General features: G+C 53.2%; 6 protein-coding genes and 2 non-coding genes across 16 annotated transcripts in view; 2 read left to right on the top strand and 6 right to left on the bottom strand.

Annotated features, from left to right (window-relative positions):
* Window positions 1-260: 260 nt before the first annotated feature.
* On the bottom strand, window positions 261-62913 carry PLXDC1 (plexin domain containing 1). Of its 2 annotated transcripts, XM_053211691.1 has the most exons (14): window positions 62701-62910; window positions 54282-54460; window positions 33811-33954; window positions 33448-33517; window positions 32704-32826; window positions 32205-32323; window positions 30712-30811; window positions 20565-20660; window positions 16301-16382; window positions 13113-13173; window positions 11292-11427; window positions 5292-5327; window positions 2884-3044; window positions 261-1633 (listed from the first exon to the last, which is right to left on the bottom strand). In XM_053211691.1, the coding sequence occupies exons 1-14, from the start codon at window positions 62774-62776 to the stop codon at window positions 1514-1516; spliced, it is 1503 nt and encodes a 500-aa protein (XP_053067666.1). In that variant the 5' UTR covers window positions 62777-62910; the 3' UTR covers window positions 261-1513. The 2 variants fall into 2 exon arrangements, with proteins under 2 accessions (XP_053067666.1, XP_053067667.1); XM_053211692.1 differs by lacking the exon at window positions 5292-5327 and having other exon boundaries at window positions 62701-62913.
* A 1900-nt stretch (window positions 62914-64813) lies between these two features.
* On the bottom strand, window positions 64814-64885 carry TRNAC-GCA (transfer RNA cysteine (anticodon GCA)). Its single transcript has one exon. It is a non-coding gene; the product is annotated as a tRNA-Cys (tRNA).
* A 676-nt stretch (window positions 64886-65561) lies between these two features.
* TRNAC-GCA (transfer RNA cysteine (anticodon GCA)) lies at window positions 65562-65633 on the bottom strand. Its single transcript has one exon. It is a non-coding gene; the product is annotated as a tRNA-Cys (tRNA).
* A 667-nt stretch (window positions 65634-66300) lies between these two features.
* On the bottom strand, window positions 66301-72994 carry ARL5C (ADP ribosylation factor like GTPase 5C). Its single transcript, XM_027033903.2, has 7 exons — window positions 72924-72994; window positions 71712-71877; window positions 71042-71102; window positions 69747-69894; window positions 69002-69085; window positions 68394-68545; window positions 66301-67149 (listed from the first exon to the last, which is right to left on the bottom strand). The coding sequence occupies exons 2-7, from the start codon at window positions 71755-71757 to the stop codon at window positions 67101-67103; spliced, it is 540 nt and encodes a 179-aa protein (XP_026889704.1). The 5' UTR covers window positions 71758-71877; window positions 72924-72994; the 3' UTR covers window positions 66301-67100.
* A 3490-nt stretch (window positions 72995-76484) lies between these two features.
* On the bottom strand, window positions 76485-95248 carry CACNB1 (calcium voltage-gated channel auxiliary subunit beta 1). 4 transcript variants are annotated; one of them, XM_027033900.2, is made up of 14 exons: window positions 94944-95248; window positions 92388-92474; window positions 88784-88903; window positions 87795-87917; window positions 87195-87331; window positions 86901-86977; window positions 85486-85505; window positions 85125-85205; window positions 84645-84703; window positions 84370-84479; window positions 84072-84223; window positions 80844-80939; window positions 80234-80419; window positions 76485-78346 (listed from the first exon to the last, which is right to left on the bottom strand). In XM_027033900.2, the coding sequence occupies exons 1-14, from the start codon at window positions 95025-95027 to the stop codon at window positions 77882-77884; spliced, it is 1797 nt and encodes a 598-aa protein (XP_026889701.1). In that variant the 5' UTR covers window positions 95028-95248; the 3' UTR covers window positions 76485-77881. The 4 variants fall into 4 exon arrangements, with proteins under 4 accessions (XP_026889701.1, XP_026889700.1, XP_026889702.1 ...); XM_027033899.2 differs by lacking the exon at window positions 85486-85505 and adding an exon at window positions 86334-86488 and having other exon boundaries at window positions 94944-95247; XM_027033901.2 differs by lacking the exons at window positions 85486-85505; window positions 92388-92474; window positions 94944-95248 and adding exons at window positions 86334-86488; window positions 91013-91153.
* Window positions 95249-97844: 2596 nt separating this feature from the next.
* RPL19 (ribosomal protein L19) lies at window positions 97845-102329 on the top strand. Its single transcript, XM_015078591.3, has 6 exons — window positions 97845-97893; window positions 98824-98930; window positions 100219-100341; window positions 100978-101098; window positions 101643-101753; window positions 102124-102329. Exons 1-6 carry the CDS (start codon window positions 97889-97891, stop codon window positions 102245-102247), a joined length of 591 nt encoding a protein of 196 aa, XP_014934077.1. The 5' UTR covers window positions 97845-97888; the 3' UTR covers window positions 102248-102329.
* Window positions 102330-106889: 4560 nt separating this feature from the next.
* Window positions 106890-119941, bottom strand: STAC2 (SH3 and cysteine rich domain 2). 2 transcript variants are annotated; one of them, XM_027033896.2, is made up of 11 exons: window positions 119396-119941; window positions 112375-112681; window positions 111940-112034; window positions 111665-111755; window positions 110931-111043; window positions 110769-110841; window positions 110615-110676; window positions 110030-110127; window positions 109593-109644; window positions 109106-109243; window positions 106890-108496 (listed from the first exon to the last, which is right to left on the bottom strand). In XM_027033896.2, exons 1-11 carry the CDS (start codon window positions 119483-119485, stop codon window positions 108392-108394), a joined length of 1224 nt encoding a protein of 407 aa, XP_026889697.1. In that variant the 5' UTR covers window positions 119486-119941; the 3' UTR covers window positions 106890-108391. The 2 variants fall into 2 exon arrangements, with proteins under 2 accessions (XP_026889697.1, XP_026889696.1); XM_027033895.2 differs by having other exon boundaries at window positions 111937-112034; window positions 119396-119939.
* Window positions 119942-129818: 9877 nt separating this feature from the next.
* LOC106980551 (transcription factor CP2-like protein 1) overlaps window positions 129819-137002 on the top strand; it is a 10570-nt gene continuing 3386 nt past the window's right edge. For 2 of the 4 annotated variants that reach the window (XM_015078588.3, XM_053212216.1), the window contains exons 1-10: window positions 130082-131055; window positions 131191-131264; window positions 132055-132160; window positions 132269-132375; window positions 134639-134791; window positions 135017-135127; window positions 135617-135714; window positions 135930-135984; window positions 136260-136353; window positions 136723-136813. In XM_015078588.3, the coding sequence (XP_014934074.2) occupies window positions 130770-131055; window positions 131191-131264; window positions 132055-132160; window positions 132269-132375; window positions 134639-134791; window positions 135017-135127; window positions 135617-135714; window positions 135930-135984; window positions 136260-136353; window positions 136723-136813 (1175 nt within the window). In that variant the 5' untranslated portion in view covers window positions 130082-130769. Of the gene's footprint in view, window positions 129988-130081; window positions 131056-131190; window positions 131265-132054; window positions 132161-132268; window positions 132376-134638; window positions 134792-135016; window positions 135128-135616; window positions 135715-135929; window positions 135985-136259; window positions 136354-136722; window positions 136910-137002 lie in introns of those variants that run through there. The other 2 variants (XM_053212217.1, XR_003412507.2) reach the window with 2 other exon arrangements.

The following is a 137002-nucleotide window of genomic DNA, read 5'->3' on the forward strand; positions in this document are numbered from 1 at the left end:
ATGTGTTATAAATATAATACATATATTATATATATATATATATATATATCCAGCATTTTCCCCACGTGGGTTGTCAATAGTGGCCTCACTGAGGATAAATCACGAAGCGTCTGGAAAACATTGGGTCAAGTGTTCCCATGTGTCTGGTTATTGGCAGACTCCCTACCCCCACCTCAGGAGGCCTTGTACTTTAACTTCTTTCTTCTGCAGTGTCCCGGGTGACACTGACACGGCGATACGCATAAAAGGGCGTGACTAAGTAGAGGTTGATTTAACATTTATTTGCTGCTGCTGTTCTTTACTTTGAATGAGGTTGAGCTATGGATTTTAAGTGTAAAGGCTCTTTAGGAAGCAGCCACAATTCATCCCTGGGACAGAATTCCCTTAAAACCAGGTGAAGTTTGCGAGCTTAGCTCTTTGCTCCAAAAGCTTCCACCGGAGCTGGAAAAAGATGGAAGCCACTTTCCAGGTCAAGGTCGCGTGGAAAGTCCTTCCTGCCCGTGCCGGCTTCCTCTGGCCCATCCATTCCGGCCGCTTTGCTCCTCAACAGAATCCAACTGAAGTTCCCTGCCGAGTAGGTCTCCAGAAGCCCTCCTGCCAGCCTGTTTCTTCTCTTTAATGGCTAGAAACATTCAGCTCAGAGGAAGAAAAGAATTAGTCTGGCAGGCCCTGCCTTTGAAGGTACCTGCTGACACTGACAAGCCAGGCCAGTGAATTCAGTGGCCGCCGAACGTGCCATTGGAATCAAGAGCCCCACACTGTGGATGCGGCCACACACAGCACGGCTCACCAGGCCAAGGCTGGGCCGCAGTTGCGGTAAAGCCCATGATGTGGGCTGCACGCACGTTCGTTGCGGAAGGACTGGTTGCCAGCAGAAAGGATAAGTCAGTCGAAAGAGGGTAAATGCAACTTTCCCCGCCAGGTGTTTTGTCTCCTCCCATTTGGCTTTCCTCTGATGACAACCTGCCATACAAAGCCATACCTGTGCTTAACAGATGGATAAAACTTCTTCAGACTTCCAGAACCACAGAGGCTGGGGAAAACACACTGAATCCATAGCCATGAGGACCAGCTCTGGAGTCTATGGACCCTGGAATGGGGCCGCCCCAATCTAGAGTTTTGGCCTCTGTGTCACACGGAGGGGCGTTAGGTGACCAGAGCAGGGTGTCTGACCATCTCCAGGTGGGAGGGGCCCCTGGGGCAGTACCACCGAGGAGACCACTGAGAGACCCAGAAGGGGACAGAGACCCCTTACATCAAAACAGGATGAAATCAGGTTGTCATCCCTTAAAAACCTCACGTGGTTGCTTTTCTGCCCCCTGCTTCAGGATATGGGGTGTGATGGCCAAACTGTGGCTCTGGCGACACAAGCCATGGACTCATCTTCATCTTCCCAGCCAGGACATGTTCAGAGGAAGCCAAGGAAAGTCACTTCTCCGCTTTGCTTTTGACTGGTCTTTTCTGGGGTCCCGGGGTCTTCTTTCCTGTCCTTCCAAGGGGAGACCGGGTGCTCTCAGCACTGTTCAGCCTCCACGAAGCCCTCCTTCTCGTGGCCCGAGGGCTCGACCTCCGTGTAGGTGGCGTGGTTGGGGTGGTTGCGGAATTTCACAGCTGGCCAGTGGTGAGGTCTCCGCTGTCGGGGGCACAGACGCAGAGTCAGCGGGCACGGCCTCACCCACCTGGGACTCCTCCACACCCCCGAGGACAGTGCTGAGCACCGAGACTCTCTTTACAAGGGTGCTGGGGGCCTAATGTGAGCCAGGTGGAGTTCAGGGCCCTCCTCCCCAGAAGCCTCCCCACTGTGATCCATCAACTGCTGGGAACCTTCCTGGGAGCCTGAGGAGTTTGAGAGGAGGTCATTTCACCGCTCGTGGCATTGACTGCAGGACCGTAAGAGCCTGAGCAACGTACTGCATGGAGCCCTGAGACTCCAGTGAGGCAGTAGATGAGAGATGGAATGATCTGGGAGGTTCTGAAGAAGCCACGGCAGGACAGGTCCTGCAGCAGAGTCAGCTGGGGAGTTTGTAAACATGCAGATTCCTGGACCTACTTCAGACCTACTCTGTCAACATCCCTGGGGCTGGGTGATACTTAGGACTGGTTAGGGCTTACAAGAAACAGGGGCTTCTAAACAAAGGGGAAAGCCCCTCGCAAGCACCACCTGCGCCTCTGATTGATGAGGTCAGTGGGCCTGTGACCTTTGTGGGGAAGACTGTGGGCACAGAGGCAGCACTAATGGACTACAGGCAGAGCTGGGAGGGACTGAGAGCGGAGGACAGGGGAGGGAGCTGCTGAGCCCCAGTGGCCCAGAGAGAAGAGGGCTGGCTTTTACTTCCCAAGCTGCACTTTGAGCTGCTTCTTCAGAATTCTGAGACATTCCAAATCATAGCATTCTCAACGAAAGCTCCCAGAGAGAGCAACTCTTAGGATTATCATGCCTTGTCAACTCTAACCTAAAAACCCCCAGAGCAGGCAAAGAGGCAGAGATCCCGGTTCCATTATGGCTTTGAATAAACACCAGGCCTGGAATATGGGGGTGAGAGACCACAAATCATTAAGGAGGGGCTGCACAATCCCTAGTGATTTCTCCTTCTTTCCTCTGGAGGCTGTTCTGATTTCACAAATGGGGGAGCAAAGGCAGACGGGCTGTTCAACAGGACAGGAGGGGTGCCGCACTCCCGGGGGAGCCCTCGGGGTTAGGGACTAAAGGGGCACCAGCCAGTGCACAGTGTGCAGGATGGAGTCAATGAAGTCTCCTCAGATAGGAAGAGGAGTTGGACATGTGGGTGTGAGGCGTGAGGTGGGGAGAGGCAGGTACCCAGTGGCTGGGGAAATGCTGATGCAGAGGCAGACAGCAGAGCTGTGGCCAAATTCAACACTGACCTCGATGAAGAAAAGCGCAGCGTTGGAGGTGGGGTGGCCGTTGATGTAAATCCCAGCCAGGATGATGGCTGCTACCAGGAGGACGGCCAGCACGATGCCCACGATGGTGCCCAGGTGCACGGGGGGGCCCTTTGTCTTGGGGGACAGGTTGTTCTGAAGGTCTGTGGAGAGACCATTTAGGGTAGGGAGTGGCCACAGGGGAGCAGGGAAGGTGGGGCCATGAAGCCCCAGGTTCTGACAAAATCTCAGAGATGAAATTAGAAGAACCTCAGGGTCTGCTTATGAAATATGTAAAAAGGTGGGGAAGGAGTGGGTGGAGTCATGAGCATAGCATTTATGTTGCCCTTGGCATGGTTCAAGTGGTTTTCCAAAATCACTTAAAAGTTGCCCAAATTCCCAAAACGGATCGCAAGAGAAGCTTTTTCCAATACTCGCGCCACAAGTGCCTTTAAGGAATCCTCAAAGGGTATGAGATGGTGAGGAGTTTCGGATCTGGAGTATGGCGGCATGTTCAAATCCAGGGTGTGCTGACTTACTAGCTGCATGACTTTGGGCAAATTATGTAACCTCTCTGTGTCTCACTTATCACTTCTGTAGGGAAGGATAATAATGACTACCTAATAGAGTTATTGTAAGGGTCAAAACTAGATAATTCACGTCAACTGCTGAGGACCAGGGCTGGTATCTTGGATGACCTCAGTGTTAGCCATTATGATAACAAAATGACCATATTTTCACTTATCACTGTCCACTACCAGACCGTGGCCTCCTGGAGGGCAAGGATGGTGTCTTATTCATCTCTGTGTCCTCAGCTCTTAGGAAAAATGGCGGGTCCCATGGTAGGAGCTCAGTAAAAGAATGAATCAGGTCCTCTGAAGGCTCATATACCAGTAGGCAATCTCTGAGAACACCCTGAGCATTTGAGATACATCCCAAGGAGGAGACTGAGTATTGCCGTAGACTATCAAGCTGGAATGTCATCTAGTCCAACCCCTTTCTTGTACGGCTGGGATAATGGAAATACAGAGAAGTAAAGTGATTTGCTCAAGGACACAGTCACGCCGACCAATAAGGAGCCCATGTTCCCTTATTGCCTGCGGTGGCTATTTGTTTCTGCTCCCTACCCTAAAGGGATGTAGAGAGAATGAAGTAGAAAAAGACAGATGAGCACATAAGCAAAAGAAATCATTTTTCTTTTTTAAAGTAGGCTCCATGCCCATTGTGGAGTCCAACACAGGGCTCGAATTCACGACCCTGAGATCAAGACCTGACCTGAGATCAAGGGTTAGATGCTTAACCGACTAAGCCACCCAGGCGCCCCTCAAATCCTTTTCACAGAGCTAGTGGGTGGAATGAGAATCAACAGGAGGTGGGGATTTTTAATGGGATGTTGCATATATTCCAATCCTCGTCCTCCCCAACCCCTCTTCTCTGTAAGCAGAGGAAGCCCAAGTAGGGAAATTGTCCCCGGGGCACTCTGATGCATGGTTAGTGCCACTATCTGCCAACAGGTGGGACAGTTGAGGTGACACACCCCAAGCTAGCTTCCCCTGACCTGGCAGTCAGCCCGCAGCCCAAAGTGACCCTGGTGATCTGATGGTCAGGGTTTGGGGCTGATGAGCGTGTGGTGCAGAGCAAGGGGAATGTGGCCCAGCCCCCGCCCCAGACACACAACACACACTCAAACCAGCTGCCCGCAGAGCAGTAATGGCTTCACCTCTGGTGGGAGACTGGATCAAACCATGCTGCATCAACAGCCTCTCGTCTCCTGCGGGAACCCAGGACAACAATCTCCCAGTCCCTAGAGCTGGAAGGTATTTTCATCTCCCCCGTGCAGTGGTTGCAGCAAGGGCCAGAGCTGGCTCTGGGCAAAGGGCAGGGGAGGTGGGCCGCATCACATCACCGAAGAGATTATCCTCCCAGGTAATCTTGGGAGCAAAGGACCCCAACTTCCGGCGCCTACAAAAATTGGGGTGGACAACTTTTGTGTACTCTCTGCCAACCCAGGCTGGGAATCAAAGGAAACCTGATGTGGGAAAAGCTACTCTCCACCCCACATGGACCATGAGGCCGGTGGGGACAAGAGGCCAATGGTGAGGGGCCCCGCGCTGCCGTGCCTGCTCTAGCTCAGCCTTTCTCTCCTCTCGCTGCTTTCAGGGCAGTGAGGATTCAAGACAGATCTACAGGTGGTTCCTGGCTGATGACAAGTGTCTAGACACATTCCTTCCATCTAGTGGGCCCCTGCCCAGGAGCCCAGCAGGAGGTCTGGGAAGCTCAGGCTGCCGTTGCTCCCCTCCTCCCCACCTTAGAACGGAAGCAAAGAGGCCAGGTGACTGATGCACCCTCTTCTGGGGGGTAGCGGGGGTAAGGGGTGGTCCAAGGGGCAGGGCAGGCAGCTCAGTACTCACCATCTCCTCCTGCATAGGGATTCAACTTGGTGTCGTCTTTAAAGAGGAGAGAAGACATAAGATTAGTGGAATCATTTAGGTCCAGATGGGACTTTAAGGAGGTTTAGTCCCACCCTCAATTTAATTTTTTTTTTAATTTTATTTTTAAGTCATCTCTGCACCCAAGGTGGGGCTCAAACCCACAACCCTGAGATGAAGAGTCGCATGCTCTACTGACTGAGCCAGCCAGGCGCCCCTCCGCCTTCATTTTAGAGGCAGAGAAACTGAAGCACAGAGCGGGGAGGTGACTTGCTTAAAGTCACACAGCAGTGTAATGACAGAAGTCCGCAAACAAACCAACTTTTCCTAGTCTTGTGTCCATTCATCCAAGCAGGATTTATTGGACGCCTACTACTGAGTTGAGCACTGGGAGAGGGTACTGGGAGTAGACACGGTCTCTGCCCTCAGGGAGTTAACAAGCAGGAGAGATGGAGTGACAATTAAAACCCAGCAAAATGGAGCTCTGACTGGGGGCCTCATCCAGACAAAGGGTGTCAAGATGGAGGGGTGAGATGTGGGGCTGGGGAAAAAGGGTTCCAGGCAGAGGAAAAAGCACGAGCAAAGGCCCAGAGTCAGAGAAATAAAAGGCAGTGCAGTGCCGCTGGAGGGTGGAGAGGGTAAGAGATAAGGCTGGGGGTGGGGGATGGCTGCCTGCAAAGCCTGGGTGAGGACTTTGCCTGTTCTCCTTCCCCTATGGGCCTCTGGGAAGCTGAGGAAAGGGTGTGTCACCAGTTCAGATCTGCTGGAAGACCACCCCCTCCCCACGCACAACTCGAAGGACAGATTTCATGCCAACACCCTTTCTACAGCGCCAGGTGTGTGTCCTGTGGTTTCCTACATAAGTTCCGATGGTTGGCCATTCTTCCCCAAAGATTCTCCGGGGAAAGGCAAGCAAGAGTTCCATGTCAGGAGAATGCTCTAGAGGACAGAGGGTTACTGCTTGAAGCACCGAAACGTGAAACAAATTGAACAACCCGGAGTGTGTCGCCTATAAGGTACATTTCATTCCTCTTTCCCTCCTGCACCTCCATTGCCCATGTCATTTTAAAGACTTTTACGGGTGGGGGGCTTCTGGGGGGCTCTGTGGGTGAAGCATCTGACTCTTAATTTTGGCTCAGGTCATGATCTTGAGGTTGGTGAGTTCGAGCCCTGCATCAGGCTCTGTGCTGACAGTGTGGAGCCTGCTTGGGATTCTCTCTCTCCCTCTCTCTCTGCCCCTCCCCTGCTCTCACTCTGTCTCTTTCTGAAAATAAATAAACTTAAAAACATAAAATAAAATAAAATAAAATAAAAGTTTTTACTGATTCCCCTTTGCTCACAGATGTTCAAGGCTCTTCACAATCTGTCCCCTCTCTTCTTTCCGCTTGTCCTTCACCACAACTCAACACCACGGCAGTGGCCATAACAAGCTGCCCAAGACTCCCAAGACCTTGGAGACCTCTCAGACCTCTGTGTCACTGCATAAACTGTTCCTCCTGCAGGGAATAGACTTCCTCCCCTTCACTATTCCTCTTTGAAAAGTCCCACCCCCGAAATGCCCTCTGTAGGCCTGGGATTAGCTCACACAGTGAAGCAGGGTCCCATTCTGTCTTTTTTTGAAGTTTTGATGTGTTGTTCATTGTGGAATTTTTGGCATCAATTTTGTTGTTGTTTTTTAACTTTTAAATTTTTATTAAAAATATTTATTTAATGTTTTTTTTATTTTTGAGAGAGAGAAAGAGAGACAGAGTGTGAATGGGGGAGGGGCAGAGAGAGAAGGAGACACAGAATCTGAAGCAGGCTCCAGGCTCTGAGCTATTAGCAAAGATCCTGACGCGGGGCTCGAACTCATGAACCGTGAGATCATGACCTGAGGCAAAGTTGGACGCTTAACCAACTGAGCCACCCAAACTCCCCTATTTTTGTTTTTATATATATAGCATTAAAATATTATTTATATTGATTATTGCTTTCTTTTTGGTGACTCCTTGAATTTTATACCTGAGTGGAGAGCCTCATTTGCCTCACCCCAATCCTGGCCCTGTCACTTCCAGAGGACAGGTGAGTGTGTCCTCCTCTGTGTCTTACTGCATTTTGGTATCTGTTTCTACATCTCAGGTCCCAGTTTTTCCCTGGACTGCAAATCCCTCCACATGCAGCATATTTACACTCCCAGTGCCTGGATGTGGCTTCCTGCTGTGCTATGCATTTCCAATAAATCTTGAAATCTCAAAAAAAATCACATTGATCTTAAAAATTCTTGTTGTGGAATCATTTTCTGGCGAAATCCCTTTGTCAAGCAAAATTTTTGGCCTCATGGGAGCTGAAGTCAGACAAGTTTTTGATGAAGTTAACAGGACTTTGGTGAGCTTGTAATTCTACTTTATATCCTGAAAGATAGTTAAAAAAAAAAACAAAAAAAAAACTCCCAAAGAAAATCACTCCGGTCTGAAAACTCATCTTTGGGGGGAAGAGTTAAGTGTCCAAGGTTATAACAGCTGATGAGGTCAGAGGGAACTGGCCTGGCAACTAGACCCTGCCCCTCCACAGCGGACGGCTTCCAGCAGAAGTGAGTCTAAATTCTCCAGTAGAAGATACTGATACCAGGGAGGACAAGGGAGTGGGTAGGGTTGGGGTATTAAGATACAGGCTACTGCATTTTATCCAATGGTGGTGGGAGAGGGGTACCTGGAGAAAACAAAGTCAATCTTTTCCTTTTTTTGAAACGAAGCTAAAACATGAAGAAATGTATTTTTTGTTCAATAAACACGGGATAGAATTCCAACATCCCTAGCCACAGGGCCAGTTCCACTGAGAAGTGAACAGTGGGGGCTCCAAATTTTGCAAGCATTTGGGGAGAGGGGAGAATTGGCTTTCTGTTAATTGGCAAATGTTCCAAAGAGTCTCTGTTTTCATTGGGAGGTGCTGTTATATATACATGTATGGACCAGAGTCTCTGATGAGTTTATAAGGTTCAGAAGAGATGGTTGATAAAATCTTGCGTTTTGCTAATTTATACCAGTACAAGCCCAGTAGAACTCCAAAAAAAAAAAAAAAAAAAAAAAAAGCACATTGGATAATGGGGGAATAAACTATAGATCATTAAAAAATAATTTTCCCCCTATAGGGAAAAGAGGATTGGGTTGAGGGGAGAAAACTAGAAAGTAAAATTATTTGAATATACCTGATTTTCTAGATTTGACTTTGGAACCATGTAAGTCATCATTTAATTATGAGATAATTACAAAAATTAAATTTACAAAGCACCCCTAAAAAGTGAAAGTAAAACAAAACAAATAGAAAATTGTAGACTTATAATAGATGTTTTCTTCAGAGATTTCAATAAACAAGGGATTTTAAAAAATATCTTTTATAGTTCATTTTTTTATTTTGAGAGAGAGTCAGCATGAGTGGGGGGAGGGGCAGAGAGAGAGGGAGAGAGAGAGAATCCCAAGCAGGGTCCACTTTGTCAGCATGGAGCCCGATATGGGGCTCGAACACAAAACCATAAGATCATGACCTGAGCCAAAGTCAGAGACCTAACTGACTGAGCCACCCAGGCACCCCAACAAGGGATTTGAAAACAACACTGAGTCTATTTTGTTACCGCAAGTGGAAAACAATGAATTGGCTAGTTGAACCAACCAACATCGCCCTAAACATCATTGGGGAAATTAACCTGATTCAAATCAGTTTGTTTCTAATCTAAACCACTGAAAATCCTCTATAGCCCCGTCCACATCTACCACTGGCAGACAAAAAAGACCCAGTGCTACCTACAGCCCGTCCCTCCCATAGTGACTGGAGGTGGCCACGCTGTGCCCACAACAGCTTTTCTCCCACTCACCAAGGGCTGGTTCCCGGCTGCCATCTTGTTGGGGGTCCACGGAAAGCAAACTGGCTCCCCAATTAGTGGATTGCGGCGGTAGAGTCCCGTGAAGACTCACAAAGTGAAGAAGTGTGTGTGATGTGTATTGAATGAGTGGTCATTTCTCTGAGTGAGTTGTCACTTCTTGCTGCTATATCGGGGTGTTCCGTTCAGCTGCTCATCAGATGAGCCTTTAGATTATACACAGTTATTCTGGGGGAGGGCCTGGCTCTGCTTGTAATAAAATGCATGGGCTTTGTGGCAGCTGCTTGCTACTCAGAGGTCATTCTGGTTCACTTCAGTGGGTGCCGTTCGATTGCAAACGAAAACTCTTAAAATCCAGCCCCATACCTCCTGCCCCCCCGCCCCCGCCGGCCCTCTCTACTCCTGTGCCTGGCTGGTGCCAGAGGGGTCCATGCACCCTCCAGCAGCCTGCTCCCACTAACTCCTCTGCTCTCTGGCTCTGTGCTGCCCAGGCGAGTCCCTTTGGCTGTATCCCCTTCGTTCACATCTCCTTGTACCCCAAGATGGACTCCACCTCCTGGACTGAATTACAAACTCCTGAGGGCAACCCATCTCTTCCTTTTCTTTTTTCATTGAATACACTTAACCCCTGTCTCCCCCTTAGCAGCCAGGAGTTGCTCTCAATACCCAGCCTTACCCAGCTCCCTCTGGGCAATTTTAGATTAATGGAAGCTACCCAATGTGCCTTGCTTGTTCACCCTTTGCTGTATTTCTCCAGTCCCCCGAATCCACAAAGACCTTTAAAAAATTCTTTTCCAGCACCAAGGAAAGCAGTCGAGGGACAAGATTGCTGCTTTTGAGCCGAATGAGACCTGACCACCTCTTCCTGGTCGTGTGACCCTGGGCAAGTCACTGACCTCCCTGAACCTTCGTGTTTCTTCTATAACATGGGGATCTGACATCATTAACGCACAGGATTGTTAGGAGGACCAAGTGAGTGTTAATGTCTGCACAGCGTTAGCACCCTACCTGGCACATGGTTAGGCCCCTCAAAATGTTAGATCACCTGTCATTTCTTCCCTTTCCTCTAGGATTCCCTCTGGCCCGATCCACGGGATCTGGCTCTCCAGTTCTCTAGGCTGCAGTTACAAAGGCAGGGGGCACCAGGGAAAGACCATTCTGCCACTTACCTTTCACGCAACCCCGAGTAACCGACTTTGCCCCCTACGGGCCCTTTTCCACACACACAAAATGGGATTGTGGCTGAATAATGCTTTCAAACATTTGGCTTTTTCTTTTCTCCTTTCCTCTTTTCCATTTGTCTCTTTATGTGGCTCCGTGGAGGTGGTAAGAGCCCACACCGTTCATTCTGAGCCTAAGGAAAAAGGGCTAAAACCTAGATGTGATGTACCGAAAGATGGGACAGGAATTTTTCAGTGGGAGCCAAAGGATCCCGGAGGGGCTTGCACAAGGCTTCTCCGGATGCTGTGTGGTACCTCTGGCAGGTGCAAGACCCTCAGGCCTTAGGATGGCGGAAGTCCCCGGGGACAGCCAGATCCTGAAGAGGCAGGCACGGATCACCAGCCATCCTCTGGCACACGGCTGCCCCCACTCTGACCCTCTGTCCACACAAGGTCACAGGAGCAGGAAGCCAAGCCCAGAACAGCGGAGATCCACCACTCCCCCCGAGCAAGGGTTCAGAGCCAGAAACACCACGGTAGAAAAATGAGGCCATCTTTCTCTCACGTCTGAGTGCGTGGACTGAGTTCACACCTGCTGCGGGGCTGATAAGACCTCACGCTTTCTGTGAGGAGTGCTACTGAGATGAACTGAGGTGGACTATATATAAAATACCCGGCCCTGAGCCGGGACGATAATTTTCCCCTCGCCGCAGTGACTTTCATCCCACAGTCCCGATGTGGGCCAGCACAGCAGTTGGAGTCCGGGCACGGAGTCCGCTTGTTTGAAACCTGGCTCTGCCTCTGCCCAGCACGCGAGCCCAGCTCTCTGAGACTTAGGTCCCTCATCTGTGAAAGTCAAGGCGATTCCTATTCCCTGAGCTAATCCCTGACAGGAATAATTGTGATGTCCCATCCCAGGGTGGTAGTCCTTTCCCATGGCTTCTTTCGCCGCTGGGGCTCAGGCCTTACCTTCGGTGGTGAGGCTGTCGATGAAGAGGGAGGAGGAGGTGGTGGTGAGGTCCCCGTCCAAGGGGCTGAAGGAGCCGTTGGGGGAGGACGAGTAGTGGCCCTCGTCCTGGAAGTCCTCACACGTCCTGCCCTCCGCCTGCAAGAAAGACCCAGCGCCACCCTGGACCTCACCGGCCAGCGTGCTACGCAGAAAAGAGCCCTCGAGCGGGAGGACGGAGGGGGCCCCTTCATCCCTCAGCGGCCAGAAAACTTAAGACTCCCGTGCTTGGTTCAAGCATGTAAACTAACCAAAGCTGAGCCCTGAGTGCATTTAAGCCTCCCACTTTATCCTGAAAACGTCTTATCTCCCAGGGCAATTTATCTGTCCGCTGCTTCGAATCCTTCCTCAAGGAAGGAGCTGAGATGCCAGTCTTAAACAAATAAAGCAAATCTGTACATTCAGCACGGCCAGTGTCAGAAGTGGGCTGCTAGACAAGATTTTTTTTTAAGGCCTTAGAAAGCTCATCCAGGCTTACTAATAAAATAGGTGGTGGTGAGCACACAGCCGTGGGGTCTGGGGGTTTATGTTTATTTAAAAAAAATTTTTTTTAATGTTTACTTATTTCTGAGACAGAGAGAGACAGAGCATGAGTGGGGGAGGGGCAGAGAGAGAGGGAGACACGGAATCCGAAGCAGGCTCCAGGCTCCGAGCTGTCAGCACAGAGCCCGAGGCGGGGCTCGAACTCACAGACCGCGAGATCATGACCCGAGCCGATCATGACCAGGCGCCCCTGGGGGGGTTTAATGTTTAAATGTGGGGCCCTGTTGGGGTGCCTGGGTGGCTCAGTCGGTTGAGCGACCGACTTTGGCTCAGGTCATGATCTCGCGGTCTGTGAGTTCAAGCCCCGCATCAGGCTCTGTGCTGACAGCTCGGAGCCTGGAGCCTGCTTCGGATTCTGTCTCTTTCTCCCTCTCTCTCTCTCTCTCTCTGCCCCTCCCCACTCGCACTCTGTCTCTCTCAAAAATAAATGAACATCTAAAAAAAATTCTTTTCTAAATGTGGGGCCTTGCACTTTCACTATCCCACCAGTTGTGAGAGGCAGGTCAAATCATTACATCTCTCTATGCCTCAGTTTTCTGCTCTGAGCAGTAGGGGGCACCGGCCCCCAGCTCCTGGGGCTGTTGGGCTTCAATCCGAGCAGGTATAGGCACTTGCAGGGAAGTGCTGGGCGCACACAGTGTGCTCATACTGCAGGACGGGATGGAGAGAGGAAGGAAGAGGAAAAGGATGCAAGGATGAATGGATCTGTCTGTGTAGGTGGAAGGTGTAAGAACAGGATGCTCCCCGCCCAGAATCAAAGCCGTAGTGTGTTCCGGAAAACTTGAGCAGTGAGAAGGAACCTGTATGGGATTCCAAATAGGAAATCCCCTCCTCACTCCCAGAACACTCCTCTTCACTCCCTGAAGAGCCTGAGGGCTGGAGGCAGGGCAGCTGCTCCGAGAATGTCACCAGCCTCCCAGACGATCCAGCTGTGGCCAACACCATGCCCAGCATACCCTCTGCAAGCACCAAAACAGCTCCCGGAGAGCTGCCCACTCAAGGCCAAGTTTCCAGAAGGGCTTTTCTCAGGGACCCGCAGAACCCTCTAAAATCTCCCGAGTCTGGTCTAACTGGCTCAGAGCAGTCTGAGAGACAAGTCCCAGATGGAGGGGAGAATTTCTTTGCCAAGAAACCAAGACGGCTTGCAAAGAGCTACGGGAGGGGGTGGGGGGTGGGGGGGGGGAACGGGTCTGCTGGCAGCCCTGCCCCTCCCCACAACCTGGCTCACTTAAGCCTCTCACCTCCTGGGCACAGCCGTAGGCCAGCCACTCCTGGCGGTAGCGGTCAAAACCACTGGAGCACCTGCGGGGGACCAGAAGGTAAGAAGTGTGATGGGGTTGCCAGAGAAGCCCTCCTCTTCACTCTCTCCTGTTCAGTAGCAGCTTTCCGATGACGGGGCGGAGGGGGCTAACGTCCCAGGGCTGCGGGGATCCAGACCACCGGGCAGGTGCCCTCCTTGGCACCTGGCAGCTGTGGGATCAGGAGTCAGACCCTTCTTCCCCAACTACTCCTCCAAAAGGAAGGGCAGGTGTCTGGCGTCTCCACTCTCCTGACCCAGCTCCCCAGGACCAAGGTCACATCTGCCCAGATGTGTGCATATAGGGAGCTAGATGAATTGTATGACCTCAAATGAGCTCTAAGATCCCCTTGACTCTAGGCGGCCATGAAATTGCTGAGAGTTCAGGGAATTCACAGCAACGTCTTCTGGGGAGAGTTTCACTCATTTCACAGACAATCCTTTTTCTTTGTGGAGGGGCCTAAACTTGGCAAGGAGAAGCTGGGCTGAAGGTGGACTTCAGCACATTTAGCCAATACCTCCTGTGTGATCACTAAAGGGCAGAAAGGAGGGTCGTGCCAGCAGCTAGGAGAGATCGAAAACCAGCTGACCAGCGTCCCGGGAGAGGACACTGTGCAGCTCAGCTGGGCTGGAAGGTGCCAAGTGCTTCCCTAGGGAAGGGATGGGCGTATGCGGATGAACCAGAAAATGTTCTCCATGGCACCGTGCTCAAATGGAAATTCTTCACTCTGGTGCCAGGGGAATCCACCAAGCCCTGCTCAAGCTCTGGAACATCTGCACGGGAAGAATCATATCATGAGCCACCAGTGCTGAGGAAGAATTCATCGCTAGTTAATTTTCTCCACTAGCAACCGCCCACCCATCTGCCAGGGACCCAGTGAGGCGGAGGTCAGTTTTTCCTTCTGAAGATGCCTCCTGGGGCTCTGAGCTGCCCCTCCTGCAGCAGGCACAGCTGAACTGAGCCCCCCCACTACCCCTCCCAGGTCCTCTGTGCCCACTACTTTGGGACATTGAGGACTAGGCGGTCTATTGGGGGCTGGCAACTAAAGTTTCTTTTAAGCCAAACTAATTGATTCTTCCAAGCACTGAGCCTTTGACATAGGTCTAGGAGCACCACGTTCTAAGCTCCGAGCCAACCAACCCAGATGCAGAGAAGAAGGACATCAGGCATGGCCACTATTGGGCGCCTCCTGAATGCCAAGTGCCGCCGTGGCCATATGCTGCTCCTGTAGTATTTCACGGGACCCTCACAAGGACACTGTAAAGCAAGGATTATGACTGCTCATTCCCCGGGCCAAATCCTGCAGTTAAAGTCATTTTAGACTCCAGAGTGGGCCCTTGGGGCGGGGGAGGGGCAATGTGGACTGAAAGGAAGACACTGGCCTTGGTAAATGAAATGATCTAAACCAGATCCAGCCCCAGGGCAAGGAGGGGAAGCTCTGGGAGGCTGCAGAAGGCTGAGTGGGTGGCGAGGAAGGGGAAGCTGGGAACCCACACGGTGACTGCAAGCAGCTGTTGGTGGGAGAGTCCATGGGGCTGGCCCCTCTGCACCAGCCCTGCCCTCTGGCTCTGTAGAGACCTGGAGTCAGCTCTCAGTTGGTGCTGAGGCTCCAGAGAGCTGGCAAGGAGGGGCCCACGCTGGGGTGAGCCCAGACCCATGGGCATCTGGGGACAGGATTTCAGCACTGCGTCAGCCTTGATTGCTCTCTGATGGAACTTCTGTGTCCTATAGCTGACATAACCACAGCAAAAGCGGTGTCCACACCCAAGGCCTTGCCCTCCCCTAACCTGACCAACCCTCATTAAACTGTCATGCTCTCTGGGTTTGGGCGTATGTGTTAAATGGGGATGTGTCAATGGGAGGGTTTTGCTTTCATCTGACCCATTTTGAAGTTCTTATGGCTCAGCTCTCGCTGGACGCTGAGTCATGTGGTGGCAGCCAGCCCCAGGATTCCGGGGCTCATCCGAGGTCATCTGGATTATCTCTCGGCGCTGAGACAGTAGCTCTCAAACTCGAGAGTGCATAAGATGGATGGTGCTGCAGAGCTATTCTCCAGGAGGACCCCAACCTCCAGGTAGGAAGGACACCCGGAAACCCCTCTCCCCTTGGCCCCCGGGGCTGTGTCCTGTGCCGGGCAGGCCACCTTTTAGCTCCTATTTCTGCCCTGGGCTATTTGAAAGGAGCAAAGTAAACACTGACAGATGCTTGCCAGCTGCCTGGAACTCAGAGACACTGTAATTTGCAACTTTCAAGATTGCTTCATAGGGCTTCCCACTCTCATGAGAGCCCTGGTCCCCAAAGAAATCGTTTTGTTTTGTTTTGTTTTCCCTTCCTGCTATTTATTTATCTTGGACAGGAGAACAGGGCTCGAATTCTGAGTCTAATCTGTGAGGAAATGACTTCAGTACAAGGAGTGGAAGATGAGTGGGGATTTAAGAAACTTATCCCTCTTTATCCCTCAGCCTGAATCTCACCGAGAATTTTCCCTGTTTCCAACACCAAGCAAACACAGCTTTGTAGCTTGCCCCAACTTTCCACGGATGCCCGCAACTTCCACACCCCTGGTTTTCAGGAAACCCCATTACGGCCCGAGAAAGATCTTAAGGCGGTGTTTGGGGGGGTCACAGGACCCTCATCCAACGGCAATGGGTCTTTGGAGCTGGCGGGTCTCACATTTGTTTGCAGATGAGGCACTGTGTTAATATGCAGGTTTCTGGGCTTCTCTCCCAGAGATCCTGATGCAGGGGGCCTGGGGCAGGTTCCAGGAACCTGCATGTTCAACACGAGACCTAGCTGATTCTGGGATCCTCACATCTGTGGACCGTTCTCTGGGAAGCCCTGCGCTAGGATGAACCAACCCTTCCGGGTGTAAGAAGGCGCTACAGTAGATAGAATCTCTGAGTAATCTCCCAGAAACCTAGTGTCACCACGGGGACCCTGCCACACAGTCACCTTGATCGGGCCTCGGGGAGAAACTCACTTCTGTGACATTCTTGTGCTACGGGGCACAATGGGCTGGCTAGAGATGCTCTCATGTTGGCAATGGGGCCCGAGGCAGGGAGGGGGCCGTGCCACCCTCTGTCCCTCCTCCAAGGCCTCCTGGGGAACCAGAGGGTCAGCCCAGCACAAACCTCTGGAGGACGTGGCACCAGCTGCAGTTGAAGGTCAGGTCCGAGGACACACAGGCATCACAGGTCCGATGCTGCAGGCAGGCTGCAAGAGAGAAGGCAATTGTCCCTGAGCATCAGACCCTCCACAGACCTCCAAAAGGCGCAACTCTCCCAAATGCTGGGTCCTTACAGAACTACGGAGTCTCTGACTGGCAGGGACCCCAGAGGTCATTAGTGCCACCCTCCCTTGAGTCCAGCCCTGATTCTTCCATCTCTTTCTCCCTCCTTCCCTTTTCCTCCTTCCTCCTTCTTTCTGTCACCAGGGGGGCAGGCCCCCAGCAGGCGCTGGGGATTCTGCAGGAAGTCTTCTCTGCAGAGGCAGACTCACTCAAACAGATAATCAAACAAAAATAACTACATAATCACCATTGCGATGAGGTTTGTGAAGCACGTACAAAGGGATCTCACCTAGTCTGGGAAGTTATACTGCTGGGCCGTGGCCCACAATTACAGGGTTGCAAAGGACTTCAATGGTCCTACCAGGTATTCATCCACTCATGCATGCATTCATTCATTCTTTCAACAAATATTTACTGAACGCTTACCACGGGCCAGGCCCTGTCCCGGGTGCTGGAGATGCAGTGGTGAAGGGGCAAAGACAGAAATGCTGCCTGCATGGACCCTGCAGTTGAGTGGAGGAGACGGCCAACAAATACACAGACAAGGGGGCGCCTGGGTGGCTCAGTCGGCTAAGCATCTGACTTCGGCTCAGGTCATGATCTCGCGGTTCGTGAGTTCGAGCCCCGCGTCAGGCTCTGTGCTGACAGCTCAGAGGCTGGAGCCTGCTTCGGATTCTGTGTGTCTCTCTCTCTCTCTCTCTCTCTGACCCTCCCCCAACTCGCACTCTCTCTCCCTCTCTCTCAAAAATAAATAAACATTAAAAAAACAAATACACGAAGTCTACACTAGGGTTTCCAGCACTGGACTGTGAAAAAAAGTGGCACAAAACCAAGAGGCAGAATGACAGGGGCGGCGGGGGGATGCATTCTGGTCAGGGAGGTTGGTAAAGGCTTCTCTGAGGAGAGGTCGTTTAGGCAGAGCCTGGGAGAAGGCAGGAAGCAAGCCTGGCTGCTCTCCTGGAGGAGGCGAAGTGCACGCAGAGGCCTGGGAGGAGCGTGTTTCAGCCTTTCAGCCGTGTTCTCAACAGCAGCTGGGATGCTAACAGGCTGGGCGGAGTAGACAAGCTGAGGGTGTTAGAGGAGGAGCGAGAGCTGGGGCCTGGCCTGGGGCAGTGCAGAGCCAGAGAGCAGAGGAGTTAGTGGGAGCAGGCTGCTGGAGGGTGCGTGGACCCCTCTGGCACCAGCCAGGCACAGGAACAGAGAGGGCCGGGGGGTGGGGGGCAGGAGGTATGGGGGCTGGATTTTAAGAGTTTTCGTTTGCAATCGAACGGCACCCACTGAAGTGAACCAGAATGACCTCTGAGTAGCAAGCAGCTGCCACAAAGCCCATGCATTTTATTACGAGCAGAGCCAGGCCCTCCCCCAGAATAACTGTGTATAATCTAAAGGCTCATCTGATGAGCAGCTGAACGGAACACCCCGATATAGCAGCAAGAAGTGACAACTCACTCAGAGAAATGACCACTCATTCAATACACATCACACACACTTCTTCACTTTGTGAGTCTTCACGGGACTCTACCGCCGCAATCCACTAATTGGGGAGCCAGTTTGCTTTCCGTGGACCCCCAACAAGATGGCAGCCGGGAACCAGCCCTTGGTGAGTGGGAGAAAAGCTGTTGTGGGCACAGCGTGGCCACCTCCAGTCACTATGGGAGGGACTGGCTGTAGGTGGCACTGTGTCCTTTCAAAAGAACGAGAGCTCTCTGGCTGCTTCGTTCCCTGGTGTATCCAGAGGTCCTAGAATAGCACCTGGCACGTGGTAGGCAGTTTACAAATGTTTACGCAATTGATGTATTGATGGTTTTGTTATCGCCATTTTACAGAGGAGGGAACTGAGAGGCTTACAGAGAGTCATGAAGCTAAGAGTGGCAGGTCTGGGTTTGACCTGAGGTCTGTGGGAGCCAAAAGCCTGAGCTCTTGGCCTTGAGATCCCACTGTGGGTTTCCCTGCCCCCTGCTCCCACCCTCAGCCCACGCCACCTCTTCATGAGTGTCTCTTCTAGACAAGGGACTGGGAAGAACCAACCACAGAGCACAATGGCTTAGAGACAGCCCATCCACACCTGTGGAAGAATCTTGGCTAAGTCCTCCTCCACCCAAAGATAACAGAGCCATCCTGCACTGGAGGGATGCAGAGTTTTCTCAGGACCAAGGTAACCAGCCTTCCAGGGGTTCAAATCACAGCCTTGGTAGCGCTGGCCCCTCCCCTGGCAGCTGTATCTACATGGGCACCCACACAGGAGCCCGTGGCCTGCTCATTCCAGTGACTCCGGAGGCCCCTTGAAAGGCTCTAGTCAAAAAACCCTGGCAGCTTCCGTGAGGTACGTGTAAAATCTACTGACCTTTAATTCTCGTCTGCATTTCAGATGTCCTGTGCGCTATTAAATGCTCACGAAATTCACCGGAGGGGTGAGAAGTGGCTGAAACATACAGACGGTGTCCCAGAAACGTATTCCCGGGAGGTTTCACTTCTGCCCAGGCAGTTACCCTGCCCTTGGATGTCCTTGCTCCTAAGTGCAGTTTATTCAAGGGCTAGGGCTGAGGTTTGCTCTCAGCGTCCTTGAGGAGCCCCTGGTTCTCAGGCCCCACATCTTTCCTGCCCGGAAAGAGCGCAGTGGGGGTGAGGGTGGCGCTGTGACCTGCAAGTGGTCCTGTGACCCTGTGGTGTCTGTGTCCTTCCTCTTTTCCAGGGGAAGACACCTGCTGAGCCCAAATAAACCTTAACAATTAAAAAAATAAAAAACATGGGGCGCCTGGGTGGCACAGTCGGTTAAGCGTCCGACTTCAGCCAGGTCACGATCTCGCGGTCCGTGAGTTCGAGCCCCGCGTCAGGCTCTGGGCTGATGGCTCGGAGCCTGGAGCCTGTTTCCGATTCTGTGTCTCCCTCTCTCTCTGCCCCTCCCCCGTTCACGCTCTGTCTCTCTCTGTCCCAAAAATAAATAAACGTTGAAAAAAAATTTTTTTTAATAAATAAATAAATAAATAAAAAACAAATAAAAATGCAAGAATAAGGGACACCTGGGCGTCTGGGCATCTGGCTCTTGATTTTGGCTCAGGTCATGATCTCACAGTTGGTGAGTTCAAGCCCCATGTCGGACTCCAGCCTGCTTGAGATTCTCTCTCTCTCTCTCTCTCTCTCTCTCAAAATAAATACATAAACCTTTTAAAAATGTTTATTCATTTTTTGAGAGAGAGACAGAGACAGAGCATGAACAGGGCGGGGGGGGGTGTCAGGGGGAGTGGGGGGCAGAGAGATAGGGAGACACAGAATCCGAAGCAGACTCCAGGCTCTGAGCTGTCAGCACAGAGTCTGACGCGGGGCTCGAACCCACAAGCCGAGAGATCATGACCTGAGCCAAATTGGGGCGCTCAACCGACTAAGCCACCCAGGCGCCCCCAAATAAATAAACTTAAAAAAAATGGCAAGAACAGGAGTGCTGTCCTCCTCTCCCTCTCTCTCCCCAGCTGCCCTGACCATATCCTGAAGAGCATCTAACCTTGATCCTGTGGGGTCAGCAGCAGCTGGGGCCTCAGCCATAGTGTGCCTTCAACTGTAGGTGAGTGGGGTGGAGGGTGGAGGGTGAGTGGGGTGCGGGGGGGCGGTGCAGAGGGCCTGGCCATGGTTCTTGGAGGGCTGCAGGATAAATTGCTTTACTGCCTCCTGCCTGTGGACTCCCACCTTGCCCCTCCTCTAAGGAAAATGCAATAAGAAATTTAAGGACTGATCCCTTCAGTTCCTGGATTACCTTTCCTGGGGGCTGAGTCTAAAAATTCTGGGAGGTACACCTTCCCTGGGTTTAATTGTGTGTTAGTAACAATAGCTGTCATGTGCCAAGTACAAACCACGCCCCAGGCCGGGGATGCACCAGTTGGTTGTCAGAGCTTCCATTCACTCATGTCCTCGACTCTACTTACTGTGGTTCTCACTCTTACCACAGCTCTGGGAGGGAAGGAGTGCCAGGCCCATGTGACACATGAGAAATGGCAGCCCAGAGAAATTACGTGGCCATATCCACCCAGGGATCAGTGGTGGGCCGGGGAATGGAACCCAGATTGTCTGACTATAACGCTCTTTGCAGGACAGTGGGAATGACCCCTACTCACTTGGCAGTGGGGTGAACTCCACAGCTGACATGCTGGTGACCTTGCTGGGGTCCAGCTCCACACGGTGGTATTCGAAGATAGTCCTCCGCCGAGATTCTGAAACAGAGGCAGAGCCTGTCATCAGGAGCACCTCACGGCCGGAGGGCTCCAAGGCTTGTACCTGGAGCCTGATAGGTGGGCAGGGGATTGCAGCGAGTGGAACAGGGAGTCAGTACGCAGCCGCTGAGGGCAGGAAGTAAGCTCATCAACCTGGGACAATGATGTTGGAGCTGCAGGGAGACAGGAAGACAAGAACTGACCCTGAGAGGAGAGCTTTGTATTGTAGGCAGGTTAAACTGCTCAGGGCAGAGGCCCGGCTGCTGCTGAGGTCAGGACATAGGAGCTCCCATGCTTCTGCATGGCTCTGAGCCTTCACAGCTGCTGTTCTCTTGATTCATAATGTTCTTCCACCCCTTCTCTCTTTGTCTAGCTCAACCTTCCAGGTCCAGCGCAGGGTTCCTTCCTTAGCCAGCTCCGTCCCCGTCTCCACTCAGGCCAGGTGCCCTGTTCCCACTGCACTCACCATATTGTGTGGTCATTAGGGTCTATTTGGAGGGCAGAGCCATTAGACTGGGAGCATCTGGTCCTGAACCTGACCCACAGTGAGCACTCTGCAAACATCTGCAGATGCACAGGCTGAACTTAGAGAAACTCTCCCCTCCTGGATGGAAGCCAGAGCAAGGTTTAGGGCCTGGGGCTTGGCTTATGTCCTACCTCAGTCCCTGCACGAACTCCCTACAGGACATCAGAGTCAAGAGACCTGAGTTCTGATTCCAGTTCTGCTCCCCTTCTTAGGCCTCAGTTTCTCATTTGTGATGTGGAAAGACAGAAACACCTCCCACAACACCCTTGGGAGGAAAAAAGTGGAATTGTAGATGAAATGACTTCTCCTAAAATGACAATCTGTGATGCTTTGATGTTTCCCACGACATCCCCATACCCACCCAAGAACCATGACTTGGGGTTGATTTCCTTAGGCTCTGAAAGGCAGGCAGGTAGGTGCTGAGCTTTGTGAATGAGCTTCCCTACAAGGGGAAGGCGTTGCATAGTGTTTGGCCTGCCCAGCACCCCTTCTTCCTTTAGGAAACAGCACCCCCCTTGGGGATACTACCCCTAGTCCATTCCTACATGTGGCCTGCCCTGAAGCTACCATGTTCCTCCATGACCCCGCCTCCCTGGCTACACAGTGATTGGTACAGGGCTGGGCATCTGATGCAAGCTGGGCCAATCAGAGACCTTCCCTGGGACTTTTCAACTGTAAACAAAAGACCCTGTGCTTTCTAGTAATGAAGCTGAGAAAATGCACGCTCCAGGTCTGTGAATGGCCACAGGTCCGATGAAGCAAGAAGTTCTGGTGGCTTTCTAGGCTCTGGTGTCCCAGGACCTGCCCTGGTCCCTGTCTCCCTAGCCATCAATTCTTCCTTTGGTTCTTTGGGCTACTTCATATCCCTTTTTCCACTTAAGCTTGTTGAGTTGGGTTTTTATTACTAGAAACCCAGAATAGGCAAGGATACATGTTTCTCTCTCAGCTGAGCATCTCAACTCTCAGCATCCTGTGCAATGGCTGGATGTCCCATCCCCCACCCCCGAATGAAGAATCCAGGGGAGCATCTGCTTCCTAAAAGAACATCTCATCTATGTTTCTATCATATATTTATCCCCAATCTTGGAATCAATGCCTCCTACTTAACCCAGGATTGAACCCCCAGTTGGTCTGGTGCTAAGACATGCTGTCTTCCTATGACCCCACACTGCTCTGCAGCAGAGTAATGATGGACACCTCAGCCCCTGAAACATTCCCAACTGCAGAATGTCCTGGAGACATTCTATGCAATGAATGAGTCCTGACTTGTGGCATCTGCTGATTTCTGTGATGTAAATACTCCCCGTGCTGATTCCAAACTACCAGTTTGGAACACAGAATTGGGGAAAGATGTGGTCACTCTGCTCGTGTGACTCCTCACAAAGGTCTCTAGCACACCGTGGTATGGTTTCTTTTTTTTTTTCTTTTGAAAAAATTTTTAATGTTTATTTTTGAGAGAGAGAGAGAGACAGCATGTGTAGGGGAAGGGGCAGAGAGAAAGGGAGACACAGAATCCGAAGCAGGCTCCAGGCTCTGAGGTTTCGGCACAGAGCCCGACGCAGGGCTCGAACTCACACAACTGCGAGATCATGACCTGAGCCGAAGTTGGACGCTTCATGGACTGAGCCACTCAGGTGCCCCCATGGTTTCTTTACAGTAGTCCTCCTTATCCGCAGTTTCCCTTTCCACGGTTTCAGTTACCCGCGGTCAACCATGTCATTCGCCTCACTTCATCTCATCACACAGGCATTGTATCAGTCACCTCCCATCCTCACAAGAAGGTTGAGATTGGTACAATAAGATATTTTGAGAAAGAGACCACGGTCACATAACCTTTATTACATTATATTGTTACAATTGCTCTATTTTATTACTGGTTGTTGTTAATCTCTTACTGTGCCTAATTTAGAAATTAAACTTTATCATAGGTAGGTGCATATAGGAAAAAACATAGTATACATAAGCTTCAGTACTATCCTGTGGTTTTAGGCATGCACTGGGAATCTTGGAACATGTTCCCTTGGATAAGGTGGGGGACTACTGGATTTGTGTTTCTAAAAGAGTAGAAGGGAAACATTTACAATTTTTTTTTAAGAATAAATAATCAAGGGGGCGCCTAGGTGGCTCGGTCGGTTAAGCGTCCGACTTCGGCTCAGGTCATGGTCTCACGGTCCGTGAGTTCGAACCCCACGTCGGGCTCTGTGCTGACCGCTCAGAGCCTGGAGCCTGCTTCAGATTCTGTGTGTGTCTCTCTCTCTGTACCTCCCCAGCTAGCACTTTGTCTCTCTGTCTTACTGTCTCTCTCAAAGGTAAATAAACATTAAAAAAAATTTAGATAGGGGACACCCAGGCAGCCTTCCACAGCTCCATCCCACCCACCACCCCCAGAGGCTGTCTCTCCTTCTGAAAAATCATCCTTTTGAGCACGAAAATGTAATAGGGGGGAAAAAAGTGAAATTCCAGGTCTTCCAAGGAGCCTGAGACCATGGGGTCTGGAGTCTATGTGAATCTTTCTTCCTTTATCTGCTTCCTCTTTCAAGGCTAGCTCAAAGGTCATACCCTCCTTGAAGGCTTCTCCACCCTCCTCGGGCACAGTTAGTTGGTGGCCCCTCTTCTGAGCTTCACAGCCTCTTGCACAATGTCTAGTGTCACCTGTTACACTGATCCATCAGTATCAACTTTGCTGGCCACCTGCCCCACCAGGCTGTGAGCTCCCCCAGGGCAGAGCCTGCTAGTTATTTGTGTCTGTCCCCCAGCCCCTAGCACCGGGCCCTGCACATAACAGGGCCTCAAGAAATGACTGTAAATGAATGAATGGATTATAGGGAGCCACAAGAACCTCAGCAACTTATTATAACTTCAGCCCACAGCCCAAAGGAAGAATGCCCTTCCTCCCTAGCCCACCACAGGCCACGGCTTCTCCCACAAGGGCGGCCCCCAATGGGCTGCAGAAAGCCAGACATGCCCCTTCCTAACTTAGAACTCCAAGTGGAGGGAGAGCTGGCTTTCAGGATTTCTCCCCCTGCAAGGATGTGAGAGAGACCTTGCACCCAGGATCAGAAGGAAGGAGAAATGAGAGGGACCAATGGAGCCAGGCTTGGGCAAAATGGAGACATGAACTTGTCAACGTGCCCAGTTCAGGGGTAGAGACAGACACACAGCAGCCAGGGAAGGCGAGGTTCCCAGCAAACCTCACACCAGAATCTAGGGATGGGTCTCCCCACCACCTGGGCTGGGGAACAGAGTTGAGGATGTGCTTCAAGTGAGGATGCAGCCAGACAGGGTCAGATGCCCTGCAAAACCTGACACAGCCCTAACTCAAGGCAGGGGAGATGAGTGTGGTAGGAAGCCGGGGGGAGGGTGGGTGCATGGAAATATACCTCTGATTAAAAATATTTGCTCACTTCAACTGTTGCCAACTTGTACTTGGTTGAGTGTATGGCTTTGGGAATATTTTTATTTCTCTATAAACAGAACTCTTAATATCCCCGCCTGAGTTATTTGCTTTTGGATTAGCTCGCCAACATCTGGGGCTCACCCAAGGACGATGACGTCCATCTGCATGACCAACAGATCTCTCCAGAACTGAGACAGAGGCTGCCCCAAAGCCACATTTCTGGCAGTTTGAGACATTCTGCTTTATCTCTGTTTCCACTCATCAAAGATTCAGAAATACTAGGGTCCAGACACAGAAGGCCCAGCTGCCCAAACAAGAAAATTTAAAAAAAAAAAAAATTTTTTTTTAATGTTTATTTTTGAGAGAGCGAGTGAGACAGAGTGCAAGCGGGGGAGGGGCAGAGAGAGAAGGAGACACAGAATCTGAAGCAGCCTCCAGGCTCGGAGCTGTCAGCACAGAGCCCGATGCGGGGCGTGAACTCACAAACCGTGAGATCATGACCTGAACCAAAGGTGGATGCTTTAACTGACTGAGCCATCCAGGCGCCCCACCAAGAAATGTTAATGGCTCAAAAGAGAGGTTTGCATGTCCCATGTTGTTTCAAAACAAGACACCAGTGGGGAAGGGTTGGATCAGCCAGAAGAGATCAGACTGACAAGTCCTGTCACAAACTGCCCTCCAAAATGGGTGGTCACGATACAAAAGATGTAAGATGGCGGTTCCAGAAAAAGTTTTCACCTACTCGTTCATGTATTTCTTTGCTCATTCGATTATTCATTCAATAATCATAAATGGAGCCCTAGCAGGGACCCCCAGAGGTAAACACAAAGGAACAGGACTACAATTTGGAGCCCTTAATAATGAAATCCTCATTAACTGATTCCACTAATCCAGCATCTCAGTTCTGACGTCGCTACACTAACGTTGCTTTTATGCTGCCCATGAAAGAAAGAGTTTTTTAAGCAAATGAATAGAGAAAATTATACTGACTTGTGGGTGAATAGAGGAAATTATACTGACTTCTGGGGGCCCCGGCAGCCAAATAAAGAGCATATAAGTTACCCTGTGTGTTTTGCCTGCCTCTGCAAATAGCTGCTGCTAACTGCACGTAGATCTTTGCATCAGGCACGCTCTGCAGATTCTCTGCTGCAAAATCGATGTAGCAGTTTATATATGTAAATGGCAAGAAGAACTCTGGCCGCTTGCAGCACCTCCTCCCCTCAATGCCAGGAGTGAGACTGCTCTGAATTCCCTCCACCCTCAGGTAAAGGTGGCAGGAAGGTATTTGGAGCCTGGGGAAGGAGACGGTCCCCCAGGCCAGGTTCAGGGGCTGGGCGGTTCTGGAATAGTGGGGAAACCAAACTCCACCTCTTCTGGCACTCCAGGCAGGGAGGAGCTAGGGTTCAAAGCAGGGACACCCTCCATTCTGGTGGCGGTGTCCGAGGTGGGCTTGGACAATGGGAGTATCTGTGGTGATAATGGGATAACCCTAACTACAGACCAGAGAGCTGTCCTTGGCTTTGCGTCTCATTTAAGCCATGGTTATTTGGGACTTACTGTTATTTGGCAGCTCAACGTAAGCCAAACGAGTTCTCTACTTGTGGGTCGAATAGCAGACCCAGAGGAATCTGACCTCTCAGCCACATCAAATCCATCACTCCCCAAAGCAGAGGTGGTGGCCCATTTAGAAGCCCCGTGACGGCCATGGATGCTGTCCCAGAAAAATGCATGCATATGAATATGCCCCACCCACACCTCAATCTTCCTCTTCACGTCTATGCCTGGAGCCCAGGCTAGAGATGCAACTCATTACCCAAGTACTCACTCCCCACGGCAAGTGACATCAGGCCCCTGTTCTCACTGGGGGGCACCAGAGAGCAGAAGACAAGGTCCCTTCGGTGACACTCATTCTTGTGCGATTTTTCATTTTTGAGTGTCTGCCCTGCGGCAGGCACAGGGCTGAGCGCTGGGGAGAAGGTGCTTGAGGAAACCGTGAGTTCTGCTGCACGGAGGAGGCAACATCTGAGCTGCAGCAGTGGATGGGGAGAGTTTTGCCAAGTGGCAAAAGAGTTGAAATGGGGGCCATGTTAGGCAAGGAACTGGGTCCTAGAGATGTGGACAGCCCTTGGCATGCTTAGGGAACAGAGCATGCAGACCGGTGATGGCCTGACAGAGAATGGCAGGTGATGGGAGGGTCTAGAGAGGAGTCTATGAAGGTGGGTCGTGCCAGCTGCACGGGGCCTTGAATGCCGCACTGAGGATTTTCACTTCATGGTGCAAGCAACAAGGAGCCAGAGAATGACATGATCAGATCTGGCAGTGACGAGAAGGAATGGGGGACAGAAGGAAGGGGATGAGAGGCTGCGAGCCGCGGGGCAGTGTCTGGGGGGGGGGGGGCAGGTGCCGGCTCTCCCTGGCGGGTGGACCTCACACCTCAGCAAACAGCACCTGGAGCCCCTAATCCAGCAGCTCCCACAACACAGCCCTGCCTCCTGTTGTGTCAGGTGGGCTATCCCCTGCCCTTCCTCCCGCCTCCCCGTATCTCCCTGGCTTGCTCTAAAACAGCCTTTCATTCCAGAATCACAGAGAAACCTCAGATGCAGACACTCCCTGGGGGATCCGACTTCCTCTAATTCACCCTCATACAACAGCTGGATCCAACACACATTTCCTGAGACTCCGCCAGCCCACAAAGCCCTGTGAGGGAGCCACCGAGGAGGCAGACGGGGTTCAGCAATGCGCACGGGCAGGGGGACGTGGACACTAAGAACTGCCTTTCCTGCAAAACAGCCTGGGAGGTGTGGGTGTTTTGGGGAACTGAGGAGGAAAGGATTTACCCCTCTGGTTGGAATGGGGGTGGATTAGATTTAGCAAGTCTCAATGGTCGACTCCGGGGTTTAAGAAAAACAGAAGATCTGGGTTTCAGGTCTCTCTCATAGCCATGTGACCACAAGCAAGTCATTTCACGTCTCTGAGCCTCTGTCCTCATTTAGAAAGTACAGACCCCACTTACACTGTTGGGAGGATGACTACAGAAGATGCTGTAAAGGTCAGGGGCGCCTGGGTGGCTCAGTCGGTTGAGCGTCTAACTCTGGCTCAGGTCACGATCTCACGGTTCGTGGGTTTGAGCCCCGTGTCGGGCTCTGTGTGGGCTCAGAGCCTGGATTCGGTCTTCCTCTCTCTCTCCCCTGCCCCCCTCTCATTCTCTATCTCTCTCAAAAATAAATAAAACATTAAAAATTTATAAAAAAAAAAAAAGATATTGTAAATCTCAGAGCCTGGGGATGGGATTATCCGTGTGGTGATCAGGCAGCCTCTAACATGGCCCCCAGTGGCCCTGCCTCCTGGTGTTGACACCCTGTGGAATCCTGTCCTGAGTGCGTTGGACCTAGCGACTTGCTTCTAACCAGCAGAATATGGCAAAAGTGATGGGATGGCACTTCTAAGATTAGGTTACAAGAAGACCGGCCTCTGTCTTGCTCACCCTCTACTGCTCTCTTGCTTGCCTGCTTTGGTGGAAGCCAGCTAGCATGTTATGAGCTGTCCTATGAGGAGGTCCACGTGTCAGGAGCCAAGGGGGGGGCCTCCTCAAGGAAGTGAACCCTGCTAACAATCACGTGAGAGCTCTTGGAAGCAGACCCCCACCCCAAACAGTTGTTGAGAGGGCTGTAACCTGACAAACACCTTGAGAGCAGCCTGTGCAAGGCCTTGAACCAGAGGACGCAGCTAAGCTGTGCCTTGCTTCCTGATCCACAGAAACTCTGGGATAAAGTGTGTGTGTGTGTGTGTGTGTGTGTGTGTGTGTGTGTCTGTGTTTAAGCTGCTAAATTTCAGGATAATTTGTTATACAGCAATAGCTAACTAATACAATCAGAGTGACACTGAAACTATTTAGCAACCAGCTCAGTACATGTGCTACCCAACCAGTTAGAACAGATGCTGCCTGGAGCAGAGGCTTGGTGAGCTGCTTGCTAGTGTCCTGGGTGTTCAGGGAAGGTCAGGATGGGTAGGTGGAGTAGAGGGAACTTATTTTATGGAAATACTCACAAAGGGGCATAAAAATAGCTGTTTGCAAGAATATTCACTGCAGCGTTATTTGTCGTAGCAAAATATTGGGAACAGTAAAGCCTATGTCCAGGGGATTGGCTAAATTAAGGTACATCTATGCAACAGGCTATCAAGTAGCCATTAAAAAGAACGAGGTGTGGGCTGATACGGAAGGATGGGCAGGATATACTTTGTTCAAGTGCAGAACAGTGACATCACATGCCGTTCTCTGTGTTAAATATCCAAACGTATACTTCCCTGTAGGCTTATAGCTCTAGAAATAATCGGGTAGCCCTGGTGGCCTCCAGGAAGGGAAATTAGGGGAGAGGGGTCGGGGATGGGAGAGAAACCTGATTTTTTCTATACCGCCTTTTGTATCTTTTGAGTTTTAGACCGGATACATTTATTCATGAAAAAAATATCATTTTATAGATTCCGATAGGGGAGAGCATTCATAAAGAACAGGATGGTAATTCATGCTGACGGCACAAACCTCCAAGGTGTGGTGCATCAAGTGCAAACAGCCGCTCTAGCATGTGACTTTTTGCTACTCGTTGCAGAAGTCACACGGAAGTGCTGTGGTCCTGGCATCTGACCTATGACACACCAGCATCAGGACATCACGTGCCCCTCTTTCTGCACTGTTTGCCACTGTACCAGATCCCCTGCTGGACTATAAAATACTGAGTCGCGTGATAAAGGCTGGCAGAGAAAGATATTCTAATAGAGGACTCACAAACTCGACGTGCCAGACATCAGGCCAAACACTTGTTGGACGTCACCGTGTTCATCTTCACAAGTCACTCGCTGCAGGGAGCATGAACCACTTATATCCCCAATTGCCGACAGAGAAATCAGCTCTAAGAGGTTAAGTGACTTGCCAGGGGTCAGATGCTCACGGAGAGTTTGGACTCGAATCCCCGCTTCCAACTCCAGAGCCAAGCCCCTAACACTATACTCAACCTTGCATGTGGCGGCTCCTGGATAAAGACTTCTAACATGAGCCCTCGGTCCCTTCCCTCAGATTTCTGTTAAGGACAGAGGCTCTGCTCAGATGATGAATCCCTCCGTATCTTCCTCTTCATCGTATCTCAGTAGCACCCAGAACATAGTGGCCTCGTGCATAGCAGGAACTCAGAGCATGTGTCTTGATGGAACTCAACTAACAGATGTAAGTTATGTATGCTTCCCCAGGAAGCCCTGGAGTGTCCAGAAAGGTAGTGCCGTGCCCGTCTACAGGATAGCACTTTGGTGGCTCCCAAGCTGGCTCTCGACCAGCCTGGTGTGGCTAGGGTGGAGTTCAGAATGTTCCTTGGTCCCATCAAGCACCGGCAGGGACAGAGAAGAGCAGACAAGGGTCTCCTGCTTGGGGTCCTGTAGGTTAGACAGAGGGACTTTTGTATACACAGCATAGCAGAAGAGGTCGGGTTCAAAAGACTCTGAGCCAAGGGTCCAGAAGCAATGGATAGTGTGCCTACAGTGCCTCCCCCAGAAGTGTGAATTCAAGACCCCCATGGGGGTGAGCAGGGGATCAGAAGAAGAAAAAGTGCTGTGATGCCAAAAAATATCAGAACTGGAGGCGGACCAGGAAGGAAAAAGCACTGTTCCAGCTACACCCCCATCTTACAGATGAGGCAACTGAGGCTAGAGAGATGTGATTTCCTGAAGTACAGACAGTTAATAATGTGGCTGGGGCTGGCCTCCATCCCCTGAACCCCCGGTGATGCTCCTACCACGTGGGGTAGGGATGTAATCATGGTTGTGTTCTGGAAGGACTCAAAAACTCTAATCTGGTGCCTGTGGAGAATTTCTAAGTGGATGTGGTGCTGAGTGGCTCCCCTGCCCCTCCAAACCCAGAGCGTCGCCTCCCACTGGAGATTTCATTGGGAAAAAATGGTCCCTCTGCTTTAATGAAGGAAAATTAGAACTCATTATGTGTTTCATCCTCCTTCAGCGCCCCTCAGCAATCAGCCATCCAGCCACCTCCACCGCTGCCAGTCCCCCCGCCCCCAACCCAGTCTGGGTCAGTCGGAGCTCAGTCCAAGCCCGCTGAGCACTCCACAGAACCCCTGGGGACTCACCTGGTACATCCGGGGACGGGTTGAGAATCATGAAGGCATCTGACAGGCCTGCTTTGACGGGGTGCTGGGAGGAGCTGATTTCCAGGACAGACATAGGGATCTGCAGCCGGGGAGAAGAGGCTCCATCTACCCCCTCAAAACACCCTTGGACCAGCCTGGACGTCCCCTCTGACCTCCACACCCCTCTGCCTGCTCCGTGCCACCTCTTGGAGGACTCAAGGGCATCTCAAATCCAGCGGGCCCCCATTCAAATTGCAAGTCTACTCCGACCATCTCCAGCACATTTCCTTTTTCTTTGCCATACCTCCACGCAGGCCGGAAACCTGGGGGTCACCCTTTCTTTCATCTCCGCCCTCCTCCACCTCACACATCTCTGATTCCTATTAATTAGCCTGCTAACTGGCTCTTAAATCTGTCCAGTTCTCTCCATCTTACCCTACCCTACTCCAAGCCGGCAACACCTCTCTCTCCAAAACCATCTCCCAACCTTTCCTCTGAGCCACCAACAACCTGTTCTCCATTCTGAAGCCAGAGTGACCTTTCTCAAAGGCACATCTGGGTGTTCTCCTGCCCTGTCTTGCTCCCCACTGTCCCCTCCAGTCTTGCTGTCTTCTTCTTATGCTTTGTACCAGCCATGCTCTGTCCTGCCATAGGACCTTTGAGTGTGCTTTTCTCTCTCTTCTTTGATGCCTTCACTCCTACACATCCTGCAGATTTCAACTCTTTTCCTCAGGGAAGCCTCCCCTGACCTCTGCTCAGGTAAAAAGCCTCATGAAAGAGAGAAAGAAAGAAAGAAGGAAGGAAGGAAGGAAGGAAGGAAGGAAGGAAGGAAGGAAGGAAGAAAGAAAGAAAGAAAGAAAGAAAGAAAGAAAGAAAGAAAGAAAGAAAGAGGAAGGAAAAGAAAAAGAAAGAAAGAAAGAAAGAAAGAAAGAAAGAAAGAAAGAGGAAGGAAAAGAAAAAGAAAGAAAGAAAGAAAGAAAGAAAGAAAGAAAGAAAGAAAGAACAAGAAAGAAAACAAGAAAGGAAGAAAATAAGGAAGGAAGGAAGGAAGGAAGGAAGGAAGGAAGGAAGGAAGGAAGAGAAAGAAAGAAAGAAAGAAAGAAAGAAAGAAAGAAAGAAAGAAAGAAAGAAAGAAAAGGAAGGAAGGAAGGAAGGAAGGAAGGAAGGAAGGAAGGAAGGAAGGGAGGGAGGAAGGGAGGAAGGGAAGGAGGAAGAAAGAAAGGAAGGAAGAGCGTCATGAAAGGCTCCCTTCACACCAGGCACCTCGACTTAGGAACACTTGTCACAGTGGTGATTCTACATTTGTCCCTGCAATTACTGTCCATCTCCCCAACCAGACTTCTAGCTCTACAAGGGCAGGGCCTATGGCCATCTGATTAACTGCTGTCTGCCCAGCACCGAGGCCTATGCCTGGCACGTTGCAGGTTCTCTATGGATATTTGCTGAATGAAAAACTCCAAGACCCGGCCACCTCTGCAGCTAAGCTCACTCACCTCTTTGTAGCCAAATACAATGCGGCCGTCTTGGTGCAGAGCTGCCTGGAAAGTGAAGCTGCCTCTGTCTTCCCGGCCTTGGAGGTAGACGTGGTCCCACTGAACAATAAAGACCGTCCCTAGGGAGGGGAGCAGAGACCCGGCTGGACAGGAAGGTAGTGCAGGGAAGAGGGCCCCGCGGAATCGGCGGCCCACATAGGTCTGAGGGTGATTGGGTGCTCAAGGGACAATCTGGTGAGAGTAAGAAACAACGAAGGTCTCTGATATTTGTCACCTCTGCTAAGAGCCAAGCACTTTTCTTTTGTTATCTCGTCAGACCCTGCTAGGTAGCAGGCATCTTGTTGCCATCTTCTAGATGAGGAAATTGAACACGGGAAGGTGGGGTGGTGGCCTTGCTGTGTGACCGTGGGTAAGTCCCTTGTCCTCTCTAGACTTTGGGCTCTGCTAAAGGGGCTGTGCCCTGGAGCCAGGTGACTTAAACTCTGAGATCTGTTCTCACCATTGTCAAAGTAAGCGACTGTTGAGTTGTCAGAGTAGCCAGGGTTGAAGTTGGCCATCAGAGGCGCCACATACTGAGTAGCCGTGAGCATCCGGTGGATCGTGTCACCCATGAAGATGAAGCCTGGGGTGCGGACAAATGCATAGAAGTCACTAGAGAAGGCCTAGAGAGGTTGCTTCCTTATGCAGGAAGGGATAGTGCAGGTGGGGCTGGAAGAGAATCTTGGACCTCTGTCCCCAACCCCCACCTGCTGGGCTCTGGGTCTGGTGTGTGGAGCAAAAGGGCCCCAGACCAGAGAAGGTTCTCCCTGCCCCTCCAGGTGGGCACAGAACTCCCACCTCTCCCTGTCCCTGGGAAAGGGCACAGGAATCAAAGATGGGCCCCTCATCTCGACAAGGAGCCTGATCCCAAGAATCACGTTCTCGTGAAGTCTCCTCCTCTCTCTCATTCACAGACTCAGAAGCTCAGGGACCACAGGCATTGCCCACGCTAGCCTGAGCTGGCCCAGAGGGACACACACACACACACACACACACACACACACACACACACACACGGGCAAGTCAGCCAACATCAGGAAGGTGGTCCAACACACACACACTGTTCTCCCTCCTGAGAGTGAGGTCCCGAGAGAGCCCAACGCGGTACCCTCCCCAGTCTCTCTATACACCCCTGTCTCCAATAAACCTCCCCAGGTAGGTCCCTCATGTTCTGGCTGAGACTCCAAATCTCCCCCAGTCTTACCTCCGGTTGCTATGGTGATCTGCCGCAGAGGATGCCCGTAGAAAGGAAAATCAAAGGACAAGACCACTCTCTGCAGGGCACGGGAGAGAGTCAGCATGGGCCATGCTGTAGGCCACGAGGCTGGGCGCCCACACTGCCCCATGCTTGTCTGGACAGCGTAGGGAGCAGGCACGTCCAGGGCAAGCCCCCAGGACCACAGGTGGCCACCTTAACTCTGGCCACCGCCCCCCCTCCCAGGGTTCCCCGGAAAGCACCTCCCAGATCACAGACCTCAGGTCACAACCATGCCCACTGAGCGGGCATGGAGGGTTGGCCCCCAGCCTCCCAGCCCAGGGCAGCGCTGCCAGGGTCTGGCATACTCACTGAAGCCTGCCGGTGAGTGTTGGAGAGGATTCTGTGGACCTTCACTTGGCTCTGGTTGGCCTTGGCCACGTCTACCCACAGCTCCCGGCTGCGGGGCTCGCTGGGGCCGTACAGACGGGACACATAGTAGCTGTGGTTGTCTTCCTGCCGCCACCAAGACAGAGCCCACAGGAGGTATGAGGAGCAGGTGGCCAGGAGCCATCCTCTGCTCCTCCCCCACCACACATGCGAAGTCACAGCCCTCCCTGACACTGGGCCTGTAGCCTCGAAGGCTCGTGCAGGCCTGGATGTCCTGGGCTCCCCTTGGCCCCAGACGACAGCTCAGTACCAAGCCCCTCGCCATGCCCCAACGGCTCTGGCCCCAGCCAAATCCACACCCGCTGTACCCACGCTTAGCCCTGCCGTTCCCAGACAGGCCAGGAGGCTTTCCCTGTGGCCCCTGAGTACCCACAGAGCACGCCCAAGACAGAGCTCAGCTTGGGACATGAGGGAGAGACGGACAAGGCAGCCCCAAACAGAGCTCTTGTCTTTGGGGAGCCCCCGGACTGAAGGGGAGACCCAGTCCTTGCCCTGCGGTTACCCTGCTTAAGGAAAAAGAAAAAAAAAAAATGATCTTAGAAGCCACCAGCCCAAAGATGGAGGCCGACCCTTGATCTTGGGAAATCGCTAGTCTGATGGAGGAGGTGGGACTTATGCGAATGGAACACACAGACACAGACCTTCCCGCAGAGAGAAAGGGTAGAGAAGCAGCAATGGTTCCTTCGAGACATATTTTTAACTTCTGCTACGCGCCCGATGCGGGGAGGATAGAGAACAAGCCAGAACGCGGCAGGCTGGGAGTTCATTATGTAAAGCCTCTTCTGCACGGGAGAATTTAGGGCCAGGACTTTTAAGAGGACAGGGAATAGTTAGCAGAAAGGGTGGCAGGGCCAGGGGAGGAGGCGATGTCACAGCATTTCAGCCCATCTGGGAGTGCCAGCCACGGGGGGAAGGAGGCAGAGCAGGCTGGTTCGCTTGGCTGCCGCTGCCGAGACGGGGCTGCTGACCCGTGAGGAGACCTGGACGCGGCGGGTCATTAATCAGGCTGTCCGGTGGCAGTGGCTGCAGACACATCAGAGCAGACCATGTTGTCCCTGCCAAGCCGCCAGCTGCCCAGCCAGCTCTTGCCCCGGGACCAGCATGAGCAGGGACGAGGGATGCCTGTTCTCTCCACCCGCCAAGAGGCAGACTCTGCTCTTCTGACAAGTGACATGCTCTGGGGACCTGGGGTCAGGGCGGGGGGGGGGGAGGGGGAGATGAGCAGAAGAAACATGGTGTGGTGGGGAGGGGGCGATCTCCACCGCCACTGCCTGGTTCCTTCCCTCCGGCTTCCAGACTGCCCACCCCTCCACCCACCCTCAGCGCGGCTGTCAAACACACACAAAACACGTGCGAGGCCACATCGCTCTGCTCACAAGCCATCTGGGGCTCCCACCGTCCTCCAGACAAAACCCAAACCCTACCCTGACATGCGAGGTCTCATCAGGAGCCAGCTCCACCGTCTCTAGCTTCGCTGCTCTTGCCTTCTCTCATGCCCCGTGCAGCCTTGTGCACCCACTCACCAGCTCAGACTCCCCTGACAGTCTCAGGCCACCAGTGGTCACCCATGCCTTTGCACATGCTGATCCTCCTGCCTGGAACGACCTTCCTTGCCTTCTCCCCCCAGCAGATCCCCACTTCTTCAATGCTCAGCTTAAACCATCACCTTCTCATCGATCTTCTCCCCGCTACGTGCCCAGTGAGGACATCCATCCTTTGCAAATAGCCCCCGCCATCCACGGGAGTTCTCAAGAGGTGACTCATGTGTGCTATTTGGGTCACATGGACCCACCTTTGTTGGATTTCTGGTTTTACTCATAAGACCACCTGAGGGGCCCACCCTGATGCCACCACCCCTGGGGTAAGGGCCAGTGCTCGTGCCGATGATGCCACCTCCCATTGCCGCCAGTTATCCACCCTGGGGACCCAGAGGAGGAAGCGCTGCTTCCTAGCTCCGCCCATGGGCCCCGAAGCCACTGTGCTGATGCCCAGAACTCACAGCCTCCCTTGGGAAAGCAGTTCCTTCAGGTCTGCTTCTTCCAGCCACTCCCCAGGAGATCAGATGCCATATGTCTTTGCCCCCTGCACCTTCAGCTCTCCTCCACCTCTGAGGAGGATTCCCATCTTGACCCCCAAAAAATGAAAACAGAAAAAAAGTCACCCGCCGAGAAACAAAGCTCTATGCACACCAACTTATGCAAAGAGATGTGCCCAGAAGACGAGTGTGATGGCCCCCAGCCTGTTTCCTGGGACTCACGTGTGAGTAGTTTTTACTCCACCTCAAAGCACAAAGGGAGGGGGACCTGAACAGCACTACACTGGGCAGTCTGAAGGACCCCAACTCTGAAGCCAGTTTAGCGTCAGCTATGACCACCTGCCACAGCCATGGCTCCAGCCTGCATTTCCCCCCACTTACTCCAGACAAAAAAGTGGTTTATTAAAGGGCATCAGTGAGCCTAAAATTTTGCCTGCTGGAAGAAAGGCACTCAAGTTTAGATACCATTCAGCCCATTATTTAAATGTCTGCTCCCTCCATGCCTCCCCCCACCCCAAGCTATGAGCCACTGACACGCAGGGATGGGTGAGGCTGCCCCTGCCCCCGCGACTGAAGACCCTCACATCCTCAGAGCTGAAGACGTATTTGCCAAGGTGAGGACAGCCCCGTGCCAGGAGCCCAGACCCCTTCCTTTTGCCTCGCACCTGGCACTGGGACAAAATTTTGGAAGTAAACCCACCTCCCTAATTTCTGGGCTGTCTTTACGGGTGAGGGGGAAACGAGCAGCCCAAGAGAGCAAAGCAGCGTCTAGATGGCACATTAGTCCCTTTGCATGCCCTCCAGGATTGTGTCCTACAAAAAAGGTATATTCAAGTCCCAACCCCTAGTACCTATGAGTAAGACCTTATTTGGAAGTAGAATCGTTGCAAACATAATCAGGTTAAGATGAGATCAGACTGGGGGGTGCCAGAGTGGCTCACTTGGTTGAATGTCCAACTCTTGGTTTTGGCTCAGGTCATGGTTCGTGGGTTCGAGCCCCACACCGGGCTCCACGCTGACAGTGCAGAGCCTGCTTGGGATTCTCTCTCTTCCTCTCTCTCTCTGCCCCTCCCCTGCTCGTGCTCTCTCTCTCTCTCTCAAAATAAATAAATAAACTTTAAAAAAAATGATGAGATCAGGCTGGATTAGGGTGGGCTCTAAATCCAATGGTGGCTGTCCTTGTAAAAGAGAGAGAGAGATTTGGATATAGACACACAGGGAAACGGGGAAGAAGGCCATGTGACGACAGAGGCAGAGATTGGAGTGATGTAGCTGATGAGCCAAGGAACACGAAGGAGAGCCAGGAGCCACCAGGCTAGGAAGCCTTCAGAGGGAGCATGGCCTCTCTGACACTATGATTTCAGACTCCCAGCATCCCAAACCGGGAGAGAATAGACGTCTGTTGCTTTAAACCACAACGTTTGTGGTAATGCGTTAGAGCAGTTCTAGAAAACTGTTATGTAGGCCGAAAGATATGTGTTGCTGTGGCTCAAGTAGGGCAACCCTGAGTCGTCTTCCCCTTCCATGTTATCGCCCTGCTTAGAATAATCTATGGCTCCCCAGCTGTATCAGGATGCAGACCACGCTCCTTACCATGACCTACAAGGCCCTATGGGGCAGACTCTGGACATGCCTATACAATATCTACTCCCTCCTCTTCTTTGCTAACAGAACGTTGGACCTGTAGCAAGCAGCGATGTAGCCAGCTAAAACACCTCATTCCCTGGATGTGTTAAGGGTTACCACCACGTGCTATAGGCTGGCTAATAAGTGAAGATTCTCGTGCAGCTCACATTTGACTGCTTGTCCCTCTTCCCTTTGCCCTTCTCCTTATTCCTGCCTGGAATGTAGATAAGATGACTGGAGCTTCAACAGCCATCTTGTGAGGAGAAGGACAAGAGCCACGTAAGGATGGTGAAGTGATGAGCTGGATGGAACCTGGGTTCCCAATGATATTCTGGAGGGATGCTCGTTCAGCCCTCTGTGACACAAAAACACAAGCCCTTCCTGATACATGGTAGTCTGGCTCCCACCCACCACCCCCATGTACTTCACACCCTGTGTGCTTCAGCCCCGCTGGGCTTCTTCACTTCCTGAAATCACCAAGTGCTGTCTGCCTCAGGGCCTTGGCACCTCCTGGGCCTCAAAACCTCTCTCCCACTCCATTCAGGAGCTGAGTCCTCCTTTTCCTTTAGGCCTCAAGTCAGCAATCACTAGCTCAGAGCACCTCCCTGATGCCCCCATTACTCACCCCACCCTGGATTTCTCCCTCCCAATATGCTGCACACTTGTGATGATTTACTTGGTTTTTAGGCTTCTTATCCTCACACCTACCTTTCCGGTGAGACCATTCCCATACGGGTGAGCTCTGCCTTTAGCTACAGTAGTTAAGCACAAGAGTATAGGCTTTATTGGAGGACGTGCTGACGAGTGAACGGTCACAAAGCACAGCCCGTCGAAGACCTGCTTATCCTCTGTTTTGTTTCTACCACCACGCATGCTGGTGTCCAGAATGGGATCGTGTTACCCAACAAAGCGAGGCGGCACCAGACGGGGTCCAGACACCCGCCGGTGTGGTGGGAGTCAACCAGATGCAGCGCTCAGCTAGGAACCTGAGCAGACCTGTGTTTAAAACTGCTACTTGGAGGCTTGGAGAAGGGTCTGGTGTCCATTACCTCCTTCCTGGGACTCACCAGTGAGAGCTTTTGCCAAATCTCCACGCATCAGGCATGAGGGGCCTGGGCAGAAGCCACGCTCTGCAGTCGGAAAGCCCAAACAGATGCTAACACGTCTCTGCTGCCTCAGCTAAGACGGCAGAGGGTGGGGTGACCAGGGACGCGTCTCACTGGCCCCATCTGAAACCGGGGCAGTCACGCGCCATGACAATGGCTCTTCCTCTGTCTGTTGTTTCTCGGGTCTTTAAGTTACTGCCCCACTGGAAGGTGCCGTGGGCCACTTTTCAGTCATTGGTTAAAACTTCTCCCATCAGAAGGACCAGCGTGGGTCCTTTATGGGACACAGAGCTTAGGGGACCACGTCATGCTCATCTCCTCACCCCCCCAGCACCTACCTAGTGCAGGGTTTGGCACCTGGCACCTGGCAGGCGTTGGGATCTGTCTGCTGAATGCGTTCAGTCACAAGGATCCCGCAGCCGACGGGGCCGGAGGCTGTGCCGAGGATGCGTGGTCTGGTGACGAGGACAGCATCCTCCCTGAGCACCAGTGGCAGATGATACAAAAGCCACGTGTGAAGGAAACAGCTGCTTCCTCTGGGAAGACTTTCTAAAGTCTGTGGAAAGCATCCCATAGCCGGGACGTCCTGCCCACAGGAGGAAGTCCCCTGACTCCTTAAGCTCTTCTCTGAGGAAGTGAAAGTAGCTAGGGAGTCGCTCTCGGAGCAAGGAAGAGGTGCCCTCGGCTCCGCCAGCTGAGACACAGCAGAGTAGGGGCGAGTCCGTCAGGGCAGCAAGCGCAGAACGTGGGTGACTGTCCTAAGCGTGACTGCTTGTCCACAGAAAGGAGAAGGAAGACCTCATGTGCATCTGGCTTCAATAAATAGATGCTGGGTGAGTAAAAAAAGAGACAAGAATTGGGGCGCCTGGGTGGCTCAGTCGGTTGGGCGTCCGACTTCGGCTCAGGTCCTGATCTCACGGTTCGTGGGTTCGAGCCCCGCGTCAGGCTCTGTGCCGACAGCTCGGGGCCTGGAGCCTGTCTCGGATCCTGTGTCTCCCTCTCTTCCTGCTCCTTTCCTGCTTGCACTCTGTGCCTCTCTCTCAAAAACAAAAATGAAGAAAAACATTAAAAAAGAAAAGAGAGAGAGGCCAGCACTGAGGTGGGCCTGAAGACACAGAGAAAGCAGCCCTGGTTTCTGACTGACTTCCGGGTTTCTGAGGTCAGGCTGTCCGTTATCTCCAGTCTTTGGATCCCACGGTAGGTCTCTAGCCCTCGGTAAATATATATCACTTTTTGAGAGAGAGAGCGCGTGCGTGCCAGAGCGCAAGCAGGGGAGAGGCAGAGGGAGAGGGAGGGAGAGAATCCCAAGCAGTTCCACACCCAGCACAGAGCTGACAATGGGGCTTGATCCCAAGACCCTGATGTCACGACCTGAGCCGAGATCAAGAGTCTGACGCTCAAGCACCTGAGCCACCCAGATGCGCCTCTACCCCTCACTATAAACCTTTCTCCCGACACAGTTCAAATAGCTCCTCGGAACCAAAAGGGCACTAACTAGAAGAGTCTTGCTCGTGGGGTGATCAGAGGGTCATCCAGAGAGACCCCAGACGTCCTTCACCGGCACAGACCGTGAGAATACGAATGGGAAGAGACAAGTGAGAAACTCAATTTCTGGGAGAATTTTCCCTGATGACACACAGGCCGCCATGTTTTTCTTCTATAAAGCCAGTCACTGATGGCTTCTTGACTGACTACAGAGGGGAAAAGAGCCGGTGTGGGATTCCCCAACCTTAGGGGCATTTCCCATTTTCTCCTGCAGGCCTCTTCATGCTGCCACCAGCACCAGCAGTTTTGATGTAGGAAGTTCACCCGTGACAGAGTTGGATAAATGTTTCCCAACAACCATTCTCTCCTTCTTCCTTTAGAAGCAGAACCTTCCAGGGTTTTTTAATGTTTGCATTTTATTTGTTTTGAGAGAGAAAGAGAGAGCATCTGAGCAGGGGATGGGGCAGAGAGAGAGAGAGAGAGAGAGAGAGAATCCCAAGCAGGCTCCTCACTGTCAGTGCAGAGCCCGACGTGGGGCTCGATCTCACGAATCATGAGATCATGACCTGAGCCAAAATCAAGAGTTGGACGTGTAACGGACTGAGCCGCCCAGGTGCCCCCCTTCCAGTTTTCATTAGGCAAATGGCCACCCACCTAAGACTACATTTCCTAGCCCTCCTTTCAGTTAAGTGTGGCTACATGACAATGTCTGGCCGATGGAAGACCAGGAGGATGCTTGTCCTCAGTAGGAAAGGGGAGCCATCTTGGACCACAACATAGAAGACATAAGTTGCCGAGGGAAGAACAGCAAGATAGAGGGAAGCTGGGTCCCCAACACCATGGAGATGCTATGTCAAGCCTGCTTACTTATGCTCACACTATTACATGTGGGAGAAGAATAAACTCTCGTGCCCAAGTCCATCATCAGTTGAGCATTTATTAAAATAGCCGAATGTGTATCCTAATTAATACAAGCAAGGTCCTAAGCGGCCTCCTCAGGCAAGTCAGACTGCAGGCTTCTTCACTGTAATCCATATACACACGTCTCTCAAAAAGGATTTAGAGACCGTGCTTGGCAGTGAACTTGCCCCAGGAGTTCACCCGGTTCGGGGCTGTCACTGACTTGCGGTCTGTGGGGAAGTCCCACTACCCCTGAGGGCGGCCCTCCAGACACTGTGGACTGCAGGCTAGAAGCCATGACAGTGGTGGCCTGACCTCACAGAGGGTCGGGGGCATAGCCTGAGCCAGATGACTTGGCAAGCCCACCAAAGAGAACTGTTTCCTTGAAAAGCCCCGCTCCGCAATCCACATTCATTCTGGGAGGCGGCATGATGTAGATTTCAAACATTCTTGGTCATGAAATCCTTTCTTCCAATTAATCTTCCGTGGAAACTTAATACATGCATCACATCAAAGTACGGCCGTTCTGGGGGAAGGAAAGAAGGGCCTGGAGCCCGGCCTGCTGTGCGACTTCCTTCTCCACCACCCTCCATTCCATGGCAGTCCATGCAGGAAGCACCTCTGCGAACCCTTAGGGTTCCACGGGGTGCACTTTGAAAACCACTGCTCCGGAAAAAAAAAAAGAAAAGAAAAGAAAAGAAAAGAAAAGAAAAGAAAAGAAAAGAAAAGAAAAGAAAAGAAAAGGAAACCACTGCTCTAGGATCAAGTGCAGGGTCTGTGGAGTCAGACGGACCCAAGTTCAAAAGCTGGCTCCACTACACAGTAGCTGGTGCCGAACGTTACTCTCCTCTCTGAGCTTCAGTCCCTCGTCAGTAACGTCGCTCACAGACTTCTTGAAAGGATTAGACACAACACATCCATGTGAAGCTCTTAGCCCAGTGCCTGGTCCACAGTAGGTGCTTGCTAAGTAGGAGCTATTACGATGATTTTGTGGGAGGTTTCCAAGACAGGTTTTCATCGTGGAGGCTGCCTCCTCAAAACCAACCCCAGCTCCATCCTAAACGTCCGCTGTTACAATGTCTCTTCTGCCTCAATTATTCATGCCTGGAGCCCGCCAGGCACTTCATTTCTGACAGCGGGACAGCATTTACCTTGGCTGAGCTCAAGACGTTTCTGGACAGGAACTCCGGCTAAGCTGTCACCATCGACCCATCAACTGCCAGCCAACTGGCAGGTGAAAATGCTGGGGCAGGCAACCAAGGGCACCCTGCGGGGCCTGCTGGAGAGGCCTGGCCAGCCAGGCTTGTCAGGACGGTGCTCCAGGCAGCTGGGTCCAACCCAGGAGGTGCTGGTGGGATTACCGGGGGAGGGAGCATCCTGTTCACTGCCACCCCCATTCCATGAAGCCTTATGAGACCCCAGAATGTTTTTCTAGATCCCTGCTGCTCAAAATATGCCCCACGGACCAGCAGCATTTGCATTACCTGGGAGCGCATTGGAAATGCAGAATCCTAGGCACCAACCCCAAATCTGCTGGGTCAAAATCCTAATTTGAACAAGCTTATCAGGGGATTCTTTTGCACAATAAAGCTGAAAATCACTTGTCTAGAAGCACCCCCTGTCTGGACCAATATGCCACTCATTTTCCACAATGAGATAGTGGTTAAATCCTTGGACTCCAAAGGCAGAAAGACCTGGGTTCTTGTCCTGGCTCTGCAACATTGGGCAAGCTCTTCACCTCTCTGTTCCAAGATAGTATTAGAAACATTTGCCTCCTGGGCGGTAGGTGGGTGAATTAAACGTAAGGCCATAGAATGAGGTCTGCACTCAGGAAGGGCTCCTATAACATCACCTGTTATTCTTATTTTCCCTTGCCTCGTGTATCCACATAATAACCTCTATTTGCCCTCTGGAGGTATTCGAGCCTCAGGTTGAAATAAACCCGCACAGAACACTTGTCACCACAGAAGCGCAGAAAGCCCTGGAAAGGGAGGGACCCAGGCCGGACAAAAGGGCACTGGCATCAGTACTGAGGGCCTAGTGTAAAGAGGTGTCAGGATGGACGAGGCTGACCTAGGGAGGCCCTGGAAGTGGGGGGTTGGACCAGACTCAGAAAGAGGGTACGGACCAGTTTTCTAGACAAAGCATTTCTTAATGCCCCCAACGCTTCTTGGAAATGGAAGAATCATCTTATCCTGGCTCTGACTCAACATGTGGGCTGTGGGAGGAGTATCAGCCAACCCAAGATTTTGACGGCATAAATATGTATCATACAACCACACAGAATTAGGACAAGGAAAAACAAAAGCAAAAACAGACTCCCCCATCCCTCATCTGTCCCATGCTGGCATATCTCCTTCTCGTCTTTTCTATGTGTATATAATTTCACACGGTTATAATCCTGCTGATCATCCATTTGTGTGGCCTGCTTCCGCCAGGTTTCATGAATACCTAGAGCAGTTTTTGATGTTGAACGTGATCTTTTAACCATCATTTATAACAGCTCCCTGGCCATCTACTCAGAAGAAAACCCACAATTTTCCTCACTATTTCTCTATCGTTGGGCATTTTGGTAGCTTCTAATTCTTACGCTCTCATAAATACTCCTGTGATTAATTTCTTTTTTTAATGTTTATTTATTTATTTTGAGAGAGAGAGAGAGAGAGAGAGAGAGAGAGAGAGAGAGAGAGAGCGCACAAGGAGGGGCAGAGAGAGATGGAGAGAAAAAATCCCAAGCAGGCTCCTCACGGTCAGTGCAGAGTCTGACGTGGGGCTCCAACTCACAAACTGCAAGATCATGACCTGAACTAAGTCTGGACACTTAACCGACTGAATCCCCCAGGTGCCCCTCCTGTGACAAATTTATTGATGTACTTTCCACATCCAGGATTGTTTTCCCTGCTTGAAAGCGTTTGGCACAAAGCAGTGCTTCTCAAACCTTGATGTGCATACAAATCACCCGAGAATCAAATTCTGATTCCATAGGGTCCAAGTTCCTGCGTTTCTTTTCTCTCTTTTTCTTTCTTTGTTTCTTTGTTTCTTTCTTTCTTTAAATTTTTTTAAGCAATCTACACCCAATGTGGGGCTCAAACTCATAACCCCAAAACCAAGAGTCGCATGATCCACCAACTGAGCCAGCCTGGCACCCCTAGGCTCCCAGGTGCTGCCGACGCTACTGGTCCCCCACCATACTTTGAGTAGTGAGGATACGAGGCATAGCACCTGAAGTTTCAAGGCCAGGAAATCCTCTTTCGTTGCTAGCATACTGGTTTTGTAGTTCCAGGTAAGATCTGGGGGAAAAGCACTACCTTTTCCACCCCCTACCTTTCTGGTTAACCTTCTCAAGAAATTAACTCACCCAATTTTTATAACAATTCCATGAGCCATTCTCGGTCCCATCTTGTAGATGAGGAAACTGAGGGGGTGCCTGGGTGGTTCAGTCGGTTAAGCGTCTCATGAGTTTGAGCCCCACGTCGGGCACTGTGCTGACAGCTCAGAGCCTGGAGCCTGCTTCGGATTCTGTGTCTCCCTCTCTCCCTGCCCCTCCCCACTCACGTTCTGCTTCTCTCTCTCTCAAAAATAAATAAACATAAAAAAAAACAACTTTTTTTTAATAGATGAGAAAACTGAGGTTTAGAGCGATGATGTGGCAAGGATACCTAGTACGTACCGTCCCTGGGACCACAGTAGGTTGACCAGCCATCCTAGTTCACCTGGTGACTGGGATCTCCCAGGATGTTGAAAGTTCATTGCTAAAACCAAGACCATTCTGGGAAAACCAAGATGACTGGTCACCTAGACCAGGGCCTAATTCAGAGTCAGCTAATGTTTATCATTCCTGCCCCTGTGCCAGGCCCTGAATGTAGACTCTTGTAGAACACCTTTGCAATTACATTTAGACAATAGCATCCTCATTTGACAATGAAGTGAGGTTAAGAAATCTGCCCAAGACAAAAACACAACCCAATTAAAAAATGGGCAAAGCAGGGGCACCTGGGTGGCTCAGTCGGTTAAGGGGCTGGCTTTTGGTTTCAGCTCAGGTCATGATCTTACGGTTCACGAGTTCAAGCCCTGAGTCAGGCTATGCGCTGACAGCATGGAGCCTGCTTGGGATTCTCTCTCCCTCTCTCTGCTCTTCTCCCGCTTGTGCCTGTGCACACACATGCGCACAAATGCGCTCTCTCTCAAAATAAATAAATAAACTTTTTAAAAAAAAGAATAATTTTTTTAAATGAGCAAAGCGGCAAAGGAGACATTTTTCCGAAGAAGACATACAAATGGACAACAAGCACGTGGAAAGATGCTTAACATCATTAGTCATTCAGGAAACACAAAGCAAAACCACGATGAGATACCACCTCTTACACCCCCTAGGATATTATAATTTAAAAAAAGAAAGAAAGAAAGAAAATAACAAGTGTTAGCAAGGGTGTGGAGGATTTGAAACCCTCATACATTGCTGGTGGGAATGTAAAATGGCTCAGCTACTATGGAAACCAATTTGGAGATTCCTCAAAAAAAAACGTTAAACATAGAATTACCATTTGACCAGCAATTCCGCTCCTAGGTACATGGCCCAAATAGTTGAAAACAGGTCCTCAAAGAAAAACATGGCCACATGTTCACAGCAATACTATTCACCACAGCCAAAAGGCAGAAACAGCCCAAGTGTCTATCAACAAATGAATGAATAAACAAATTATGGTCTATCTGGACAATGGAATATTATTCAGCCATAAAATAGATAGAGACGTGAAAACATCATGCTAGGTGAAGGACACCAGACACAAAAGGTCATACATCATATGATCTCATTTATATGTGAAACATCCAGAATAGGTAAATCTATAGAAACAGAACACAGGTTGGTGGTTGTGAGGGAATGAAGGGACAGGGTTTAAATGGTACGGTATCTCCTTTTGGGGTGATGAAAATGTTCAGGAAGTAGATAATGATTGCACAACATTGTGAATGTATTAAATGCATTTCACTTAAAAGTGGTTAATTTTAGGCTATGTAAATCTTACCTCAACAAGAAGGAAAGAAAGAAACCAACCAACCAACCAACCAACCAACCAGCCAACCAACCAAAAAATCTACCTAAGGGAAAGGAAAAGGGTCAACAAGACTAATCTTTGTGGGAGATGGACGTCCTGGGTCTGAGCAACCAGGATTGGTCCTTAGCACCCGTACTGAGCCCGGAAGCAGGTGGGTGGGGAGATGACAGGATCAGAGAACTCATCATGTGCCTCGCATTTTGCTCTAAATTTTGCTTTAAATCTCACCCTAATAAGATCAGTATCTACTACCCCATTTGGGAAATTTGAAACTAGTAGGGGTTTGCAGGGGCTCCCAATGCCGGGTTCATTAACTGAGGGGCTAAGCATCCAGCCCAGGGTCAGGCAGCTGGAACACGACTGGGGGCCGGGACTGCTGGACCGCTTCCACAGTGCTGGAGATGAGATGTCTGGGCTCCACACACCCCCTCCCAAACACCCCTTCTTCCTACAAAATCTCTTTTTTTTTTAATGTTTTTTTTATTTTTTTTATTTTTGAGAGATAGAGCATGAGCAGGGGAAGGGCAGAGAGAGAGGGAGACACAGAATCGGAAGCAGGCTCCAGGCTCCGAGCTGTCAGCACAGAGCCCAGCGCGGGGCTTGAATTCATAAACCACGAGATCATGACCTGAGCCAAAGTCAGACGCTGAACCGACTGAGCCACCCAGGCGCCCCTATCCTATAAAATCTCTTATCTTCTCTCTTCATGACCTTCCCCTCCCTCCACCCACCTCACACACTACTCTCAGAATTCTCCCAGTACTGGCCTCCTCACCTCATCCCCTCCCCTGGCCCACCATAGTGTGTTCCTTCCATGAGCACTGCTTGTTCTTCAGGCGTCTGTGCTATGAGTCTGTCTGTGCCGTCTCCTCCAGGCCCTTCAATCTGGGGAGGAGGCCTTCTAGAAGTCTCCTTTTGGAAACTCTGTCCTTTGAGAGGTTGTAAAAACCAGGCATGTATTGCACTCGTTTGTCCCTCTTTCTGTCCACTGTCTCAGACCACATGGTGCCTGCCTGGCTGCAGGGTCCCTCAGCATTCCTGGGCCCACCATGGTGGGGAAAGAGCAGGGAAGTTTTACTTGGGCCAGAGAGGAGAGGAACTTAGGGAAGCCGGGCCACAGGGAAGCCTGGAGCGAGGGGATGGAGCTCTTCCTATCACGGAGAGAACTATTCAGTTACAGGGGAACCTCCAAATCTGAATGTTCTCAAGCTTGGTTCCTCCCAAACTCTGGCCGAGATCTGAAACGCAGAACCAAGAAAACCCTGCACTATGACTGGAAATCCCCAGGCTGGAAAAGGAATTTTGTCCAAGGCCTCCCCTTTCCAGCCTCTCAGAATAAACTGTGTCACAAGCCAGGGTCTCTGACTTGGCACTATGGCTTCCCCAAACCCCACCCCACCCCCTCCAAAAACAGTTCCCAGGGTTCCAGGGCCTCAGAATTGGTCTTTGTGGAAAATCTGTGGAAACCTGGTCTAGAAAAGAGTCCTATTTCCACTGGGACGTGGTGGTAGCGCGGGCGTGAGAAGAAAATCTAAGGAGAGGGCTCTGGTCAGGGCCCTTGGGCCTGCCAGCTCGCCCTGGGAGGGCTGGCTGGAGGCCGCAAGGCCTCAAAGAGAGACGGTCTGAGTTGGAAGGAGCACTGTGTGAGGTGGCCAGGCCGGGGATGCTGGGCAGAAGGGATTGAGCAGAGGACGCCCATCAGGGAGGCTGGGCAGAGGGGCTGGGTAGGAGGGCTGGTCAGAGGTCTGGGCAGGGATCTGGGGAGAAGGGGTTGGGCCGGAGGGGGCAAGACAGGAAGACGGTCAGAGAGACCGGGCAGGGAAGGTCTGGGATGGGGGCTGGGCAGAAGGCCCGAGCAAGAAGGGAAGCCCACGGCCAGGAGGGTGTGCTGAGGAACAACGAAGGAAGATGAGAGGCCTCTGGGGTGGGTGTGTGGGGCAGCAAAGGGAATGAAAGCCCACCTGCCAGGCCCTTGGCCCCCTGATATGGCCCCAGAGCAGAGGCATGAAGCAGGCTGTGATATAGAGAAGTAGCAAAATGCTTTCCTGTTGAGGCTCAAGAAACCCTTTTAAAACAGACCAAACCAAATTAGCTGAAATACCTTCTTCCTACCACTCCCCTCTCGCCCAGCCCTTTGCCACCAAGCCATTGTCTAGATCGGGTCTCCTCCAGCTAAGCAGACCCCAGCTCTCAGAGTCACTGAGCAGAGACTCAGGAGAAGCGGGTGTCTCTGGGGCCCTCTGCTGGGCCCCTGCGTGGCTGAGGCTGCCCCGCTGTCCAGGGCAGGGTGGGCACAGAGCCTGGACAGGGATGGGAGGGGGGCCTTGAGGCCTGGCTGTGCTGAAAGGGGTGGTCCTCAGGGTCCCCCATCAAACACCGCCCGGCGCAAGGCCTAGTGGGTTCCGGGCAGAGTTGGGAATGGAGTGGAGGCCGCCCTGAAGCCCAGCGGGGTGGCGGCTGTATGCACACATGTTCTGGAGTGTGTAAGCACTGCCATTCTCTCATGTGTGTGGGAATCCAAGAACCAGTAGAGTTGGAGTCCTTGGAAGCACTGAGTCCAAGGACAGACCCCAACGCAACCTCTTCTCTTCTACAGTCCCGTCTTCCGAGGTCTCTGGGGATGGAGAAATCCCTACTTCCTCTGTTCCTCCAAAGGAGGAGCTCCTCCTGTGTGCCAGGCACTGACAGCCCGGTCCTCAAAGTCTCGGGTCTCGTGGTGCTTCCATTCCAGGCAGAGGACGGGCAATATAAACAAATAAATAGATAATTCGGTGCAGGAAGTGACAAGTTCTATGGAGAAAAATAGTCTATTCCCTCTGCAGCAGTCACAGCCCTGCAGCTGTTAGAACACAGCCAGAGTCAGAGCCTTCTCTAGACCAGGCTAAATGCCCACGGGCTTCTTCAACCATTCTGGACTCCCCTGGTTTCTAGATGGCCATCTCATAGGGGGCACAAGCCCTCCAGCTTTACGGTCAGGTCAGGAAATACCTCCATAGGACCTCCAGAGCCCCAGCACTGGTGCCCGGATTTCTGTGGGTTTCCGTGAACACAGCCAGCTTTCCCACCTCCACCCTTGGCAGCTACTTCACACTCCTGACTCATCCCCAGCCCACAAGCAGTGAGGAGCCCCACAACTTTTCCTCATGAAGTGCCGCTAAGCCACATCTCTCCCACCTTATTTTAAACGAAAGTGCCAGGATTTATATTTATCCTGGTAGTTTCATGGCGTGAAGCCGACAATCACTCAGCCTGCCAAGGCAGGCTTCTGGGTCCCAGTCTGACATCTGAACCCACTTCCAGCTAAGGTAGAAGTCTGATCCTCCCGTCTTGCCGGCAGAGCTGGGCACAGCCCCCCGGGGCAGTCAAAGGGGTTTCCTGCCCGGGGGGGGGGGGGGGACCTTGCTCCTTCCCAAGGTCTCTAGATGTGTGGCTGTCGAGGGGGCCACAATGCTCCCGGGATGGGGGAAGTCATGTAGTCAATTATAGCCACGTGGTACCTGGGAAAGCTTCAGGTGCTGGTGGTCGTTCTAGCAACTGCTTTCAAAACTGGCTTGAAATATTACAGATCAGAAGTCCTCACATCTAGATGGCCATCAGGATCACATGGGAACTTCTAAAGGAACAAATTCCCAGTCTCCATCTCCAACATTTCTGAACCAGTCCAGGGTGGAGCCCGAGAATTTGTGTTGTTTTTTAAGTTCTGGGGTTATTGAATCCATACCGGCTCTTAAGGATCCCCACTGCCCTTTCTGACTCCCCACAGACAATTGCTTCCAGAAGTCTGCCTCTTTGTGGCTCTCTTCTGCAAGGGCCTCTCTGCATGGACTGGGACATGGCCCTTTGACCATGGTGTCTGGCCAAGAACAAGTATCAGTTCTTTAACTAATGGCCCAGCAAAGCTGGGGTGGGGGTGGGGGGGTGGGGAAGGGTGTCCAGGACCCCTTACACCTCTCCTGCCTTGGCCTTCCACCCCATCACCCCACCATGGCTCCTTGCTTCTAGAGGATGGAGAAGACAAGGCACAATGGGAAGTGAGTTGGGGCTTTGTTCTCTGAGGTTCTACCAGGTTCCACCTCAAAGATTAGGTGAGGCGGTGAGGCCCTGACCTCAGGTATAACGCTTAAGTTGGCACTAACAAACCCAGTCGTCAAGAGAGAGGAAATTTTAAATATACATATTTTTAAGTTTATTTATTTATGTTGAGAGAGAGAGAGAGAGAGAGAGCACATGTAGGTATGTGAGCAGGGTAGGCTGCAGAGAGAGAGGGAGAGACAGCATCCCAATCAGGCTCTGTGCCGTCAGTGCAGAGCCTGATGCAGGGCTTGATCCCATAAACCATGAGATCACGACCTGAGCCGAAATCAAGAGTCGGATGATTAACCGACGGAGCCACCCAGGCGCCCCAATGTAGAGGATATTTTAAAGCAGTATTTTAAAACAGAAATGAGCTCCAAAAAATCCACGATCGGGGCAACTGCGTGGCTCGGTCGGTTGAGCGTCCGACTTCAGCTCAGGCCATAATCTCGCAGTTCGTGAGTTTGAGCCCCATGTTGGGCTCTGTGCTGACAGCTCAGTGCCTGAAGCCTGCTTCTGATTCTGTCTCCGTCTCTCTCACTCTGCCCCTCCCCTCACTACACACTGTCTCTCTGTCTCTCAAATATAAACATTAAAAAAAATTTTTTTTAATCCATGGTGAACAAAATCTCAAAATTATAAATAAAGACAGGATCAGTAATAGTGCCAAGCCTTACGGGAGCCTGAAGTAAAAGGAAAACTAAGTCACAGAAACAATAATGCAGAAGGAGGGAGAGTTTAGAGCATTTATGACTCTGCTCCCTTCCTACCAGGCTGCAAGTTGGCTCTGGTCCCTCTTCAGTCCCCACTGCCACAGCTCTTGGAAGCAGACCCTCTTGCAGAGACAGTCACAGCTCTTGCTGGTTTGGGTAACCACCCTCCCTGCCAGCACAAGTGTAGACGTCTTAATGGCTCCTGCTGCTCTTCCTAAGACACTTTACCATCCCCTGCTGTTTTCTTCACCCTGCCCACTCCTGGGTAAACTGTCCCTGCATTCAACTCCCCCACTAGAAAGCAAGATAGAAAAACAAAGTCAAAAGACAGGAGGGAAGGAAGGAAGGGAGGAAGGGAGGGAGGGAGGGAGGGAGGAAGGAAGGAAGGAAGGAAGGGGGAAGGAGGGAAGGAAGGAAGGAAGGAAGGAAGGAAGGAAGGAAGGAAGGGGGAAGGGGGAAGGAAGGGGGAAGGAAGGAAGGAAGGAAGGAAGGGAGGAAGGAGGGAAGGAAGGAAGGAAGGAAGGAAGGAAGGAAGGAAGGAAGGGAAAGAAAGGAGGAAGGAGGGAAGGAAGGGGGAAGAAAGGAAGGAGGAAAGGAAAGGAGGAAGGAGGGAGGGAAGGAAGGAAGGAAGGAAGGAAGGAAGGAAGGAAGGAGGAAGGGAAAGAAAGGAGGAAGGAGGGAAGGAAGGGGGAAGGAAGGAAGGAGGAAAGGAAAGGAGGAGGGAAGGAAGGAAGGAAGGAAGGAAGGAGGAAAGGAAAGGAGGAAGGAGGGAAAGAAAGGGGAAGGAAGGAAGGAAGGAAGGAAGGAAGGAAGGAAAGAAGGAAGGAAAGGAGGAAGGAGGGAAGGAAAGGGGGAGGAAGGAAGGAAAGGAGAAGGAAGGAAGGAAGGAAGGAAGGAAGGAAGGAAGGAAGGGAAAGAAAGGAGGAAGGAGGGAAGGAAGGGGGAAGGAAGGAGGAAAGGAAAGGAGGAGGGAAGGAAGGAAGGAAGGAAGGAAGGAAGGAAGGAAGGAAGAAGGAAAGGAGGAGGGAAGGAAGGAAGGAAGGAAGGAGGAAGGAAAGGAGGAAGGAGGGAAAGAAAGGGGAAGGAAAGAAGGAAGGAAAGAAAGAAGGGAAGGAGGGAGGAAGGAAGGAAGGAAAGGAGGAAGGAGGGAAGGAAAGGGGGAGGAAGGAAGGAAAGGGGGAGGAAGGAAGGAAGGAAGGAAGGAAGGAAGGAAGGAAGGACAGAGCAGGAAAAAAAAATATTTAAAATTTTAAACTATCCTAAGACAGAAAAGATCTTACATCCATGACACAAGAACAGAATGCCTTTTTTTTTCCTAAGGAAAGAAATAATCGGAAAATAATAAAGAGCTCTTAGAAATTAAAAATATGATCATAGAAAAAAGAATCAGTAACATTCAGAAAATAAAGTTGAGAAAAGTCTCCCAGAAAATGGACCAAAACCAACAAGCAAACCCTGCAAATAAACAACAGAAAAGAGAAGTTCAGTGATCGATCCCTGAGATGAACGTTGAATCAAGGAGACCTACAGAAAGAAGGAAATAGGCAGAGAGAAGATTGTCAAAGAAATAAAACAGGAGGACTTGCCAGAACTGGTGGGTGTAAGTCCCAGAGTCAGAGCACATCACTGCACTTCCAGAATGTGGGGGTTACACCCCAAGAGCTTCCAGAGCGGGGAGGGAGCACATATAAACACCAAGAGTAAGAAGGACATCAAACCTCTCAACAGTGACACTGGAAGCCAGAAGATGCCTGCAAACCTCTGAAGGAAAATTATTTTTAATCCAGAATTCTATATTCAGCCAGACCATCAATCAAGTGTAAGGATAGAATAAAGGCATTTTGGGGGCGCCCGGGTGGCTCAGCCGGTTAAATGTCTGACTTCAGCTCAGGTCGTGATCTCACGGTTCGTGGGTTCCAGCCCCGTGTCAAGCTCTGTGCTGACAGCTCAAGAGCCCGGAGCCTGCTTCGGATTCTGTGTCTCCCTCTGTCTCTGCCCCGCCCCCAATTGTGCTCTGTCTCTCTCAAAAATAAATAAACATTTAAATAACTCAAAATAAAAGAAAAATATGTTTTTTAAAAAAGGCAGTTTCAGATATGTGAGTTTTCTAAAGAATGTTCCCTCCTGTGTAACCTTTCTCAGGAAGCTAAACAAACAAGGGGGGCAAGCAGGAAAGATTGAGAGAATAGGGCACCCAACACAGGAGACAGATAAGGGGGTTCCAACCTTGGAGGAGAGGGAGGTCCCACAATGACCGTGGGGTGGGCAGGTGGGCAAGCAGCCAGCCCAGGTTGGAGCAGGACAACAGGAGAGAGGTTTCTGGGGGGGGGGGGGGGAAGGACAGGTTGTACCACACCAAAAACTCTATTTAAAGCCAGTAGATATATAAGAATATATAGCTATGGTAAGTACAGAAAAGTAAACAAACAGGGGGTTGGGGCAAGGATCCAGGAAAAACAAAAACTGTACAAGAAAGTCAACAATAATATTACCCTGCTTGGATTAGTGGTGAACAATATTTACACGATTATCATGATATAAAGCAGAGCAGAGATTTAACAAAAACACTGGCAGTAGAATGACGGTCGAGGGAGTGCATAAAAGGCAAATTTTCATCTACACAACAGGTAGTCAACAGACAATGTCTAAGGGAATTAATCAAGAGGCAGCAGCGTGAGCAAATTACTTAGAAATACGGTGGTAACCCACTGTATATTGTGCACAATATACAAAAACCGTCAGACGCAGGTGCAAACACACGCACACGTGACGACAGATTCACCCCCCCAGACACAGAGGCCCCCGTCGGCCTCCCAGAAAGCCCGCTGGAGAGCAGGGCCACACGCTGCACTCTCCTAGCCCGGATGCACCAGCCCCAGAACTCCCCCAGGCAGACGTTTCTCTCCTTCTCTCGCTAATTGTCTTCTCTACTCAGTGCCCTGCCCTGAGGCTAAGCAGCCTGAGCCTCTTTGGCCGTTAACCCTTTGGGGCGACAGGGTCTGTAAATGGTGCAGGAATGAGAAGGGAGAGGGGCCTGAGCGGGCAGCTAGATGTGACCAATAATGCCACCTTCATTCAGCGTTTAGTGGAGGCCTCGGGCCACGCAAGAAACCACGACCAGGAAGCCTGTGCACATGCTGTGCATCCTTGAGCAAGTCACCTCACCTCCCTGGGTGCACGAGGAGGTAGGTGATCTATGAAGCTCTGAGATGCGAAGATTTAATGTCCCAGGCTGGGCCCTGCTCTCATCCCCTCCCCTGGGATCCCTCTCTCCATGCCGACAACCAAGACCAATCCCAAAGGATATGTGATTTGCAGGGCTGACAAGTTTACTCAGGGCACCTGGGGAGTCCCTCACCGCCACTTCCCTCCCCTTCCACGTTCCTCCAGCACTCACCACCACCCTGGTCCCGTTATCTGGCAGTGTGTCAATGGCCAGGGTGCCCCCACCCGGGTCTTGGCTCAGCTGGGTCCTGTCCGACTCTGATGCTTGCCCGGGGCTCTCTCGGGCTCTCCGACTCCATCCCTGCGTGATCCGCTTGGCAGCCCGCCCAGAGCCTCCGCCTGCATCCTGACCTGGGAGAAGGAGACAGTAAGCTGAGTCCCAGCAGTCCAGAGTGAAGGTCCAAGCAGGGGAGCAGCCCATTTACTCTGCAGAGGCCCCAGCACCACGCCATCACTGACCGTGGGACAGCTGCCAGGGCAGGAGACACCCATTGTGCACTGAGCGCCATGTGTCACCTCCGTGCCACACACTCTGCACACAGCACACCGTTAGACCTCACCCAGCCCTCCGCAGGAGATAAGATGCTCTCCATTTTGCAGACAGGAATCAAGGGCTCACAGAGGTTAAAGAGAGTCACCTGTTGGGTTAGGGAGGGAGATAAGTTCCAAATGTCCAAAGGGGTAATTATTCTCAACCTCTGCTGCACACAGAATCATTGGAGGAGCTTTAACAATTCCTACTGTCTGGTTCCCACCCCAGAGATCCTGATATAATTGTTCTGTGGTGTGGCCTGGGCATTAGGATTCTTAAATAATCCCCAGGGGAGCTTTGGGGAAGCCCTGAACCTAACTCTGTAGGCAAGGGTGAGCACCTTTGCTCTGGAACATTCCAAACCAGTTCCTGATTTCTTTGCCAGAAATGGCGCATAAGCTCATCTTCCAGGAGACTCCAGGGACTAGAGAGTCAGAGAGTAGAGTTCTTTGAGTTCAGGGCTTCTCAACATTAGCACCATTGACATTCTGGACTGGAGAATTCTTGGCTGTGGAGGCTGTCCTGAGCATTGTAACATGTTCAGCAGCATCCCCGGCCTCTGCCCACTAGATTCCAGTAGCACCTCCTCCCAGACTGTGACAATCAAAGATGTCTCCATAGCGGGAACCACTGTGTAGTCCTGTGACTACCTGCAAACACCTTGGGCAAATCCCTTTCTCCATAAAACATGGAGCTTAGCCTCCATCAAAGATGGCAAATAGGTTTCATCTCAAAAGCCATCTCCAATCAATTAGTGACAGCCAGGAGTGCTCTAATCGAGACAAACCCTGAAGCCCCATCAGCGTTTAGCAGGAAAGATTGTCACGATCAATTAACGATGTTTCCCAGGGCCCAGGATGGGGAAGTGGCCGCACTGGCCATTCAGCAGCCATTCCTAGACTCGGTGTTCTCTGTCCCGTCTAGGTCATTACCTTTATTCTGAATGGCACAGAAACCATGCTTTTCCTTTTTAGAAAGATTTGTGCCCCTAAAGATGTGTCTTATATTGTCACTGCAATTGTCACACCTACCCTGGACGTGTGTATGGGACACAGATCACCAGAGAGGTGGGTCTGATATTTCCTGTGATATTCATCGATTTCAGGCCGACCCTGTGTCCGATGCCCTTGTCCGCCACTCCCTAGAGCTTCTGGGTGTAACCCTCTTTCCTAGAGCACCCACTGGTGTAACTACATGTCTGTCCCTCTGGGAGACGAGCTCCCCCAGGACTCTCCCCACCTCCTGCAAATGTGCATTCTCAGTGTCTAGCAAACAGTAGGTGCCCAATCACTGTACCATTGAGGACGCGATAGTGGAGGTAACTCTTGGGAGCCTGCAAGGACAGAGGTTGAGACAAGGCTTGGCCAGCACCAGGCCTGGGGCTGGGGCCAGGACTCTGCTGTGGGGCCCTGGTTTGTCATTAGACATTTCATCCAATTAAGTCATTCTTGGCTGCTGGTGCTTGCTGGACCCTTGCCGGCCCTCTCTCACTTCTCTGCCCCTAATCGCAACCAGATGCTCTGGAGGAGGTGGGGAGTGGGGCGGCCCCCAGGCCCCTTCCCCAGGTTGCCCACTGGCTGAGACGGGCCTAAGCCCAGGGCTGGGAAGGCAGCCTGCCATTGGCTCAGACCCCAAGCCAAGGCTGTCTTGCCCCTCTCGGGTGGGGCCCACAGCTGCTTCTGGAGATAGAACGGTTTGTGCCGGGCTGCTCTGCCCAGCTCCCCGGGTCCTCCTGCAAGCAGCCCTCGGGCCTGGGCTGGAGCCAGAACAGGAAAGGAACGTGTGCAGAGCAAGTAGAAGGGCTTAGCCGGCCTGGAAAGGGATGCTAGAGGTCTGCACGCATCACAATCCTGCAACTGAGACAGGAGGGTGCCTGCGACGTGGGGGCCCAAGGCCTGAGAAGAGGGCTGGGAAGGGGGGCCCAGCCAAGATGAGGGGTCAGGGAAGGGACACCCGCACCCAGAAGCTGTTTGACCTTGGACCCATCTGCTTACCTCTCTGAGCCTCAATTCCCTCATCACTAAAATGGGGGTGACAATCATGTCTACAGGGCAGGCTGCCATGAGCATCAAGTGAAAAACAAATGAGAAGGCTTTAGAATTAGAGGGTTCAGGGCCAAGGTCAGAGGCAAAGAGTCCACTAAGTCGGGCAGGGAAGGGGATGGAGAGGGAGACAGCCCGGGAATCTGCCCTACCCTGGCCCAGCCCTGAGTCTGACCCTCTCAGCCCCCACGACATCTGTCTCCCTGCCACTCTTCCCCCTCCCAATTGGCGAGGACAGGACATCACCCCCTCAGCTTGTGGAAGGAGCCAACGCAGCTGGTTGCTCACGTGTGTCTGTGTGTAGGGACCCACGTGCCTGTGCACACGCAGACTTGCCTGAAGGTCTGGGCTGTCCCCCTGCATGCTCACACATGTGTTGCATACTCTTCCAACCCTCGGCCACTCTCTGCTCTACCTTCTGTCCCGCATCGGACAGCTTCACCTTCCCAGCACCCACGTCACGTGAGTGCACCTGCCCGTGAGTGATGGCGAGAAGCTCCCGGAGATCATGCTGTTCTTTATTCATCCACGCGTTCACCCATGGCCCCAAGCAGCATGCTGTCACAGCGGCAATAGGAAGAATAAAAATGACAGCTAACTTTTCGAAAATGCTCACTCTTTGCTACCACTCTTCCAAATGCTTTAAAACACATGAACTCATTTAATCCTCCCAATAACCCCTTGAGATCGGTGCTAGTTTTAGATCTATTTTACGAATTGGGAACTGAGACACAGAGATGTTAAGGAATCTCCCCAGGTCACACAACGAGTCCATGGCGAGATTGGCACACAGGGCAGGTTGACCTTGGGGTCTGCTCAGGCCACAGAAAGTGTAACAAGAAGCGCCCAGCGACCCCAGGCTATTTCCTAAGGTGCAGGGGCAGCCCAGGGAAGGACAGGCGTGTGGGCTGGGCTTACTGGGGACCACTGGGCCTGAATTTTGGAGCTGCCCTGGGAGACTGTGTCCCCTGGCATGCAGGAGGGCGGCCCAGCAGCAGTAGAACCCCAGGTCTCTCCACGTGCCACTGTCCTGCTCTGGCACAAGAAACCATGGGCTGACTTCAGGAGGCCACGTCATGCCACCCCAGTGCCTGGCCAAGCCACCCTCGTCCCACCCATCACCCAAGCTCACCATTCCAGCCCCACGGCCACAGCCTCCGCCCTTAATGCCCTCCATCTAGTCTCTCACACTCTCTCCAGGGCATGCTTTCTAGAGGACACACGTGATTCCATTTCTCCCATGCGTCCAGCTCTCCAGAGCCCTCCAGCTGAAGGCCCTTCCTGACCGGATCCCTCCTCTCTCCTCCGCCCTCCTGTCTCCCTAAAGCTCTTGCCAGGATCCAGCCCTGCTCTCTCTGGCCACAGGGCCTCACACACATGGCTTTCCCAGCCGGAACCACTCTGCTCCATAAATGAACCCTTCTTCTGATGACCTTTTGCTCATCTTTCAAGTCCCATAAGATGCCATCTCTCCCCAAAGCATCCCCTGACATCTCTCCTCCTCACCCCAAATGCTACATGCATCATCCCGGCCCTGATCCCAACATGTTGTGACTGTGCATCTGCAGGCTCTAGTACCTGATACAGAGCAAAGGCTTAGAAAGTACATATAGATGAAGGAAGGAAGGAAGGAAGGAAGGAAGGAAGGAAGGAAGGAAGGAAAAAGAAAGAAAGAAAGAAAGAAAGAAAGAAAGAAAGAAAGAAAGAAAGAACAAGAAAGAAAACAAGAAAGGAAGAAAATAAGGAAGGAAGGAAGGAAGGAAGGAAAGAAAAAGAAAGAAAGAAAGAAAGAAAGAAAGAAAGAAAGAAAGAACAAGAAAGAAAACAAGAGAGGAAGAAAATAAGGAAGGAAGGAAGGAAAGAAAGAAAGGAGGGAGGAAAGAAAAGAAGAAAGAAAGAAAGAAAGAAAGAAAGAAAGAAAGAAAGAAAAAGAAAGGAAGGAAGGAGGGAGGGAGGGAGGAAAGAAGGAAGGAAGGAAAGAAAGAAAGGAAGGAGGGAGGAAAGAAAGAGAAAGAAAGAAAGAAAGAAAGAAAGAAAGAAAGAAAGAAAGAAAGAAAGAAAAGGAAGGAAGAAGGAAAGAAGGAAGGAGGGAGGGAGGGAGGAAAGAAGGAAGGAAGGAAGGAAAGAAAGAAAGAAAGAAAGAAAGAGAAAGAAAAGAAAGGAAGGAAGGAGGGAGGGAGGGAGGAAAGAAGGAAGGAAGGAAAGAAAGAAAGAAAGGAAGGAAGGAAGGAGGGAGGGAAGGAGGAAAGAGAGGGAGGGAAGGAAGGGGAGGGGGATCTTTAAACGCCTTGGTTACTTGAGATCCGCAAGGCTGAGAAAACCCTTCCCCTGGGGCACAGGCCCACTGGAAACCCTCACTGCAATGCCACAGCAATAAAGGAGCACAGGTTTGGAATCACACAAACTTGAAGGTGAACCCTGAATCTACTACTTACTGACTGTGATGCTGAACAAATTACCTAATCCCTCTAAACCTCAGCTTCCTTATCTGTCAAAGGGGAATGATAAAACCTACACTTGGAGTCTTTAACAAAATACTATACACAAAGCACCCAGCAAAGTTCCCCTGCCTTCCCTGGGTTTTACGTGAGAACCAACTTTCCAAGGAACTTGAGAGAGTCTCCAGACTCTGAGCTGAAATCTGGTGCCCTAGTTACGAAGCCCCCAGTCGTATCCTCTTGCTGGGAAACCCACCGAGGCTCCCACCGTGGACCTTCCCCTGGGGAGAGGGAAGGAGGCACAAGGGATTAGCAGGAAGGGACCACCAAGTAGTCAGAGAAGAACGGGAGAGCAGAGAAGTGTGAGTTTCTCTCGAAGGGAGAGTCTGGGGTCCGTGACCACCTCTGATTCACTCACTCATTCAATACACACTCATTGAGACCCTACTGTGTGCCAGGCACTGCACTGGGTGCTGGGGCAACAAGAGGGAACGGGCAGACACAGCCCCTGTGCCCGTGAAAATTCTAGTTGGAAAAGACTCCTGCAAAATGAAGAATGTGGTGAACAAGACAGCGTGCGGTGGGGACGGGTGCTCTAAGACAGACGGAAGTATTGGGCTTTATTTCTACCCTGGGCAGCGCCATCACGGTGGGCCTCTGTGTGGAGGAGGAGGTGGCCCTTGAGCTGAGACCTGGATGAAGAGAAGCCCGTGTTACTTGAGGACCAGAGGGGACACAGCCTGGATGTGTTGAGGGATGGACCTGGGGAGCGTGAGAGCAGGTGCCGGGATGGGGGGCGGCGGGGGGGGGGAGGCTATCCACTCTAAGAAATTTGGACTTTAAGGCAATACAATCCAAGCTCTTATTTATTAATGTTTTCCTGAGAAATGGAAATTTTTCCCAATTGGAAAACAAAACAGAAATCTGGACTTTAGTCTCAGTTTGTTTGGAAGTGTCTGGTGGCAAGAAGGAGGTTGGAAGCAGAATCATGGTTATAAGGGGCCCTAGACACAATCTGGCCCAAACCCCGTTTTATAAAAGAGGAAACCAAGGTGCAGAGAAAGGAGGAAGTGGCCAGGATCACCAGGGATTGGGGTTGGGCCTGATCTCCCGACTCCCAGACCGAAGACATGCCCTCCAGCTGCCTCTTCTCGCTATAGCTGTTTTAGGCAGCCCTGGTCCCACTGGGGCCGAACCCTGCTGCCCCTGCCAGTGCCTCCTAAGGCCATCTTCCTGTCTGTCCCCCTCTAGTGGTCTTCCCTCCCCTCCTGACTATATCTTTGGGTTACTCATCTTTCTCCTGCTTCCATTCTAATGATGGATGGAGTTTCAAGGCTCCACCAAACAAGCCAACCCATCAAGAGGGAGGGGAGACCGCAGCTCCCTCCTGAGGGCCCCCTGCCCACAGAGCTTGGAGCCTTGGGGCTGGATGATGCCCCTTCACATCCAGCTCCCCGCTGCCCTTTCACCAGGTCCCAGGGCTCCGCCACTGATCTGAGCCAGGCTGTCCCTCCTTAGAGGCCTCCCCTAGAATATCCACCCCTCCACCTCTTCCTCCAGCAGACAACGCCCCCTACCTCCACACAGACCTTTCCTCCAATCCAGCCGGGCCTGGTGAAAAAAACCGCCAGACCGAGAGTCAATAGCTGCCCCCTCTGGCTTCCTAGAGCTTCCTTAAGTCCAACCCATCTCTCCTGCTGCAGAGAAAGTCCATTTTTTCCTGGCTGAATCTCTAGCAAAGCTGAGAAGACAGGGTGTCCTCTACTTAGAGATTTGAATTAAGTCTCTGCCTGCCCCCCTCTTCCTGACCTCCCCAGGTATCTACGACCCCAACCCGACTCTGAGGAGGCAGCCCTCAGCCAGGCCCCAGTCTGGCCACCATCCCCCAGCACATGCTTGTTACCTCTCAATTCCCCTTCCCCAACCGTCTCCACGGTTCTCCCAATTCAGCCATGGGTCCAGGGCCCACCCCCCTCATCAACCCAGTCACATCCTGGGTTCAAAAGATCCCACCAGGTTTGGGGCTGCAAAGGACTTCAAAAACTGACCTGTCCAACCTCTTCCTTTTTATATCGATTTTTTGAATTATCAATTACCCACACATGTCACAACAAATCTGAAAGGGAACGACAGTCATAAAAAAGATAAAAAAGTCTCTCGGAATTCCCACCACCAAGAGGTAAAGATTTTGCTCACAGCCTCCCTTTATAAGTGGAGAAACAGGCCCAGAGAAGGAAAGTAACTTGTTCAAGGTCACACAGCAAGTGAGATGTTGGGACAAGAAGCCAAGTCTCTGGCCCTTGTCTGTGTGGTCTCCCTGAAACCTGGTGGTTCTGAACCAACAGCCTCTTGCCACATCAGCTTCCACTGCTCTCTGCCCACATTTCCACCACCAGTACCCTTTCCCACCCTCCTTCTCAACAGGGACCCAACCTCGTCTCAGCTATATACAAGGACCATTAAAGTCAAGAACGCTGTCACTGATGCTGTGCCTGATGTAGCACACCTCAGAGACAAAGCAGCCCCAACTACAGCATCTCCCGGACAACCTCGTGCCACTGCTCTGTCCCATTTAAAGGACACCTATGTCAGTGAGGCATAAAGCTCTGTCTTCCCAATTCTCTCTGTCAAGAGGCTGGACTGCAAATCACCTGCCTCCCCAACCCCAGAGAAGGTCTGGGTGCCTGAGGAGAAAGGAGGGGCATGTAAAATTGCAAGCTGAAAAAATGGTTCTTTTATAATATGAGAGACTCAAGGTAGACCTCAGAAAGGACTTCCAGGTGGGAGAGATGATTGTGGAGAACGGTGTAGGGGAGAGGAGTGTGCAAATAGGAGCCCCCCACTATCCAGAGCCAGAGCAACTAATGGCCAGAGTCCACAAGGACAGTGCAGCAAGAGTGACAGGGGGACCCTGGAGGCTGGGGAAGGGGGGAGCAGCAAGTTGCTTCTTCGTGGGCCCAGGACTGTTCTCCAGGCTCCAAGCAGGGAGACGAAGCCTGCTAGCAGGCCAGGCTGCTACAGAGCTTCCTCTGGGAGAGATGCTGGGTCTCCACCATTCCCCTGATTGCTCCCACCCAGCCCCAAAATCCGACTCAGACCCAACCTGGGTCAGCTTGGGGGTGGGGGTGGGGGGCGGTGGGGCACGGAAGAGAAAGAGGAGGCAAAGCTGGGGCAGGAGGCACCGCAGGCTCCCCATCTCATCAGATTCATCCTCCTTCAGTGTGACCAGGGGTCTCTACGACTCCCCCACTGTCCCCTTTGGGGCCAGAGCCACTGCCTTATGTAGCCCCCTCTACTGGGGTCCCTCCAGTGTCCTTCCAGGAGGAAAGAAGTGGGGGGTATCAGTGTCTGCCGCCTTTACTCTCACTCACGCATGTGTTTAAAGAAAGTGAGTGGGTCCCTGTCCACCTGCCACAGCCCACAGAGCTCTTGGCCCTCCGCGGACAGTGCCCCCCCCCCCCCACCTCCAGCCCGACATCGCCAGCCGGTGGGTACTTGCTCGTGCCCACGCCTGCCTGACTGCCCCCTCCCCGGCCCCGGCCCACCCCCCTCCCCCCCACCAACTCCGGCCAGTCCTACCTGCTCCGGGCGGGGGGCTCAGCGCCCGGGCAGCCTCCCTGAGCACCAGCACCAGGAGCCAGAGCTCTGCCCGCATGGTGGGTGTCGGGACCCGCCCCCGGCCCGCTGCGGCCCGGGCCCCGGCGAGGGAGGGGCCGGGCTCGGGCGGCGCGGTCCCCGGGGCTGGCGGGCGGAGGAGTGGGCGGCGAGGCGGCGGCGGAGCGCGGGGCCCGGCGGGGCGGCGGGAGCGGGCGCGGGCGCGGGCGCGGGCGGGCGGCGAGCGAGCAGAGCGGCGGCCTCCCCGGAGCGCGGAAGGGGAGGGGGCGGGGCGGGGGGGCGCGGCGCCTCCCGAGCGCTCCTGGAGTCTTCCCGGGTCCTCCCAGCCCTCCCGGAGCGCTCCGACGGCGGTTGGGAGGGGGCGGGGGGGGGGTGCTGGGGGTGGAGTAGGGGACGGGGCGGGGGACCCTGGGCTGGGAGAAGCCCTGGAGAGCAGCCGCGGCACCCCACCCCGCACCTTAGCTCCTGCCTCCCTTCCCCTCCTTCACTCCCGTGGGAAAGCCGGGGAGACAAAACCCTGGTGGGGGGTGCACACTCCAGGAAGGGACAGGCCGCCTCTCTCCTCGGAAGATGGGCTCCTGCCATACCGACCCCCCAAGCTCTACCAGGCTTCCCGACTTTCTGGGCTGTTCCTCAGAGTTCTGTGGCTTTCTGATGCCCATCCCCACCCCAGGAATCTCCCCTTGCAGCAGAGACCCCCCAGCTTCTCTCACCAGTACAGGCCGGAATTCCACCCACTGACCCCGTGGCTCCTTTCTTTTTTTCCCCTCACTCCCCCATTTCCAGCACCGTCTTGCCCACCAGCCCAGCAGACACGGGGGGGGGGGGGGTGGGAGGGGAGAAGGGGGCCTGGCTCACACCTACTTTAAAATAGCCTGCACCTCCCCTCACCCCCTGGCCAGAAGGTAGCCGAAGCCACCTTTCTCTTTGGGGACTCCAGGCCTGCTCAGGGTCCCAATCAATCTTCAAAGCCAGCCCCACAGCAAGAAGACGTCTCACCCCACCTGCCACCACCTTATGACAGACTCTGGGGATAGATCACCATTTTTTTTTTTCTTCCAGGACAGAATAAAAATACCCGCAATTTAGGAGATTTAATAGACGGCAGGGAATCAGGTCAGGACACGGAATTGTCTCTTCCCTCCCCTGACCTACTTTGTGCGATACCAAGGAGCTGGAGCACCGGGGGGGGGCAGCGAGTGAGGGGTAAGGGGCTTCTGGCTTCTTCTGGGGCTGGGGCCTAGGGACTGGACAATCGCGGACAGGTAGGGTATGGACTCTGAGTGCCCTTGGGGGAATTCCCCAGGAAGAGGGATACGCGTGGGGACAGGAGAAGGAACAGCATGGGCTGGAAGAGGGGTGTTCCCTGACAGGCCAAAGGAAGGACCTGAGAAGGAAACAAGAACTAAAAGACCCCCTAATCCCTCAGAATCCCAGTTCCTCCCTCCTCTGGATTCAGGGTCCCAGAAACAACCTCCTCCAGCCCTGAACTCTTTAATCCCTTACGATGGGACAAGGCAAGGCCTGTCTATAAATTCTTCTCGTTGTCTAATTCAAATCCCAATTTTGCCCACTCTCAAAGGGGAAGAGGCATCCGCCTCCAGCTGTGGCTTCTTGCTGCCCTCTAGTGGCCACATGGAGAGACGCGGTCTGTCTTACAAGGTTTCTTTTAAGGGCTCAGGCTGAAAACAGCAGCTTGGAAATAATTAGAAGCAAGGGACGTAAATTTTTTTTAATGTAAGCCTCAGGATCTTGAGTGTACATCAAAATCACCTGGAGGGCTTATTAAAACACATTTCTGGACGCCACTCCCAAGTTTCTAATTCAATAGTTCTCAGAAGAAGCGAGAATCTGCATTTCTAACACGCCTCCAGGTGGTGGTGCTGGTCCGGGGACCACATTTTAAGAACCACAACTTGAGAATTCCCGCTTCTTGCAGGCTCTCGTCTTTCTTGCACCAATTGTCGTCTCCCTAAAAGAGGGGTAGCGAAGGAAATGTCAACATGAAATTGTGGACGGGGGGGAAACTTTAAATAAAAACGCGCATCGACATTGTGGTCCACGAAAACTGATCCCAAGGGGGCACCCGGATTTGAACCGGGGACCTCTTGATCTGCAGTCAAATGCTCTACCACTGAGCTATACCCCCTCTGCTGACGTTCTGGCGCGGTAGCGCCTTAGTGCTTTCGCTGCGCAGGCGCTTTGACGGAGTTGCGAAAAGTGGAGTCCGACGTTTCCAAAAATTGGGAATGATCTCAATCTCAAAAGATTACTCTCCTGAGCGCAGAACTTGTTTCCCGAAAATGCAGTTTGGGAATGTGGGAGGAGAAAGCCCTCGAGATCATTCGAGAGCCCTCGATTCGGAGACATTCTCTTGCGCCGGGTTCCCAGTTTCCTGCCCTGCTAGAGCTCCTTTATTGCTTCTTGGCGCCCCTCTTTCCGTCCCGCACGCTCAGGCGCGCTTGTCTGGGCCTTCCTTCCCCAGCCCAAGCCTGGCCCTTAGATACTCGGCCTCCCTCCCCAGGAAAAGCCGTCGGGTCACTGGCCAAACGGACCTGGGAGTGGGACCGCCTCAGCCGTAGCCCTACCGAAGTGGGTCGTCTGTACCTTCCACCTAGGGTTAGCCCGGAGCTCCTTGCCCTCGCACTGCATCCCTCTAGTCTACACACGCGACCTGAGTGCGTGGATCTGCGGGGCGGGGACTCCACCCTGGCCTTCCTGCAAAAGCAGGTAGCAGGGCCCTGAGTTGCGTCCCCTCTCCCTTGCTAGGGCACTTTGAGAGGTGGACTGCGGGACAAAGAAAACACGAAAAGGCTGGAACAGAGAGGGGGCACCCGGATTTGAACCGGGGACCTCTTGATCTGCAGTCAAATGCTCTACCACTGAGCTATACCCCCAGCACGCCGTCGGCCTCTTCTTAGAATAGATTTCTGTAGTATAAGAAAACATTAAATTAGGCTGTTACCTGAGAGCTGTGCCAAAACGATCTAATGGAAAAAGCAGGATCTGAATGGGGATGGCTGGATTGCTGAGTTCTTCCTCCACAATCACGCCTCAGGAAAACCACAGGGTTAAGGAATCCTGGGACCTCTACAACTGTGTCCTGACTGTCCCCGAGATGTCCACTGCCTGACTTGGGAAGGAGAGAGACCCACAGGTTCCAGGACCATCCCAGGTCTTACGGGGTAACGGCGCTGCTCCCTGTATACAGATGGACAGCCTGGGTTTCCATCCTGTCTTCAGCTCTACCAAGATAGGACTGCTGGGCTTTTCTAATCCCTAAGGGCCTCTACTTCCCTCCTCCATGAGTTAGCATCAAGCCACTCCACCCCTAGCCCCAGGTACAGCCGAAAGCTCCCAGTCCTGGCAAGCCAAGTGTCAGTTACCTGGGCAGAGGGTGATAGAGCCCAGGACCAAAGAGCCAGCCAGTCCTCTGGGCAGATGGACCTTAAGGCACCACCCCCTCTATTTCCAAGGAAGATTTCCCCCTACCTGATAGCCCCGTACAAAAACCAAAAGCCAGTTTGAAGCACAGGTAGAAGGAGCAGGCAGAAATAAGAGGTGAGCAGTTTTCAATGGCATTTATTACACTGTTATAAAAATTCTAAAACAATGTGGAAAAAATTCATTACAAAAGATGGTCAAGATAGGCACTCTGTAGGAATCAGGGAAATTTGGGAGGAATGGGATTCACATTGGAAGGACCGGGAATGAAGGGCATAGGATGAGATGGCTGAACGCTCACAAGCTGTGGTCAGAGCCAGCATCTCAGAGGGAACAGAAAGGCCTGGGAGGAGTGGGACTCCCCGCCATGCAAGGGACTGTCCCTGTCTGGGGTGTCCCGTCCTCCTCCCTCTCCCTTCCCACCAGTTTTTGGCTTTGCCCTCCTTCCCTTGAGCCCGCCCCTTCACCTCTCTGGAATCTCCTTTCCTCAAAGATGGCTGAGGGGCCAGAGAGCTGGGGTGGGAGCCAAGGGGCCGGCGGTGGGGTTCTAGGAAATAAAGAGCAATTCCAGGGGGTCTCTTACTCCGCCCCCCCCCCATTTTTTCCTCAAAGAGGCTGCAGGCCAAGGGGACTGGGTTCCACGTCCTAATCCCTCAACATGTCCGACAGCTTGCCTGGTGCCTCCAAGGACACCTGCTTCCACGGAGGAAAGGGCAGCTTTTCTGCTGTCCTGTCTACAGCAATTCAGGGCATGCAGTCAAGCTCACAGGGTTGGGTGGACTGTGGCAATCTCACGTCACTGTCCATAGCCGACCCAGCTCCCATCCGAGAATCGTAGAAAAGGAATAGTCACTTGGGTTTTCCACCCACGTAGTCCAAGCAAAACCCCCAAAGTATCTGGATGGCCTCAGCCTGGGACATCAGTTGGCAGTGGTCTGAGACTGCATCCACTGGAGCCCCGCAGGCAGCCTGCAGGGAAGGTGGAACAGGGCAAAGATCAGCATATCCTGCAAGGATGATGGCCTCCAAGCCCCAGGCCCCTACCCAGAGCTGACGGAGGGGACAACCAAAGTCGCATCCAATCTCTCAATCGACAAGTATAAATGGACTGAGTACATCAGGTTACTGGTGAAAAAAACCAGACATGCCCTCGGCGGTCTACCGTCTGGCAGAGGGGATGGATGTGGGTTGCGGGAGGAGGGTGGCAAGGACACTATCAGAAACGTGTGGTTCCTTGGGCCCACCTGCCTAAAGTCTCCGGGCGCCTGGGTCCCCAGCCTGCTGTGATCCCACTTGAGAGAGAAAAGAGAATTTTCCAAGCCTGACTCAAGGCCCTTTCTATGTGACTGTGACCTGGCTCCTTCACATCCTTCAGGTATTTATACTCAGCAGCTACTTTCTGGTGGCTCCTCCCTGGTACCTTATCCAAAATGGCAACATTTGCCCACGTGCTTCCAATCTCCTTTGCCTACTTGATCTTTCCCAAGCATTTATCACTTTCTAACTCACTATATATGTTTCTTATTTTTATTGTTTAGTGTCTGCCCCCGCCCCCCCCCCCCCCCCCCCGCCAATGGAAAGTAACCTCCATGAGGGCAGGGGATTTTGTGGTTTGTTCGCCGCTGTTTCTCTGGTGCCTAGAAAAGTGCCTGGCACAAATTCGGGGCGGCTCAATAAATGTTGGATGATTGATGTCACGTGCTCTCAACAGGAACTTACAGAGGGAGTAGGTATGCTCACCCTCCTCTTTACAGATAAGAAAACTCAAGGTCAGAAAGAGTCAGCAACTTCTGCCTGGAAGGCTTGCCCCCAGGTCTTCCCATGGCTGTGGCCGTCTTCTCCCCATTTGGATTGCAGCCCAAAGGTCATGTCCTAGTAGAGGGCGTCCCTGACCACCAGAGCTAAGTCAGACCCAACCCTGCCCCGTCTATCACTGTTAATCCAATTTCACTTTATTCAAAGCACCTCTGTGTACCTAAAATGTTTGTGCTGAGGTGGCCTGTCGCCTGTCTTTCAGAATGAGCCTGAGCGCAGGCACTCTATCCTGCTCACTGCTTACCCACAGCATCTCAGCTGTGGGTGGGTGCTTGACTAACTCGGCCCAGGAGCTAAGTGTGAGCCAGATCCTGACAGGAGAGAAACAGAAGGTTCTGATGGTCAGCTGTTCATTGGTTGGGCCGAACCCTGGAGGTGCAGGTGGGGCAGCCACTAACCCTTCCCCAGTGAGGGCACAGCATCCCTGTATGTGCCACGGGTGGTCTTTGATGGCACTAAGAGTGAGGAATTGAGAGATTTCCACGGTGGTCATGGAGTCCTTCATATCCTGCTTGTTGGCAAAGATCAGGACGGAAGCATCTCGCAGAGCCTGTGGACAGGAGAGCCCAGCCCCAGTCAGCCTGCAGGAGAGGCCCACGCCCAGGTGGGACAGGGACAGGGCAACCACATCAAGTGAAAACAACCACATCCATGGACACCGACAGTTCACGGAATGCCTCCCAACCAGCTCATATGATCCTTACAACGGTCCCATGAGGCAGTAATTTGGTGATCCCTCCCATTTCATACTTGGGCAAACTGAGGATACAAGAAGTGAAGCGACCTGTTGGGGGTCCCACAGTGAATGAGAACCGGGGTCAGGACCCAAACCAGCAACTCTGGCTTCTGTGACCAGGCGTGCTGAGGGCATTATTGCTCTTCAGACTGCCAGGGTGGAGGCTCTCAGAGACTGGGGGATCAGGAATGAAGCTCAGAGAGGCTAAGTGAGTCAGCTGAAGTCACACAGCGAGGACACTGGGCTCTCTCCCAACCTCAGGGGCCTTACCTCATGGGCCAGCATCCTGTACAGCTCCTCCCGAGTGGTCAGCAGCCGATCCCGGTCCGTGCTGTCAATCACAAGGATGATGAACTGGCCAGCAGAGGGGAACTGTGAGCCGTGGGCTTTCCCTCTGATGAACGTGTCTCCTGCCCACTGTGCTCCCAGACCGGCCTCTGCACCACCCGGATGTAAGCCCCACAGAGAACTGGTCTGGTCTCAAGCTCTCACTGCCTCGTTGCATTTTAATTCCCTTTTCCACCCAGGCAGTGGGGGGGAGGGGGAGCGCACAGCACAACCTCTGATTGCGTGCCAGAGGCTGGGCCAAGCCCTGGCCATTCACGACTCTGGTCAGGTCCCCCGTGCCGTTGGGACCATTGTGATCCCCATTTACAAATGAGGAGACGCGTTCCGCAGGAGGACAGATCTTACTCTATGACACACAGCTGGTGAGCAGGAGAAAGTAAGGCCCCTGGAGACCAAGGGCCTACCCCATGCAGTGCATCAAAGTGCAAGCAGACAGATCTGCCAAGGAGTATCCAAAAATCTTAACTGAACGCTGTGCTGCATTAAGTATTTGAAACATATGCATTAGCTATTGTTTTATTATTTAAATTTCACAACAATTGAGGGAAGTCATTGCAATCTCCACCTCACCAAGTGGGGGGGAAGCAAGGCTCAAAGAAGGCTCAGTGACGAGCTCACGTCACACAGCTGCCTTGAAGGCCCCTTCCGGCCCCGACGCTCTCCTCACCTCAGTGTTGGAGTAGTACGTGTCCCAGGTAGAGCGCAGAGCCTCCTGTCCCCCTATGTCCCACATGAGGAAGTGTGTCTTTTGCAGAACAATCTCCTCCACGTTGCTACCGATGGTGGGAGATGTGTGGACCACCTCATTCATCAGGCTGGGGAGGGAAGAGAGGTCACCAAGAGCGCGGCCCATTCTGTTCCCACCCCTCTGCTCACAAGTCAGGCTGAATCAAACTCAGAACGGCTCAGCCCGGGGTTGACCAAGTCTCTGGGCCCAGGGGAGTGCAGGCAGGAGTAAGACCAAGTCTTGCCCTGGTGCAGACCCAAGAGATGGGAGTCTAATTAGAGCAGTGTCCCCAAACTTTAATGTGCAGCTGAATCACCTGGGAGTCTTGTTAAAATGCAGGTTCTGATCCAATGAGCCTAGGCAGGGGCCCAGTGTTTTGCGTTTCTAACAAGCTTCCAGTTGATGCCAATGCGGCTGGTCTGTGGACCACCCTTTGAGTAGCAAGGGATTTTGGGAAAAGGAGACCGATACAAGCAAAGGCCATCAGAGAGGTGCTTTAACATAGAAAACACTCACCGTTTTATATGTAGGGAGTGCCTCTGGAAGATCCGGGCATTAGGGCGGGGAAACTTAGTTTTCACTGTATGCGTGTGTAGTGTTTGATTTTCTCTTTTCTTCTGGTTTAAAATAACCATTTACATACACTACTTTTTCAGGGGAAAATCTTCCTAAGTAAATACTCTGGAGGCTACAAAGGCGAGAGATGCCATCCAGAGACTGCATATTGGGAAAAGCACCGATGGATAATTAGTCAGCACTTGTGTCCACCTCGGCTGGATCGGGAGCCACAAAGCTCAGCCAGACTCCAAACTGCACCCTCTCCCTTTTGGGTGTGAAGAAGGGGACAAAGTTAGGAGGCAAAGGTGAGGTGCGGGAGTTAGAAAGGAGAGACCGGCCGCTAGGGGGAGCGAAGAGCAGGGAGGCGGGAAGAGAAGTCAGTTTCTGACAGCTTCAGGGCTGCACAACCCAGTCTGGTCGGTTCGGGGCGGGGGGGGGGGGGGGGGTATGGTGGGGAACACTAGGGCTGCCCATACGGGCAGGATTCGAATCCCAGGCGAGGGGCCACAGGTCTGAAGGCTCACTGTACCAGGAAGGTCACACCAGCGTCCCCCCTCACCACTCCTCCTGGCTAAAAACCAGGGGACCCAGGGAAGGGCTCCGGTGATTGGTCCAAATGTCTGTCAGTCTGGTGGGAAGACCCAACCCCCACCTCTTTCCATCAGAGGGTCACTTACAACTGGTAGAGAATGGTGGTCTTTCCCGCATTGTCCAGTCCCACGATGATGACCTTGTGCTCTGGAGTCATCCAGGGGGAAGGGCAGGGGCAGGGCCAAACTCAGTAACCAAGGGACCGTGTGCCCTACCGGGCTTCCCCAGAAGACGAGTGTTTCCAGCGGGCTGGGAGACCTCTGCCCACTGTACCACTTCTGCTCCCCTACACCCCTGCCCCACACAAAACCAACTGGACAGGTTTGCTTCCCACCCAGCCCCGGACACCCGCGCCACTCCCAGACAGTAGAGACGAGAGCTGAGCGCCACCTCCGTCACTCCATATTTCCAGAAAAGTGGTTGTCCGAAAGGTCAGGGGCGCCCTGGGATTGCCAAGAGAAGGGGTCTGGGGAAAGAGCCGAGCGCGAAATCGCCATCGCAGGAAAAGCGGCGGCGGCTTTTAGCCAGGAGGAAGAAGGCTTGTCCAACCCTGCGCCCCGGGGTGCACCGTAGCGCGCGACCCTCGAAGAGCAGGCGGGGAGGGGGCAGGGGAGACCGCGGAGTCTGCAAGAAGTGTCCACGCAGGGCTCTCGGAGTCCGAGGTCCCCCAGCGCATCCACCCCCACCCCAGATCTGGGGAGCCCCAGGTGGGAGCCGGATCAAAGCCGTCGCTTGAAGGCACTGTGCGCCCTTTACCCTGGTTCGCGAAGATGCTCATCAGCTTGGCGATCAGTAGTCCCATAGCGCGTCCCCGGCCGGAGAGGGGCAAGACTCAGCGACCTTCGGGCACCCGGGTCCTTCGGGCACCCGGGTCTACCCAGGGTGCTTGCAGCCCCGCCCCCCGGGGGGGGTCAAGTTTTGCCTGTGAGGTCAGGAAGTCCCACGAATCACCTGCGGAGCCTGGGAATCCCCTGGGACGCTGCCCCCACCCCCCGCCCCGCGGGTGCTATGGATGTCACGGTGACAACGAACAAGCTACTTGTCTAGAGCCCTGCAGGTGCAAGGAAAATGAGGTCCAGACTCCACATTCTCCCCTTTGCCCTGAGAAAGCTCCAGAGGTTCTCTGGGCGAACTGCTCCCTCACTGCATATCAAGGATGCTCACCGCAGTGACCCACAACCAGGCCCCAGATCTCCCTTCTCCAAGTGCCATGTCTGGGTCACTAGACTGAAGCAAAACCCTACTTTCTGCACCTGCCAGCTATGGGAGCAGAGGGCTCACTGATCCTCTCTGAGCTGGGAGAATATTCCAGCTCTCAACGGATCTCTAATGGTTTCACTAGTGTGGGGCTTGTAGGCCCCCTCAAAGTTAGTTCCCTTAGGGAAGGGCAGGGTCTCCCAAATCCCTTGGTGAGAGGCAACTTCTAGAAATAAATCAGTACTGCTTCTATGATTCATTAGCAAACCGACTGCTCAGGCACACAGCCCCCAGATCGTGGGCTGGGGGGGGGGGGTGGACATCTGAAGATAGGAATGGAACATAAAGAGAGATCTCACAGCTAGAGGCCATATAGACGGGCGCCCGATACTAAGAGCCAGGAGAAGAGAACCTGGGCCAAGAGAGAACCGGGCTGGAGAAGGAAGAGGAAGGAGGAGATTTTTGTTATGAATTTCCTTCTTTGCTTAAACTGGGAAAAACCAGAAAACAAAAAGAGAAGTGGAGAAGGCAAACCAGCGTCAGGCTGAGGGGGCAGTTAGTGAGGCCGTTATCACACAGGAGAATCAGCTCCTTCTGCCCCACGGCCACTGCCCTCCTAGAGCCATTAGTGCTCCCCTTCGCTAAGGGAACAACCTCTAACTTGCCTCCCTGCCTCTGCCTCCCCCTGACTCAGCACAGCCCTATTCACCTTTGTAAAGCACAGCTCAGATGATTGCCTATCGCCCACTGGCTTCAGATCAGTCTCCTCACCTGACGTTCAAGAGCCCCCGTGAGCAGCCTTCACCTGCCTTTGCAAGTGATCTCTTATGTCCTGCATCCGCTGGTCCTTGCCCGCAGAGGCCGAGCCCCTTCCAACTCGGCATTTGCTTCTGTGTTCCCTCCACCTGAATGCTTTCACTTTCCCAGGAAGGTGGATGGACTCCTAAAACTTACTAGCTGCCTTCCATAAAAGCCACCTACTTCCCAAGCCCTGGCCTGGTGCTCCAGACAAATGGGGCTTCTCTTTAGCCTGAGATTGTAGACTGGCCTGTTTGTGCCAATCAGCTGTGAGACCTAGAGGGTGGGGTTCATGTCTTGTTCGCCTGTGTTCTGCTCCCCACTCCGGGCCTGGTCCCCTGCCTGGCACACATAAGAAACGTGCGGCTATTGAAGTACAGTAAGTTATGCCATAGCTTGAGAGATGGTGTTTCGAACATTTAAAAAGAGGTGTGAGCACAAGTTGAAGAGGAATGAGGAAGGCTGGGAAGTTCACGGAGAGAAGAGGGAAAACAATTGGCTAAATAAGGAATTTTCATCCTACCCGCCTTGGTGCCTGGAGTTAGAAGGAAGGGGAATTGACTACCAGAGCCCGTTTCAGCCCCAGGAAAGGAACGCGGAGTGTGATGGCAGGCGCAGGGTGGGTAGCGGGGTGGGGGTGGGGGTGGGGACACAGAAAGGTGCTGGGGGAAGCAGCAATCCTTTAAGCCCTTTTACCATCTGTTTCCGGGGGGGGGGGGGCGGGAGGAACCTCAGTGCATCCTGCTCCCAACCCCACCCCCCCATTACCACCACCAAATTGCAGAATTGAAAGTGACATTCTGCTAGCTGGAACACATTCAGTAAACAGACAAGGGCTGCTTCTGCTGTGAAACCTAGGGCCTCGGTCTTAGGGGGCATTCATTCATTTATTTGACAAATATGAGTCAGGAGTTAGGAAACATGCCAAGTAGACAAAACAGACCCGGTCTGGCTCTTTTGGAGCTTACGGTCTAGTGGGAGAGAGAAATATACACACCAAAAAAACCAAAAACAAAACCAAACCCCGAGAGACAGTAGGTAGGATGGCCTGACTTAGAAGGGAGTCACAGCTCGCTTTTCTGAGGATGTGATTTTGGAGCTAAGACAAGATTTTCCTCTAGGGTACCGGCTGGAACACCCCTTGCTCCTGGGCCATGGGGGTCCCAGCTCAGCTCCCTTGACTTTTTGGAAGGTGGAAACCTTCGGCCACACCCAGGACTCACTGTGGACAGAAGCTACTGGTCAAGGAATGAGATGAGGGGTCCCAGATAAGAGGGGTCCCAGCACCTCAGTTCTCCACTCCCTGAGGTGACTGTGGTGGTAGCATCAGCCTCTCTAGACCTCAGCCCAGCCGACTTCACGGTTGTTGAAATCTTCACATGTTGGCAACCGCCAACGTGCTGAGTGCACATCAGTTGAGGGCTTGTGGTTACCAAAAGACAAGAATCTCTCTTTCTTCATCTCTCACTATCTCCACGCCACCTCGAAATGCCCCCGCCTGCAAGTTCCGGGCAAATGCAATTTCAGGCAGCAGATGCACGAAGAGAAGACAAACATATTCAGACACCTGCTTCCTCCTCCCCTTGCAGAAGCTGGAGTGGGGGGATTAGCCCTAGATTTAGGGCTCACAGGCACCACAGATCTTGAACTCCAAAGATCTGAATTCAAGTCCTTGCTGCATACCTGTGCAGCTATGGACAGGCTGCGAGCTTTATCTGTAAACTAAAGTTAATGATCTCCGCCCTTGATTCAAAATATCAGCCTCCACCCCAGATAGAGCTCTCTGCCATTCCCCGATTCTCCAGACCAAGCACCCATCTGTCTCCTGCTCTTCTCTTGGACATCCTCCCGCGGGCACCATAAACCCACCTTGTCCAAAGCTAGACATCATTTCTGTCTCTAACCTGGTTCTTCCACCTGCTTCCTCTATGTCTGGAAAGACCATCACCCAGAGTCACCCCGTGATGCCTCCCTCCTGCCTCCCTCCCTCTCTCTGGCCACCTCCAAGAGCCAGATTGGAGAGCTGTTGATTCTACCTGCTAGATGGAGGCAGCCACTGCCTCCTTTCCCATTCCACTGTTGTGGCCCATTGCAACCCCGCCCCCCGCCTCTTACCTGGAGTATTGCAGCCGTTTCCAGGGCAGGCCCTCCAATTTATGCTCCAAACTGCAACCAAGGCAACTTTGCCATTGCTACTTACAATCCTTCACTTTCTGCACACTAGCTTCAGGACAAAGCCCAAACTCCTTAACATGACTCAAGGCCCCCGTGACCTGGTCCTGCTGACCCCCCTCTGACCATCACCTTGAAAGCACACTTTGCCTGTGAAGTGCCAAGAAGATGCCACGCATGCCACCCACTTCCTCTGCCTTGAACACTTCCCCCCAGGCTAACTCCTAACCAGCCTTCTAGACTCCACTCGAGCCTCACCTCCTCTGAGAAGCCTCTCCTGTCCTCCCCAGGTTAAGGGCATTACCCTTCTTCCAGGTTCCCACAGAACCCAGTGCTTCTCACAGCAGAGAGCTCATCATGATGTCCTGAATTGTCTGCGGCTCCCTTTCAGACTTGGGCCTGGTACTTGGTAGGTGCTCAATAAATGTTCAGAAAGGAGTAAAGGATTGATTCCATTGAAAGGCAGTGGGGTGAGAGCTAGGCTGGGAGGCAGAGACTGGAATCCAATCCCAGCAGTCTTTGCCATCAACTCCCAGGGACCTTGGGCCAGTCACTTGGGTCTGTTAACCCCTCACCTGAAAGGCCTAGATGTCTGTTGCTCTACACACACACACACACACACACACACACACACACACACTTTGGGCAGAAGCATTCAGATGAGGGACCCAGGAGCTCTAGTTCCTCAGGTCCACCATCCCAGAAACAAGGACCAAGAGAATGGAGAAATGCCATGGTGAGTGCCATGTGAGGGAGACACAGGTGAGAGCAGTCACAACGGTCAGAGGTCCACATCCTGCCAGCTGGTAATGTCACCTGCTGACTTTGTCCCTCTTGATGTTCTCAGGCTGGGGCTGGGGGAGTCCCTGTTCTCTCTCCCCCGCCCCCCAAGTAGACCTCTTCCCCTCTCCCAAAGCTGGCTAGCAGGGCATCAGTGGATGAGGGAGCTGGTAGGAACTCAGCCGCTCTCTCTCAGGTGTTGGGAAGCAGTAGAGGCCACAGGAGCAGAACGAGCACATGCCCTTAAGACATCGTGCCAGTGGGTCTGGATCTTACCCACTGAATAGTGCCCACGACACCCCATTTCTCCACCTCAGCTTTGCATTCTACTTATGGGGTAACAGGTTAAGACTTGGGGCTGGCTTGAATGGGAAGGGGAAACTGGCCACACAGCTCCCATCAAGCTTGATCATAATGCATCAGAGCCACAAAACAAAGTACCGTCTCTCCTGCTGAGTAAACAACTTGGGGCACAGCTTCCTGTGCCCACCTCTACCTCTCCCCCTGCATGTGGGCAACTCCCACAGGCCCGGCTGGCTGCCGTGTGGCAGGAACAAAAAAAGCAGGCTCGGGAGGCAGCTGCAAAGGACAGGACGGCGGTTTTATACGTGGCAAAATACTTCTAGGGGAGTACAGACAAACAGACAGACAGATGGGGGCACAGGACACCAGAGAGGGAGGGAGGAAGGTTGGGCAGTGGTGTCTTCTAACCAGTAAGTGGAAGCTGCACCCCACCCCAGGTGGGGGGGGTGGGACAACATTGGCACAGGAGGTGGCGAGACAGGCATGAGGTGCCCATCCCTGAGGCGGGCAGCCGGGCAGGGCCCAGTCCTCGTTGGCACAATCGGCTCTCTCTGGCCCAGCTGGGTGCTGGAGAGGGGCAGGGCTGCTGGGCTGTAGGGATGCTAGGCAGAGGGACACTCCAGGGCAGAGGGGGTACCGAGGCCTCTCCTAGAGGGAGTGGACATGGGTAAAGGACAGGGTCACAAGAGGCAAATCCGGAGCAGCAGCAGCAGCAGCCAAGCCCCCCAGGGGAGATCCGAGGTCCCGAGGCCACCGCTGGGGTGGTGATGGCCTCTTGGGCACCCACCCCCAGGGCCTCTCCCCTGGGGCCTCCGGGTGAGAGTGAAGGAGCAGTTTTTTGGTTTCAAAATGAGGCGGGCTAGAGTGTTCCATGGGTGCCACACCCAGGTGAAACAGGTTGGGGGGCTCAGACGCAGAGGGGCCCCCCTCTTCAGACGGCAGTAGGCAAAGGATGTTGTAGGCAAAGCTCATTCCTGGGGTAGGCGAAGGCTGAGGCATGGAAGTGGTGGGGTGGGGAGCAGTGTCTCGGGCTGCCCACTCCTCAGGGGTCTAGGTCCTGGGCAGGCAGAGGGCACTACATCTGATGCCTGTCCCCTTCTACCCAGACCCCTCCCCAAGACAAGCTCCCCATGGGGCTTCCGTTCCATAGCTTCCACCCACCAGACAACGCTGCCAGGAAGCTGGGGAAGGGGTGGGCACGGTGAAGGACTCTGGACCTGGGGTTTGGGGAAGAGAGCCCTCGTGGGAAAGAGTCTGTGGTCTCCCTCTCCAGGAAAAGCCCCCCCACCCTTCCCAAATACTCCAGGTTGGGGAAAGAAAGGGCTACCCCATGTAGGACCCTTATTTAGAGCCCCAAGTAGAGTTAAGGAAGTGCACCTTTTCTCTGGGAGTGAGGGGAGAGAGCCCCCTGATGTGGGGAAAAGGGGACACTGCAGAAAGGTGGGCATCCCTCTATCCATCCACAGCAGGTAAGTGAAAAACCTACAGTTGGGGCTTAAAGTTATCCCAGGAGGTGGGATGCTACCACCAAAGAAACCCCAAAAATCGAGCAAAGGCATCTGAAAGGTGGGAGACAGCGCCCCCTGGAGAAAGGATACATCCCTGTGGTGAGCCCCTCTGCCCCGCCCCTCCCCCGGGCTCAGAGCCCTTCCCCCCCACTGTGTGGCCCCTGCTTCTCAGCGGATGTAGACACCTCGCCCCCAGCCTTCCAGCTCATTCTTGTTGCGCCCCAAAACTGGACCCCCACCCTCTGTGCAGTAGCGGGCCTTATTCCGGCCGCGGTTCCGGTTGTCGGTCAGCTCCTCTTCACAGTCTTCTTCCTCATCCTCCCAGGATCCCTGCCGGGCTGGTGGGGTGCTGCCCCCTGCAGGGTCTCCAAGCCCTGGGCCCTCTGAGGGGTCAGTTTCCATGTCCACACATGAGTCTCCCAGCTCCGTGTAGGCAGAGTTTCGGTTGCCAGAGGTGTCGGCATCAAACGTGTCTTGGCGAGACAGTGCCCGAAGGGTGCCCGCCCGGCCTGGTGGGTGGCTGCTGGGATAAAGGCCTGGGGGCTGGCCCAGCTCCCCCGGGTACTCGTGCACGCTGGCGTGCTCCCCGGTGGCCCGTTCCAGCGACTGGTCCCCGGAAGCAAGGTAGGGTCCCTGGTTAGCAGACGGACAGCACACACCATGCAGATCAGGCAGGGGTGAAAGAGACACAACAAAGCAAGGCAGGTTAGTAACGGCACCAAGATACGCAGCCTGGCTACAGGAGGTGGGTACTGGCTCTAGGGGATGGGCAGTCAGGCAAACGGCTCTACAGCCCAGCCAGAGGACAGACCTCAGGGCATTTGCTCCTCTATTGGGACGGGAGGCACCCAACATTCATAAGACATGAGGAGGCATGAACTCTTCCGGTAACCATGGTAGAGAGCCCACGAACAATTTGTCATTGCTTCCTCAATGCACGTCATTAATGCTGTCTTGGGCTAAATCATCATTAACAGCTCATTAGTATCGCCACTTGTTAGTGGTTGATTGGGTTAGTCACTGCCCCAGTTTTCCAAATATACTCAGGGAATTTCAGCTCAGAGCTCACTAACCCCAGCTCCTTCAGCCCAAACCAGACCCCAACCGCAGGCTTCCAGAACCCCTACGCTTTCCCCTAGCCAGTCCCTAGTCAGAGAACATAGCTTCCAAGGTTGATGAGATTCCCGTGTGCCCCCAGCAAAGATCGAAGCAGCAGGCTGGAGAAAGCCAATGGGTCTCTATCCCCCAGTAGAGACAATGAGGTGGCCCAACATCCTCAGCACCAAATGCCACATGAAGGTGATCTGATGGTCACTGTCACCATGGAGGTGGTTGGGTGAGGTGCAAGAAGGCCTGGGTTCTGGTCCCATCCCCTGCCACTTCAAGCTGTGTGACCCTGAGCAAATGACTCTCCTCTCTACGGCTCAGTTTCTCTGTGGTGGTGTGATAGGGATTAGACCAGCAGTTTCTAAACTGTTCCCTGGAGACCGAGGGTGGAGTGGGAAGGGCACAAAGTGCTTCAGGGGTCCCTGAGGAGGTGAAATGGAAGCTAAGCCACCAGCTCCCTCCGAGTAGAGCAAGGTTCCTTGTGAGTTGCAATGAACAAATGGGCTGTTACTGAAAACAGATTTGAAAAGCAATGGTCTTAGAATGATTTCTTGGCTTTCTCCTGGCTCTAATCTAGAACCAAACAGTGGTGCGAGCTCAGAGATGGGAAGCAGCTCCCATGGGAGGAGGCTGAGCCAGGGCAGGGCACCCACAGGAGGGCCTTCCCTGGAATGTGTTTCACCGGGAGAAGCATGGGAGGTATGGCATCAACTCATAGAAGATACTTCATTCCGGGGCCCCTCTGAGGAAACTCCTGGGATTAGGGCTCTGGGAGAGGAGACAGTCTCTTTGGGTTTAATGGCCCTGCTCCGTGGGATTCCCTGGGTCTGAGGGCCCTAGCTCTGTTGGGTCTAAAATGCTGTGACCTCTGTGGCGTCTAAAATGGGTGTGGGGCACCTGGCTGGGTCAGTTGGTAGAGAATGTGACTCTTCATCTTGGGGGTCGTGAGTTCTAGCCCTACACTGGGTGCAGAGATTACTTTAAAAAATAAATAAAAATAAAGTAAAATGAGTGTGGAGTCCAGTGAATGAAAATACCAGTCTTCCTTATGTTTTCTTCCTAGTCAACTGTCTCATAATAAGGCCCCAGTCAGGCCTCATATCCAAAATCCCCTAGGGCAGCAGATACAGTCCTATGGGACCAGGCCCAGGGAGGCACCACGAGCCAGCCCCAAACCCATCAAAAACCACAGACACCAGAAGCTGCCACTCACCACATTTTTTACAAAATAAAGCTCTTCCCTTCCTTCCCCATGTTCCTTGAGCTCCAGTCCCGAGCCTTGGGCAGGAAGGGAGATGGATGGGACACCTACATGGCGTGCTCCTGCTGCTGGGGCACCGACCTGGCCCTCTGCGAGGCGTCCAGCCCGCCCCAGAAGCTGAGATTTCTCCTGAGTGAGGTGAGCACCTGTACCTGGAGGTTGGAGACAGGGGCGGGGCTGGCGGCCAGAGCTGCAGTAGCCATGGTGCGGTTCAGCAGCGGATTGGGCGGAGTGCTGCTGGGCGGGTGTGTGGCCTTCCAATAGGCTTCCAAGTATTCGGCCAAGTGCTCGCAGGCATCCTCCAATTGGTTCTCGTCCAGGATGATGTCAAACATTTCCTGTGGAGGCGGGGTTAGGGGGCAGGGCTGGGATGAGCTGGGCGTGACCAAGGGGGTGAGGGGTGTGGCCTGGGTGCAGTGGGTGGAGTCAAAGGGTTGAAGGACAAAGTTAAAAAGAAACCTCTGGATGTCCAGGAAGAGGAGGACTCTCAGATACATACATTTGTCAGAACTACCAAAGTCCTTGGCACCCAGAATAGCCTGACTCTCATTCTAGGTAGAAGGCAACCAAAGCTGGAAGAGGGGCCTGTCTCCCCACAGAGAAGTGGTGCTTCCGGGGTCCAGCACCCTTTTCCCCTCGAGACCAGGGCACTCTAACAGACCCCACCCTGGTGCTCTTGGTCACTCTGTCTCTGACGCAGGCCAGAGGAAACAGGACAACCCAAATGTCCCCCTTTCCCTTTCCCTGGGTCTGAGCACTCACCGGGGGACACTGCGCCAGCTTCTCTGAGGCCGCTATTTGGACATTGAGGTGTTTGGACTGAGACTTCCCTCGGGACTTGATGAGCCTCTGAAGTACCTGGTTTGGGAGGAGAGAAGAGGAGCTAGAGGGACCCCACAACACATCCTATCAGAGAGGCAGGTCCTGGTTGGCCCCAGTGTGTCAGAGCCGGGGGGATGTTAGAGGACTCTCAGCCCTGGCCACGTCTTCAGAAATGACCTCCCCTGCCCCGTGTCCGTCCTACCACAATGCTCAGGCTCTCCTGGGAAGTGGCTATTTGAAAGAGGGTGAGTCTCCTTCCTGAACCCTCTAACCTTCTTCATAGCTTCATTCTCCAGGCAGACATCTCCACGTTAACAGCAGCAGCCAGCCTTTATGGGACACTTGCTCTACACAGGCACCATGCTGTGCTTTCTACGTGGTCAATTCGTTTTGTCCAGACAATAATCCCATTAGGGAGCCACGATTGCTACTCTCATCTCAATAACGATAATATTTACCAGTGATAATGGTAAATAATAGCTAAGCATAAAGCCACAGCCTTAACTAAAGGATCAAAGTTAACATCACCAATTACACAACAGAGACACATCGCTCTGGTGCTATTCCCACCAAAAATGCAAAATCTGAACCTCATCACAATGAAATATCAAGCAAACCCATACTGAGGAACAGTCTACTAAATCAGTGATCTGTACTCTTTAAAGATATCGGTGTCATGAAAATCCAGGAAAGGCTGAGGAAATGTTCCAGTTTAAGAATGCTAAAAAAGGGCGCCTGGGTGGCTCAGTCGGTTAAGCGTCCGACTTCACCTCAGGTCACGATCTCGCGGTCCGTGAGCTCGAGCCCCGCGTCGGGCTCTGGGCTGATGGCTCAGAGCCTGGAGCCTGCTTCCGATTCTGTGTCTCCCCCTCTCTCTGCCCCTCCCCCGTTCATGCTCTGTCTCTCTCTCTGTCTCAAAAATAAATAAACGTTTAAAAAAAAGAATGCTAAAGAGATAAAGCAACTAAATGCAACACATGATCCTGGGTTGAGGGGGAAATTGCCATAAAAGGCATTATTGAGACAACTGATGAAAAATGACAGACTGTTTTAAAATATTTCTTGGGGCGCCTGGGTGGCTCAGTCAGTTAAGTGTTCGACTTTGGCTCAGGTCATGATCTCACAGTTCTTGAGTTCAAGCCCCGTATCAGGCTCTCTGCTGTCAGGGGCTCTCTGTTGTCAGCGTAGAGCCTGCTTCAGATCCTCTGCCCCCCTCTCTCTCTGCCCCTACCCCCATTCATGCATGCGCACTCTCTCTCTTAAAAATAAACATTTGGGCGCCTGGGTGTCTCAGTCGGTTGAGTGTCCGACTTCAGCTCAGGTCATGATCTCATGGTTCGTGGGTTCAAGCCCCGCCTCGGGCTCTGTGCTGACAGCTGGGAGGCTGGAGCCTGCTTCGGATTCTGTGTCTCCCTCTCTCTCTGCCCCTCCCCCACCCGTGCTCTCTCGCTCCCTCTCTCTCTCTTTCTCGCTCTCTCTCTCTCCCTCTGTCTCTCAAAAATAAAATAAAAAAATTAGCATTTAAAAATAAATAAACATTTTAAAATATAATATTTCCTGAATTTGGCAACTGTACTATGGTTATATAAATTAACATCCTCGCTGCTAAAACATACATGATGAGGTATTTAGGAATAAAGACATGATATCCGCAATTTACTTTCAAATGGTCCAGAAAAAATATATATACATATAACATAATACATATGTACAGAAAGATAAAGTAAGTGTGGCAAAGTGTCCAAAATTAGTGAATCTGAAGAAAATTGAATAGTATACTTTAAATGGCTGAATTGAACGGTGTGGGGATTATCTCAATAAAGCTGTTAAAAAATGAGTGAATCTGAGTGAAGGGCAGTCAAAAGAATGGCAGTTCTTGTACTATTCTGGCAGTTTTTCTCTAGACTTGGAATTATCTCAAAACAAAAATCTTAAAAAAAAGAAAAATAAAAAAGTAATAGCTGTAGAACTTGGTAGGTACCAGGCACTTTGCCTGGTTAATTCACTTATGCAATCCTCACCACCACCATTTGAGGATCCCTACTTTGCAGGCGAGGAAACGGGCACAGAGGAGTTCGGGGGTTTGCCAAAGGAGCACAGAGCTGGGGAGCAGCAACGCTGGTAAACTCTGGGCATTCTGGCTCCAGAGTCCCCACCCTCAACCTCAGCGCCCAGTGGGAGAAATTGAAGTATCTGTTACTTTCTAGCTCACAAAGTGCTTTTGTATCCATTATTTCATTTGATCCTTTCAACCACCCCAGGAAGTACTTAAATCCTATCGTTCCCTTTTAGCTCATCAGAAACGGAGGACTCAGAAAGGTTAGGGTTAAGGAACTGGGTAGCATCATGAAATGAGAGTTACCGCCCTTGGTTGCCATCATGAATCAGACAGAACTCTGGGCTCTTTACATTATCACCTGAAATCCTCTCAATGATAACAAGGGAGGGTTTTTAATTCCCATTTTATAGGTGAAGAAACTGAGGCTCAGAGGCTAAATAAATCCCCCAGAGATCCCAAGCTCAATAAACAACAACAACAACAACAACAACAACAACCAAACAACAAAATTTAATTAATGAATTAATTAATAAAGACTTGAACCCAGTGCTATCTTCTAACTTCAAATACCACACCTGAACTCGCCCTCCACGTTTCTCAAACCCCCACTAACATCTAGGAGGAAAAACTCACAGAGCTGCAGTAGGAAAAATAAGTAAATTAGCCTTCCTACCGACTCATCTCTATCAAGGTCCAAGTGAGGACAGTGCAGCAAAAAGGGACAAAATCAAATGACAGTAAAGACCTCCCAACTGCCAAGCAGTTGGGTGACACTGCAACAAAAAGCACAGAATTCTTTCAGTTTCCTCGACCAAGGATGGGAGGTCAACCAGAGTGGAGACAGGGGACTGGCCTGCATGACCCTATTAATGGTATTTATACTAGCTAATACATGAGGAAGCACATTATACCAGACACTTTGCTAAGTGCTAAGCATTCACATTAGGTTCAATCTTCACAATGTCCATTTGATGGAGTTTTACCGAGCAGGCAAATAAGGCTCGGGGAGATTCAGTCACAGAATTAATAAGCAGTTGCTGAGGTTTAAACATAGGCCACCCGACTCCAGAGCACTACTGTCCCCGCTAGGGTTAGGCTCCCGCACCCACCTTTGGAGAAGTAATCTTGATGTAAACAATGATGGGGGCCAGTGAGGTCTTGGAGAGCTGGGCTGGGTGGTTGATGGTGTCAGCATCCAGAGCAACCAACTGAAGGGTCCGGGCCAGCTCGAAGATTCGCTCGATCTCGCTCTGAACCTCAGCTGGGAGACACGGAGTCATGGGGAAGGGGGAATGTAGGGGAGCCTCCCCAAGAGACGGTGGGCAATAGAACACTTCTGGAGATGCCCCCCCTCCTCCCTCCCTTCCCAGGTCTGGGCCCGGAAGGGGGGTGGCAGGGTGGGCTCACCCAGGCTGGAGCGTGTGTTGGAGCGCTCAATGATGATGTGTTTGCTAGGGTTGTTGAGGACTGAGCGCTTAGCCAGGGAAATGTCCGCTGTCACACGAGTGATAGAGATCCTGAGGGATGGGACAGGGGGATTGAGGGGTCAGGATGGGCTAGAATCCGTTGCCCACTCCCAAGGCTCCAAGTCCTAGACCTCAGTCCAAGAGTCCCAGAATCATCATTCAAGCCACCCTGCCCATCCCCAGCAGCACAGGACTAGAGTGAGAGTGGGGTCTTACCTGCCATCAAATCGATGCTTCAAGAAGTCAAATAAAGCTTTCTGCATCATATCTGTAACCTGAGGTTGGGGGTTGGGGGGGAAGAAGTCAGGTGTGGGTGGGCTGCTGAGTATTTACACCCTCACATTCTATTTTCTTCTCAAATTCCTGAGATAAATGGGCCTCTAAGGGGGGGTGGGGGAATTCTTTCTGGGTGTGAGGAGCTTCCAATGGGGTCTCTGATTCCAAAGGTTCTTCTAGGTGGTATCTCTGGGGGGGGACCCTTATCGGGGGGGGGGGTCTTGGGAGGGGGGAACCAGATACTTCTGAATGGGTCTCCCTGTGGGTCAGGCCCCTCTGGGCCTGTAGATCTGTAGCCCTCTGGGGAGATACCCTGGGAATCTGGGCCTTTCCAGGAGATCTGCCTGGGGTATGAAACTCTGTAGCATCTCTCTGGAGGTCTGGGCCCCTCTGGGTCCACTCCCCTCTAGGGCCTCCTACCTCATAGCCCTTGAGCGACGGTCCCACCAGGATGATGGGCCTCATGGAAGGTACCACGTCATAGGGGGGCACATGCTCTGTCTGAGGGGGAAGCAGGGAAGGGAAAGCCCAGAGTGGGGATGACATTAGCCCCTCTTCCCCAGCCTCCAGGCTCCCCCATGCATTCTTTCCTCCCCCTGGTCCCAGAGCCCAGATGTGGGGATTGAGGTGGGATGGGGAGGGATGGCCAAGGAGAATCAGGGAGGGTGAGAGAAGGGTGGGGTGGGGGAGAGGTGGGGAGGGCACAAGAATGGGTGTTAGAAGGTCCCACTAGCTCATCCCAGGAGGTGGGGAGGGGGACACAGAAAGCTGTGATACTCACCGACTTCTGCTTCTGTTTGGCTGGGTCCAGAGATTGCCAAGAGTGGGGAGGTGGGGGAGAGAGGGAAGGGCACCCAGGCAGGGGCAGAGGGCAAGGAAGGAACCAGGACAAGAGAGGGAGGGAGAGCGGGCAGACGAGGAGAGATAACAGGGCATGCGTGTTAGTGACAGACAGAGCCAGAGAGAGGGGACGGGACCCCATGCCAAGGGGGAGCCAGAGATGGCCCTAAATCAGGGCTGGGAGGGCTGACAGTCAATCCAGCGGATTTGGGAATATTCAGACATACCCTTCCCCTTTCTGGGTCTTGGGAAAGAGCTGGGAAGGGTGACAGCCCCAAATTTGGTGCCCATCTCCTACCCTTAATGCAGTCCAGGAACCTTCCCATTTTAAAGGTTCCTTTAACCGTCCTGCTATGCAGCCAGGAGACCCTCATGTGCCCACCCTAGACCCACAGAGTCCACAGAGGACAAAGAAGGGTCACCATCCCAGTGTCTCCTTCGCATGCAGGGGCGAGGACATGGAATATCCCAGTGCTAGCGAGGGATGAGGCCAGGTTTCATTAGCACCAGACCCTGATTCCAGTGGTGGTGGGGGCAGGGGGTACCGGCTGCCAAGAGCAGGGGTGTTTCAGCTGCAAGAACCGTCCCTTCCTGGGGGGTGGGCCAGGGTGGGGTTGTGTGTGGAGCCCGCTGTGCCCATTCCCCACCCGCTCCCTGCTCCTTGGCAGGAGGCCCTGCTCCCCACAGAATCAGGCTGGTACGGCATCTGAATCCATCCCGGTCCCGTCCTCCTGCCCCAGAGCTGGGCCCTGACCCCTCGCCCCCTTGCCAGGGCCCAGCAAGAATTACCTTCTTGAAGAAGGGGATGCGTTTGCCATGGGGTGGCGGGGTGGTGACACTGCTAACACTAGTCTTGGCAGAGCCGCTCTGCTCCCCGAGCTCTGCCTCCTCGTCCTCTAGCTCTAGGGGGTCTAGTTCAAAGGCTAAGTTAGTCATTTCATTACCTGGACCGCAGTCAGGAGAGAGGAGGGAGGCGAGGTGGGGAGGAGTGGGATGGACATGGAGACACAGTACAGAAGGCAGGGATGGGATGGGGAAAAAAGAGAGAAGAAGAGGTGAATGGAACAGAGCTAGGAGAAATGAATGGGGGTGGGGTGGGGGAGGGAGGCAGAGAGACGGAGCTACCAAAGAAATGGGAAGGAGAGACATGAGAGAATGGGCGCGGATGGGCCCAGCTGGGGGGGTACCCTACTCTTCACGGAGGGGGTACCGCTGGGTGTATTTGGAGGACTCGGGACTGGGGTGCCCTCTACTGCAGGGAGAGGAGGGGACAGGCGATGGGAGACCACCCCACCGAGGAGCTCCTCCCAACGGCCTCCCCGCGGCCCCGTTCCCTAAGGTGGCAACGGCTCTTACCACTGGCAGGGGGCGTGGGGCGGCGGGTGCCAGTCACCACATCTCCCAGGCTGGAGCTGGAGTTGTCACCTGATTTGCTGTGTGGGCAGAGAGGCAAATGGAGCTGTGAGCGGAGGGGTGGGCGTCAGGGTGGGGGAGCCTTGTTCTCTCCCGTGCTGCCTGCCCCCCACTCCCCTGGAGACCCTCCAGCCCCGCTGGTGATGCCGGAGGCAGCTCTGTGCGCTCAGGGCAGTGGATCAACCCCCGAGGCCTAGTCCCAGCTGGATGGCCTCTCTGTGGTCCCCAGCTAGACACCTGGAGCTGAGGCGGTTCTGGCGCAGCTTCTGTTCCTGCAGAAGGCGCAGGCTGTCCAGTTTGACGGGGCTGGGGATGAAGCCAACCTCACAGCCCTCCTTCACCAGTCGCCCAATCCACCAGTCGTTATTGTATTTCTGCAAACAACAGCGGGTGGGGTGGGAGAGACCAAGAGGGAGATTGGAGTGGTGAGCCAGCAGCTGCTGGACCCGCCAACCCTGCCCAGGAGGCGGCACCTTCAAAGAGCCGGCCCCTGGCTCTGCCGGTGCCGTGGACCACCCTACCCCCAGCACATCCCTGTCCCACCACGTGCCCGCCCTACCCTCGAACGGCAGGGACAGGAGTAAATGCTGACCCCTACGTGCGCCTGCATGCCACCTCTCCACCTCCAGACCTCGTCACAAACCCTCTCAACAACTGTGTGACCTGGGCATCGCCACCCCATTTTACCAGGGAAAATTAGAGGCTCAGAGACGTGAAGAGATTTGTCTAAGGTCACACAGCGGATTCCGCCAAGCTCTGCTTGGCTCGGAGCTCCGGCTGCCCATCTCCTGGTACCCACCCCCTGCCCTCCTTCCAGATACCAAGTGCTCTCTCCACCTCTTTGATGTGCAGGAAGTCCTTGGGCTCGAAGGTGATGGCCACTCCCTGCACCGGCACCTCATCCCCTGGAGACGGGTTGTAGCCGACATTTGTCCTCACAGCAAATGCCACCGGCTTGGTCTAGAGGAGGTGCATGGGAAGGATAACAACCAGAGGGTTAAACCACAATGTAATGTGCTGGGGGGAGGTGGGGGCATGATGCGGAGGTTTGTTTGGTTGATCGCTAAAATGTATACTGAGTGGTTTCAGTAGTGTTCCTGTATGTATGTTAAAGTTCACAATAAAAAAATAAAAATTGACTTCAGCCTTCTCAGGATGGACGGGGCCAGGGGGGACAGTAGGTATTAGCCCAGAATGACACCCAGAAAACTCTTAGTAATAATAATAATGATGACAGTAGCTATCATTTACTGCTCCAGGCATCGTGTTACATGCTTTACAAGCATTACCTCACTTATGCATCACAAAAACCTTAGGAAGTTAACTACTAGGGGCTTCCAGCAAGCTCGGTCAGTGGAGTGGGCGACTCTTGTTCTCAGGGTTGTGAGTTCAAGCCCCACATTGGGTGTAGGGATTACTTAAAAGAAAAATACTAAAATCTTTTAAAAAACAAAAAAGAAGCTAACTACTATAATTATCTGTATTTTAGTGAATGAGACTAAAGTTCAGAAAGGTTAAGTGGCTTGCCTAAGATCACACAGCTAAGAAGAGTTAGCCCAGGAAGTATGACTCCAGAAAGAAGTAGAAAGTCTCAAGTTCTTATTACGTGTAGAAACACTATCAGGCACTTATTTATACTATCTAAAAAGGCAAGTTTTATAGCCCACATTTTACAGCTGTAAGACAGAGGCACGTCGAGGCCCTGGGGTACACCAGCTAAGAAGTGGCTGGGACAAGACTTGACCCTGGGTCTATCCAGGCCATCTCTAAGGCCTGGGGGTGAGATAAATAATGCCAGGACAGCCCCCTGATTCTGTATTTCTCACCTTGGCTTTCTCGAGCTGGGCTAATGCCTGGCGTTCTGCCTCCTTCCTTAAGGCTTCCCGGTCCTCCTCCAGAGACACGTCAGAGTCCGATGGACGGCTGGTGTAGGACTCCGCTGAGCCCTAAAAACAGACACAGGGCCAGCTCAGGGCCAACACTGCCTCCCAGTTCCTGGGCCTCGGAAGGCACAGAGGTGCCAGCTATCTATCATGGATGCCTCAAGCCCCAGCCAGCCCAGCGTGATGCCACAGGGGCTAGGAAAAGGTGGCATTAGATGAGAGAAGCCAGGGACTGAGATTTGCAGGCCCCTGGGGAAAGTGTGGCCCTAGGAAGGGTGACAGCAGCAAGCAGGGGGTTAAGGCAGATCCAAGGACAGCTGCTTGGGGCCCGGGGAGGGGTGGGAACCTGATAGGGGCACAGCGCAGGGGAAGAGTGCCAGGGGACGAGTCTCCACTCCCAGTTCCTCCTTCTCTCCCCTGCCCCCAGCACCAACTGAGATAGACTCAGCAGAGGCCCACCGAGTCCTTCCAGGGACAGTAGCCACCAGCTTAGGCCTGAGGTCTCTGCACTGTGGGCAGAGGGCAGCCTGCTCTTGCTTTGCATGACGGGGCCGCCAAAACTTTTGCTATCTTCTGCTCAACAGTGAGGGAAGACAGAATCCTACTTCTCTGGCCAGAATCAGAGGAGCCCCAACCCTCAGGCTCTCACGAGATACAAAAGAGCACCCAAGATTCCTGGGGTAGTGCAGGCAAAAGAGGCAAGTTAAGAGCAGGACAGGGGGCAGGCCCTCTCTCCAATACTAGGGCTGCTGGCTGCTCGGGGTAAGGCAGGCCCAGAAGTCTGGCTAGGCCAGGAAGCTGGCCTTGACCACACTGACCATCCCAGAGCACAAGAGACTCTGTCAGGGATGCGGGCACATGTGTGAGACATGTAACCTGTCCAGACCCAAAGTGTCAATGAACATGCTTATTCACAGGCGTGCTTGGATGTGCAACTTCAAATGTGTTTAGGAGGGTGCATTCTATGGTATGTGCTGGATATACACGACTGAACGCATAGAGGGGCACGTGAGCGCAAACAGGGGAGCGCCCTAGTTGTCGGTGTCCCTGACGATGTGTGGCACGTGAGGGCAGGATCCAGGAGGTGTGAATTTGTGTGACTGGGAAGTGGTGGTGTTGCTACAGGGGCAGGAGGTGATGTGGGGAAAGAGCAGGACTGCAGACATGTGACGGTTCTTTCCTGAGGCCATGAAAGGGTCACTTGGCCAGGAATGCCCATTAGCTTGGTAAGGAGGGGACCTAGGAAAGAGAAAAAACGAAGTCCCACCTCCCCCAGAGGGACCTGGTCATTAGCTAGTGAGGTTGCCCATTCCTTGAGCAGCCAGATCACAACAATGGGAGACTCGGTGAAGGCACCAAGACCGGGGTGGGGGTGGAGACACTAATGGAAGGTAGAAAAGAGACAAGAAGGATCAACAATAGCCAAAGTATGGAAAGAGCCCAAATGTCCATCGATGGATGAGTGGATAAAGAAGGCGTGGTATATATACAATGGAGTATTACTCGGCAATCAAAAAGAATGAAACCTTGCCATTTGCAACGACGTGGATGGAAGTGGAGGGTATTATGCCAAGCGAAATTAGTCAGAGAACGGCAAAAATCATGGGACTTCACTCATATGAGGACTTCACGATATAAAACAGATGAACGTAAGGGAAGGGAAGCAAAAAGAATACAAAAACAAGGAAGGGGACAAAACATGAGACTCTTAAATATGGAGAACAAACAGAGGGTTACTGGAGGGGTCGTGGGAGGCGGGATGGGCTAAATGGGTAAGGGACATTAAGGAATCTACTCCTGAAATTATTGTTGCACTATATGCTACCTAATTTGGATGTAAAATTTACAAAAGAAAAGAGACAAAAAGGAAGGAGAGCGAAAACCAGCTAATCTACCACTCTCCACCCCTCCTGAGGGGAGTACTCAGGGTCAGGGAGACAGATGCCCAGAGAGCCAGAGAAACAGACCCAGAGACAGAGTGACTGAGAGACATGTACTGATCCTAACACACATATGCACACACGCACACACACAGACATGCGCGCACAGAGACAAGGAGCAGGAGCAGGAATGGTGAGGAGACAAGGAGACAGGCTGGAGTGAGCACCCCCCCCACCACCAGCTTTCCCTTTGGGGCTGCTCCCACCCATCCCTACCCCATCCCTAGCTCACCACTACGAGGGTCCGGCTGGGCGCCTCCATCCCGGCGCCCTCAGTGCCTGGCCCTGCTGGCCTAGGGGGTGGCCCAAACTGCCCGTTCCCCCGGGGGGCTCAGGTTACAAGCAGAGTTGCTACATGTGCAAACTGCTAGGGTATATTTAGCTCAGAGATGTGGCAAGGCCTGCTCCCCCACTCCCCGCCACCTACTGGGGGTCAGAGAGAGGGAGCTGAGAGGAGGAAGGATTAGAGGCTGGGGTCTGATCCCCTGTGGTGGCAAACAGTGAAGGAACCAAGGCCCTTCTCTGTCAAGAGGCGTCACACCGAGCACAGTGTCATTCCTCCTAGCCCTGGCCCTGGTCCAGCCCTGCAACAGGAGGAACGAGGAAAAGACTGAAGAAAGGACTTCTTATCCGTCTGTGTACTTGGAAGATGCTGGGATGAAGGGCTCCCTGTCTGACCCTCTCAAGTCAGGCCTGAGCTCACAGGTGCCAACCGTCGTGGAGAGAGAAGAATCAAAAAGAAGAGCTCACTCCAATCTGTGGTGGATCTGCGTGGCACCTCTCTCTCTCTCCAGCCCAGGGGGGGCTGACCTCCCTACTGTCCTCTGCCCTCATATGCCCTGCCCGTTTCCTCTTTGGCACACTCCCTTTCCTTGTCTGATCCCAAGCCTCTCTCGCCTTTTTTGGGTACCAGGCTTTGTTGAGATGCTCTGTAGTCATAGCAACCACATGCCTCTCTGGCTGCCTCTCCCTGAGCCTGAGATGGCCTGGGGTTGAGAGTGAGAACACAGAGGAGAATGGCATCTTCCCGACTGAGAACAGAAGACCCCAGAAAGCTATCCACTTATCTCCCTTCGCTCAGGGGTGCTGCTCTCTGAAACCAACTCCCTCCTGCCCTCACCACCACCAACACACTTTCTGCATATTAAAGACCAGTCATAGCTAGACATGCCGTGGGCCTTTCCCTGACCCTTACCTACCCGGGGCTCCAGGGACCCAGATGACCTGGCTCTACATTTCTTAGGCTCTGCTTCTACCCCACGCTGTCACAGATTCTGGGGGAGGACATGGAAGCAGACAGCCGGCAGGGGGAGTGGGTGACAGCCCGAAGCAAGCTAGAAGGAGGCAGGCTGTCCCTGAAAGAGATGACGCAGGCAGGCAGCAGGGGCTGGTGCCTGGAGCTGGGGGAGGGGCGGGGCGGGGGCTGAGGGAGTGGGTGCAGCTGACAGTATATGCAGAGGTCATGGAGGTAAGGGTGATCCGGTGGTTCCAGGCAGGTGACAAATGACATGGGGGTGGGTGCCTGGAGAAAGCCTCAGATCCAGCTCACTAATGCTGGTCTCCACCAACCAGCCACCTCCTTTCTCTCAGCCCAGCCTCCCCATTACCTGGCGGACAAAACTGTTGGATGTGGTATCCGAGGACGTGCTCCCATCCGACCTTTTGAACCGCCCTTTCCTCTTGCTGTATTTGCCCTGGAGAAGCCAGGAAGGGACAAGAGTGGAATCAGAAAGGGCCTTTCCCAACCCTCATCCCATCAAGCCCAGAGCTACAGCCAAGCCTTGGGAATATCAGCCCCTGATCTGAACAACCCTTCCCCCCATCTTCTTCCTGAGATGGTACAGCCCTAAGGGGAGGGAAGGCCCAGACCACAGCCCTGGGGTGGGGGACAGTGCAAGAGAGCCCCAGGAAGCACACACGGAAACCCCCAAAACAAGCCAGAAGGGCTGGGAACGGGGAGGCGCTGAGAAGCTGGAGGCTCATTAGCCAGCAAAGCTAATTAAGATGCTGGGCAGGCTGCAGAGGCCTCCTGGGAAGGGAGAGGCTGCCTGCAGTGTTAGGGGGGCAGAGAGAGCTGGGGAGAGTCCCCCTCCCTTTCCCCCTTAGCTGGAGCAGGGGGGCCAAGTATGCCTGTAGCCCCCAGAGAGAAGAGGAATCGCCAACCCAGGCCCAGCTTAGCTCTTCCTGTGACCGAATCTTGCCTTCATTTTTCCGCAGAGTGGGGAGGGGAGTGGCAGCTCTCGGCCCTAGGAGACCCCAAACTAGATTTCCGGGGAGGGGGCTGGGGGGGGGGGCATGGAACTGTATTCAGAAAGGAAACATCTAACCCCAACCCACTCCAGTGGGCAGCCCTCAACCCGACCCCACAGGACTTTTCCTCAGCCCCCTCCTCACAATTAGTGGTCACACCCCTCCCCTTGGGGAAAGGGATCAAGCTTCCACTGTCTAACCCCTGGCTGCCACCACCTACGCCCCGTCCCCATGGTCCCCACCAGGCTGCATCAAGTTCAATGCCCCTTGGCCCTGCCCCAAGACAAGCCTGGGACACAACCCCCACTGTTTCCTGGGGTAGGCTGGCTCAGTCTCACTGGCTGGGCTCCTGGCTTGGGTGGAGTGGACCCTGTCTGACCTCTCTCGAGCGGCCACACATTCAGGTATTTCCAGGCCTCCTGTAAAGGGGGCTGCTTCCTTGCCCTCCTTAACTCATATACACACGTGGCCCCAGGCCATTCCAAAGTAGGGCGGGATGATTGAGGGTTCAGGCCCTCCAAGCCCTTGCCCCCACTGTCAATCCTAGAGTTTCTTTGCCAAAGAAGCTAGATTAGATATGATCACATTAGGGGCTCTGGTTCCTTAGGCCTGAGTACAAGGAGCATGGATAAATGGGAGAGAAGGGTACCTGGGAACCCTTCAAAAACCCTCCCTCCCATCCCCTTCTCTCAAATCAGACAAATACCCAACCCCTAGGACTGAGGATCCCTACAAACTTAAGAGGATCCTTCAGTGAGCCCCAGACTCTCTTTCACACCACCACCACCACCACCCCAGGATGGGAAAAGGGAGTGGCACCCAGAGAGACAAGGGACAGCTGAAAGGAAGGCTCCAGTCAGCTGCCTCCAGGCTCCAAGGGGCCTGGGGTGGAGAAGGGAGGTATTTTTAGGTCTAACCTGCTCCCCCGCCCCCCACCACCATGCCCATCAACCACATTATCATGGTGGTTACAGTTGCTCTACACTGGCAAGAAAAGAGTTAATGGTATCCTAGCCTTGGAGTGTTGCCAGATTAGAGAATGGCCTTGTCCCAGAGAAATCCCTTGGTACGACCACCCCAGACCCTAACCAGCCAGCCCAGATACTGCTGGTCACTCCATGGGCACACACCACACCCAAGAATGCCCCTTCCTGGGGATAACCCAGGTTGCAGGTAAGTGTGAGTAGGGGTGGGGCGGCAGACACCCCCCACCACCCAGGTAACACAGCGTCTTCCCCTCCAGGACAGTGAGTTGGCATCCATCCAACTTTCCAAACTTTGGAGGCGTTTTCTAAGGCTGGGGAGGGGAGGGCGGTGGAGTAGGAAAGATAACGTGGGTGTTGGGGTAGGGAAGCTGGTCCAAAAGAAGGATGTAGCTGAGGTGCCAGGATGGGGGGGGGGGGGGTCTAGCCCAGGGCTGGCCCCTTCCCCACCCTCTAAGGCCAGTGTCTGCGGCTCCGAAGGCCTGCTGGCACCGCCCTGACCATCGCCTCGGCCATCACCCGGTACCTCCCCCGCCCCACTCACCCCCGCCTGGCGCCCCTGAGCGTGCTCTGCGTCGCCCCCTTTGCCTGAGCTCGCTCTCCAGCCTCCCTCAACCCCCGGCTGCCCCGCCAGCACCCCCACTCTCAACCCATGGAGCCGGTACCCAAGCAGCAGAGACCCTGACGCGGGGGAGCCGAGGCGAGGGTGACAGGAGGCCCGATCGCCCCCTCCCCGCTCCGCCAAACCGCAGCCCAACTCCGGGCCAAGCGCCCATCAATCATTAACCCGCAGGGATTGGGGGCGCGCAGGCGCCCCTCGCCCCTCCTCGCCGGGCACATAACTCCTTCTTCCCCGGCGTCCCTCGAGCCGACCCCACAAGGTCCGCGGGAGCGGCCCCCCTGCCCTCGGGCCCGGCCACCACACCTCACCTGCGGGCTGGGGTCGAAGACCTCCATGGGGATCTCCTGGGAGGGTGGGTAAGGGCTCCGGGACATGCTGGTCTTCTGGACCATGGAGAGGAGCCTCCCCTCCGGCCGCCGGCCCGGCCCAGCCGGGCGCCCTCAGCGCATGAAAGAGGCCGTCGGAACCGAGAGCAGCGCAGCGCGGCCGGCACCCGCTCCAGCCACCTGGCCCGGCCTTCGGCTGCCCTGTTCCAGCCTCCCGTCCCTCCTCCCGCTCTCTCCTCTGCCGCCGCCGCCTCCTCCGCCCCTGAAGGCTCAGCATCTCCCCCCGCCCCCTCCGCTCCCACCTGCCCCTCCTTCCCTCCGCCCTCCCTCCCTCTGCCCGCCCCGGCCCCGCCCCTCGCAGCCCCTCAGCAGGTTCCGCACAGACAATGGGAGGGCAGCCGGAGGGAGGCACGCCCCTCCTGGCTCCGGGAGGGGGTGAGCGCCGGCCTCCGACCGGCCGGGGGCGAAGGTGGCTCACTCCGGGTACAGGGGTGGAGGGAGGAGTGAAACCCTGCCTTGGGGCGGGGGGGGGGGGGGGGGGCGGTTTACCGGTGGATGCCAAGCGCTGATGGAGGTGAAGCGCGGATTGGCACGGCCCCCCGTTTCCGTCCCAAACCATTCTCACTTAGCAGGTCTGCCCATTCCACTCCAGTGGGGGCCGCCGGAACTTCCCGATCCCTTTGATCCTGGGACCTGGCGTTAACCCCTTTCTCCCCGGTGTGGGCCTAGACTGACTTGAACCAAACCGGAAGGGCCCACTCCCTCCGACAGGACCGTGACGGCCCGCCGGTCAGCCAACCCGAGGCTGAGGCTGGGGTGAGAAGGATGTCCAAAGGGAGTCCCCATCACAGACAACAAGAAATCCCAGAGACCCAGGGGTCTTTCTGCCCTAGTCCCTAGAATCCCCCCAGACCTTCCAGAAGGCAAGGGCTCTGCTCCTTGGAAAAGAGAGGAAAGGGTAGGAAGAAATGCGGAGTTGAGAGAGGAAAGTAGCTAAAATCAGATCTAGTGACTTTTGACCTAGAATTCTCCCCCCTTCATCCTCGATTTGGGGACAAATATCCAAGGCCTGGACCCCACCCACCACTACCTATGGAAAGAAGAGGACTAGGGGATTCTAGCAAGCATTCTGGTGTTAGGGTGCCTGGCTGGCTCAGTCGGTAAAGCATGCGACTCTATGTCAGGGTTGTGAGTTCCAGCCCCACATTGGGCATAGAGGTAAATTTAAGAAAAACAAAACAAAACTCTAGTGTCAATTTGGCTCAGGCTATTTCTGGTTGTGTGGCCCTGGAAAAGTCACTACACTTCTGTAAAATGGGGTTGCCCATACTGTGGTATCTTTGTCACCTGGGATTACTGGGAGGATGAGGGAGAATGAAATTAAATGAGGACTCCTTAGATGTTTGGAGATGCTGTAAGACGCTGAACAGAGGTCTGTCATATCATGACAGGAGGAACTGTTACCTCTCTATCCCCTCCTTGCTCCTCAAAGAGGGGAGATGAGAAGGAGAATGGACAAGATTTGCCCAGGTTCAGTGACCTGAATATAAAGGCCAGCCTGCTGTCTCCTGCTGGAGGAGAAACTGTGGAATACACTGACTCCTTCTCACCCTGGGTTCTACAAGTGGATGGCCGGTTAAGTCATTTCTCTGATTACATTACTTTGAGGGTGAGTAAGGATGAAGTACGTCAGCGTTGTTCTATGAACAGATCCAACCCTAAGCAGGGGTTTAATCTGTCCCTTGGACCCAAGAGAACCTGGTATGAGGGAGAAAGCATGAATACTGAATTTGGAAAGACCTGGATTTTCAATCTCTTCTACCTCACTCGACTGTAAAATGAGAATGACATCAACTGTGTTGTTTTGAAGAAGTGGCATAAATTTTGCTTTTCCTCCTCTCTTTCCTCAGCTCTTTAGCAACCAGGAAAGTTCAAATGATAGAGATGGGTGATTAGCTAGAGCCAAACAAGTAGTTATACCCAGGACTCAAATCTAGGTCTCTTGAACCCTAGAATACTCTCTTCAGGTTTTTGCATTGGGTGTTTAAGAGCAGGAGAAAAGAACTATGGATGTCCCTGTCATTCCATTTTTTTTTAACTTTCACAAGTATTCATTCACTCAGCCAATGCACTATTTTCCAAATGCTTACTATATGCAGAGCCCCATGCCTCCTGTAGTACAGACAGTGTGAGCCAAACAAGACTGGTTCCCATCACCAAGGAGCTTGTCTTCATGTCCTCCTTTGCAAATTAACTCATATGGTTTTCACAAGGGATGACAGAAATAATAGGATTACGTACACTTTACAAAGGAGCAAACTGAAACACTAAGAGATAAAGGACTGCAGTGGCGCAAAAACATAAACTAGTGTCTTTGGTGATCTACCCTGTGCTGCACGGGTTCCCAATGTACTGCGACAGTGAATAAAAGGTTTCTCTTAACTGATCTCTACGCTCGTTATCTTCTCTCACTCCATTCACTAATTCCAACCCCCCCCCTCCGCCCCGCCCCGCCCCGCCTCGCTAATAAAACATCATTCCTGAGAATCTAGGACGCCTGCAAAGAATAGGCCACTCCAGCAAAACTACAACCCGCCTGCGCCCATCCAGTCGTAACTTCCGGCTTCCGTTACCCACGTGATCAGGTGCGCTTGCTGCGCATGCCTAGTAGGAAGTCGGGCTATACCACTTTGCCTCACCGAGAGGGTGTATTTTGTATGTTTTTAAGTTTAAAACAGATTCCCGAGATTACGCTTGTATTATCTCAGTATTCACAGAGGATAAGAGTAAGTTTAGGGTGGCAGGAGATGAAAGGACTGGAGGGGAATATGGCGAAAGCGGAGCAGGGGATGGGCTCTCCCCTTCACAGATAATGGGAGGAGCCTGGCCAGAGCGAGTTCTTTCCTTTCGGCGCTGCGGCCGCAGCCATGAGGTGAGGGCGCGTGGGCCTCTGATTCTAGCTGATCCGAGGTGCGGGAGGGCAACAGGGCTTCCTTCCACACCGCGGGTGGGAGAGATGAGGTGGAGGCTGCCCTGAAGCAGCCGGTCCCGGAACTTGGGCTAGGCCGGAGCACACTAGGCCCCGGCCTCGAGGAGATGGGGGAGAGCGTCCCGAGAACTCTAGGCCGCGGGGAGGGAGGGCCCCGTGCCCCATACGGATCGCGGGTGACCTGCGCAGGCAGAGGAAGGGCTGCGGCGGGGACTAGGCTGTAGTCACCTTACAAGCTGGGTGCCCCGAATCGGAGCCGGTCTCTGCTTCCATGTGACGTAGGACACGTCTCTCGTAGGCCGCGGGCCTCAGACTGCTTGGAGTGAGGCGATCCCTAGCACTTTAACGCCTTCCACCCCATGGACGGTACATAAGAAAACTCTTAAGGTTAGCAGAACAGAAGTTTATTACTGTGGTAAGACGAAAACTGGCCCAAGAAGCAAAGGATTAGCAAACCAGATACACCGGCCTCGGACTCTTCACATTAGACGCTTGTTTTTAGAGCTCAGTCCAGGAAGGGCAGAAGCCCCCTCTTCATCCAATTTTATCCGGTCTTACCTCTTTTTCCAGAGGAGAAGCCTGAGGCAGAAAAGTTACAGAATAGCTTGGGCTTTGTTTTCATTCCAGGACAGCCCGTTGCCCCACAGGAATGCCCAGCACAGGGTTTAACAAAGGTCTTGCTATAGGAAAGATACTTAATATGGGGTTGGAGAAAGAGATGTTTGCCCTGAATACTGAGAGCCTGCACATCATCCACTTTCCATGTTGTATGTTTCACAACATTAAATGATTGGAAGGCAGGTCTTGCTGGGGATGCTCGTTTTTGCCCTGGAATGGATTCCAGAGCCTGATAGTGTTTTCTGTTTGTCACAGTATGCTCAGGCTTCAGAAGAGGCTTGCCTCCAGTGTCCTCCGCTGTGGCAAAAAGAAGGTCTGGTTGGATCCCAATGAGACAAATGAAATCGCCAATGCCAACTCCCGTGAGTTCTTGGGATCTTCTTCACCTTATCCCTTCCTCATTCTTTATGAGATGAAAGATTTCACGATCGTATTGACTCTTAACAAACCTAGGAAAGCTCATAGTCTGGGGTTTTCTAAAATGGAGGGTCCAAGAAATTTGGAGATGCCAGAGGTCCTGTCCCTGCCATTTGCCAGAATGACAGGATAGACGTCAATGAAACAACCCAATGTCGTATTTATGATTATTGCTAGAGTTGATATTCTGTTGTACAGCTACGTGAAGGAGTTTTGAGGAGACAGTACAAGGACTGGGAGTAGAGATGGCCAGGGAAACGGTGAAGTGATGGATTGGGCAGACCTGGGGCCTCAGGCTTTAGCAAAGGCCGCGTGGCGTATGATTATTCAAGGCAGTTAAACAGGTGTCAATCCTGCAGATAGCAACATAACCCACATTACTTCCATGTAATCATTGTTGCAGAAAAAAGTGTTCAACGATCTTTGTTAAAGATAGTAAGGCAGGCTTTATTCAGGACCATTGCTGCAAGTGTAGGACCACTGCAGTGGGATTTTACACTGGGGGACAGACTGCTGTCCATTCTGAACATAGCATGGTCAAGTAGGAATTCATGGCGAAGAGGGTGATGTGAGGGGTCAGTGTAGGGAAGATTATTAAAAGGAAACCTTAGTGTCAAGGGGGATTCTGGCTAAACTGAGCTAACTGGATTGTTGCTAAAGACCAGGCCGGGATGATCAGGCATTGCCTAGGAAATGTTGGTGGATGAAGAAACTGATCTGCTATCAGGGGTAGGGGCTTCTGTTTAATTAAATTGACTTAAGCAGGCTTCTTAAAGAAACTAGAATTTACAAGGAAGTGCACAGGTGGGCCTAGGAGGTGGTTTGGGAGCCTGACGACAGTTTGGTCAAGCAAAGAAGGTTGGTCAATATCAGGGAATTCCTTAACCAGTTTAAATTTGTGGCATTGTGATATGTGCTCAAAATACCCTAATCTTCAGAACAGTGGGTAATAGTTGAGACAGGATCTGAAGGACTAGGCCATATCTGCACACTTGATCACACGTCCCTAAGTACAGAAAATTTGAGTGTGCTGTAAAACATCTCGAGAGATAGGGGGGAAAATCTTAACAGAAGAGAAACAAGCAGAAGTTCTAGTATTTGTATCATTTTTGAGCCCACTGGGCCAGGGATGTGAGCGATGTCCCTGGCTTGTCCTGTTTGGACTCTGGATCGTGACTGGTATTCTTGGGGCTAGGCCCCAGCACACTGACTAGATACATTATGTTTTCCCAGGTCAGCAGATCCGGAAACTGATCAAAGATGGGCTGATCATCCGGAAACCTGTGACTGTCCATTCCCGGGCTCGATGCCGGAAAAACACTTTGGCCCGCCGGAAGGGCAGACATATGGGCATTGGTAAGTGTGTTCTTCCCCTTTCTCCAAGACTCAAATTAGAGCTGCCTGAGTCTAGACTGAGCTATATCCAGGGTCTACCCTGCCCCCCCCCGCCCCGTTTTGTCTCCTCTTAAGCCCTTTTCTTACTCCTTGATATTTGGTGAGCTTTCTTTGTGTGCAAATCAGAAAGTTGACGATAGTGTTGGAGTTGAAGGTATTAGTAAAAAGAGGTCCTGTTCATTGAGCCCCTACACTATGCCAAGGATTCTATTGGGTATTTGAAAACGTTGCCCAGCAAATTCTAAAATTACTTTCTAGGGTTAGGATACTTTAAGGAGGTGAAGGTCACACTGCCTTTAACTTACCGTACTGCCTTGGTGCACACCCTGTCATACACATGTTATGCACCAAGTGAATGGGGAATAGTAGCCTTGTTGAGGCTTCCTTAAAATGAATAAATGAAAGAAATGCTTAGTCTCATTATCTGTAAAATGGAATTAATAGTACTGAAAATGAGTTCGGGCACTTGCCACATGACTGAGTCAATTATAAAGTCTATTAGAAATTGGTAGCTGTCCTTGTGACCGGTCAGCTGGCTCTAGTAATGGACTTGAGACCCAGGGGCACTACAGTGGGCTTAACTTCTCTTCCCTACAGGTAAGAGAAAGGGTACTGCCAATGCCCGAATGCCTGAGAAGGTAACCTGGATGAGGAGGATGAGGATTCTGCGCCGGCTGCTTAGAAGATACCGTGAATCTAAGAAGATTGACCGCCACATGTAAGCACACCCTCTTCTTGGCCCACTGAGACTCATTTGGTACTCTTGACAGCTTGTTCTCTAACAGACCCGCAATCTGCCTCCATTGGCCTTGGGGAGGGAGCCGTGTCTTACGTTTGTTAATGTTTTTAATGTTTATTTTGAGAGACAGGGAGAGAGAATCCTATGGGGTTTTGTCCACGAACCTCGAGACCATGACCTGGGCCGAAATTATGGGGTCGAATGCTTAACGGACTGAACCACCCAGGCACTCCTGTCTTAGGCCTTTTTAAGAAAAATTCTTCCATTCTGTCCTTTGTTATCTGCCTACCCTCTCCTCCCCCAAAACACACACCATCAGAATAGCCCAAAAATTGAACTTACCTGCCAGGCAACCTCTTGTATCTGGAAACTGCACAAAAAGTCTTGGTTTGGGGGAAACAGTCCGTACAGAACAGAGAGGAAAGGAACCTCGCATACTTAGGGACTTGGTGTAGAGGAGCAGACGCCGGGCCAGCCTCTGATCCCATCACTGACCAGAGCCTCTGCACCTTACACCCTGCAGGTATCACAGCTTGTACCTGAAAGTGAAGGGTAATGTGTTCAAAAACAAGCGGATTCTCATGGAGCACATCCACAAGCTGAAGGCAGACAAGGCTCGCAAGAAGCTTCTGGCGTAAGTTTTTTCAGGAATTGGCCTCTGTCGTGGGGGCAGATTCTTTGATCTTTATTACAAAAGGTTCTTCTGAGACATTTGAAATACACTAATGCATAATTTTGACTTGCTTTGACAGCTTGTCTGTCAGACAGCAGTCTGTCCAGATCATAGCTGTTGTGTTAGAAATCTGTCCTCCTCTGTTCCCTACACCACCTACCATCATTGCAGGGTAGGGACTGGGTTACTGGAATCAGGAGCTCTTGGTGGCCCTGATGACTCATTCCTCAAGCTGACTAGGCTCAAAGGGAGAGGTCTGGGCCTGTGCTTCTGTATACTGAGCAGCTCATTCATTCTCAAACTGACCCATCTTTTCTCTTCCATCATCCAGTGACCAGGCTGAGGCCCGCAGATCTAAGACCAAGGAAGCACGCAAGCGCCGTGAAGAGAGGCTCCAGGCCAAGAAGGAGGAAATCATCAAGACTCTGTCCAAGGAGGAAGAGACCAAGAAATAAAATCTCCTCTCTGTTGTCTGTACATAGTGACTTTGGCAGCAACACAGATCAGTTCTTGAATAAAACAAATCTTTACCTGTCAGTCTCTGCCTCCAGAGTTTTTGGCCGTGTGGTTGGTCTTCACTATTTAGAGGGTCAGAACTAACCACACTGAGCATTGGGATGCCGGCCTTTCCTGGGTGCCTGTTTCCTTTCTTCCTTGACTCCTAGCATCTGGTTGTGCTTGTGTCCCTCCATCCGTGGTAGAGAGGGTTTTTTGTTTTTAGCTTGTTTTAGTTGAGTATAGGGCTTAATCTGAAGGGAGGGGAAGAATGGCTTCTACCCAAGCCTCCAAATCCTGTGCTTGAAAACTGCCCTTCACGGCAGGCAGTGGGGGACGTGTCGGAAGTGGTGTAAAATGTTGATTGGGAACCAACAGAAGTTGTGACATCACTTGTCACATTGTTTAAACAAAGTCATCAGAAAGTAATATGCATGCACTTGCCAACTGTGCCCTGGGGTCCAGGGTTGAAGTCTATGCTAGAACTCCGCTGCCACCAGCCCAGAATCTATGCCACCTGGACTTTAACTGCCGACCCCATCCCAAGCTCCCCAAAAGACCTTGGGGTCTTTGGAGCATCCCAATTTCTAAACTTTTTTCCTACCAAAAGGATTTTTGGGGGCTCCTGGCTGGCTCAGTAGGAAGAGCATGCAACTCTTAAACTAGGGGTCGTGAGTTTGAGCCCCACATCGGGTACAAAGATTACTGAAAAAAAGAGTAATTTTTGTTTTAAGTTTATTTTTTGAGAGCGGCTATATGAGCAGGGGAGGGGCAGAGAAAGAGGGAAACAGAACTCTAAGCAGGCTCCAGGCTCTAAGCTGTCAGCCAGAGCCCGACACAGGGCTCAAACTCAACCGTGAGATCATGACCTGGAAAGAAATTCAAGTGTTTTGGTTTATACCCATCTCAGGGCATAAAGGAAAAAGCTTTTCCCAGCAGGAATTGAAATAAAGGCACATGATGTGAAAGCCTGTTGAAGCCATTGTGAGTTGCTTAATGAATTCATACCCCCTTTTGTAAATAGTAAATTTTATTTTGCCACTTAGCTGGTAGTAAGAACCGCCAATAAATTCTTCAGTAAAGTATCTGTTCTGCGAGCCAAGGACTGTTAGGCACTTTACACTGACTCCTATTGATTCTCTAATCTTCATAACATTGTAAAGTAGGGTTATTACCTTGTCTACTTCGCAGATGAGGGAACACATGAAATGCTGGCTTCACATGGCTTGTGTTGGTGGGAAAATGCATTCAAGATGTTGAAGTAAAATGGGACTTGGCAGACATTGATCAGCTTTGGGGGACTGGGCAGGTGACGCTTCTGGTGTCAGAAGGAACCAACTGGGTTAGGGACAATGGCGAAGATGTCCAGGTGGGAAGCATCAGTCAGCCAATTAAATGGAGGGCCAGAGTCTAGGCTGGGGAGAAAAGTTGCACAGAAGGGACCATCTCCTTTAGTTCTTGGCACAGGGAGGACTGGCATGCCTGTCCTGGTTTCCTTCCTGCCCTCCCCTTTCCTGAGGACCAGTGTGAAGGCCAGCGGGGGACTTCAGGGGATGTGTGGGCAGATGCTCCCATCTGCACTTGCGTGAGAAAGGCAGGACTAGTGTGTTCTTGGGAACACCAGACCCCCTCCTACTATGTCTTTAGGGTCCTTGTCCAGTCTGGACAGGGTGGGGCAGGTGGGTAGCCCAGGACAGGAAAGCCCAGACTCAAAGACCCAGAGTCTTATGCACACCCATATGCATCAGAACCTGCTTTTGGGGTTCCTTCCCTGTTGCCACTGTAGCAACCTGTGTGAACTTTATCCATCAGCTCTTGACTATAACCCTTTGCCGTTCCAAGTGTGGGGAAGCTGAAGGAAAGAGTCCTGGTCAAGCTCCCAGCTTGGATCGCAGGACACGGACACCTCCTTCCCAGGCCTGGCTGGGCCACAAGAGGAAGGACATTGAAGGCCACCCCACCTCCACGCCCTCAGGCAGTGGGGGGACGACAGGAAGGAGAAAAAGGTAACCCAAGCATGGGACCCTCCACTGGGCGTTCAAAACTTGCAACACAAAGCTGGTTTCCACCCTAGACCAGGAGATGGTGCTGTTCTCTCGCAGGTCGCTGCAGGTGTAGCAAACCCTCACTTTTGGGGTTGTTTTTGAAGGAGTTGAGGTGGGAGGTAGGAGCCTATCTCTTGGGAAGCCTTGGATTTAATCACTTCTTTCTGAAGCTCACCCCAGGCCTGGAGGTTACTTCTTTCCATGGGCCGCCAACCCCTTCCTAGGGCAGTGTCAGGGAGGGCCCCCTTAGCAGGCCGATCCCCTAAAGTAACCACTGGATCGCTTCCAGGTCCTGGAACCTTGGAGAAATTCTGATGGAAAGAAAGGTCCATTCTCTCAAGATCTTAGAACTAGTCTCACCATATAATTTTGCATACCCTTTAAAGGGGTTCACGGCCCTCAGATAAACACTCCCTGAGCAAATCCAATTCCATTTCTGGGGGAGGAAACTGAGGCCCAGAGAGGCCAATGACTCCCCAGAATCTCAGCACCGCGTGAGCACCAGCACCTTTGACCCTCCCGACGACGTGGGAGACTATGATTCAGAGTAGGTTGCTGCAGAGGTGCCGGGCAGCTGCTGTAGGGCCACGAGCTGGAGAAGGGGGACAAGGCCAAAGGTGGGTAAGGCTGCACAGCGGGGCTCACTCTGTGTCACCGCCCCCTCCCCCCTCCCCGCCGACCTCTGGTATTCACCTCTCTGCTCTTTTAGGCCTCCTGTCTCCATTCCTAGGCTCCCCCTTTTTTTTGCATCTCTCCGAAGTCTGGCCTCATACTACATATGCCCAGTTAAGCTCAGGCAGAGATGGAGGGAGGGAGGGCATGTGTGGGGCAGACAACGGAGCCAAATGGTGAGCTGGCACCACCAGTAGCTTCCTGGGCATTCTCTGCCCCAGGCCAACGGTGTTGCTGGCCCAGCCACCCCCAGAGTGGGCACAGAGGAGGGCAGAGGCTATAGTGGGGGCACCAGCTGTTCCCAACCCCCAGGCTGTGAGCATGCCGTTAGTGGTTCAGCCACCCGAAAAAGCTGCTGTACTCAGCAGTGCGGCAAATGGGCTAGGGAGGAGGCGGGGGTCCAGGCCAGCTGCCTGCCGGTGGCAGACGCAAGTGGAGTGTGTAGAAGGCTTGGCTGAAAGGCTCTCACTCTCTACGGGGGGGTGGGCTTTCGATTCCTGGAGCCCGTGGCCCAGTATCCTGGGGCGTCTCTATTTCTATCTCATTAGTTTAAGGCACTGAGGGACCCAGGTAAGGAAAGAGCTCAACCGGGGGACAAGAGACATGATTTCTGAGACTGGCTTGGTCACCAATTTGCTGGGTGACCTTGGGCAAGTTACTGGTCCACTCTGGGCCTCAATGTCCCTCTATATAAAAGGGGCAAGGTCGGGCTGGATAAGCTGTATGACCTTGAGTATGCCACCTAATATCCCTGGGCCTCAGTTTCTTCATCTGTGAAAAGGGGAGACCACCACTTTCCTCACTGGGTCACTGAAAGGATTAAATAAAATTCCTGGCATGGTTCTCCAAGCACAGCAGGTGCCACTTTATGTGAGGTCCCCTCTCTTTAAGCCACTGGCCTGGGTTTGTGACGCTTGTTTTCATTCCCCCCATCAGAGGTCTTAGAAAGAGGAGGTCATCCTCCTCTAGCTCACCCGCTGAGCTCTAGGACCTTCCCTGGGTGAAAGGTCCCAAAGAAAGCTCAGCGTCTGGTCCCACCTGGCCTACCTTGCTTTGAGGGGGGGGGGGGGCGGGGAAGGGGGGCTGGGAGGCAGAACCGGTGGGTGCCTGTCAGAAGTGGCAGCCCCCACCCCCTGCATTCTGGCGGCACTGGCGGCATTGCCCTGGCACCCCCGCAGCCCGCCTCTCCCTCCCTCTGCGCTCCCCTCTGCCTATAAATAGCACAGGACGTGCCTGCCTTGGCGATGACGCGGCCAGGCGGGCGGAGGGGAAAGAGGCAGCTCTGCCGAGAGCAGGTGGGCGGCGGGCACCGCTGCGGGAGGGGCGCCGCTGCCGGCCCCCTTCGTGCCAGGCTCTCGATGACGGGCATGATTGAGTCATCTCAGGGCCCCACTGTCGGCGACTGTTCCCGCCGCCAGCCTTTCTGCCTGGGGCTTGGGGGGCGCGAGGCTGACCTCGGGTGGTCTCGGAGGGCACCGCTGGGTCGCTGGGTCGGCAGAAACGGTCCTAATGCACACGGTTGAGTGCCCGCTCCCCCCCCCTGGGGACACGGGTGCGCATCCAGCCTGAAAGTGACCGCAGCCCCACCCTCTCCCCTTCCAGCTTCCCCCAACATCCCCCACCCCACCCACCTCCACCCCCACCCTGCCGCCCTGTTTTCTTCTCAAGCTCCCCCCCAGATCCCCCATCTCAGGCTGGGGAGGTGGAAGGGAGTGGGGAGGTATGGGGACCCCTGCAACATCTGGGCCAGCTCCAGCACCCCACCTGTCAAAGAGCCACAAATTCCTCCACCTCCAGGCTTGTCTTCTTTTGGAACCTCCAGCCCCCGCCCCACTCCTTGGACCTTTGCTTCCTCTCTCCCCAGCAGATACACAGAGCAGACAGGTTGGGACAAGAAACATTTATTTAGGGGCCTGGGGGCTCAGCAGTGCCCCAGCCGACCCATCATGCAGCCTTATGTACAGTGGGCATTGGGCCCGCCCCTGGGATATTGCTGAGGGGGGCCCCATGGCAGCAAACAGGGCAGTGTGGCTTGAACCCCCCTCCAAGGGGGAGAAGTGGAGCAGGGGCCAGTGGGTAGGAGAATGTGTCCCTTCCACTGTATGGGAGGGTGTGACTGTGCCCAGGACGGGGACTGGCATTGGCTGGCACGATCAAGGGCACAAGAGGAGGCTCTGAGCTTGGGGGGAGAGGGAGGTTGGCACCAGAGAAAAGCAACCTGAAAGGGAGGGGTCCTCTTCATGAGTGCCAACCCACCAACAGGGTGCCTACCCCCTTCCTTTCCTGGTGGCCAAACACAATGATTTGCTGCCCTATCTCCCACTCCCGCTTCCTCCCAGAACTCTGTGTCCAGGACAAGGGCACAGATACAGCCAGAAAAGGGACCCCTGCACTGAAGGAGGGGTCGCAGTGTTTCCTACAAAGCCCAGAGAAAGGGAGTGAGCAAGGGCCATCTGGAGGTCAGTCCTGAGGGCTGGGCTCCTGGGGGGGTGGCCTTGTGAGGCCTGGGACAGGAACTAGGAAATACTGACTCCCTGGGGCTGGTTGGCCATGGGGGGCCAGGGAACTTGCAGAGTCCTGACAGTGAAACGGGGACTTGTTTTTTGTTCTCAGTCGGTTTCTGTTCATGTCCTTCTTGAGTGTCCTTTTCCGGTGGACAAGGGTACGATGAGGCTGTTCTATTCTACTTGAGGAGACAGTCTCTGGTTTGCAGCGCTATCCCCGGAACTCGGCCCTCCCCTCCTCTGTCCGCCCAGGTTTCAAGTAATAGGAGAGATTTCCGCAGAACTTTCCTGAGGAGTGATGGAGTGACAGAGGTGGGGACCCCAGGAGGTGGACTCAGGATCCTCCTGCAGCCCCGAATCCCCTCCCAACCCAGGGCAGAGAGCTGAGGGATTTGGGAAGTCACCTTCCCAAGGTCCCACTTCCAAAGCGGCAGCCGCAGGGTCACACACACATAGACCCAAGCAGAGGCTCTGTGGGGAGGGGGGAATGGTGTCGGGCATGCAAAGGTGGTGTGGACATGAGAAGGCTCTCTGGACAAAGCAGCGAGAAAATGCCTCAGGAATGCCCCCCTCCCCAGGGCCGCACTCAGCATGGCAACTGGGGGTGTCTGGGCACTGGCTGGACCCACCTGGAACTTCCTCATTCCCTCCCACTTTCTCCTCCTTCCTCACCCCCGAGTCCCAGAGCAGCAACTCCCTCAGGGCACCCTGGGACCCAAGAAATAAAACCTTCCTCTGTGCAGAGGGCTCCCAAGCCATGGGGGGTGGCTCCTAGGAGAGAGGCAGAGGGAGGAAGAGTGTGGGCAGATGCCCGTTCCTCTCCAGGGCCAGAAGCAAGGGCCAGGCTCGGGCAGGGGTGGCATCTGGGTTCTCTTGGCTCCTCTCAGATCTCGGTCAGGGCGTCGGCTGGCACCAGGCCCCGCTTCTTGCCGCTGCTGACGCGGATGAAGCCGTCAGCATCCTTGCTCCTGCCCACACCCACACAGATCTGAGTGGGAGAGACACGGAGCTGAGTCCTGGCACCTGCCTACAGCCCTGGCCCCGAGTCCGGCTGATGGCTCCCAGGGGGCCACCCCGGGGAATGATGGGACCAGGATCAGATGTGGTTGGAGACATCAGCTGGGGTGATGGGAGCAGATCCCATGAGGGCACTGGGCACGGCAGCAAGACCAGAACATCAGCAGACACTGAGCAGCACTTTGGGGCTGGCCTGAGCTCCACCTCCCCACCCCCCCGCCCCCACCGCCCTGGCAGAACTCCCATTTCACAGAGGGGGGAAGGGGAGGAAAAGGGCTTGCTGGGGGTTATGCAACAAGACAGAGGTATAGCCAGCATTCAGACCCAAGCCTCTAGACTCCTAATCCAGTGCTCTTTCCCTCCCCCAAGCTGTCTCTAACCACATTCAGCCCCTGCCTCTGTCGGTCACCAGCCCCGATTCCCAGCAGGGTCTGACAGGAGGCCCCGCGGTCACACCTTTCTAACCTGCCTTCCCTCCTGCTGCCAGGCTGCAGTGTCCTCCTCCAGGGCAGTCGCCTGTGCCCCCACCGCCTCTCTCCCATGTCCACCTCTCCAGCCACTGCAGAGCCCAGGCACTCACCTGGTTCTCCTTGAGGCTCATGTACCCCTGTTCCTTGTTCCCGGAGAAGGGTTGGCAGCTGCGCCAGACGTTCTCTCCTGGCCTTACGCGCTGCACAAAATTGGCTGGGAAGAAGCCAACCCGGTCGCCAATCTTTCCCTGGGGATGAGGCTGGCAATGAGCACCAGAGCCCCCCGCCCCACATTGATGCAACTCAGAGCCAAAGCCATCAAACTCCAGATCCTGCGCTCTCTGTATCCAGAGCCCCCAGTAGGGTGGCTTCTGGACTGCGATGGGCATGAGGTGGGTAGGGGGACAAGGCTGAGGCAGGGAGGGTCAAGGTGAGAGCAAGTCCCAAGTGTTGGTCTTATGGGCTTGGCTAGGGCACGTGGTGGGAGGAGGGGTGGTCTTTGGGCCCGGGAGAGAAGGTGGGGCAGTGCCAGTTGAAGTGGTGGAAAAGGGTCGGGTGCCTACCGGGGTGTCTCTGCTCCCCACCCTGCCAAGTCACCTTCCACCAGTCCTCGTTAGAGTCATCCACCAGCAGGATCCGGTCCCCAGGCCTGGGAGGACAGAGCTGGGGTCGCAAATGGACAGGAGGGACCTGCCTTTTCTGCATCTTAGCCATCTTGGGTCCCCCAGGTCCCCAGCATGCCCCCCCTCCACAGCGGGGGGAGGATTCTTGACGCCCTCGGAGGACACTGTGACCACAGGTACAGCAGACTCTCTCTAAGACAGAGCCCGGGCGGGGCAGAAGATATGACATCAGCACCAGTCCCTTTTGGACTCTGGGCAGTCTAGCTCTTCTTTGGGCTCAGCTGCCTCAAGCATGCCAGGAGAAGTTTCCCGAAGGTCCCCCTCACACTCATGTTCCAAGGTCTGGGAGCAGAGCCCTGAGGTTGGAGCCAGGTGGCTGTCCAGGGGGGCCGGACCACAAAGAGGACTTACTGCAAAGCCAGGTCATTGTTCTCTTGGGGTAGAAACTTGTAGAGAGCGACATAGGAGTACATGGGCCCCACATCCTTCCGCAGAGGGGGTTTTGCGGGCTGTGGAAAAGTCTGGATCAGTGACGGGAGGGGGACACAATCCTCGCTCCACCCACCGTTCGCTTGCCCTGACCTTACCCTCTCTGGGGGGGTGGGGAGAGGTTGGCTAGGAGGTGGGACACAGTGCACCTGGGTCAATGACAGGGAGAGGTCAGACTCTCCTACCTTCTGTGTTCACCCTTGGGGGACTGGGCCAAGGATGGAGAAGGGGAACACTCCTCTGCCTGCTGCACCCTGGAACTGCCCACTCGTGGGGAGTGGGCCCAGGAGTGGGCACGATAGCCATTGGCTCCGCGGTGGGAGGGCAAATACCCCCTGCCTTCCTTGCCTCCTCACCCTGGCACTGTCCATCCCCGTAGGCTGAGGACAAATGATGGAGCAGTGATACTCCCACTCACCATGCTCTTGCCCACCTATGCATCAATGACAAGAAGGGACATCCCCTTCCAATCTGGCCTACGAGGGCTCAGCACCAGCATCACCTCACCTGCTGTCCAGGGCTCTTCTCCTCTGGTCCTGACCCTTCGCTCTCGGCCGGGGCTGTGAACACTAGAGATGCCAGGGCAGGGCCAGGGCGTCAGACAGCAGGGAGTGGCCTGCGCTGTGTTCCATTCCCGCCTCTGGCTCCCACCTGTACTCACCACTGTCGCCAGGGCCCTCCTCTGAGCTGCGGATGCTGCCTTCCCCATCCTCGGTCAGCTCATCCCGCTCACTCTGGGGCCAAATGGGGGGAGGGCTCAGTCCCCGGACCCTCAGCCTCAGAGACTCCTGCCCCCCAGGCGCCCCTCTGGTGCCTGACATACCAGGCTCCGCGTGGGGGACTCAGAGGTACTGCTGAAGCTGGAGCGGTTCATCAGTGCCAAGGAGGTGCCATAGCGCAGCGTCTCATAGACGGGGTCTACCTTCCCGCTGGCCCCTGCCAAGGAGCCACCCTAAGGCTGGGCACCCAGCTGCCAGCCTTGCTCTGCCCTGAAGCCCCGGATCACTTTCACTCTCTCGGCCCCAGCCAAGATGTCCTTCCTTTAACCACCTGCCCCATCCCTCCCCCAGGCCCCTCTCTGCCCACACCAGTCTTCCCCAGATCCTCTTGAACTAACTCCCCATCCTTCCTATCTCTGGACACCTTCCCTATCCTTGCAGATGAGGACAGCGCCTACCTTATCCTCTAGTCCCTATCCTTCTCGGTTCAGGCATTCGTGCAAATGGTGATTAATGGATGCTTTGTGTGATTATTTCATGTCTAGCTCCCTTACTAGACCATGAACTCCACCTACTTCAGTGCTGCGTCCCCATGTCTAGCACAGTGCCTGGCACTTAGTAAGTGTTGATAAAATGCCTGTTGAAGGATGAATGAATGAATGGATGGATGAATGAATGCATGAATGAACCCTACATTCGGGACAAGGGCATTCAGAGAAGGGAAGTGCCAAGAACCAGAAGAGCCATGCAACTCAGGTGCCCATCTGAGGAACGTGTGGGTTTCTCACCACACTACGGTGGGATCAGGGGCAATGGGTGGGGGGGGGGGGACACTCACCAGTGGGTGGGGACTCTCTGCTTGTGACACAGGCTGGGGGTGGTTCATGCACCAGGAGGGGGGAGCTGAAGTTTCGACGGAAGGAGGAGGACTAAGGCAAGAGGGGGCAGAGAGAGGGCATGGGGATGTCACAGCCCACCGAGAGCTTGGCCTTCCCCAAGCCCAAGGACTACTCCACAGGAGGAATTCGTCTGGAGGGGGGCGCTCATTCCCCCACATGCCAGTCCTGGGGAGCACTCACAGCCAGCCAGCCCTGCATGGTCCCCACTCACCACCTTGCCTGGGCATTGCTGGTGGGAGATCTCCTCGGAGCACCAGAGGTGGACGCTGACTTTGCACGTCTTACACCGCAAACCCTGCTTGGAGTTTCCTGGGAAGAATTTGGCGTCAACAAGAGGGATTCGGCAAAGGAGGAGGCATCCGAGGGCAAGGAGCAAAGAGGGCAGGTTAGGCCATGGGACAGAGGAGGGGGGGTTGGGCATCCTCATGTCCGCCTCGGGGTCTAGTGCTTACCCCTCATACAGTCAAGGCACCGAAGCCTGAGTTGTTAGTACCTACGGCGACACTGGACACCCCCCCCCTCCAAATTGTTCATTTGTCCACCCAGCGTGAGGGGCACAGTTAGGACTGCGGGCCCAACATCAGACGGCTCCCTAAGAACACTCCCCACACCCACCCTGGCCCCTCTCCTTGACAGGCCAGGCACCTACCCACAATGATCTGGTGGCATAGCTCACAAGGGCTGGCTCTCTTGAAGACGTGTTCCTGGAAGCTGTGCAGCCTTACTGGTTTGAGTGGTGCCAGGGGCCGTGGGATTGGGCAAGGGGAGGGGGCCGGGGTAGGGAAGCTCCCGTCTGTAGATGCCGGTGGTGGGGAGGGAGGGGGCAGCGGGGTCGGGGGCGTCAACAGCACCTCAGTGGGGCACTTGAGCTCAGAGCCTGAGCGAAGGAAGAAGTTCTCCACACTCTTACTTCGGAGGATGGTCTTGAGGGAAAGTGAGCGCTTGAACCGCTGGAGCTGAAAGGGGAAGCAGGGGTGGGGGTGGGGGGTTATAAGTGGAAGCCAGAGGGGACCAGGTCTGGGCCAGGATGTCTCCTTGGTCAGTGGCAGCCAGAGGTGAGATGAAGTACTGAGAGGCTGCCACGTTCCAGAAGGTGGTCACACTCCCGGATGCCCACGGGAGCCCGGTGGGTAACCTCCATGAGCCAAGGGGTTCTGGCTGGGCCCGCAAGATTGGAGTGGTGAGGGCAGAAGGGGGACTGGCCGGTCAGAGAGCAGCTGCTGGCGCGCTCCAGACAACGTAGGCCTGTCCTCGGGTCCAGCCCAGCAGTGCCAGGTTTTCCACTTTTTCAAAAGAAATCTAGACTTTTATGTGAATTTGGATGGAAACAAATTCAAGAGGTTTTATTTCCTTTTTTTTTTTTTTCATTGCAGAAATGGTAGTGTACTATGTTTCCTAGCCTTGCTTTTCTCACTTAACAGTAAATCTTGGAAATCATTCCATACCAATACATAAAGACTTTCATCATTCGTGTTTATGGCTACGCAGGATTTCATTGCATGGGTGTACCATTTACTCGAGTTAAAAAGAATAATACTTTGGGGGTGCCTGGGTGGCTCAGTTGATTGGGTGCGGGACTTTTGATTTCGGCTCGGGTTATGATCCCAGGGTCATGGGATTGAGCCTGCTTAAGATTCTCTCACTCCCCAGGTGCCTGGGTGGCTCAGTCGGTTAAGCGTCTGACTTTGGCTCAGGTCATGATCTCAGGCTCCCACTGACAGCGCTGAGCCTAGAGCCTGCTTCGGATTCTGTGTCTCCCTCTCTCTCTCTGCCCCTCCCCGCTCATGTTCTTTGTCCTCTCAAAAAAAAAAAAAAAAAAAAAAACAACCCTCTGCCCTGCGCATGTGCTCTCTTTCTCTCCATAAAATAAAATAATACATGGGGGGCACCTTGGTGGCTCAGTCGGTTAAGTGCCTGACTTTGGCTCAGGTCATAATCTCGTGAGTTTGAGCCCCACACCAGGAGCCCACTTCAGATTCTTTTTCCTTTTCTCTCTCTGCCCCTCCCCACTCTCTCAAAATAAATAAAAACAAAAACTTAAAAAAAATAGTAACACTTTGGGGGCTGAACAAAACATGCCAGGTCCCCAGTTTTCCATGTGTTCTTGAGAGTGGGGGAGTGGTCATCCTGGACCCTCATCCTCAAGGCTGATTCTTCCTCCAAAATATCTCTCCGGCGCATATAATCCCCTCATCACCTCCACAACCCTGCCCTAGTTCAGGTCCGGAACCCCTTGCCTCCACCCTGCCCATCTCCCCCTGCTCTCCATACACCTACCAGGGAGGTGATCCCTGACCTTGCTAAAAACTTTTCATGGCTCTTCAGGACACAGTCAAGGCCCTTGCCCCAATCATGAGACTCTGCAAGTTGGACAAGCTTTCCCTTCCAACCCATGCCTTCCACCTGCAGCCCAGACACGGGGATTCTTGAACTCAACCATGTTTTATTCCTCCAAGCTTTTGCTGTGTTTGCCCTCTTCTCTGCCTTATCCAGTGAGTACCCTCTTTATCCTTCGGGGTTTCCAGTGACTGTTCCTCCTTTGGGAAGATGTCTCTTCTTCTCCAGGAATTCCATTTAGTATAACAACTCCCACTCCGGGGCCCATTGCACCTAGTACTGACTTCCATTATAAATCCAATCTGGTTTACGTTGTGGTCATTTACTTCTTACTCCCCCCCCCCCCAGGAGACTGGAGCCCCTTGAGGGCAGGAACGGTTGCTTTAACATCCTCCCGGCCCCCCACAACACACACACAGCCTCAGGACATAGTAGGTGCTCAGTGAATATTTGTTGACTGAATGATGACCCAGTGGCTGGAATCCTACGTGCAGCCCATGTTCTGGAGCACGGGGTCAATTCTGCAGTGAGGCCAGGGTTACTTCCACTGCTCACCCCAACATACCCTTCTTGAGTCTGCCCAGAGTGAAGTCTGGAAACATCTCTAGCCAGATCCCAGAACCTCTTCCTTCCTATCGATAGCCCCCTTACCCCTGCCCACATATTCCCATCAGTGATAGATAAAAGGGGACAGTGGCCTGGCTTCAGGCAGGGAGACTTGGCCAGGGTTCCCAACTGGCACATCAAGCAGCCTGTGTGGCCCCAGGGAGGCCAGCAGGCAGCAAGACATAGGGAGAAGCAGAGAGGGACACATTTAAGGGTGTCTGTCTGGCTCAGTCAGTAGAACATGTTACTCTTCATCTCAGGGTTGTGAGTTTAAGCCCCACAGCGGGCATGGGGTCTACTTAAAAAAGAGAGAGAGAGAGAGATTTGGACATGAGGCAGGCCCCAGTGTGACAGCTGGGAGGCCAGAGCCTTGGGGTGTCTGGCGGGCTGAGTTCCCCAGCTCTTTCCAAATTCAGCTTCCTGGATAGCACTGTGGGCTTCTTTGTGTGTCTAAGAGAAGCAGGGCCCCAGGCCTCAGATACCTGGGTGTTAGGGCAGAAGTGGAGGGCCAGAGGGACAATTAATTAGAACACAAATGTATTCTGTGAGCCAGTGTGGCGTTGGAGGCTCTCACAGGCCCTCACGATTCTGCCCAGGGGCCAGAGCATAGAGCACAAGAGGTCTCTGGGAGGATGTGCTGGAGGTGGGTGCAAAGCTAAACCGACCACCTGAAGGCAGGTCACTTCACTTCCACTCTTGGGCCTCAGTTTCCCCACATCCAAGAGAAAGGAGTCAGGACCAGATGCTCTCTAAGCAACACAAGGCTCTGGGTCCAAAAAGCAAAAACCTAAACTTAATGATATGACGAGGGGCTATCATGTCAGAATACTGGAATTGAGGTAGCACTTCATAAGCAGCACCTCATTAATCCTGGCATTACCACCCCCGAGACACTGATAATCACTGTCCCACTTTGCAGACGAACTCATAGGCACATAGGAGTTAAATCACCCACCCATAGCGAGTCCTCAGCTGGTAAGTGGCAGAGACAGAACTTGAACCAGTGGCTTTGGCTGTTAAGTCCAAATGACCAGAAGGGCCCCGCTGCTCTGGGCTCTGCCGTGGCCCTCACCCCTGCTTCTCAGCTATGCCATGGGCATGGCCACCAGGTCAATCATGAAATTTAGGGTTGGAAGGAACCTGAAAGACTGGCCATCTAGAGTGGTCCCCAGCCCACACTATCATCTCACAATGCCTTGGCCATGTCACTTCTGAGTGGTTGTCTGACTCTGTTGGTCACCTCCTGTGGCAGGAAGCACACCCTCTCTTGCGCCAGTCATTCCATCTTTGGGCAGCTGCAATCCATGGAAAGTGCTTCCCTATATAGAGCTGAAACCTGCCTCCCTGAGATCTTTGCCTATCGGCTCTGCTCCTCCCTTGGCTCCCGAAAGGGCTACTCCCCTCTTCTACATATCAGTCCTTCAAATATTTGAAGACATCAGTCATGTTCCCCCCTCCCAAAGCTGTTGTTTCCATAGTAATCGCCACAGGATGAGATTTTAAGCTGCCTTACTCTCCAGCCTGTGCCCTTTCCTGGTCTTCCCTTGGCCCCAGTGCCAAGAGCTACCTCTCTGCAGGGTACCAGAGGTCTCTGGAACAGAATGTTCCCCAGCACTGGGGCAGCCCCAGTTCTGCTCACTGACTCCCTGGCTCAGCTGTGGGTTCCAGATCCCAGGAGGGCAGAGAAGCAGGAAGGAACAACATACTACCTGGAGTGGCTGGCAGATGTCAAGGGTTGTGGCTGAAGAGCAGGATGGGGGCACCTCTTCCAAATAGCTTGATGCCTGTCCACTCAGAGACATCTAGTTTGAGTGCCCAAACCTCATTTTGGCTCAGCCTGGCCAGGCACTCCTAGTGCCCAGAGAGGACTTTTTCCTATCTCCCATCAGCTATCTTTTTGGTGCCCCCAGTGTCCCAGGAACCATTCCCTGGCATGGGGAGAAGTTGCCATGTACCCTGGCAAGCTGGCCCCCCTGGATGCTATTCCCTCCTGATGATGCACCAGGAGCCTGTCTGGCTTAGAGCCTGGACCACCAGGCCTGTTCTTCTGAATCCCCTCCCAGAGGCTGGGTTTGGCCAGCCTGCCTCCTCCCCACCTCCCCACATACTGGATGGTCCCTTCTATTCCTCAACTCCCCACAGCATCTCCTTACTTCCCTCCAGCTCCTGAAAGGGCACTAGGCAGCTGGCGGTGGGTGGTGGCGGATGTGGCACAAGCTGACTCAGATGGCAATGTTGGCATGGCAGGGTCTTCCCAGGGATGGCACTAAAGGGGGTGATGGAACCACCCAGCGGTAGGATGGCATGGGGACCCAGAGATGGCAATGGTGACACTAGGAGGGTCACGGAGTAGCTTGAATACAGGGATACGAGCCAACCTTAGGGTGGGAAGGAGACTGGGCTTGGGCTGGCAAGAAATGCCCAGGAGACCCCAAGCACTGACGAATAAGCCTGGAATGCTGGCTTCACTGCCTAACGGGCAGTGTTGTACCTGCTTCAAGCTGAGTTGGGTGGGCCACAACCCTCTTCCTTCCCCCTCCCCAAGCCCTATAGTCTGGAGACCAAAGCTTCTTAGGGACAGGTTGAGGTGGGGGGAGCTAAAGGGGCTGGCGGGGCCCTGAATTCTCTCCCTGCCCACTTCTACCCTCCTGAATACCCCCACCCAGACCGGCAGCCCAGCCTGTATTGTTATAACAGTCCTTCGCAGGGGTGAGATTTAGGGGAGGGGGGTAAAGGGACAGGGCAAGGTGTGCAATTTCCCTCCCCTCTTGCTCTTGGGATCTCCATGGCTCAGATTCAGAGGTGATAGCACTGGATGGTCCTTGGGCTGGGAGGAGGGAGGTACAGACCTGCCGGGCCCTGACCTCCCCCTGCCCACAGGGCTGAGCTTGCAGCCTGTGGGTTTGCTGAGGCAGCAAGGCCCAGGCTCCTGCCTACCTTTGGAGAGCTCTTAAGGAGGGGGGCGGGCAGCCAGGCCTCCTGTGGGAAGAAAGGCAGGGCCTGGGAGGCCCCCATACCCTTAGGAAGCAAGCAAGGGAATTGTGTATGTCCGTCTTGAATGACTAGAAGGCAACTGAGAAGGCCAGGGATATTGGAACTCAGGATGGGGCTCAGCTCCCTGGACCCTCTGGGTTTTGTGGGTTTTTTTTGTTTTTTTTTTTAAGCTGTCACAAATGTTACAAACAAAATCCTCCCACCCCCAACACCTCATTCCTTTCCTAGTACAGACCTGGGTCTCTGAGAGGCAGTTAACTCTGTGGTCTGAGAGACCACAGTCTCATTCTCAGGAGGGGGCAGAAGAAGGTCAAGTTGGGATCTGAAGACTTTGACATGGAGACCCAGTGGGTCCCTCTCGTTTAAAGGTGGAACGCTACCTGGGGTATCTCAGCCAGGCCCTACCCTGCCCCTACTCATCTACCCCTGGTCATTTTCTTGATGACCTTGACCTTGAATTAACCTCGTACCCTGAGGGGTGGCCTAGACAGAATTAGGAGTAAGATAGACGCTGGAAAGAGCTCTTGACACCGAAGGAGCCAAAGACCCCACCCATTTTTGGTCTTTAGTGGCCCCGCTCCTCATCTGGACAACAGGAGCAGGTGGGAACAAAACACCAGGGTGCAGAGGAGAGGGAAGGAGGCTTTGGCCTGAAGTCTGGGGAGGGGGCAGAGAGCACCCTTGACACAGTCTCTTTTTCTCTCCCCATTCCCAGCCCGCTCAGCTCATGTTGCTCCCCCGCAGAACTTCTTGCGGGTCAGTGTGAGCACCTAGAACTTGGAGAGGAAGCAGACAGATTAGAGGTGGGGGTTAAATTTAAGTGGTGGCCTCCCCCAATCCCTTCAGCGCCAGGAGTCTGGGCTCCGCCTGCCTTCACTGGGGAATAATTTATTCATTGTGACTCCCGCAGGAGTAACAATCATACATAATTAGGGTTAATTATGACATTCATTAATTACGATGACTTCTCTTTTTGCTTCCACCCACCCTCTCCCCGGCGCCCTGTCCGGCTCCGGGGGTGGGGGGTGGGGCTGCCTGCCCTTCTGCTCTGGAGCCGCAACAACAGTCCCCCGGTCCCCGCCCGCGATGGCCAGCGCTGCGGCAGCCCCCAGCGCGCACTCGGAAGCTACGCACCTCGGGCCGTGGCCTCACATCCCGGAGCCTAACCTGGTTGGGAGGGGGAAATGCAAGACTGCAGTGGGTCCGAAAGAGACAACCGGAGAGACTCAGAGATAAACATATAGAGAAAGCGGGAAAGACACCAAGACCGACAAACAGGTTGTAGAGACATTTTCAGAGAGACACAGGCAAAGACAGAGGGACAGACTGAGCTACAGACATAGACCTGCGGGCGCGAGAGGGGTGCGCCTCGCACGCACACACCGGCGCGTACACCGGCCCACACCCGCTACACACCGCTACACGTTCCCGCCGCCTTCGCTGCGCCGATTCCCTCCAACAAAGCCGAGTTACAACCTCCCGGGAGGGTCTCGGCAGCGCGTCCGCTCATCACGCGCGCAAGGGCGTGTCGTGCTTGTGTGATGTGGGCTCCTTGCGGCCCCTCGTCGCGAACCCCCTCGCCCCGGTCGTCGCGCAGAGCCTTCGGCATTACACGGGTCCCGCTCCCGTGACCCCCGGGCCATCCGAGCCCACGGTGGTGACCGCGTCGGGAAGAGGGCGCCGGGGCTGGGGGGCGCACCGGGCAGGGGTCCAGGCCTCTTCTCCTGAGTTACCTTGGTTTCCTGGAGGGCAGAGACGGTCCCCGGGGGGGTGCGGGTGGCCGCGTCATCCGGTTCGTTCTCCTTCTCGCTCATTTCGGTCATGGTTGGGGTAGAGAGGAAGAGGGGGTGCCAAGACCCGACGGCAGGCCCCCTGGGGGCAGGTGGCAGGTGGCAGACGTCTCTCTGGGACCCTCAAGCCCTTTTCCAGAGACTGCGCCCCAGTGAACCCCAGGAAAAATCCGCCCCAGGAAAAAAGCGACCCCCCACTCCCGGGAGCGGGTGGAGAAAGTTCCCGGGTTGGCCGGTGAAGAGGGGTAATTACGGGGAGCCGCTGGAGCCGGACGACCCGGGGAAGGAGGACCGAGGGTCTGCAGAGGATGCTGCTCGGAGCGAGGGGAGGAGGGAAGTGGGGACGCGGGGATGTGCTGAGGGAGGGAGCGGAGGAGCAGTCCGTGTCCGGCCGGCTCCGCCGTCCTCTGCGCCCGCCCCCCATCCCTCTCCCCCTCCCCCCACCGGCCCCAGCCCGGCACCCGGAGGCCCCTCCGCCCAGTCCTCGCCTTCCAACTTTGATTTAGGAGGTCGCCTGGTCCCTCCCCCTTCCCTCCTAAGCTCCCCCGCGCCGCTATGCAAATCAGGTTCTCAGCTATTGGCTGCCGTGGTGGCCAGGAGCGTGAGGTGGGCGGAGCCTGGGGGGGGCTCGACAAGATGGGGAGGAGCCTGAGGGGTAAAGAAGTGGGGAGGAAGTGGTTTTACACTAAAAGACCCGGAATGGGGGGCGTGACAAAGTGGAGGAAAGATTTGGCAGATCACATTCGAGTCTGGGCGGGATTGAGGGAAACAGAAAAAAGGTTGGATCTGCAGGATAGCTGAGAGTGAGATCGAAGTTAGGACCCTCTGATAGCGAAGTAGTGGACAAATATGGACCCTTCTGCCGCATTAACTGGATGTCTCTGCGAGGGAGACTCCCAATATGCACACCCCTGGACTATGAGGTAGGGGTTCTTTAAGAGAGAAGGGACAATTTAGCATCATGTGTCAAAGGCCAGGCCTGACAATCCCTCCTTTGTGGTTTGGAAAGCAGGACAACCACATTCCTTTCCAGGCTTCCTGTTTGGACTTCAGCAGAGAAGGGGGCTTCAGTCCCCACACCTAAGGTCCCCAAACCTTTCCAAGACACATCCTCCCTCCTAAAGATCCTGCCACAAATGGAGTTAGATCAGGGTGTAGGAAGAAGGGGTAGGGAAGAGGGTTCTTACTCTCCAGGTTGTTCCCTGTCCACTTGGCCTAAAGGTATCTCTTTAATGCTTGTTGCTTACCTGCCATTTTCCTAGTCCTCCTCCCTCACCTCCAGCCCTCTTTCTTCCCGGCCCTTCTGGCCCTGACCAAATCTCCTGGCCTGTCCAAAGAAAGGGAGGTAGTTTGGGGACTGAAGGACTCCTTCCTTAGGTGTGGGTGGAGGAACTTCTGGATCAAAGTCTCCCTCCTCCAGGGGCTCCTCTGCTGTGGGTGATGAGATTGGAGGGGAAGGTGGCACTTGAGAGGGTCCTGCCTTTATGCCAGCCCTGGAGAACAGAGGCTGAGCCCTGTGTCCTCCTTCCTGCCAGCCCCTGCACACAGCCATTCATTCATGCAATCTCTGTCCTCCCAAGAGTGAGCTCACCATTGGGGCACTGCTCAGGTTACTGTGTCCAGGAATAGAGATTTATTTGCCAGTGGCAGAAGTAGGACAAGGGCAGAAGTGAGGGTTGGTGGTTGTGGGGGCTTAGTTCCCTCCCCCTCCAGGTCCACCCACTGCAGCGGCAGACTGACTCTGAGTACAGCCTTCCTGAAAGGAGCTTCAAAAGATCCTGGCCTCAGCCCTCAAGCCAGTCTCCCCAAAGGCCTGTTCACTAACCAGCCTTCCCTCAATCCCTTCTGAAGTGAGGGCTACCATCTTCCCTCCTGCCCAGCCCAGATTAGCCCAACACCCCTACCTGGGCAACTCAGACTTAGGGAGGCTTGAAGCACCCTGAGATAGGATCATCAGGCCCTCAGTCTATCCTGGGCTGGAACAAACAGGGGCCTCTTCTGTACTGAAGACCTCTCGAGGGGAGGTATCCCTGTTTCCCCACCAACAGCAGAGGTTCTGAGTTCCTTAGACTCTAATACCTAGATGATCACTAATTAACCGTGTAACCTTGGGTAGGCAGCTAAACCTTTTAGAGCCTTGATTTCTTCTTCAGCAAAATAGAGATAGTGCCTACCTCACTGTCAGAGTGAATGAGACAGTTCCCCTCAGCCCAGGGAAGACAGGCAGGGAAAGTTATTTTCTTCTTTTCCTCCTTTCTTCTGAGAGATTGGTCCCTTCCCAGTGCTTTTGCTGTTAGTTCATGGAGGAACCAACTCCGAAGGAAAGTCTGACTAGACAGAGGGAAGAATTTCCAGGGGTATCAGTGCTACCAGCGACCCAGGAAAGCTAGGGAAGTCTGTAGGCCCTGGGTCCCATCTGGTGTAGGCATCAGAAGCCCGAGGTGGGGCAAATGTGGAGGAGGCAGGGGGCTGGATCCCATGACCTCTGGATGTCCTTTCTGGCCTGCGGCCTTCGTGTTTCAGAGCAGTCTTTCATGAACTAAGTCTGAGTCATTGTTTCAGTGCTGACAACTCCCTCTGCAGTGACTGGGGACAGAGCAGGAGTAGCAAGGCTAGCTTCTGGAGAAGAAGGAATATTGTCCCATCTCAGAGCCAGAGGGGCAGCTATGAGGAGTGGGCAGAGCAAGGGGCAAGGTGCTATCGGAGGGTAAGCAGCAGTCACACACAGAGGGAAGGCTCCCTAGGCCAGAAGTCATAAGAGAACTATCGGGAGGGAGCCTCTTAATAGGAGAGCTCCATGAGTAAAAGTGGGTGCGAGGCTCTTGGGAGCCTGAGGACAGAGGGATGGACCAGATGACTCCAAACTGCATGCGGCTCGGTGTTCAGCACACTAAGAAAAGCTGGTTCTCAGGGCACCTGGGTGGCCCAGCATCTGACTTTGGCTCAGGGCATGATCTTGCGGTTCTTGACTTCAAGCCCCGCATGGGCTCACTACTGTCCGTGTGAAACCTGCTTCGGAGCCTCTATCCGCCCCCCCTTCCCCTTCCCCATTGCTCTCTCTCTTAAAAATAAATAAAAACATTTAAAAATAATTTTTAAAAAAGCTTAGAGAAAGAAAGAAAGAAAGAAAGAAAGAAAGAAAGAAAGAAAGAAAGGGCTGGTTCTCATCCTGGTCTGCCCTTTTCTTCCTGTTCTGTGACCTTGAGCAAAGACCTTTCCATCTCTGGAGGGACTTCGGTTTCTTTCTTTTTAGATTGGCAGAATTGGAATAGTTTAGGTTGAAATGGAGACCTGGATTAGAATAGGGGCAATAATTGTATATATCTCTTAGTGTACTTTTGAGGGTTAAATGAGTTAACATACAGGGGCACCTGGGTGGCTCAGTTGGTTGGGTGTCTGACTGTGGCTCAGGTCATGATCTCGTGGTTTGTGAGTTCGAGCCCCGCGTCGGGCTCTGTGCTGACAGCTCAGAGCCTGGAGCCTGCTTCGGATTCTGTGTCTCCCTCTCTCTCTCTGTCCCTCCCCTGTTCACACTCTGACTCTCTCTCTGTCTTTCAATAATAAATAAATAAATAAATAAATAAATAAATAAATAAATGAGTTAACATGCATAAAGAGCTGGACAGAGTAAGGGCACAAAAAATAGTTTTTATCTATCAATCTACCTACTTATTTATTTAGGGATACTTGACCTACAGGTGAGCTTCAGGGAGTTCATGAATGCCTTGAAGCTGTGTAAAATGTTGGCGGATCAGCATTCTCTGGGGGACAGTCTAGAGCTTTCATCTTCTCCTCAGAGAATCTAAAATCCCCCAAAGGTTAAGAACCATTGGCCTGAATGACCCCCAGGGCCCCTCCACTTTAAGCAGTTTGAGATTCTCTGATGGGAGGGATTGCTTCTCCTTCCGTAAGGAATGACCTATTTTCTGCCATGAATACCTTCAGTTCAAGCCCCTCCCTGCTGTGGCCTCTGCCCTTATGAGTTGCCAAGGACAGCCCAAGCCGAAAACCTGAGTGGCCGGTCTTTTTCTCCAGCTTTAGAATTGGAGCTCCTAGGGTGGGGAGTCTGTCATGGTTGAGGTCAAGTCTGGTTCTCACTTCCCAGCCGAGGAGAGGAAGAGGGCCCAGCCCAGTGGGGCTGGGGACAAGAAGAACACAGTGAGAGGGCCTGCCTTGCCCAGTCTCCCCTACCTCCCCCTGCTGGCCCACTGGGGCCCCAGAGGCAGATACCACTCTAATGAGCTAAGGTCCATGGCAGGCATCAGTAATTACGATTTTATGGAAATCTAGAAGGCTCTTACGCAAGTGCCTGACACACTTCCCGGCTGTGGCATCTGGGACAGCCAGGTCCCCAGGGGCTGGAGGAGAGCCCTTCCACCCCCTGCTGCCACCAACCCCTGGAGCTCGGGACACTGGCATAAAGCCTCCCTCCCACTGCCTGTGGCACTGTCCCTAACACATTCTGGGTGAGCTGTTCTCTCTGTCTGTGCCCCAGGCTCCCTGGAGGGGAACAGCATGGACTCTGGTGTGTGCAATCCCTCCTCCCCTCCCCAGCCAAGCTGAGGCTGTCCGGAAGAGCTGTTTGGGTTATTTCCCTCTGCTCTATGAAGAAAACCTCTCATTCCTGAAAGATGTCCCCTTCTATTCTGTTTCTTTTCTCCTTGAGGCTCAGGACATAGGGCTGACAGTAGTCACGGGGCCAGAAGTCATAGCCGCTTGCTTCACCTCTCCCCGGGCCCTGTGCCAGTTTGCCACCCCCGCCCCACTTCCCATGCCTCTGATAGTGTCCTAAAGCCACTGCTTTCTTTCTCTAGTCCATTCCCCCTACCCACCCACGAAGCATGTTGTTACCACGGTAACAGCAATATCATCACTTTGGGGTGAGCAAGGGGGTGGAACTCAGTGGACTGGTAGAGGGGGTGCTGTTAGGGGTTAGAAATTTGGAGGGATGAACACTCAAGGGCCCCCAAATTCTTAAGGAGGATCTTTTGCTGGAGAGTGGCCCTGGGCATGGACTGGGGCAGGTGGTTACCAAGACCTGGTGGAAAAGAGGGAGGATGAAGTCTGGAAGCAGCTGGATCCAGGTGTTAGAGGTGAGGGCGATTCCTGCTGACTATGCTGGAGAAGCATGAGGGGGACAATGCCAAGGAGAAGTTGAAGCAGGGACAGTGGAGTCTGCTTTTAACTCCTCCCTTGGGGTCCGGCTGCTTAGCTCATCCTAGGGAGAGGCATTCCTACTGGGAGAGGCTGGAAACTGCACAGAAAGCAACACTGGGTGTCCTTCAGGGAGGGGCGTCTCGGTGGCGTCTTTGAGGGTCTACATTTGATACATCTAAATCATGAGGTCCTACTAGATGCCTCCAGTGGCTCTGGGCACCAGGGGCGCCTGATCATTGCACCCAAGGCCTTCTTGTACATCCTGACCCAGAGAGCACAATAATGCAAAAGTTTCTCTGAGCTGACTTGGGGTACAGAGCCGCAAGCTGAGTTGATAGAGGCCATGAAGCGGACCCGAAGGCAGAAGGCCCAGGGTATTCCAGCAGAGGGAACAGCCTGGGCAAAGGCAGAGAGGGGTGGAAAAGAACAGCCTGTCATGGACACGGCAGGTAAGCAATGGGAAGAGGTGAGAAGCAAAGGCAGATGAAAGCAGACGGACAGCCCTGAGTGCTGAACCTGGAAGCTGGGTCTTCCACGAGCTTCTCAAACTCGCTCACTGGAGCCCTGCTGAGCAATCCAGCAGTGCCCTGGAGGCATGGGGGTGGGGGAAGGAGAGGAGGCAAAGCGGTTCGGTCAGAACTTGAAAGGAATTTAGATACATGGCTCTATATTAAATGTTTCTGCAAGCCTTGCGTTTGACTCCAAGAGTATTCATATTGGTTTTCCTTCCGGAAAAACTGATTTGAAGCACTAACCATTACGTGCCATCGGTGCCCTGGAAGATGGACCGAGGGGTTTCCATAGCCCAGCTTGAGAATGGCGCTGAGAGCAGCAGAGGCTGGAGGCCATGGGGTTCTCTGCTGAGCAGTGGTGGAGTCATTTCTATGTCTTAGGGAGAACGCTCCGGCTCCCAAAGGCAGCAACATGGAAACAGGGAGCTGGAGTAGTGAGCTTTTGGGGTCTTCTGGCCAAAAGCTTCACTATGGGGATGGACAGGACGCATTCCTGTGTCTTGGCCTGGGTGGATGACAGGTGTGCAGGACAGTGAGGTGACTCAAGTTCCAGCCCATTCCTTCCTAGACTTGGACAACTTGCATGCCTGTGTCTCCTAGTGTGTAAGTGGGAATCGTCATACCTCATGGGCAGTTGTGGTGGGTAGTGGGGCGGGGTCCCCTCCCCCTGGATCATACAAACCTAAAACTGCTTGCCTTGCCTGCAGTGCCTTTCCTCCCTGCTACAGCTCATCCCAAAGGAATTCCCAAGTCAAACAGGACCCCTATCTTAGGCAAACTGTCCAAGGACCACAAATCCTGCTTCCTGCCCCTCCCACTGCATCATTAGCACACACACACACACACACACCCCTCTATTAAAACCACAGCAGCCCAGCTACTGTCATTCATATTATTCATCCTCAAGGCTCACAGCCCAGGAACGGAATGGAAAATATTTTGTCCCCACCTTGCATCTGGAAAGCCAGAGCTCAGAAAAGCCCCAGGTCTCTGACATCACTGGAATCAGACCCAGGAACCTGGGTCTGATACTTCTTTGGGACTTGTTGAATGAATGAATGAATGAATGAGGAACACTTCCCCCATCAGCCCTTTTCCCTTGGGGGAGTGGTAGACCTCATTCCTTAGCTCTCTAGGTTGGAATGTTGCCTGGAGATTAATTTTAAAATTCCATAACATATTTATCAGGCAGAGTGGGGGCATATACAGTGATTAAGAGCAGGGACTGTGACCCAGATGGCCTAGGTTCAAACCCTGGCTCTATCTTAGCTGTGTGACTTGACCTAGCTACTTAACCTCTCTGAGCCTCAGTATCTCCATCTGTATAATGGGGGGAAGGTGATAATAGAATAATAGAAAAAAACAGCGTCAACATTAGACGATAGATCGGTTGAAAAGCACTCTAGTTGTATGAGCACGGAAGAACTATTTATTAAATAAACAGACCCTCTTCACTTACAAATGCTTCATAAATAAACTCATATGATGTGGGATACATACCCGGGATATATGGAGAAAGATACATCTACATTTAGTAAGGACTTAATTATTATCTCATTCAGTTTGTACTCTAGCCCTATGGGGCAGAGGCTCTCATCATCCCCTTTTCATAATTACAGAATGAGACTCAGAAAGGTTGCTAATTGCCCAAAGCCGTACGGCTATGCTTGAACTCAGAGTCGATCTCGAGATACAAACTCTTAACCCCAACGCTGGTGCACCTCTCTTAGTCCCTACCCTCAAGGGGCTTCCACTCTGATGGGAAAACAGACATTGGACAGAGTACACAAAAGAATGAACAGCACGTCAGATGACTGCTGTGACGGATTTGATGAAGGGCGGACACAGGACATGGAGAACATAAGCACCAACTGGCTGGGCTGCAAGAAAGCTAAAAAGCAGGCACTATGTTTGAAGCGGGAACAGAGAGTACCTTTCCAAGGGGAGACTTTCTGGGTGGTTCAGAGGGACTAGGGACAAAGGATTGGGTGCTTAGAGCCACGCCTGTGTGCTAACTCTAGGGGGCGCTGTTTGATGCAGAGCAACGCACCCAGAAGAGGCAGAGACTGGTTGGGAGGTGGGGCCACCTCCTGGGTGGGGCATTTGTGTGCACAGGGATTGCCATGTTCCTTTTTAAAAATCCTTTTGCCAGCAACTCAGGACCCAGAACTTTTGACCGCCAATGTGGGGGGTGGGGGGAGCAGGGGACGCCTGAGCCCTGGATAGGGCAGGATTCCACCCACCTAGGTACCCTGCCCGAGGTCCCACACAACCTAGTGTGAGGGAGGGAGAGAGAGATAGAGCCTCTTACCTTGTAGGCACTCGATAGTATTTTGTTGAATGAATGAATGAATAAGGAACATTTCTCCCAGCCCCTCTTTCTTTGAGGGAGGGGTGGACCTCATTCTCCAATTCTCTAGGTTGGAATGTTGCCTGGGGATAGAAAACAAAACAGAACAAAACATTTTGGTCAGAGGAGAAGGACACTGAATTGTTATTTTTCAGCAATTTTTACAGATAAAAAGTTGCTGCCTTGGTTTAGGGAACCCAAGGGGTATTATTAGGATTGGGTTAGGCCATGGCCTAGAAAATGACAGAGTATTTGGGGTGGGGGTGGGGGGAATCAATTAAAAAAAAATCTCACCCAAAAATTGCCCCTGAAATTATCTGTATGTGGGGAAGTTTCAGGGCCAGTTATGTCTGTACCTCCCAGGACTGGGCTTTGGTGGGGACCCTGAGGGTGGCAGATACGACCACCCCAATGGGGGCTCATGAGGATTAAACCCTGGAATAAAATTCAGCTGCGTAGAATTTCTTTCAGTCCTCACTACCACACTGAATGGGAGGGAGCACTTGTCCCTATTTTACGAAGGAGGAAAGGGGGTTTAGGAAGGTAAAGTACCTACAGTGCCCTGGGCAGGGCCTGAGACCCTTCTGAGAGTAGGACCAGAAGTTTCTCAAGGCCTCTCTGGGCCTGAGGATGGACTATTCAGACCCCGTGCTGTGCTGGCTGAGGGGGCACAGGGAGAGTGAGGTGGGGGCTGTGACTGGCCAGGCTCCATCGTCCCCAAGCCCAGCTCTTTTCCTTAGAGGGAGAGCCAAGGAAAACCAGGAACAGGCCCAACACCATCTGGATGGGGAAAGAGTACAGAGACGCTGAGATGGGTGGAAGCAGTAGCCAAGAGAGCTGGGGAGAGGCAGCCTCAGGGGGGAAGGGGAAGGATACAGACAGCTTTGGAGGTGGAGGCTGAGTGGTAGGGAACTGGGTTCTGGGATTGGAGTCCCACTCCCCTTACCAGCTCCTCACGGTGTCCTGGAAAGGGGCCTACACCAGCCTCTACCTTCTCTGCCTCCACCCCGATAACAAGCCTCCACCCACCTGCTCATGTCCTCTGCCCTCCCCTCACCATCACTCCTGCGCCCTGATCTGCTCAGGCCAAGGCCAAGCCCTGCTGGGTCCCCTCCCATCCCCCTTCCCCTGGCCTTCCTGGAAACCTGCTCTGTCCAGCCTTGGAGGGTTTCCTGGGGGCCTTCTGGCCTTGAACTCGACTTTGGGCAATGGGTGGGTTCTCAAAGTCTTGGCGATCTTGTCATGGGGATCTTGGGGACTCAGCCTTCTTTGGTCTCTACTGGCAGGAATGTCCCCCCCCTCCTTTTCCTCTCCACTTCCATTTTTGTCTGGCTTCATGGGAGGAGAAAGCATATATGGAAGTGCCCTGCCTGGTGTTGGAGGGGGTACTCTTTGGTTTTCTCTCTCTCTCAGGTAGGCCCCCCAGAATCACAAAACCTGGATAGCTAGGGTCACATGAGGTCAGACCACATCTTTAGAGGGTTGTCTCTGCTCTTTGCAAAGCCCTCATCTGTTTATACCAAACACAGTAGTGGGGGGTGGGCCCAGGGACCTGTGTACAGTGACAACAGGGACTGAGTGTGGGGAAGGAAACTGTCCCCCAGGCAGACCTTATTTGTCTATAAACACAGTCCACCCCATGCCCCCGGGGCAGAGGGGGGGCAAAGCCACCAGCCTGACTGGGACTCCTCTCCTTCTACTGCCCTGGGAGGGGGCCCAGACACACACCCCTGCCTCCCCACATACGGGCTCTCCCTTCTAGCACCACTGAGTTGTTTCCACAGCAAGCTGGACTATGTTCTGTAAACTGCAGTCCCCTAGTCAGGCAGCCCCCAGCGAAAGGACAGGTGTCCTGCCATCACTGCACCTGTGTGTGTGTGTGTGTGTGTGTGTGTGTGTGTGTGTTAGGGGGCAAGTGGGGGAGAAGGGGGAGGCCGATGGGGATAAAGGCCTTTTGTAGGTCCATGAGATGCTCTGTATCTGCTTCTCCTGTCCCCTCCAGTGGTCAGGCTCCTCTCACAGGGTCATGTGAGGGGTCCAGGCCCACGAGTCTCCAGGATTCTACATGTTTTACGAATCTAGGACCAATCTTGAAGCCCAAGGGTGCCCCTCGTTGCCCCCGAGACTCTTGGGGAACAGTGGGGAGTGGATGTCCATCCCTGAGACTTTGTTTTGCTGCAACACCATATCCCCTTTGAGTTAATGATTGGTGGGGAGCCCTGGGCACACCGTTTCTTGATTCCCCCCAGCTTGGGCTGCCTGAAAGGTCCCATGTTTCCTAGGGCCCTGGGTGCTCAGCCAATAAGAGGCTCCCAGCCTTGCCCCACCCTTTCGTGGGTTTGCTTGTGTGTATAAAGGTGGATAGTCCAGTGGGTCCCGCCCAGCCTAGTGCCGAAGTCTCTGTCACGCAGCTGGCTCTGCTCCCTTTCCAAGATGCTATTTTGGCACAACCAGCCAGAGCACCTGTGGCCCAGTCCTGGGGAACTGTACCCCGGGCCTCCAAGTGGCTTACTCAGGTAAGGGCCTGAACCCCTCCCCGCAGATTCCAAGGAAGGGCCTGGTCTGAGTTGCAATGGACAGGTAGGGCCATCTGTTTGAAGACAAGGGGGGTGGGCTTCCTGTTCTTGGGCTCCTTTGGGGGTGGAGAAGTGGTCCTGGGACACCTGGTGTTTAGTGGATCCTAGGACATCTCAAAACACCCTGACCACCCACCCTCTCGGGGCACTTTTGTTGGGCATTTACTTGGTATCAGACAAGCCCTGAGACTGCAAACAAATAAGTGATGGCAGATTTTTTTTTTTTTTTTTTTTTTTTTTAACATCAGAGTGCGAGCAGGGCAAGAGCAGAGAGAGAGAAAGAGAGAGAGAATCCCAAGCAGGTCCTGCCAGCACAAAGTCTGACTCGGGGCTTAATCCCATGAGCCTCGAGATCATGACCTGAGCTGAAATCAAGAGCCTGATGCTTAGCCGACTGAGCCACGCAGGCGCCCTGAGGGCAGATTTTTGTAGATGTTTGGTAGTATCTGAAATGTGCACCTTAGGAGCGCCTGGGTGGCTCAGTCGGTTAAGCGTCCGACTTCGGCTCAAGTCATGATCTCGCGGTCCGTGAGTTTGAGCCCCGCGTCGGGCTCTGTGCTGACAGCTCAGAGCCTGGAGCCTGTTTCGGATTCTGTGTCTCCCTCTCTCTCTGACCTCCCCCATTCATGCTGTCTCTCCCTGTCTCAAAAATAAATAAACGTTAAAAAAAAAAATTGAAATGTGCACCTTAAAGGAGATTTCCCAGGAGCCAGAGGAGTTGAATGGGGGACTCTCAGGCCCTGGCTGCTGCTGGGGTGCCTTGGCTCTCTGGAGGATATGGCAGGCAGAGTCAAAGCCCCATAGAGGAAGGGATGGACAGGGCGGAAAGCCGGAGGTGCTCTCCTCTCCCTGGCAGGGAGTCCCTGCCCTTGCCCTACCTGAAGCAGGAAGAGCTGCACAACATCCCCAGCTCGGAGCCTCCCTGCCCCACCTTCCAGTATGTGCTCTGTGCAGCCACCTCGCCGGCAGTGAAGCAGCAGGAGGAGACCCTCACCTACCTGAACCAGGGTATGCTGGGCCTGGGGAAGGAAAGGGCTTAGTGGGGCAGCAAGCTCTGGAAGCCAAGCCCAGTGCGGGATGGGAATGGCAGGCACCATCTCTGCCCGCAGAGTGGGGCTCGCACATCCCCTTGATCTCTCCCAGGCCAGTCCTATGAGGTGCAGATGCTCTGCAACCCCAAGCTGGGTGATACTACCCAGTGGGCCCGGCTGTTGAAGGTAGGTGCATTCCCCTCCAGAACTGGCAAGGGTTGGGTGTGACTGTCCTCCAGAACTGGCAAGGGTTGGGTGTGACTGTCCATCTGGGCAGGAAGCCAATGTCATCACGGTGATGTCAGTGTCAAGCAGAACCCTCTCAAGTCCACCTTTTAATTTTACCTTCACAGCAGCACATTGGTGGGCAGGAGTTGTTGAGGAAGGAGGCACAGAGAGGTTAACTATTTTCTCAAGGACACAAAGTAGCAGATCCGGGATTTAGAAATACATTTACATAGCATTATTCACATGCATGAGTCCTTCTGTCCAAAAAAAAAAAAAAAAAAAGTATATATTTAGCCCCAATTCATTGCCAGAAACTGTTCTATGAGCTAGAGATTCAACAGTAAAGAGACAGATGTAGTTCCCTTCCTCAGGGGGCTTGCATTCTACTGAGACAGGCATATTAATTACACAAATTATATGCAATTACACATTCATTTCCCAGTTGCAAATTGAAAAGTACTGCAAGAAAAGAAACAGTGACTAAGAATGGGAAGGGAGTAACTCACCCATTTCACAGATAAGGAAACTGAGGCTCAGGGTCTCTAGGTTACTCCCCCAGTTTCACAGCTTGAGAGTGACAGGTGGGCATCTGGACACAGACCTGGTGATCTCAGTGCTTGTGGGCCCTGAGGCTGGGAAGCAAGGTGGGGGCGAGGGTGGGATGTTTGGCCTACGCCCGCTGTGGGAACTGGTTCCCGAATGCCCAAGCACCCTCTGACTCGTGAGCCCTGCCTTCCTGTGCTCACAGAGTGTGGTGCGTGTGGTTTTCCATGACCGGCGCCTGCAGTACACGGAGCAGCAACAGCTGGATGGGTGGAGGTGGAGCCGGCCAGGGGACCGCATCCTGGACATCGGTGAATGGGGAGGGACGGGGGAGCCTTCAGGGCCGCTTTCCGGCTTGGAAGGCTTTGTGGATGGGGATGGCTGAGGCTTGCTCCTTGCTTGCCATCCTGTGCCTGCAGATGTGCCACTGTCCGTGGGGGTGATAGAGCCCCAAGTGCTGCCCTCACAGCTCAACACGGTGGAATTTCATTGGGACCCGACCAAGAGGACCTCCCTCTTCCTGCAGGTGAGTCTGGAGGTCAGATGGGAGTGGCAGCAGCTCAGGTGGGAAAGGAAGGTGAGTTTGGGGGTGAAGGAACACGAATAGACCACTTCCGGAAAGCACCTGGAGGATAAAATATGGCTGAATGTTTATTGACTCTCACCACAGGGAAACACTTGTTAAAGCTGAAAGCAATGGAAGAAGCTACAGAACTCAGGATAGAATTTAGCTTCATAAAAAGTCATTGGTCTGCAATACATAGGGAAAATTAAAAGGAGACATTAAGTGGGAAAAACAGTTGCCATAAATTACATATAATGTGTTGGAGCCTCAATACATAAAAAGTTCTCGTATATCAACAAGAAAACATAGATGAAAGTTCAACAGAAAAACGGGCAAAGGGTACAAGCAGACAATTTATACAAGGATACAAATTGCCAATAAATGTAGACAGTGCAACCTCAGAAAATGCTAATTAGGGACACCTGGGTGGGTCAGTCAGTTAAGCATCTGACTGTTGATTTCAGCTCAGGTCATGATCTCATCGTTTCTGGGATGGAGCCCCATGTTGGGCTCTGTGCTGGCAGCACAGAGCCTGCTTGGGATTCTCTCTCTCCACATCTCTCTGCCCCTCTCCCACTCACGTGTGCATGCACGCTCTCTCTCTCAAAATAAATAAACTTTAAAAAATTATATAAAAAAGAAAATTCTAATTAAAATGTGTGTGCATATATATATATATATATATATATATATATATATATGACTGGCAAAGACTTAATTAGTGCACTCATTCTGTGAGTAGAGTGGCACTTGGGCAAAATTTATTAAATTTTATGTTTTATGTTTCTACTCTTTTACCCAGTCGTTCCATTTCAAAAAGTTATCCTATAGCAGCGTTCAATAAGTACACAAAGATATATTGACCAGCTCTTCATAGAACCACTTGTTCTCATATTAAAATATTTTAATTGCCCATGGGAAGATAATTACTTTTTTTTTGGAAGAGGATTGATTTTTACATAAGTTTTAGGGAAGACTTACAAGGGAAATTATGTAGCCAGTAAATGATGTCTAATAACAAGAGAAACTGCTTTCCTAGAAGGAAAGAGACAGAAGACAAACTTGTATTTAAAGTTTGAATTCCATTTTACAAAAATAAAAACATGTATGTGTATACACAAGTTATGTTTCTTTTTCCCTTTTTCTTGCCCAGAGAAGACAGAGGAAGAAACAATCCTTGAATGTTAACAGTCTGTCTCGGGGGGGGGGGGGGGCTGTATTCTTCTTTACCCAGCTTCAGCATTCTCTATATTTCCTTGAATAGATTTCCCTTTATAATCTAACAATATTGTCAAAAGTCACCCGTATGTCACTTTTTTGAGTGCTCGCTATGGTCTAAGCACCTGGACTGGGAAGTCAGGCAGATGTGGCACAATTTCACTTCCACCACTCCCTCATGTGAACTTGCTCAGGTCACATGATCTCTGGGAGCCTTCGTTTCCCCACCTGTAAAGTTGGACCCTTTAACTGTTCTTTGCAGGATTGTGGGAGGGCTATAGTGGGCAGTGGGGGTGAACAGAGGGGAAGACCCCGCTTGCCCTTGGAATCCTGGGACCAGGCAGAACACAGAGGCTGCAGGCTGCGTGCGGTGGAAGCCAGGAAGGCTTCCTGGAGTAGGCTGTTAGATTTAGCAGATAAAATACAGGACACTCAGTTAAACTTGAATTTCGGATAAAGAACTTTTTAGTGGAAGAATGTCCCATGAAATATTTGGGACATATTTACGCTAAAAAAAACTTACCTGTTGTTCATCTGGAATTCAAATTTAACTGGGCATCTGTATTTTAACTGGCAACTCTACCCTGGAATGGGACCTGTTGGCTTATATGTGAGCGGGCAGAGCTTTCCAGGTAGAAGATTCTAAGAAGAACCATGCAAGCGTGTTGGCGTCATGACTAGGCTGGCTAGGTGGGGCAGTGTGTTCATTGATGGGTGAGAGAGAGCAGCCATGCAGAAAGGCTTGACTTGATTCTTTAAGGTGCGCCAACATGAGGGTGAGGAACTTTGCTTCTCAACCCATAACCACGGGGAGCTACTGAAGGATCTTGAACAAGGAAAAGAACCTAATAAAGTTATGCTGTCAGAAACAAACTCTGGTTGGGGATGGCAAGTTGCTGTGGTAAGAGGCTGACAGGTGACAGGCAGGTAACAAGTGTTAGGTGAGCTTTCTTGAACTGGGTGGGACTTGTGATCACCCTGCTTTCTCTTTGCTTCTTCGCCTCAGGTTCACTGCATCAGCACCGAGTTCACTCCTCGGAAAAAAGGTGGAGAGAAAGGTGTCCCCTTCCGCCTCCAGATTGACACTTTCAAGCCCAGTGACAAGGAGCTGCCGCCTGAGCACCTGCACTCAGCTGGCTGCCTCATCAAGGTGTTCAAGGTACAGGCAGTTCCTGCCCCCTCTCTTTCAGGACCGTCACCCTGCCTGGCTGGCTGTGTAGATGTCAGTCCTGCTTTGCTGCGTCCCCTCAGCCCGCAGTTCCCTTCTCTGTACAACAGAGGGATGGGGCTTGATCTCTTTCTTAGAGCCCCATCCGCAAGGGGGAAGTGGGCGGGTAAAGGGGTGGGGGGGCTGCTCTGCGCTTCCCTTGTCACTCTCCTGTAGCCCAAAGGAGCTGACCGGAAGCTGAAAACAGACCGGGAGAAGATTGAGAAACAGCCCCTTCACGAGAGAGACAAGTATCAGGCTGCCAGTGAGACTACGGTCTTCCTGGAGGTGTGTGCCTTGGTGGTGGGGGCAGGAGCGCGGGTTTAGAGGAAGGATCCTCATTGGACACATGGGGAAATTGAGGCCCGAGGGCTGTGGCTGCTCCAGGATCAGCACATCCCCCAGTGATTCCACCTGTTACCTTCAAGGACACGCTGCACCGTCTGTTGTTCAAGACCCAGGCGCTTAACTTCTTCCAGGCTGCTTCTCCTGCACCCACCATCGCCCCACCCCGCTTCTGCCCCCCTCTGCCCGGAGCACTTCCCTTCCTGCTGCTGCTCCTGGAAGCCTCCCCCAGCTTCCCCAGACAGACCGGCAGGCTGGTTTACGCTCTTGCTTTGAGAGGAATTTGGTCTACTTGTCAGGGACTCCTAGAGCAGGGACCAAGTCTGGCCCCAGGCAGGCCCCTTGTCAGCTCTCAATCGGCGAGAGGTGAGGGAACAGCCACCAATGCCCTCGGAATGTCTGGGCTGAACCTTGCTGCTTGTTTGCCCACAGTGTTCACCGTGGCCAGATCCCAGTGCAGGGCCCCACCCGCCTCTCAGCCCTCTTGCCCTCACCTCTCCCCACGCCTGCAAGCTCCTGTCCACGGAGAGGTGAGGCGGGATGGGCGCCTCGCAGCCCTTTGGGGCCAGCGTGAAGAGAAGGGCTCCTCAGCCCGGCATCCGGGGAGGGGCAGGACTGAGGGCGCAGCTGAGGGGAAGAGGCTCAGCTCTGTGCCCTTTGGGTAACACCAGCAAGCTCTGCACGCCAGGGAAGGGTGGGTGGGGCTGGAGACCGGCTGCACTGCTGTCTCTCTGCTCCCCCACAGGCTCTGCTCCTCCCCACCGTTCGCCTTGGACACCTTGGGGGGCAGCCCCGCTGAGGTGCGTCTTCACTTTCCAGTCCCCCAACCTCTATCTCAAACCCTTCTCAGGGCTTTGTCGCACTCTCCAGAATAGGGTGGCTCTGCCCTCTGGTGGACAGAGGTTGTATGGCCACAGATGGCAAAATTTCCCCATAGGACTGGGCACTTGCCACTCACAGGATGGGCCTAGGCTCTCAGACTTGGGGCCCCCAAGGGCAAGGGCTGTTCTCCTACCCCTTGCTCTCAAGTCCATGGGTCCATGGTGGTACCTGGACTGCCCTCTTTATGCCTCAGGATCTGAGCCCTGGAGCCTCCATCCTAGAGACACAGCAGTGGTTGCACCGGCACCGGTTCTCCAGCTACTGCCGGATGCTGGCCAACTTCACTGGTGAGGCTGGCATCTGGCAGGGACCGTACCTGTGGGGGACTGAGGGCAGAACACTCAGGCAGGAAGCCTGCCTATGGTCCTGGCTTGCTGTGTGTTCTTCAGCTAACTTTCAGTTGGGACTAGGCTCTCTTCTCATGTATTATCCCGTATAATTTATATACTACCCATAAGGAGAGGGCTCGGAGAGGTTAAACAACTTGCCCAAAGACACACAGCTAACAAGCAAGTGGCAAAACGGGGATTTGAATCCAAGTTTGACCCCCATGTCTGGACATAATAGGGTTATTTGTAGACTAATGTTGGACTGTGTCCCTTGCCATCCTCGATCCTGGGACTCTTCCCCAAATCTGGCCCTGTCTGATTCTGCAGGCACTGATCTGCTGAAGCTTACCCGCCGGGACCTTATCCAGATATGTGGGGCTGCCGATGGGATCCGCCTTTTCAATACTCTTAGAGCCAGGTGCTGGGCACGGCCAACCAGGATCTCTTTCCCTCTGTAGTGGCATTTACCAAGTTCAGCTTGTGGTTGTGTCTCATGGAATGTTCAAGCTGGAAGGTACCTTAAAGACCACTTAGTCCCACACACTCGTTTTACAGAGGAAGAAACTCAGGCCCAAGGACAGTGACCTACCTCTGTGACCTACCAGTC

This window comes from Acinonyx jubatus, chromosome E1, assembly GCF_027475565.1.
Source record: "Acinonyx jubatus isolate Ajub_Pintada_27869175 chromosome E1, VMU_Ajub_asm_v1.0, whole genome shotgun sequence".
NCBI lineage: Eukaryota > Metazoa > Chordata > Mammalia > Carnivora > Felidae > Acinonyx > Acinonyx jubatus.

Bases quoted from the DNA above. Each gene is read 5' to 3' on its own strand.
- CACNB1 (XM_027033899.2), bottom strand. From the start codon at position 95,027: ATGGTCCAGAAGACCAGCATGTCCCGGAGCCCTTACCCACCCTCCCAG. The intron at 88,904-92,387 runs GTAATGGGGAGG...GTCTGTTTTTAG, and splicing joins CCAACAGTTTTGTCCGCCAG to GGCTCAGCGGAGTCCTACAC. The intron at 80,940-84,071 runs GTGGGTGCGGGA...CTCCCAAACCAG, and splicing joins TCAAGATTACTTCTCCAAAG to GTACTTCAGAGGCTCATCAA.
- RPL19 (XM_015078591.3), top strand. The intron at 98,931-100,218 runs GTGAGTTCTTGG...ATGTTTTCCCAG, and splicing joins AATCGCCAATGCCAACTCCC to GTCAGCAGATCCGGAAACTG. The intron at 100,342-100,977 runs GTAAGTGTGTTC...TCTTCCCTACAG, and splicing joins GGGCAGACATATGGGCATTG to GTAAGAGAAAGGGTACTGCC.
- ARL5C (XM_027033903.2), bottom strand. From the start codon at position 71,757: ATGGGACTACTGATCGCCAAGCTGATGAGCATCTTCGCGAACCAGG. The intron at 69,895-71,041 runs GTAAGTGACCCT...TTCCCTCCCCAG, and splicing joins ACCACCATTCTCTACCAGTT to CCTGATGAATGAGGTGGTCC. The intron at 68,546-69,001 runs GTAAGGCCCCTG...TCCTGTCCACAG, and splicing joins ACAGGATGCTGGCCCATGAG to GCTCTGCGAGATGCTTCCGT.
- STAC2 (XM_027033895.2), bottom strand. From the start codon at position 119,485: ATGACCGAAATGAGCGAGAAGGAGAACGAACCGGATGACGCGGCCACC. The intron at 112,035-112,374 runs GTAGGTGCCTGG...AATTCTTCCCAG, and splicing joins ATGCCACCAGATCATTGTGG to GAAACTCCAAGCAGGGTTTG. The intron at 109,645-110,029 runs GTAAGTCCTCTT...CTGTCCTCCCAG, and splicing joins AACAATGACCTGGCTTTGCA to GCCTGGGGACCGGATCCTGC.
- PLXDC1 (XM_053211691.1), bottom strand. From the start codon at position 62,776: ATGCGGGCAGAGCTCTGGCTCCTGGTGCTGGTGCTCAGGGAGGCTGCC. The intron at 32,827-33,447 runs GTAAGACTGGGG...TCCGCACCCCAG, and splicing joins GATCACCATAGCAACCGGAG to GCTTCATCTTCATGGGTGAC. The intron at 3,045-5,291 runs GTGAGTACTGAG...GTCTCTCCACAG, and splicing joins TCCCTATGCAGGAGGAGATG to ACCTTCAGAACAACCTGTCC.